Source organism: Phodopus roborovskii, unplaced genomic scaffold (genome assembly GCF_943737965.1).
Source record: "Phodopus roborovskii unplaced genomic scaffold, PHOROB, whole genome shotgun sequence".
Lineage (NCBI taxonomy): Eukaryota > Metazoa > Chordata > Mammalia > Rodentia > Cricetidae > Phodopus > Phodopus roborovskii.
This window is the reverse complement of record NW_026126416.1, coordinates 21795844-21934135: the sequence shown is the minus strand read 5'-3', so window position 1 is coordinate 21934135 and position 138292 is coordinate 21795844. Positions and strand designations below refer to the sequence as shown.

The following is a 138292-nucleotide window of genomic DNA, read 5'->3' as shown; positions in this document are numbered from 1 at the left end:
GCAAAGGATGTGCAGTTGATGGGGTGGGGTGGGGTTTCTTTTCTAACACCCGAGCTCATTCCCAAAAGGGTTTGAGCCGCTAAAGGGCAGAGTGGGCCCCTTCGACTTTGCAAGCCAGCAGACGTGACAGTAATGTGAAGGAAGTCAAGTTTCTTTGTCCATACCCCCCCCCCCGCCTCCTCCTCTTCTCCATCTTTAGACCTCAGGAAACCTAGTGCATAGGAAGAAGCACCCAGCTGCTGATTCTGTAACCTCTCACCAAAATTCTGTCTACACATCCCGGATCTTGCAGTGGGCCCCTAAACCAAAGGGGAAGATTACCTAACAGTTAAAAGAAAGAGTGGCCAAACCCCAAAGTGCGGGCCAGCGCATCCCGCCTGCCTGGAAGCCAGATATTCTCTACTAAACTCATTGTTTAGATCTTGGAATGTGTCTCCCATAGAAACAATGTTATAAACGGCCTTCCTTTCCCAGGCCAGCCACAAATTTGCTGAACCCAAAGCGCAGCTGTGGGGTGGTGCTGGAAACGGCCCACTATACTGAACAAGAAGGCTACTGATCAGCTTTTTCTACAGTGGAAAAAAAATTGGATAAATGCATCTTTCCCCTTGATCTATAAACACAAACTGGCACCACTAACTTCTCTCGCGCGCATTAGTGGGTAGTAGGTAAGTTGCTTTCCTTCACAGGTATGAGGACCCCAGGAGGAATGTACTCTGAGGATATGGTGTTCCTCAGGTTAGAACTGCAGGGAGAACTGAGTAAATCTCCAGGAAGCCTTCTCTGAGGGTTCTTTCTTCTCTTTTAACCTGCACTTCCATGACCTCAGAAACGGGACAAAGGGTAGCCATGACTCCTAACAGTACGGCTCTGGCTTTGCTGTTCAAGAAGGTGTAAGGTACTACTAAAATCCTGTTGAGTCAAGTGGCTATCTCATAACCAATCATTTGGCTTCCCACCAGTTAGGGGGTAAATGCCTAATGCCAGAAATACTGATCCCCAGCCCTGTTTAAATCCAAATCTGCCAGGCCTGGTGGCATACACCTATAATCCCGGTGCTCAGGAGGCCGAGACAAGACTATGAATTTGAGATCATCCTGTGCTACAAGTGAGACCTTTGAAAAGCACCTCGGTGAATACAGTTGAGTGGTAATCTGAGTCACTGGAAACACCGTCTTTTCCCCATAGTGAAGGTGCAGGAGAGAAGACTGGTCCCTCATCCTTCCAGAGAAGACAGGTGATGGATGCATCTGGGCTGGGGGTAATATTTCCCAATAGGAAACATACATGGAATCTTTACCTTTCAACATTGCAGATTTCCACATACAAAGACTGGGCCGGAAGGCATATTGCCTGTGAAAGAGGCGGAAGAGCATTGTCTAAAAGAAACTGCCCCCTAAAATTGGTACCAAGCCCAGTGGTGGTGGTGGTGGTGGTGGTGGTGGTGGTGGTCGCCTTTGGCCCAGCATTCGGGATGCAGAGGCAGGAGGATCTCTGTGAGTTCAAGGCCAGTCTGGTCTACACAGTGAGTTCCAAGACAGCCAGGACTACACAGAGAAACCTGTTAGACTTAGGGATGAGAGAGCGAATGATGACAACTCAAGCTGCCAGAAATGTCTTTAGGAAGGCAAACCCAGGCTCTCTGGGGGCAGTTTTGATTTTATTGGTTGTGCTGAGAGTTTCTGACTCCTTGCCAGATTCCAAGGGAAGAGGCTTTATTGCCCCTCCCTTGTTCTCTTGATTTCCTGCCTCTCTACCCTACCTGTCACCACAGTCACAGCTCCTCTTTTCCTCAGATGTTTCCTTGAGGCCAATGAAGGCCACACAGTTCAGGAGGTCTGAGGAGGCAAGCTAGGCTGGAAGCGATACTCAAATGGTCTATCCCCAGCCCAGTCCCCCAGCCTCAGATAGGACAGCTCTAAGGTGCATTAACCCTGAGGGCCTGAGCCCTAGAGGCCCACAAGAATAGTAACTCATCTATTCATGCACCCCAGGCAGCAACGCTCTTGTCTATACCCTCACTGTCCTTCCTTCACTCTTGCTTTCTGGGTCCTAAGTGATCTGTACCTAAGTCTACCCTTGCCTCACAATCTAGCTTTACTTAAACTTTTGCACATCTGTGGTGGCCTGGGAATTATGGTGTTCCCCCAGTAAGTTAAACCCAGGCCCTCCCCCCACACCGTGTAATCGTGGGGAACATATCTTCCCATCTCCTGGCATACCACCTCTCCAGATGCTAGAGTTAGAGCTGTAGGATATTGCAAAACTTATTTTCTTTCTGTGGGTGTCCTACATTTCTGCCTGTGTTTTGCTAATGAAACCATCCACTATGGAAGCCACCAGCCCCATGCCATCCTGATGTGGAGGCTTCCAGTCACATGTAGCTATTGAATTGGCTTGTATTCTTTTTGTTGCCTTCCCTCTTCCTTTTTTTTCTACTTTCTTTTCTTTTTCTTTTTGGAGATAGAGCCTCACTATGTATCCTTGTCTGGCTTGGAACTCACTGTGTAGAACAGACTAGCCTTGAACACTTAGACCCACCTGCCTCTGCCTCCCGGGACTAAAAGTGTGCATCAGCTGGCTGGTGTTCTTAGTACTGAATTTTTATTTACTCAAAACTCAAACTAAAATTTAGATTTTGCTTCTCAGTTTTTACTAGATAAACTTTAAGTGTATTTGACCCACTCAGGTATGTGAGTCTACTTTTCCAACTAGACATTTTAGAAAACAAAACTACAGATTGAATTTTTTTTCTTCTTTTATTTTTTATTATTTGTTTTGTTTATTTTGGAGGCAGGGTTTCTCTGTGTAACAGTCCTGGCTGTTCTGGAACTCACTTTGTAGATCAGGCTGGCCTGGAACTCGCTGAGATCCACCTGCCTCTGCCTCCCAGATGCTGGGATTAAAGGTGTGCACCACTGCCTGGCTATTCTTTTATTTTTTGAGATTATATAATTACAGTATTTCTTACTTTCCTCTTATCCATACTAATCTTCTCTTTCAAATGCAAGGCTTCTTTTTAAATTAATTGTTGTTAAATGCACACATACATACATACATATATATTCATAAATATGTAAATCAGTTTGAGAATTTTTTTATTTCTTTGGTTTTGGTTTTCTTTTTTTTTTTTCTTTTTTTCTTTTTTTTGAGACAAGGTTCTTTGTGTAGTTCTAACGGTTCTATAACTCACTGTGTAGACCAGGCTAGTCTTGAACTCATAGAGATTAGTCTGCCTCTGCCTTATGAGTGCTGGGGTTAAAGGTGTGTACCAGTACTACCCAACAAGAAATTTTTAATGAAAATTTAGCATCTGAATTATACTGAAGTATAAACATACTCATTTCACCCTAACTATAAAAATCAAATGTAAAATACTTCATGAATAATTTCTTTATGTGCTTACGATTTTTTATATTATGTATTTATGGCTGTTAGAAATTCATACCATGGGTCTTGTGAGGAACCCAGGGCCTTATGCATAATAGACATGTGTTTTCCTTCTGAGCTATAGCCCCAGTACTTGGCACCATTTTTGTTTGCTTTATTTTTGTTGTTGTTTAGTTTTTCAAGCCAGTCTCAAGTACTCTGTTACAGCAAAGGGAACTGGTATAAGATGCCAACTCTGGGGCTAGGGAGATGGTTCCCTGTATAAAGTGTTGGCTGTGCAAGCATAAGAACTGAAGTTTGGATCCCTGGATTTGTATATGACCTTGTCCAAAGACCTTTGGGACTTTCCCACCTAGCCGTCCCTGTGCCCGCAGAGCTCCAATCATTCAGCATAGTGGTATTTTCACATGCATGGCTCGAGTCAGAATGGACTGGCAAAATTTAAATTCACAGCTGTTAGCATGACCCCATCTGTTCTCACAAGCTGGAGAGACCCAGAGAAATCTGAGAAGTCAAGATTTTGTCAGTGAACTCTCCCAGCGTTGCTTTCATGAGGAAGGCCTATCTTAATTAAGAGTCCACTTTATCCAAGGCGAGCCATTTCCATGGTGTCTAAAATATTTATGTGGCACAGTATCTGCAATCAACCTTGAAGACGAGGAGCAGAGCAGCTTAGAGTTCCCACACATTCCCACACAGAAGCCCTAGCTTACCAGATGCCCCCTCCTCACTTGAAACACAAGCAGATCCAGTAAAAAGCAAAGGATCATGGGTAGATCACCTGGAACTTTTTGAGCACTCCCCGCAATATCTCTTTTCACAGGAAGTATTTGGGAATGAGCCTTAAGACTAAACTGACAAGCCACCCTGCTAAACAACCTGCTTATTAAACACACGGTACCCAAGCTGTTTCTAAGCAGAGGGAATACTCCATAGACTTCTAGGAAGGGCTTCGAATTTCCTTGACCCTGGAGTATGGCGTGAGTCCATCCAGATGGAATGAGCACTCACAACTGCATCAATGCTTATTTGTGAGATATCAGCAGTATATAGGCGAAAGATAGGAAAAGCGAGTGTCATGAAACCAAGAAGGAGCATCTTGTAAAGCCATGTACTAGAGTGGGAACAGAGCAAAGACTTACAGAAATCAGGTCACCTCGCCGTTTGCTTATAGACACAAAAGTCCAAGTGTGAGCCAGCTTAAGTGACTGAGGATGATTTCAAAGATCCAGGACCTCTCAGGGGAGGAAATGGAACAGGCCCAGAGGCTCTCTCTTGCAGGACCTTGCCTCCCTGGCCCTCTCTTGCTTCCTCCCTACTGTTCCCACTACCTTCTCTCCACTCCGCTCCAGTTCATGACTAACAGTAACCTTTGCCCCCGTGTCTCTGTAGGATTAAAGATCCCATATCCACTGTCAGCTCACTCAGACTCCAGGTACCATCAGTGTGACCAGCAGAGAGGTGGAACCCTAGACATGAGATAGGCCAGTGTTCCCATGAGGATGAGGGGGGAAGCAGAAGGGGAAATCATTTTGAATCTCTGGGAAGTTTGAAGTAGAGCAGGCTAGCCTCCGAGTTGCAATGTAGCTGAGGTTGGTCCCTATTCCTGGTCCTCCTGAGTGCTAGGATTACAAGCATGCACTACCACGCCTGGCTTATGAGTATCTGAGTGTGCATATGACTTGCTGAATTCTCATCTGTTGGCCCTTCTACCCAGGCTTGTGGCCAGGTTCCAGGTCCCCTTTCTACTGGCCTGGCGCCCTGAACATCTTTAGATACCCTGGATGGTGGTTCCTGGAGGCATGCTTTCTCATACCCTACATGTTTTCCCATACCGTCTTCCCACATGGTTCCCTCCTGCCCTCTAACATGGCATTGTCATTAATGATCTGGGAAGGCAGGCTTTGCCCGGTGGTATAACCCCCATAAGTGCCTACTGTCCTTTGACCTCTGACATTAAACATACAATCTAAGGGATTTTCTTATACATATATTTCTCTTTAAAGTTCTATTTATTCTTAATTTTATGTACAAGTATTTTGCCTGCATGTATGTCTGTGCACCACATGCATGCCCAGTGCCCACAGAAGCCAAAAGAGGACATTGGGTCCCCTGAAATTGGAGTTGAGCTGGAAATTGAACCCAGGTCCTCTGGAAGAGCAGCCAGTGCTCTAAACTGCTGAGCCACCTCCCCAGGTCCTACAGTTACACACGCAGGGAACTTCTTATCCTTCAGAACTTGACTCATGTACCACCTTCCCTAGTGAGTGCTTCTGCTGCCCTTCCTCCTCACCACCACCACCTGCTGTTGGCCCTGCTTCCTCTGGGGTCCTACAGTGTCATTTCCAGGTGCATTTAACAACCAGTGTTATCTGCCACCACAGTCCTCATCCACCTGCCTGCTGGCAAGTATTCAACACACATGATAACAGAAGAAATGCATTTGGCGGTATGGAATACTCAGCAGAAAACGTGAGTATTCATGAAGGCGATACGTGGGTTGCACAGCATGTATATAATGGCCGTTCAGCCCTCCAGGTGTTACAAGCAGCAGCTCATTGAGTCTGTTCCTGCACCAAGTGGGAAGTGACTCATTCAGGATCCCAGCCAGGAGTATGGTCTCTCAGCACATCTACTTTCTCCCTCATAAGCAGCCAGGCCCAGCAGAGAGATAATGCCCACTGACCCTCACCTAGACTCTAGCTTCGGCTGACACCTGAAACCAGGTAAAGAACCCGAGCTGAGGCTGAGGCTGGCATATGTCCCGGAGTTGGGTGGAGTCAGGTTTATCCCACCCTTGCAGTCTCCCCATCCTTGGTCTTAGGGCCTGGGTGAAAGCACAATGTCCAGCTATCCCAGGCCAAGCTGTGAGGTCAGCAGAAGCTCCCACTCCTGTCTGCACTTTCCCTCCTAGCTCTCACTCTGTTTGAAGCTTGACTACGATGTGAAAGCCTCTGACATGTGCTGCTTCACTCAACAAACATGTAATTGACATCTGCTGTGCCAGAATTGTCCTCAGCACTCAAGAGATAAAATTGCTGACGTGTTACAGTGTAACAAAACAGGGAGAGTGTACTCCTGTGGCACTGACCATGCCCACTGGGGGTGGAGACAGGGGCAGACTTTACCTGGGGGAACTAAGTCTGAGGACGGGGCCCCCAGGAGCTCTCTCTTTTGCTTGCAGCACAGGGACAGAAGAGCATCCGGAGGCATCCTTGGGACTAGCAACCTGCTGTCTCTGTTGTAAGTCATTTCTCCCTGAATAAACATCTTTTCAGCCTATTTGATTTTCCTTGTCCTTATTAAACCACAATAGTACAGAGGACAAAGCCATGAATGAGGGATTTGGGGGCAGTGCTGTACAGCCTGTGTTTGGTGTAGAAAAGCTCAAACATCCCACCTACCACACATATGCCCCCTATACATGCATATACTCCCCCCACATACACACACACACTCACACACACACACACACACACACACACACACACACACACACACACACCTGATTATTCAGCACTTTCCTACAACCATTGAGAGGCTCCTTGCTAGCACTTGAAAATAACTTGGTCATCCGGGCTATGGTGGTAGCACATGCCTTTAATCCCAGCATTTTGGAGGCAGAGGCATGCAAATCTCTATGAGTTTGAGGCCAGCCTGGTCTACAAAGTGAGTTCCAGTACAGCCAGAACTATGCAGAGAAACCCTGTCTCAAAAAAAAAAAAAAAAAGGAAGGAAGGAAGGAAGGAAGGAAAATAACTTGGCCTCGAGTGGAAAAAATGGTGATCAAGGATTTTTTTAATAAATAATATAACAAAAAACACCATAACCAATAATTCAAATAAAAGTTACATGTACACAGAATATATAAACAGTGAGATACTATATATGAATAAATACAGGGAAAGAGAAGTATAAGCTGCCAGCATTTAGGGGGAAATGTGGGAGAGAAATAGAACCTTCACAGAGCTGATAACAGAACAAAGCCTCAGCGATGATCCGATGATCCGGTGAGGCTGAGCAGCCAGCCTCAGCACCAGCACCGACTGTGAGCAGTGGGCTCAGGACACTGAAGGTGGTGACACTTGTACAACGGTGGCCGAGCACAAAAGACGGGGGGAGGCGCAGAGCAAAGCAAAGGAAATAAATGCAAAGGGCATGTAAATATCAAATGAAGAAAACTTTCCCCAGTCAAAAGCTGCTTTATAGACTGAAATTACACACGCTGCTCTGAGGAAGCAGATGTGGGGTTTCAGTTCAGTTTCTTAGCTGAGCGTCTGTCTGTTGAGGGAGGCCTGCTCTCTGTCAGTTTGTGAGTGATAACCTGAGAGAAGGGGTTTATTAGCAGCTTTCTTGGCTGCAGCTTCACAAGATCCACTTGGCTCTTTGGCGTTGGGTTCATGGTCAGGTAGCAGTTCACAGCAGGGAGCATGAAGAGGAACAGGCTGCTCACACCATGAGGGCCATAAATAGAGAGGAGAGCATGGCTGCCACTCTTCTCTTTGAAGCCCCAGAACCATGACCTAGCTTCTACCTCGTTGACTTCACCTCTATAAGTTTCCATTATCTCCTGGTAGTGTCTTCAACATACTGACCCTTGGGATGCGCTGCAGATCCAAACTATAGCAAATGAGGGCTGATCTTTGTCCTTGTGAAGCTCCCCTTGTCCCTAATGTTTAAATGATGCCTGACACCTAGGAGCTTCGATAGACAAGTACTGAAGGAACAGACCAAGTCAAAGCAGCCAGCCCTGTTCTTGTTACTCTACTTTAGGAACAAAAATGCCCGGTTTTTTAAATCAGCCTTGTGAGATAACAACACTCAGAGGGGAGAACAGCATGATTCTCCCGATCCTCCAAGGATCCCATAATGCCTTGGAGCAAGAAAACAATACACAAAGGCAAAGCTGGCTCTAGAGATGAAGAAGCCAGCCAGAGCCCAGAGTGAGCGCTGCTGTACTTCTGTTAAACAACTATTAGATTTATAGCTACAAGGACAGAGCATGGATTTACCGACAGGCTGAAATGGCAGTGAAGAACTCGGCATAAGAAAGGAGTAAAAAGGTATATGCAGAGTAAATGGCCCTGCTTCCAGAGTTAGCATTCAGTTTGAGGTATCACGAGAGATAGCTAGCTAGGGAGCTTTAGCTGGGACAGCAGCACTGTCTCTGTGGCTAATGGCTTCAACAGAGCTCTGGTGGATAAAATGAAAACAGAATGGAGGTGTGTTAAACTGCCTTGGACAAAGATTTGTCTCACATGTAGCTCTCACGCTGTTCTTACAAAGAAATTAAGCCATAGAATGGAAAACAGCTGCAGCCAACCACAAGTACTCGAAGGGGAGAAAAAAGAAAGAAAGAAAGAAAGGAAGAAAGAAAGAAAGAGAGAAAGAAAGAAAGTGGAGTGAGGCATGCTGGGATTGTGGTGATCCTAAGGCGGTCAGTGACTTTCTCTATAGGTCATTTAAGAAAGGGGTCCTTGGACAATGAGATCCTCATATTTAGTCCAGCGAGGGATCTCAGTGGAAAGAGGTTCCTCATCAGTAGTAAGAGACCTGCTGCCTTGAGCATCTCAGCCATGATAGAACCAGATAGCCTCTGAAACTCCAAGAAGTTCTTGAGAGACAGGCATACTTACCACATAGATAAGCTTAGAAGAGAGAAAGCTGGGAAACCCATAAGTACCTTATAATCCAGTGAGAAAAACACAGAAAGATGATATCTGGACCATTCTGGGGATCACATGGAAACTTAGATATCTTGGTAGGGACTTGGGGGTGGAGATGCTGTTCCTAGAATAAGCATGCCACCCACCCAAGACCAAAAGCTCCTTCTCTCCCTGATGGTCAAAACCTGACATAAGCTCACCACCACCATTAAACCAGAGATGGAGCCTTGGGGTGTGGCAGTCAGAGCTTTGCAGAATTAACTTAAATGACCAGGTTTCCCTGAATTCGATCATTGTGGCTTTGGTTACTAGCTGCATAGGGTTTTGAAGGAGAAAATAAATTGTGATGTTTAACTTTTTTGTGTAGCACACCAGAATATTTAACATGGAAAGTCAAGTGATAGAACAACATAAATCTTATAGCTTTTTCCTGATTATCATCTGTGGACAGGTAGCAGCCATCACCTGGGCATTGAATGAACTCAGAACCAGAGCTGGGCATATGCCTAAAATCCCAGAACTTACAAGGCTGAGGCAGGAAGATCAGGAGTTCAAGGTCAGCCTCAGCTACATAGTAAGTTAAAGGCCAGCCTGACTGCATGAGACTCTCACAAACAAACAAGAAACAAAAACCCAGGACTAGGCTTCAGCTTCTGATGAAGTGTCATAAGATGAACATGTTTTCCTCAGGTTGAAGATTATGAATACTATCATTTTAGTGTCACATGCCACATGGAAGTATCTAGAAAGAACAAGGTGTATAAGGCGGAACTGCTATATCTGGTTCCAGGCACAATGGTTGGCAGAAGTTCCTAAGATGGGAAGATTCTAGGCTGAGGCACGAGTAGCCAATACAAAGCCATGAAGACCCTAGCTCAGGGGGAAAGCAGCATGCAGCCCTGTGTGCCTTCAGCAAACAGTGGGAATGAGAGATGTTTTATGTTCCATACACATGGCCAAGCGTTGGAACCCAAGATGAGTTGAGCTGCCTATTTCCCATGCTGTTTCAGCAACTAAGTATCTTTTCCTGCGTGTGAATGTGCTTTAGACTACTGGCTGGCCAGGGAGCCGACGCCACCTCCCTTTCACGTGGAGTTATGGAGAGGAGCCAGCTGGGGGGAATTGCTTGGAGGAAAGGCATAGACTGTGAGCCAAGAAACCTCAGAAAAGAAGCCAAAGGGATGGGTAGGACAGCACAGCCAACAGCAGAGTCCATGAGCCCCTTCCAGCCAGCCCTGGGATGCTGACCCTCTGCCAGAGCTGGCCTGGTCTCTGCAGTTGTGACGCCAACTCTCAAGGTTTCAGCACTGTGAGACCTTGATTGCTCTCCTCCCTGTCCGGGCCCTCCACCCTCCTCAGTACACAGAGACGAACTATCAGCATGTTCTCTCCCACGCTCAACCTACTGGACCTCACCACTGCACTGTGGAGACTTCCCCAAGCCTTCCTGCTGTGCCCTGATTGAGAACAGGCCTGAGCTGTCCAGCCCTTCCAACAAGCTTAACCAATTCCTTCCCAGACCTCAGGTGCCAGGGTTGGAGGCTTCTGAAGCAGATAAGCGACTCTCCACAGAAAATGTAATTGCCAGTGTCCGATCTGTTGGCCATGTTCTGCAGGAAGGAAAAGCAGGAGTGTGGGGAGAGGGTCAGAGAAGAACACAGGAGAAGGAGGAGCAGCAGGAGGAGAAAGTCAGGTCACACTTGTGTTGTGGGTTGTGGTGAGGAGTTTGGGATTGCCTTCATTATAAATGGGATGCCCTTTGAATTTACTATGAGAGTAGACAGTATAACCTTGAAGTAGAAGCTGGTGTGGTGTGGTACCATCCTTTGTGTGAGTACAAGTCGCGTGTGTGGATGGATGTGTGTATTTAGATACACATATCTACACATGTGTATACACATATGTATGCACACACATAGATAAACATGTTCATGTGTACACATGGATATACTCCTCATTTCCTTTCAGTCCAGTAGGGTCTCTCTCCAAACCTGGAGCTCACTGCTTCAGCTGGACTGGCTAGGCATCAAGTCCCAGGGCTTTTGTTTCTCTAGCACTGAGATTACAGGTATGTGCTGCAGGGCCCAACTGTTCATGTGGATACTGGGGATCCGAACTTAAGTCTTTACGATTGTGTGGCAAGCACTTTATCGACTAAGCCATATCCCCAGGTAACATCTTCAGACAACCAATGAGAGCTCAGGAAACCCTGCAAGGCTTTGAGAAAGAACTCTATGGAAGGAAGACTGTTGCCTCTGTGTGAGGTAGTAACTCAGGGCAGCTAGAGCTACATGTTTAGAAGAGGTGGGCCCAAAGAGAGGAAAATAAGGACAAACTTGAAGAGTCACATCAGGAAACACTGGCACCTGTGTCTTCTTTCCACACATCAGGAGGTGACCTGCAGAAGACAGCAGGGCCCAGGTCTCAGAAGTTCAGAGATCCAGGGGAGGAGGGTGAGCGGCAGCCTAGTCACGCACCAATGCCATGCAACAGGTTAGGGTACAGCTGCCCATCTTCCAAGCATAATTCAGCTGCTGCCATCTTACATATCTAGCTAGAGCATGCACACATTTCCCTCATGGCCAACCTGAACTTGAGTCTATGTATTCTGGGAATTTTGGAAAAAGTGTAGCTTAGTTTGGCTGATGCAGTAGGAGCTCCCATAGAGTAGGAAGCAGAGAACTGAGTTTATATAGTGTAAGTTGAGCACCCTCGTTGATTCCCAGTGCTTCTGAGGTGTGGCAGCATAGGGCCTCACTTCTGTTTCTTTCCCCCCACTCTTATGTGATAAATGTATTTGCCTTCTATTTTTTCATGTACAGGTCTACATACTTAAAGCCTTTAATGCTTGAATCTTTAAAGTGCTTTGAATATTATGGGGAGTAACCAATCACTTCTGGCTGGATTTAAGGCCAGCTTCACGGAGGAAACTCAAGCCTGGTACTGGAAATCTGTCCCTGTCTGGGGAGCTCACAGTCCCCAGTGGTGAATCTGCCACTATTGTTTCGCTACATGACACAGCATCTAAACAATGCCTTCTAAATACATATCTCTGTACCCATCGATTAGTGCAGCTCTCGGTCCTTATCAGAGATTTTGTGCAGTAGAGAGTGGTTAATAGAGAAATTCACAACCAGTCAAGTGCAGACAGAAAGCAGCCACGCAGTATTTAGCCACAAGGTCAAGCCTCAAGGCTTCAGAGAACATTGAAGACGAGTGGGTGGAAAGATTGAAAGAGCCAGAGGTCAGGAAGGGCTGTAGCTGCAGCTAGGCAGTGTCTTCTGGGCATGACATGACTACTGCGCTCATGAACAAAGAGCAGCTCTGGCTGCCTGCACAAAACCTTCACAAGAGCAAGCCAGTTAGCATTCCAGCACAGGCCTCTAGGGCCTGGGGAATCCCCTCTGCTGAAACCATGCTGATGGACACTGATTTAGATCATAGGTACGTGACTAAAAACTTCCTAATCGGTTTATGAAGCTGGACTACTCACACTGAATACAGAAAATGGAACCGGGGGATTATAGACAGCTGCATTTAGGAACACTGTAAAAGTCCTTACTGGGTGTTAGCAAATAGAGGTAGCCAGGTGCCAAGTAAAATACTGATGTGTTTGCTGCATTTTAGTAATAAAAATCTGGTTGGAGCTGGGCAGTGGTGGTGGCACACAACTTTAATCCCAGCACTCAGGAGGCAGAGGCAGGTTCTCTGTGAATTTGAGGCCAGCCTGATCTATAAAATTGAGTTCCAGGACAGACAGGCTACACATAGACCCCACTCAAAAATAAAATAAAATAAAATAAAATAAAAAATAAAAACTGGTCCAAAATCAGAAACTATTACAGGGAACTTAATTCATTACCATAAATTAAAACTCAAAACCACACAATAAAAATATTTAGTGCTGAAAGAACTTCTGGTCAAATACCAGTAACTACACTTAAAGTGCTGAATACAAGGGCTGGAGACATGATGCCTCAGAAGTTAAGAGCATTGGATGCTCTTGCAGAGGTCCAGTTCCCTTCACACATATGGCAGAGCCCACAACCACCTACAACTCAAGTTCCAGGGGATCTGACTCTGTCTTCTCGGCGCCACGCACACACACAACACACACATATATAAAAAACAAAATAATTGTACACATAAAACTACAGTAATTTTTAAATGAAATTCTAGACTACCTATGTGAGGGTGCAATATTTGTGGAATATACAACTATCTTTTACTTTCTAAGAGACTGGAACTTTTGCTTGAACCTCACAGTCAGAGTTAATAATACATGGTCAGGTCACCTAAGACTTAAGACTTCTCAGGGATAGAGAGATGACTCAGAGGTTAAGAGCCTTGCCTGCTCTTCTTCCAGAGGTCCTATAGTTCAATTCCCAGCAATCACATGTTGGCTCACAAACCATCAGTAATGAGATCTGGTGCCCTCTTCTGGCAGAACTATATATATATATATATATATATATATATATATATATATATATATATATATATATATCTCAAACAAATAAATCCTAAAAAAAAAAAAAGAAAAAGAAAGAAAGAAAGACTTAAGGTTGCTGCCCATACTGTGTGCTCTTCAAGAGAACAATGTAACATTTAACCTTACTTGCCTTGCTTGTCCATGTGATCAGCTTTTACAGCCTAAGCTAATGCATAGCTGAAATTTGAAGTTATGTACTCTAACATGCCCTTGATCCAGAGTAATACATGTGTGTGTTTGTTATGATAATAAATGCTGGAAACAGTGAGGAGGTTGAAAGCAACCTTATAAAATGATTATCAGCCATAGATATTGAAGACAATATATGGATATTGCTTGACAGTGTGTATTTGTTTGTTGTCTGGGTCAGCTGGAGTCAGTGATTAATCCCTCATTCCTCTCCCATGTGATACTTTCTGTTTGTTCAAAAAATACAGAGCAAAAGCCCTTTGTTAGGGACACACACACATGGAGCAGACAGACGCAGACTCAGGGATGGATTCACAAGACCGAATTCAGGCAGGCACAGGTTCTGACTCACACAACAAGCACATAGACAGGAAATGACGCAAGATTTAGAGTATGCAAATCTCTGCTTGCTGTTGGTTAAATCACTCCAAGGGGAAGTGCTTTTAAATGTCTTTTTCTTAATTCAACACTGACACATTTTGGGTGCCTTGAGGTTATTATTTGACACATATGTACCCATCCATCCTGGGGGAAAGGGGGGGGAATATGGTCTTTACTGAAACAGGCATCTCACTGGCTGTGGACACAGCAGCATCAATAGCTAGAGAGAACCCTATGGATTGAGAGTATTTAATACTCTCTTGAAAACATTTTCCAGAAACTTATATACTTTGTTGGCTATTTTTTTTTTTGCAAGAAATGGCAATAGATTCATAATTGGAGGTGGGGGAATGGCAATACGGAGTAACCTAATATATATATATAAAAGATAGCATAAAAATGCTGGTGGAAAATATGGGTGGAGTAGACTCGAGAAACTGCTCAGTGGTTAAAAGCTCCAGTTTATCCTGGTGATGGGATGTACATAAAATAAACCTTTTCCTCCTCAGATTGCTTTGGTCATGGTGTTTATCAAACGTAGACAGGAGGGTTAGAGTAAAACCTGGATACCTCTGCTATCAGCCTTAGATGTCATCTGATGACGCTCTTAGCCTTTGGGTTAGTGAAGGGCTAGAAGTCACTATATACCAAAAAGAATGACCTAGTTAGTAGTCACAAGGATATTATGTCACACATAGTAACTGGCTATTTGGGGGCTAAGAGAGTCCAAGAAAATTTGGATCTGGATCCAAAATGTCCCAGCTCTCCATAGACACTCAATTGGCCTTGTTTAATATAAATGTCCCCACCCCACCCCCCACCCCCCACCCCCGAGGAATTAAATTCACAACAACCATCACCACCACCCAGGGAAACTGTTAAATCTCTTGCCCTGCCTGTGACATTTATTTATTTATTTTCTTGGGGGTGGTGGCAGGTTATGCATGTGGGGGTCAGAGAAGAACTTGCAAGAGTTGGTTCTCTCCTTCTACCATGTGGGATCTGAAGATCAAACTCGAATTACTAGGTTTGGTAACAAGTGCCTTTACCCGATGAGCCATTCTGTCTGCCTGTGATCCATCTTTCTGTCTTTGCATCTCCACAAACATTTTCTGCAGTACTGGGAAGGCAGGGCCTGGCACATGCCAGGCATGAATGCTAATAAGGAGCTCTCAACAATCTTCTTTATTGTTACTATTTATTCTGAGACAAGGTTTGACCAAGCTGCCCAGGTAGGCCTTGGATTTTCTATCCTCCTGCCTCAGCCTCTGGAGTAGCTAAGATTATAGGCCAGAACTACCAGACCCTGCTTCTACAAACATTTTTCATTGCTGCGTTCATGCAAGGCATCTGCCCAGTGCTGGACTTTTAAGTGCGGTAAGAGAGCAGGCACCAGGGACAAGTCTCCCGTGACTTTGTAATTGAACTGTAAGAGTCCTGAAGTAAAAGTGAGAGTGATGCTAGTGATGGGCTGGGGGAGGGGAGGGAGGGGGCGGCATTCTCTCCTGTACTCAGGGTTTACAGGTTCTTGGGCCCTAGGACTGAAAGTTCAGAGACGACGTAAGGAATTAGGACAAAGTTCGCACTCAGGAGAGGGAATAGGTTTCTGAGTTATCCTTCCCAGGCTTTTTCGTACATCTGTGATGGAGTACTACAAGGTCACATACATTGGGTTTGATTAAGGTTTCCGCATTAGTCACCAGTCTCTCTGATGTAGTAAAATACCCTGGCGAAAGCAACTGAAAGAAGGAAGGGTTTGTTTGGGTCCAGAGTTCCAGGGTCTAGCCCATCATGATGCGGAACGTGGAGGCAGGATCGAGAGGCAGCTGCACACTGTATTTACAGCAAGAGTAAGAAGGGAGCTGGGTGTGTGTTGCAAGCTTTAACCCCCATCAAGTTCACTGTCAGTGTTATCTGTCACACCAACCCGACAAGGGATATTTAATTTTTTACCATTTTATTTCTGTGTCAAGACACAAATTAGAAGCCTGGTAGTACACATGTGTGATTCTGGGACTGGGGATGGAGAGGCAGGAGAATTGCCACAAGTTTGAGGCCAACCTGGCTATACAGAGAGTTTAAAACCAGCCTAGCTATATAGTGAATTTGAGGGCAACAGATTAAAACTTTGCTTAAAAAAAAAAAAAAACCAATCTAGCAACAACATAACTTAAATTTTAAAATCCACATGAGTGTCAGCCCAGCAGTCTCATTCCAGGGAATGTATTATAACATTCTTTAAAATTTCTTTTCAACAGTGGTTATTGCAGTTATGTGTTATGACCAAAGACCAAATATAAATATCACACAACTTTGAATAAAGAACAGTGAATCCATAGCCAAGAATATTATAAAACCTCCCTGAAAATGTGATGGCAACTTTGCTGTAGGGGTTTTCACAAGACATTGCTGAGAAGATCGTGTGAGATGCAGAAGTGTGCATAAAACTCACTGTAAAAAATGACTAAACGTGCATGGCTATAGACAAGTAGCATAGCTATCAAGATGTTATAGGAACATGGAGAAGTGTATGAATGATGCAAAGAAGGTTGTTAACAAGAATTACTTGGCAATCAGAATTCAGAGGGGAGAAGGGAATGGGGGTTGTTGAGAAGCACACACAGAGAAAAGATGGCAGGAAGGATACATTAAGAAGAAATCAGTGGAACTTGGGTGAGAGTGATGCACTGGGAGGTGGAGGCAGGATGGTCAGCAGTTGCTACATATCGAGATCCAGGCTAGCCTGGGCTACATGGGGTCCTGTCTGTTTCCAAACAAAACAAGGGGCTGGAGAGATGGTTCAGTGCTTAAGAGCACTGGTTGCTCTTCCGAAGGACCCAGGTCCAGTTCCCCAGCACCCACATGATAGCTCACAACTGTCTGTAACTCCAGTTCCAGGGGATCCAACACCCCCTCTGCATGCCTGTGGGCAGGAGGCATGCACATGCTACACAGACGGAGACATGCAAGCAAAACACCCACACACATAAAATAAATAAATTAAAGCAAAGCAAAACAAACACCACCAAATCAAGACAACATCAGGTCAGTGACCTCTTGCGTGCCTTGTTTTCAATGAACACAAACACACACACACACACACACACACACACACACACACACACACACACACACACGTCTTTAAATTCCCATTGGTGAGGTGCCTGTGCTATACCATAGTGAGAGAAAGGGCAAGTTACTGGATATGTGTTCACAAGCATAACCCTTCATATTTCTGAACATATTCTACACATTTCTGTATTGGACACCATCAAAGGGCTCACAATGGGTCACTGCCTGCTACAGTGAGATAATTTTCACTTTTTATGTCTTTGCATTGAAGCATTCATCACAGTGAGCACATAGTGCATGAAATGTCTCAAGACATCAATAAGAAGAGATCCTAAAATAGCATCTTTCCTCCTCCCTGTTTGTTCCTCTGGGTGAGTCTGGAACTGAGAGTGTCCCCACCTGACCCGCTGTGACTCTTCCACGTGTGCAGACATCTGAGTCTCACCTGTGGAGGAGGCCCCAGTTACATCCCACAGACAGCCCAGGTGCTGGTCAAATTCTGGGTGTCTGTCTCTCACAATTCTGGCCACTTGGTAAAGGATTTTGTTGGTCTAGAAAATGCAGATGAAGTAGAAATGGCCCCTACAATTCTAGACTGGCACACCCAGATATGAGTTCTGCCTGCCTAATTTATTTAAAACACACCTGTACCAACTGTAGCTCTATAAAAACACTCGTGTGTGCCTCCCAAACCTGGAAAGGAAGACCAACGTAATCTAGCCAATCTTTTTTTAAAATTTTATTTTTTATGTGTATGAATGTTTTGTCTGTATGTCTATCTGTGTACCACATGGTACCCAAGGATGCTAGAAGAGGGCTTCATATCCCCTGGGGTTGGAGTTACAGATGATCACGAGCTGCCATGTGACAGCTGGGAACAAACCCTGTCCTCTGGGAGAGCAGCCAATGCTCTTAACTGCTGGGCCATCTCTCCAGGCCTGAATCGAGTGTGTCTTAACCCCTCAAATCCTTCCTGTAACCAGGTGTCATCCCCACATCATAAAGCACACCGTGGACCAGACTGTAAGCTAACCCGAGCAAAGCATCTAGCTGGTTAATTGTTCTGTCGAACCCTGTGAGCTGCTAGTGTGATTTTAGATCCTTTTTCATTTAAGAATTCCCTAGATTTAGAGCATAGCTTTAACAGCTCCAACCGATACTAGGAAGGCTTCTAAGATTTCTCTCTCATGCCAATACCATCAGAAGTGTCAGACCAGGGTCTTTCCCAACACCCTGCCTCTCTGGTGATGTCCTCCTCAGAATGGGCTCCACTGGCTGCCTACCACCTCTGCTTTTCATCAATGGGGCAAAGACAAAGATGGGTAAGCATCTACCGGTTAAGAACAAAACCAGAAGCTGCCATCTCCAAACTTCATTGTACTTTGTGTCCAGAGCCTGGTCAATTGCCACACAACCACAAGCAAGCTGGGGAGTCTTGCATTCTGAGATTGTAGCACCATAGAGGCATAGGGGAAAGGGTCCTAGGGACACTGGTTGTCTGCCCTCAGGGAAAAGGGTGTCCTGTGCAGCTAGCCATGGAGCTCACACAGCCTACAAGCATCTTTGTCACCATTTCCTCATACGTAAAGCAAATCCAGAGTTTGAGGTTCACTGTCCCGGGAGGTGGGGGTTGACGTTTGGGGCTTTGACAGGAGAGTTTTCTTGCTCTGCCTAGGAGGGTGTCCTCAGACATAAAAGAAATGCCCATCTTGGAATATGGGGGTGGGCACACAAGGATGGTCACTATATACTTCCGGACAAGCTTGAGACTGTTGACCAAATCCAACCACCAGAGTCGTTCATCCAGTTTGAGTCTGCTTATTCCCTCATGAGGATGGCATATTCTAGAAGACCGCATTCATCAAGCAAGGCTGGTTACCAGGCAAAGGGGACTGTTGTGGTCTGAGTGTGTAACACCTTCCATGGGCTCATGTTTGGGAAAGATGTGGAACCTTTTGGAGACGTAGCCTTGCTGGAGGAAGTGGGTCACTGGGCTGGGCCTTGAGGTGTTATGGTCCAGTCCTACCTCTTGGGCACTCTGCTTCCAGACTGGATCCTTTCCCAGCTATGGTGGAAGGGGTCCCTTCTAACCCTGAGCCAACATAAGCCCATCTTCCCCTAAGTGGCTTCCTGTCAGATGTTTTCTCATAGCAATGAGAAGTAACTGATACAGGAACATGCCAGTAGCCATGTCAGAGGAGCAGCAGGTGGCAATTAACTGCAGGGGATCAGCCCACCAGGAAGCAAAGTTCTGATGGGTAAATCTCAGATGGGAAGGGCCCAAGACCCTTTGCCTCAGAATGTCTCTTGCTGTTTTCTGACATGGCCACTGGCAGGGACAGGTGCATATGAGGGTGGCTTTGGTTTGTTTTCTGTACAGTATTTGGGATTAAAACCAGGGCCTTCCTAGGCAAGCATCTTATCACAAAGCTGCATCCCCAACCCCTTTTGTACTGTTTGTTTGGAGACAGGGCCTCATTAAGCTGGCCTTCGAGTGGTTCTGTCGCTTAGATAGGCTTTGGACTTTTGGTTCTCCTGATTCAGCCTTCTGTGCAGATGGAATTACATGCCTGTACTACTAAACTCAGTGACTTTGGCTGAGACAGATTTTTGCTACAGCTGTCATTTTAATGTCAAGTACAATTGGAGGACTTATAAGGCTTTATATTAGCAATATGCAAGGCATGTGGGGGCTTTTCTGTTATTCTGTGATATTATCAAATATTTATCATTTTACACTTTCTACTGCTTTACTATATTACTCAGAATAGAAAAGCAAAGTTGATATCCAGCTCATGAGATGAGCTTGGGAGAAAATTACCAATCAAACCTACTGCAAATTCCACCGCTAACCAAGTTTGGACCTCCTTCAGTAAATGCAGTCAGAAAGAAAACCCTCAAGAAACGCTTCAGCTGCCAGAAGAGAGATGTGGCCCTGGCCGTCTCTTCCTTTGTGGACAGCTTTAATGATGGTAGGGGATTGGTAATTGCCCAGGGTGATATTCACCTCAACTTTTACTTGTAATTTTGCATAGCCTTTCATAAACTAGCACCATCTTCTCAACATGTCTATGGTGGGAGATGTCATTTAAGTTTGGTCAAGCCCCCTCCAATCCCCTAACCCACAGTAGCCTGATTTTTATAAAGAAAACAGCAAAATTAAATGTAAGACATAAACCCAGTTGTTTTTAGATTCAACAAAAATGATTAAAGTTTTTTTCTTTATATTGATCGCTATGACACTATCCATTTCAGAATACAACATTGGGGCCTCTAACAATCATAGCCGGTGTTTCTCAACACCAGTGCATAGGAGCATGTGTTAGGGTTTTGTTACATAGTCAGGTGTTTAACTAGTAGCTTGATTCATTTGTAACTATTAGTGCATTTAGGCCTTTCTCTTCCTTCCTTCCTTCCTTCCTTCCTTCCTTCCTTCCTTTCCTTCTTCCTTTCTTTTCCCCACTACCATCTGATATATATGGCTTTAATTTGGTGGTTATCTTTAATTGTGGATATCTTTTTTCTCCTTTTGATTATTGCTTTTTATGGGATACTCACCAAGCTTATCTCTGGTCTACCTCTTGGTTATCCCACACAGTATTTCTAAGGTTGTCTTCGTGTCTAAGTATTTATCCAGAGCATTTAAATGTGACCCTTTGGCAGCTAAGTTCAGATCACTTCTTGCCCCACATATTGGTACACACTTGGGAGATGGAGCCAGGATTATGAAGTCAATGCCACTCTGAGTTGCACAGAGACCACATCTCTAAAACACACACAGAGTTTTTTCATCCCATTGGTCCTATTCCTTAAGAACCTTAAAATACCTTAAAACCTTAATTGAATTCCAGCCAAAAAAGGGCACATGACAGCAGATCTACATCCAGGAGAGCTTTTATTTGTACGGAACAGTTTTAAAAATACAGAATAAAATAGCTTTATCTCTACTATTATTCACAACATCTGGTCCAAATATTACATATTTTTAAAATACTTAAACGTTTAATGAAGCCATGTTAGAAAAACAATATGAAAATTCTTTTTAAAAACTCCATAAAAGAATTACACACCTCAAAAAACAACCCCACCCCAAATACCCTCAGTATGCAAAATAAAAATTAAAAACAAACAAAACCCCAGGAAGATACATAGATAAAGTCAGTCACAAAACTCAAATAAAATAGAGGCATCTCTACTGGTTTAAGGACAGTCAGAAGTTGACTAATGTGTCAAACGAAAGTTGATAAGAAGGGACAGAAAAAGGGTGTTCACTGAACTGTCAGATGGCATCAGACAGACATTGGTATGAGTGTTCTAAACACCAGGAAACATACAGCAACCTGAGAATGCTGGGTATTAGTGTTGACAAGGCAGTCAACATCCTAGAAGGATGGGGAGGTCTGTGAGGCTGCTGAAATGGGCCCCTGGCACTACTGCGCTTGGGTTCCTGGGATAAAAGCTAAATGGATGCTGGCACATAAGGGACCTTCTCACACTACTCAGGGTCTGACTGTAGGGAGAGTGGAAAGTGGAAGATGCCCTACTCTGTGTTCAAATCTTAAGGGGACTGAGAACAAAGTACACGAAACGCTGACCCAAGAGACAGTTTCCTGGAGACCAGCGCTCTCTGAAAGCTCGGGTCCAGCTGTGCACTAACCCAGTATGCAGAGGACATTACTAGGTATGCACAGCTGGCGCCCAGCAACACATGGGTAATTAGGCCCTCACTCCAAGCCATGCCAAGCCTGGTACCAGCAGCCAAATATCTATCCCAAGCACAGCCACCTGCAAGATGCTGCCTCTTTTCAAGCCAGATGGGTTCTAAACTGACGCTTCACCTCTGTGGTACTGGTGTGACTGAAGACTAAACTTCCCAACTTTGTCTAAATTGCCAATATCAGTGTGTCAGCTGGGATATGAGTGAAAAGAATTAACAGTTTAGATCATGATCATAAAATATACACATGGGTAAATAAAGTATACACACATACTAGAGGTTCATCAATGGAGAAATTCTATCAGCACATGACATTGTCATGAAAATTATATCATTCCCTCCCTGGAATACTGTGACTATTATCCTGGGCAGAAATGTTATTTTACTATATGGAAATACTGTGATATTCATGCATAAATCAAGTTGTCATCATGAAAGTCAGTATTCTACAGTATAAAGTAAATCCTGCATGTGAATTTGTTACAGTGGAAAAGGGACACCAGTAGGACCCACAATACTTCACTCCAGCTGGCCTGGTAAAATTACTTCTCTTGCCTGGATCAATTCCAAAAATGTTAACACTGGAAACCCTCTTAAGAAAGATTCTGAGCATAAATGCCCCAATGAATCAAGGTTTGACTCATAAATGAGAATGAAAATCCCTTACTAAGACTGCTGCCATTTCCCATTACCTTCCAACCTGGGCCTCCCCCACAGGCAACTGGACAGTATTTCCTGTCCTTATTCACACATTCTGCTTTCTGTGCTGACACAAATGCTTGCTCTCAGGTGAGGGCAGGAGGCAAATGTTCTCTGTGAGAACTAGAGATGGCATGCCCTGTAAGGACGTTCACATCTGAAATACTTTTGAACTGTCCACAGGCAGACAAAAGACAGCAAGTCCCAGCAGTGCAGGCCAACAAGCCATACACAAGATCCACCAGACAGACCACACATGGCCACCATGGCCCCCTAAAAACTCCCCTCCAGGCATATAAATGCATAGTCCCTAAATGATCCGGGGGACTACATGCTGCATGGACAACCCTTAGGACACAACATGGGGCACCTGGTTGGGGGACTCTCTCACCTCCCACCTCCTGCCCCTTCCTTCCAAGAATACCAAAAGGTGGCTCTTTAGAAGCAAGAAGGGGAACCCCTGCTTCCAAGGGGAGATGTTGGCATAGCACTTCCCTAACCATATAGATACTTGCTGAGCCCACGCCCCAGACTAGTGTCAAGAGCAAAATACAACCAAATGGGATGATCTGGGTGGCACTGGGAGGACAGGTGGCAATCAGCAGGACAGTTGTAGCAGGTAGGACACTGGGCCCGGATTACCGGCTGTTCTCACACTTCTGGGTGGACTCCTAACTCCTGCTTGCAGCAGCACCTCAATACTACAAATCTCAGGAGCTTCTGGACAGAGAAGCTGGGTAAACTAAGCAAAACGCAAACTGAGGCCACAGAGTGACTACAGAGAGGAGAGATGTCAGCCACACAGGCTTGCTAAAGAAGGAGGGACAAAAGCTACTCACCAATGTGCTTCCAAAGCACCAATTACTCTGAATATACATTTGAAAACATATAAAACTAAATGCAAATTGGAAGCCAAGTTATTTACTTAATCTGAAGTAAGATTTTAGCCAAACAATGCAATGATTCTGAGGTGATGTGTTATCGAAACCCAGAGATTAAAAAAGTGCAGAGATTAAAACAAAAGGCCTGGCAATGTGGTGACATTGAAGCAGCCTGAGGGCTGGGGCACAGAAACGCATACTGAGGACAGAAGGCTACTGAGAGTCACACCTTGCTGGGGGTGGGGAGGGGATATCCACTGCCATGCATGGTTCAGCCAGGTCCATAGCCTTTTAAGAGGTACAACCTCATGAAGCAAGGTCATTTCTCTGTGTCTCGGCTTTCCCTTTGGCTTGAAAATCAAAGCCAAATTCAATACAAGCCATTTGCCAGCAAGAATTTGTGTTCTAGGTTAGAACACTTCACAGAGGGCACCCAGCAGTGCTTTTCTTACTATCTTCTGCAATGAATTACACAGGCTATTTGGCTAAGGGATCAAATTTTCCCTTTCAAAAGAATCACGATCCAGGGGACATGTGACCTGACAACCCACATAAGGTCCTACTAAGCCAGATCTACCGGCAATGAGGCGCAGCAGAAGGAAATGGCACATTCCATGTGGTGACGCTGTATTACCGTCCCAGGTTCCCTTCTTCACTGAACAAATTCACACGTTTCTGGGTTCTGGTCCAGTAGTCAGTTGTGATAAATAGATTAGACATTACAGTATTTACACTTTCATGGTATCGAGCAGTACAAAACACACCCACAACAATGGTCACTGGCCTTCAACAGCCTTTCCAAGAAGCTTCCCTGATGGTACCCCACAGCTTTACAGACGCTGGTTCTTTTTTTAATGGGGTAACAGGTAGAGGACAAGGAATAGGATGCAAAGTTAGAAGTTCACATGGAAAACACTGATTTCAAATATCCGCTATAGCCATAATATTAAATAGGAATAAAACACACGCAACAGTACAGGACAGTAGAGCCAAGACATCCATAGACTTATCTGTGAGCACTCTATACCCGTCATACCAGCCAGCAGTGAAAATGCCAAACAGGTTGTCTCAGCCAGTAAAACAGACTAGTATGAACTGTGCTGACCTGGACGGGGCCGGGTGGTAAGGAGGAGAGTACTTGAGAATCCCATTGACTCCGGACCTTTCAATTCCTGTCAATCTCCTCAATAGAGTTCCACCCAGTCATAGCTAGATAGACCTTATACATACTCACGCCTGGGCATAGGTCAGCCATCTCACTAGTTTCAGTCAGGTCAGTAGGCTCCTGGGTATTGGGGACAACACCTGACCAGGCAGATGTGACAAATTAAGGACAATGGTAGCCCGTTGGCCAGAAGAGGTCTCTGCAGGACTCGGGTTGAGGTCAAGTGAGAAGAGCGGGACATAGTGTTTAGGAGCAGAAACCCCTGGACCTTGAAGTGGCTTGCAGGAAAGAGCACTGGAAGTCTGCGCAGGACCAAGCCCACTCCCATGGCAGGACTGTGATTTCAAGTTCAGTGACCAAGGCCAGCAATGGACATGAAAAGGGTCAGGGACCAATAAGGAGGCAAGCGAGACACCATATTGGACACAATCACCACCCACAACAGAAGAGTGATGTGCAACCTGTGCCAATGTAGATATACAAACATATATCTTCTTGTTACTCAGCAAGGGACTACACAGACACACCTCACTGTGGCCAGGCCACAGGGCACAGCAAAGGCTATACTGTGGCCTGGGAGTCTTTGTCTGAACTTCGGCTGTTCTCACTCTTCCCAAAGCCTTTCCATGTGTAGCCCACGAAAGTTGGGCTAATAGGCAGGTAGCTGAAGCATCTGTATTTTTTAATAATGTTCATGCCGAATGGCAAATTATAGGATTCCATGCCATCAAGAGACTTGTTTCCTTTGCTCACACCTTTCTTCCATTTCTTGATTCCTCTTTCCTCTGGGGTACCTGCTCCACATACACAGAAACACAAAAAGAATACTTAATGAGGATTGTAAGACAGACAGACAGACACACACACACACACACACAAACACACACACACAATTCTAGAAATCAAACCTGCCCAATGACAGCAACAGAAAACCTGAGAAGTTGATGCTTAGCTCTAGGTGCCCAAATAAAAAGCTTGGGATCACTATCCCTCTTTGTCCCTCATGTTCCACAGTCAAGTGACTTTGTACTTCCTGTCCTCCCTGTCCTTTGACAGGACTCTGACGTAGGCATGTGACTGCTTTCCTGGGTATCATATTGATCTAGTCTCCTAACTGGCTGTCTGTCACCTCACCACACCCTCTTCACGATCTATTATGAAATGTGGTGCAAAACAACCTCTCAACACGCCGATGTAAACAAGCAGTGTCTTCCAGGGGCCACTGCCCTCACTGGAGCTCTCACCACTTTGCTCTAGTTTGATGTGCAGACAGCAGATGCAATGCTCCTGTTCTTGAGGTTTTTAAGATTTCCCCTCACACAACCCACCACTAAAATGTCTCATTCAAAAGCTTTCTGGGGAGCCCAAGGCAGACACACCAGACAGATGGGCTGTGTCATCTGTCCTTGAAGGCAGCATCTGACAACAGCACAGCAGCCATCTCTAAGAGATTTACTGTGCAAAGGAGTCCATGAAAGCCCACTACAAGGCACAAGCTCAGGTGAAAAGGGAGATAGGAACCCAGAGTGTGCCTGAGGCATCCCTCTGCCTTCTCATCACACACAGGATGATGTGCTAACTCTTAACAGTCATTTGATGGAGTTTTATCTCAACCACTTTAGAAAACAGTTTTTACCAGTGGCAGCTTTGAACTGATTTATTCCTATGCTCACTCCCAAGACAGGGTCCCATTATGTTAGCCAGGCTGCCTCCTGGGCTCAAGGGATCCTCCTGATGCAGACTGGTGAGTGGCTGGTACTCACTGGCAAAGGTCACTGAGTGCTATTTGTGGTTCTTGTTTCCACATGGCAGAGTGAGGATGACAAAGCTTGACCCTGGGCTACACTAAGGCCTTGCTCTTCCTGCAGAGATGCTTGTGCATCTAACAACCCTGACATGCAGCACATACCTGGGATGGTGTTGTCCAAAATAAAGGCCACACAGCCTCCTACGAACATCGCAGTTGTGAGAAGGACATTCAGTACTTGATCAATTCCCGCCACACCTGGATAAGAACAGACCACCATTAAGATTCATCACTGTAGCCAGGACAGGCCTGTCCTTGACTGAGAAAGGGGCAGTGGAGTGGACACCTCTGTCAACACAGGACTTGAACATAAAATTCTCAGTTGTACACATATACATACTCTTGCCAGTAACATATAAAGCTACTATGCAAACTCCCAACAATAATCCCATTGTTTTAACAATGGTGCATGGCAGATGAACTGGATAAAGTGACAATAACACTATAATAAACTGTGGAGGTACTGAGATATGGTCTATGGACTTATAAAAGTATAGAACTAAAAATGGCTGTTATGGAGCTTGGGAGATGGCTCAGTAGTTAAGGGTACTGACTGCTCTTTCAGAGGATCCAGGTTCAGTTCCCACATGGTGGACAACATATGATGCAGACAAGCACAAAGTCAAAACACCCATACACATAAAAATCAAATCTTTTATAAATGGCTGTTGTATTTTAACGCAGCAAAAAAATTTACAAGTGAATAACAAAACAATAACACTATAGTGGGGGGGGGGTGCAAAGTCTCACTTCATAGCTCAGGCTGGCCAGAAACCCACTATGTTGCTAGGGCTGGTATCAAACTCATGACAATCATCCTGTCTCAGCCTTCTGGGTGCTGGGCTTACAAGTGAGCCAAAAGCCCAGTTGTTCGTGACATCTTAAAAATGGTTTTCTTTTTTTTACTGCTATTGTTTATTTTTTTGAGATAGGGTCTTTCTATGTAGCCCTGGCTATCCTGAAACTCACTATGTAGAGGAGGCTGATCTCAAATTTAGGCTGCCTATCTAGTTAATTTGAGCCAGATATGGTAGTACATGCCTGTCATCCCAGCACTTGGGAGGTAGAGGCAGAAGGATGAAAAGTTCAGAGTCAGCCTCATCTAAATAAGTTCAGTGCCAATCTGGACTACATATGAAAGCCTATGGAAGAAAAAAAAGCATTAAAAAATGATCCTGAATTATCCAATTGTAAAAATAATACATCAGTAACAATAGGTATTTCTTAAGAAGTTTCCTTCTTTGTTCATGATAGTAGGATTTTATTAAAATAAAAAGTAGTAGCTAAAGCGCTATTCTTTACTTAAAGATCTGTTTTGTGTATGTGTGTTTACCTACATGTATGTCTGTATACCATTTGTAAGTAATATTTCCAGAGATAAGAAGACAGCTTCAAATTTCGCGGAGCTGGGGTTCAGGCAATTATGAGCTTCCATACAGATGCTGGGAACTGAACCCGGGTCCTCTACAAGAGCAATAAGAGCTCAAACCTAGGGCTGGAATGGAGAGCTGGCTGAATCAATGGTTAAGAACACTTGTTGCTTTTGCAGAAAACCCAGGTTTAATTACCAGAATCCACATGTGGATCCTGGGGATCCAAAGCCCTCACCTGGCCTTCTCAGGCATGAGACACACACAGGATACACACACATGTATGCAGGCAAAGAACGCATACACATAAAACAATAAAATATAAAAAAGAAATTTAAAAAGAGGTCATAACTGTCTTCCCATCTTTCCAGGTCCTACATAAGTATTCTTGAATTAAAAATAGACATATCAGTCTGTGAAGTTGAGTATTAAGGAATTAGACAATTTAATACAGTGTAAGCCTGAGAAATCAAGTTTTACTAAGCCAAAGGAAAGGGAACCATTAAAAAGTGAGGCCTTGGGGGCTGGTGAGATGACAATTCACTGGGTAAGGGCACCTATTGCTCTTGTAGAGGCATGTTTGATTTCTAGCACCTACATGATGCCTTGAAATCTTGTGCTTCTCTTGTTCCAAGATATGACGCCCTCTTCTGGCCCTGCATGCTTCTGATGTACACACATGCAGAAAAAAAAAAAAACATTTGTACACACAGAATAAAAAAAAAAGTGAGACCTTGGCACCTGTGTCAAGTGTCCGCCTGGAGACTGCCAATTTGAAGACACCAAGGCCAGTATGTTAACGTCTGTGAGAGGCCCAGTGGCTTCCAGAAAAATACTCAGAGCAAGATTCAGAATGAAGGAAGAGACAAAAGGCTCAGCAACATACACCTGAGGTTCCAAGGTCCCTCCCAACTACAAGAGCTGTTTGTGAATCTAAAGTTGAAATCCCAACTCTCCTACCCAACATACAAGAGCCTTTCTCCTACCTGTGACCAGAGGGTTTTGTTTGAGGTAACTTGGAAGAACAAGCCCGAAAAAGATGGAAAATCCAAGCACAAACAGGTTCCGGGAAGAATTCAAGTCAATGAACTGCAGGTTAGAGAGGCCAACAGCTGTGATCATTCCTGGAGAGAAAAGCATCAGAATACAGTTCCACTGAGTTCACCGATGGCATGATGACAGGCTGTCCCAGAGGCTGAGGACAGATTCCCAGACATCCTTTCTCTATCCATCAGAAATCAGCTTGGAGACCAGTGCAGTGGCAATAAGAGAAGGTTCAGTTCTAGAATATGACTACCCATATCTGACCCACATGACAGCATCACACATAAACATCACACTACATTTTCTTTAACTCAAGTAGACAGACAATGGTTTGCTTTAATTTTTTTTTTTAACTTAAGTATTTTGCTTGCATTTATGACTGCACTGAGTGTGTGCCCAGAGCCCATAAGTCAATGTCAAATGTCCTGTAACTGGAGTTGTGAGTCACCATATGGGGGCTGGGAATTGAACCCAGGTCCTCTCAAAGAGCAGCCAGTGCTCTAATAGCTGAGCCATCTCTCATTCTCTCTATTTAAGCATCTTGCTCAAACCCACCAGAAATCTTGGACATGTCCACAATGACCATATCTGAATGGTACTGATCAAATCCAAAGTCCCATTGTGAAAGTGGCCAGGCTTAAAGGGCTCATTTATAGGAGGAATGTATCTGAGTTAACTCAACTAGAAAGTCTAATTAAAGAGATTAGATTTCTAAGTTAATTTTCATAATATAATTACTTCTATCTTTAACATACATTTAAGCTTGAATACTAATGCAAAGCTTGAACGTTTTGAAATATCACCTGTTACATTTAAAATGAAATTGTTAGGTTTATTGTTAGCTATTATTTTACACCTTTTATGATGACTACTTTTGTCGGGCTGAAATAACTGTTTCCAGTCTGCATCTGTGCTTTAGTCAAAGTTAAATGTTTTTGAAAAAGTATGCTTTGCATGCATTTTGGGGCCCAAGTTTTGAGTGTTGAGTTCCTGTTGTATAAAACTTGTACTGAACCCAGAGAATTCTGAAGATTGAAGCCTGTATGTAAAAGCCTGTGTTCAAAGAGTAACAACAAGCAGTTTGATTTTAAAAAGAATCAACCAACATGAAGAACAGTTGATGATGGTAAACCTGCTGCTACCAGAGAAGTGGACTCTTACCAAAGAGCGTGCAGAAGAGGGCTCCAAGCACAGGGTCTGGAAGGGATGCAAATAGGGCACTGAACTTGCCGATCATGCCCAAGCCCAGCATGAGTGCTGCGCCATACTGGATCACTCTGCGACTGCCGACCTGTGGGTACAATGGTTGCAGACATCAGCTTACCTGCCATTCTCCAACCCAGACTCCCAGGGCCCAGGGCAAATGTGACAGTGTCCTGGACAGAACCTAAGCGTTCTTTGAGCTTTCAGTTAACAGGAACTAGACCTCAATACCTAATTACTATAGAGACAACCCAAGACCCCCACTTGTCCTTGGTGCGTTCTCTCTACCGCCTCAGTTCACTGTTTCAGCTGTGGGTAGGTGACCCCAGGGATCAGGAGAAGGTAGGCAGGACTGTTTATCCATGCCCTGGACGCAGTTACTTTTGTTGAGTGGGCTTTGGCTGGAGTCATGGGTGCAACAGCTACACCTATTGTTGTTCCTGCTTCTCTCACAGTTTCCAGGACTTTTCACCAAGAATTCCGGCAGAGGTCCTTGTGGCTCCCCTCCATCTTCGCAAAGTCAGATAAACACCCCCACCATTTGTGGAAGCACATCCCCTCCTGGTGTCTTGCCATAAAAGGTGATAGAGCGAAGGGGCCTAAGGATGCAGAATTCTGGAGCCTGGCTACTGGTTTGCTTGCCTGCTGTACCTCTGACTAAATGGCTTAATAATGCAGCCCCTCTGACTCTCAGGCTCCTCACTCTACCATGGATAAACCGTGGGGTTTTGCTTTAGGATCAAAGGACATGGTGCAGCCGAAGCAGAGTGAACCACGTTTGGCCAGCACAGATATGTGACAGTCCCTTCTCCTAGGTTTGCTGCCCCTGGACCCTTCCTTTGCTCTCTGCCATTGAGGAAGCTTTCTAGAGACTACTAGCCCCTTGTTAAACTCTGTTCATTAGTAAATAACCCACTTCCTTGGAGAAGTGATGGCTCACTTCTATAATCCCAGCACTCAGAAGGGCGAGGCAGTGGACTGAGGCTAGTGAAGGACACAAAGATGAGTGGAATAAGGAAAGGAAGGAGGTACAGAGAAAAAGAAAACAGAAAACACCTGCCCAGGGGGACATAGTCACAAGTGATGTGCAACCTCCATTGCTCCAATCTAGCCTCTACTAGGACCAAAGGACAAGCAAACAGAGGGAAAATGATGCAAATTGAAGGACCAATCAACAGGGACTGATGGATTGGTGCCATGAGAAGGGAGTCTTTTGTATGCAGCAAACATCTTTTGGGATCTAATTTGTGATTACTCATTAAACTGGGGTTAGATGGATATGAAGATGAGTCTTAAGTCACAGCTCCATGATAAAATTGTACTGTTCTAGGCTGGAGAGATAGCTCCAGGTTTAAGAGCACTGGCTGCTCTTCCAGAGGTCCTGAGTTCAATTCCAAACAGCCACATGGTGGCTCGCAGATGTAGTAAATATAATTTTAAGGTGTTCTGCTTTCGTTCATGCTGCATTTGCTTAACTCTTTGAAGCTGTGATTCTTTGCCTGTCTAAAACACCTGGTGATCTTAATAAAGAGATGAGCACCCAATAGTGAGGCAGGAGCAAGATAGGCAGGGCTGGCAGGCAGAGGGTATAAACGGAGAACCCAGGAGGAGCAAGAGAGGGAGCGAGAGAAGAAGGAGAGGAGGCTGTCAGCCAGGGGCAGCTGTCCAGCTACCCATGGAGAAAGAGTAAAGTACGATTTACAAAAGAGAAAAGTAAAAGCCCATAGGCAAAAGGTAGAAGGGTTAATTTAAGATTAAACAACAACAACAAAAAAGCTGGCTAGAAACCAGTCAAGCTAAGGCTGGGTATTTATAACTAGGAATAAAACTCTGTGTGTGATTTACCTGGAAGCTGGATGGTGGGCCCCTCAAAAAGCCAAAAGAGTAAAATACGTTTAACGTAATCTAATGGCATAACATTGTGGGGCTTGGATATCCATCCAGAGCCTGAGAAAGCTGGAAAAAAGACACGGCTCCTATACGAGGCACTGCTGTTCAGCCGGCAATGCTAAACAGAACTAGAGGCAGCAAGTGACATAAAAGCCCACTTGCAGCAATGCACGTACAGGCTTCCATAGCTGGGAAGGTATAATACAGTTCTCAGTCATGAACCTCCAACTAGGCTGTGAGCACTAGGCTTTGCTTTCACGACCTGAACCGAGAGTGGGTGGAGCCAGCTGACAGCTGCACTCGGTGCAGTAGCTTAACACTGTGAAGTTTGCTCAGTCAAAAAAGCCTAGAGCTACGCAGTTAAAAAGGTCCAGACAGAAACACCTCTAAATAGGTTCCAGTGCCTTTCTCAAAGAACAAAGTGTGTATAGACAGTTATAAGAAGCAGGGAGTCTGGGTTTTGTATACTATCGTGTTGACTTTGAATTTTTTCACTGCTGGAAAGCAAAGGACAGTGCCAAGAAACCTAGAATTGAAGGAGACAGTGGAAATAAACCAGCCTAGGTACTTTAGGAATGCCTTAACTTTTAAAAAGTCAAAAAACATATTTGTCAAGTGGGAATCCAAAAAATGTTTTGGAGAAGCAGTTTTGCTTTTGTTTCCACAGGAATCAAGAGGCTGTGGATTGTGTCCAGATTGATATGGATCTGGTTTGATGAGGCGAGACCTCCTGGAACTTGACAGGTGATATCTATCAACAAAGGTTACAGCTGGTCTTCCCAGGGCTTGGTCATTATAACTAAGAGTTAAGTTTCTGTGTGTGATTTATTTGGAAGTGGTGGCAGGCCCTCAAAAGGTCAAAGAGTACAAGGAATAAAACTTCGAGTAATACACAACCATCTGTAGTTGGGATCAGATGCCCTTTTCTGTTGTGTAGGAAGACAGAGCATTCATGTACATAAACTACATAAATAGATCTTTAAAATTTTTAAAGAATTACACTGTTCTGCTATGTGGGATCCTAGGAAGAAAGAAAAAAAGAAATGAGTTGGGGAGAGTTGTTGATATTCTGGAAAGCTGAGTAAGATTTCCCTGAAGGAAGAGTTGACAGGCAGAGGGAGCATCAGTGTGAAGGTTCCCAGCAGGAATGGGCAGCCCTGCCAGAGGATGAAGGTCTAAATGGTTCAGGGATGCCTTTGACAAGAGCCAAGCAGCAACTAAGCCACTCTTGTTACCTGAATACCTTCAGATTCTTTTGTTTTGGGGCTTTGTTTTCAGGGTTTTCTGTGTAACCCTGACTGTCCTCTAACTCAGGAGATCTACCTGCCTCTAAGTGCTGGGATTAAAGGTGTGAACCATCATGCATGGCTTGTCTTGTTTTTGAGGTAAGATCTTGATAATGCAAACCAGGCTGGCCTGGAACTTACTCCATAGGAAAGGCTCATGTCATCTTCCTGTCTCTGCCTCTTGAATACTTGGCTCAGAAACATGTATCTCCACATCCCAGTTTATCCCCTACTAACTGCCCCCAGAGACACTGCCTTAAGATGCTGCTCTCCTGTTACCTACTAGTTACACTGGACCTTTGTCTCCTCTTATTCAACCCATTCCCTGGTACCTCTTGCAAACCGCCTTGCTGAACTTTGACAGTTCTTCCTTCATGATCATCAAAAAGTCAAATGTGTATTCCAGGCTTTTCCCAAGTCTTCAGTAGCATGTAATGCACCAGAGAAATGACCTTCCTTAGATACCATCCCTAAAAGATACTACTCTAGGGCTGAAGAAATGTCTCAGCAGTTAAGAGCTGCTCTTTCCAGAGGACCCATGTTCAGTTCCTAGCACCCACCTCATAGCACACAACCATCTTTAACTTTGGTTTTGGGGATCCAATGCCCTCTTCTGACCTCTGAAGTCAGAACTAGGCACAAACGTACATACATACAAACAAAACACCAACACATGAAAATGGGGCGGGGGGCAGAGAAAGACACAGACTATATCACTCTGTTCCTAGAAGTAAACCAAGTGGCAAACAGTTTAAGTGACCATATCTATAACATAGCTGCTACTTGAAACATGCCAGAAAGACATGCTAACCTGACATCAAATGATAAACTCTAACATCTTACAAGCTACCTTTGTGGACCAGGGCACAGGGAGCAACAGGGTAACCTGCTGTGGACGTGTTGAGAAAAAGTAATGGGACCAGGGTAGTCCACCCCCCTGGTGTCTCTCCTGTGGCTTTCTCTGTGGAACAGGGGGACTACATTCAGCAGAGGCACAGTGTACGTAATTCAACTCTGGTGAAGACGTTTATAATTCCAAGTCCAAGGAATGCAGACTGGATAGACCCTGCAAACTGCAGAGCTGCCAGAAAATGCAGGCAGATGGGTGGGGGACAAATCACCCTCCTTTCATACTGAGCCTGGTGCAGTAACTCAGCCCTGTCTGTCAAGAAGACTGCTACAGTGACAGTGTTTTCCAAATGTGCTGTCCTCTGCCAGCCACTGAGCATGTGCAATGACTGCATCTTGAAATATCATCAATGTGACTGGGTACGTAAAATCTTAACATTAACCTATTTAAGTGTACGCAGCTACATGTGGCTACTGACTGCCATGTTAGACAGCGTGGATCTAGACCTTAGGGGCTGTGCTCTGATCATAAAAGCAGCTTTTCCCAAGTCATTTGGCAGGATAAAGGGTCCAACACAGCACAGAGCTCATGCCTTCTTGCCCCAAGCAGGGAGTCTTCCTAGCTGGCCACCGGGCTAGAGTCAGACATTTCTGCTCCAAGTCCCACCTCACTGCTCTAAGGCAGATGAGGACTAGGGACTTGACAGTTAGTGCCTTGAATGGATACAGCTTTAGCCTGGAAAAATGGTTCCCGAGGCTGGGAACAAAGGGATTCAGAGCAACATCAATCACCTCATTCATTGGTGTTGGTGGGTCAGAGGTAGCCCAGTGGTTAACAGCTCATACTGTTTTTCCAGGACCCATAGTTAGAGGCTGACAATTGTCTACAGCTCAGCACCAAGGGGGTCTGATGCTATCTCTGGCCTTGTGGGGACTACACTCATATGTACACTTCCCCCTGCACAACCAAAACGTAAGTAAGTGCTGTTGGGGTGTCATTTTAGAAAAAGCTGGCACCATTCAAAGACCACTCATTCCCTGAGGCACACATTCATGTTGTAAAGGGAGCTTCCTTTCAGGGACCTTAGCTGTTCCTCTCTGTAAGGGTATATATGGAAGGAGGGTGCGTGATAAACACAAGGTCCTCTCAGCAATGTTATAACCACTCTATTTGGAATGAGTTAACTACCCATGGGCTCATGGGAGAACAGGCTCAGGGGTGGCTCTGTGCCCATCAAACCCTTCCTTTTGCCTCCTGGGCTCCACATCTGCTGCTATTGTAGGCAGCACTTGAACTCCAACATCAGCATTGAAGCAGTGTGCTCACAAAACCTCCCTCCCTCCATGCCACGCGCTGGGAGCAATGGGCAGCAGATGGTGCCATCGGCACAGCTGAAGTTGAGCTCACACCAGCCCTGCCTCTTAGAAGAGCGGCGAGTCAGGTGTGCTCCCTGCATCTCAGCCCTGCTCCCTCTCACCCGGATTTGTAGTCAAGATGAATCACACTTAATACTGGGTTTCTTTTTATCTGGTTATAGAATCTTGCATTGGGGCTGGGGGTCAAACAGGTCTAGAAGGCTTCCAGATTTAATTCTTAGGTAAGGAGCCCTGTGACTCATGTAGGCTAAAAAGAAAAGGAAACCAGTCTCAACAGTCTCTAGTTACACAATATCCAATGGCTGCTGGGCCAAACTACACTCCTTAACATCCTGGCAAGCAGCACTGTTTACCTGTGGCAACTGGGACATAAGGTTTAATTGCCCGTAATAAAGCTGACAGGTCTGGAGCAGACTTTCTTACAGAAGCTGGGCTTGGGGGTGGGACAGCTGTACGCTGACACGTCACTGTCTAGGGTCAGGTAGAGTCTTAGTAGGGTTGAGAAGGGAGGACTCAGTTCCAGATTCTGCTTCACCATGGCTCCCCAGATTTCACTCAAGAGGGATTCCATCCCCGAGGTCTGAGGCTGCTATTTAATGTGATGGACAGTTTTCTGTAGTGACAGGTATCTCTCATCCAGCATGCTCTGTTGGGTTTGGAGGGTTTTTCCTCGTCAGGATGTAAACTCCAACTTTCTCATCAGGCATTCCCACTGCTTACAGCAGAGGTCTGACACAGGCAGATGCTGAATCAATGCCTGGGTTCTGCAGGAAACCACAACCACACCCAGAAACCTCCTACCCAGGCTGGCCAAGTGAGGAGTGGTCTCCTCAAAGGTACTGCAAAGCTCGTCCAAGAAGGAAAGGGGATGGGGAAGTAAGAGCATAATGGAAGGGTCACAGGTCAGACCTATCAATGAGATGGACAGACAGCCATTTAACTAGGAAAACATTTGTACCTTTGTAATTCCCAAAACTCCAATATTGGGACTGGAGGAGGTGGAGCCATTCCCAGTACCAAATATGCCATCAAGAACACAGGAGAGACCCTCCACAAAAATACCCCTAAAAGTAAAGAAATGGGAGAAAAGAAACAGTCATTCACAGGGAAATATCGAAACCAGCTCTTAACATTTGAAACCTACAAGAATGGTGCCCTTGGGAGGTTTGTGGTGACAGTGTGTGGATTCTCAGGTCCCTTCTCTGACAAGCTGAGGACAACCCCCCTCCCCCCATGTGCTCAACAACTCTAAGAAGGCTACCTCCACACTGCCCATTAGACACAAGCCAGGGCTGTCCTGGAACTCTTTGTAGACCAGGGTGACTTCCTATCCCTGCCTCCCAAGTGCTGGAATTAAAGACGTGCATGTGCCACGGCCCCCTGGCTTTGAATCTTTTTTTAAAAAATTGAACTGGGTAGTCTCATCTTGTATAACAGCTCTGCTGGAGAGAACTGTGAAAAGCCTTAAGGAACCCCCAAAAAGTTCATGCAGGTCATACCGACTCAAGCTGGAGGGGCAACAACAGGGAGGCATGGCCTATGCTCTTTTCTCTGTCTTCCTTAGAAACAATTAATGACTTCCAGAAGCCAAAGTGGTGAAAACCCCACAGCTCACAGGGTACACTCTCCAGAGCCATTCTTGTTGGTTCTATGACCCAAGACACTGAACAGGTTACTCCAAAGGGCAATTGAAATACACTCACCAACAGATCTACAACAGTTACTATCTGATGCAAGAAAAATGTTGTGCCATCTGTCTGACTATGGCAGTCAAAACTGAATGAGAGAATAATAGAATTTTCTTCTTCTCAGAAATAATTCTGAGTTCTTGGGGCTGGGGGGGTACTTGAGAAAACAACAGAAAATCAAAATAGACATATCAAAACCAAACAAAGAACCACGGCAACACGTGGTGCTGTTCCACACTATGAAGAGATGGTAGAATGCTGCTCTGTGCCATGGAGGAGACAACCAGGGCAGTGACTTAGCCAAAGACAAACAGCCAGTTACAGTTTGGCTGCTGTCATCTGAAGCGCTCAGCTGCTTCCCCAAGGCTAGACAAGCATGTCTGCTTGGGACATACCTGTTTATAGCATGGATAGGAGGTGGAGGGGCGCAGGAGAGCCTGGCACAGGCATAGTAGTCACCGATGGACTCGATGATGCTGGCTACGACGGCACTGAGCATGCCAATGACACCGGCCGCAGAGACGGTGGGCATCCCCCACTGAACTGAGGAGGGAAAACAACCATGAAAGATGTATCCACTTACCTCGAGGGACTGGCAAAGGTTACAAGGACTCAGAGAACTCTGCAAGATCTCTGCAGGATTCTGAAGCTCTTGGAAACCATTTGCTTTTAAATCTTAAATCACACCAGATGTCTGGGAAGGTCACGGGAGTGGGGGCCTCAGTAAGGGTTGACTTCTTCATCTTTAAGAAGAAAACAGCCACTGGACTAAAGAGGTGGGGGATTCTGTTCCTCAAAGGCATGTTCCTAGCATCCACTAAAGTGTAATTTAACACTGCCTGCTATGGTGAGACAGAAATCGGTCTTTTGAGACAGAGTCCTTGGATGGCCTAGTATTCACTGTGTAACTCAGACAGGCCTCAAACTCATGGCAAACCTCCTGCATCAGTTTTCAGAGTGTGGGGATTACAGCGCTGGGATTGCCTTCCTAGCTTGGAATGGAAGTTTGTATCAGGGATTCATGGCACAGCTGTAGAATCATAGTACAAAGTAGTGGCACCAAGTGAAAAGTCACAACTACTCTAGTCAAGGACACCACAACGTATACACAATCCTACCTTGTTACTAGCAGGTTTAACTTATTTTAAAGTAAACAAAATTCCTATTGTAATTTCATTTGAGTATCTGCATTTGCCTAACTCTTAATAAACATTTTTCTTTTTCTTGATAAAGTCACTTGCCCTTCTTCCTTGAACCATTGGGAATAATAACCCAGATGCCACACAGTGGGAAAATCTGAAACACAGTTCTGGGGCAGGAGCCAGCCCTGTAGCTTTGGGCACTCTGAGATGACCACTAACAGTGTGATGGTTCAAGTTCAAATGAAGACAGGGTCAGGAAGAGAAAAGACATTCAAAGCAGATGTACAAACGACTGGAAAGTGAGCAGTGCTCCTGCCCAGGGCTGCCCAACCCCGGGAGCAATTGGAGGAGGCAGGCACAGCTGGAGCAGGAGGTGCAAGGTGTCATTCCCAAGGGTGTCACAGGCTATGCCCAGACACAGTGGCGGCCCGCACTTTCTCTCAGGATTTGTTCAAGGACCTTGTTTGTCAAGTTCCACCTGAGGTTTTAGAACAAGATTTCTTCTGCTACAGTATTTGGACTGTAGCATGATTTAGAGAATCTTCCTTTCCTGGTTTAGAGGGAAGATTCCTATTCTACCATTTTCACTCAAACATCCTAGTTTAAAAATATGAAATGTGGCCAGAAGGTGGTGACATACACCTTTAATCTTAGCACTCAGAAGGCAGAGGCAGGCAGATCCCTGTGAGTTCAGAGGCCAGCCTGCACTAGTTAATTCTAGGACAACTAGGGCTACACAGAGAAACCCTGTCTCAAATAAACCGTGTGTGTGTGTGTGTGTGTGTGTGTGTGTGTGTGTGTGTGTGTGTGTGTATGAAATCTCCCAAAATAGGAAATACTTTTAAAATTAGCATGACATCTCAAGTGGAATATTCCAAAGTCAAAATGCAGACACTGAGGAGGAAGAGGGTGGCAGCATGGCTACACTTTAAGAGGACCTGGGTTCAATTCCGAGCACCCAGATGACAGTTCACAACCACCTGTAACTCCAGTTCCAGAGGATCCAACTTCTGGCCTCCATAGGCACCAGGCAGGAAACTAATGCACAGACTTGCAGGGAAAGCACCCATACAAAAAACAAACAAACAAACAAACAAACAACCCCCCCCAAAAAAAGCACTATTCTAAAAAGAATATAAATTACGTTGAAGCTATGTGTCAGGTGAGTGAAATGCAGACAACCTTCATGCTTAGACCCAGATACAGAATACAGACATTCCCAGTTCAAAGATACCAGGGCCCCAATCACTTTGTAAAACAGGAAGACTCAACCTGCACCATTTTTCATGAAGTACATTTTAAATATTTCTTAGTCCCTTTTATTTTTTATTTATCTATTTATTTTTGGCTCTTACCTGAACTCTAAATCTGATCTCTAAAAATCCTTTATAGTAACAGTTATATCTGAAGCATTTGTTTCTAAAGACTTGTTTTATTTTATGTATACTATGTATACAAGTGTTTTATCTACATGTATGACCATGCACATATGTATCCGGTTCACACAGTGCCCCATAAGAGGACATCAGATCTCCTGAAACTGGAGTTCACAGATGGTTTACGAGCCACCATATGGGTGTTAGGAACAGAAGCCCTAAACCACTGAGACTCTGTCCAGTTCCTTCTCAAACTTTTAATTCATTTGTCTCTTTCATTCTGTACACACACCCCCAAATACACAACTTTTTGACTTTCTGCCTTACAGCTGTTACTTTCTCTCTCCCACTAACTAGAACTTGGCTTACTAACTGGTTTTTAATTCACGTATGTGATCTCAAACTCCTCATTCTTTTGCTCAACCTCCTGAGAGAGCAAGAAAGCTGGTATTATCTGTAAGGATATGCTATGCCTGGCTTACCTACTTTTTCAGTGTGTTACAACAGGTCTTTTGCCTTGGCATTGCTGACATCTTGGACCAGAAGTCTGTATATTAACATTAATCTAGGCAATCTTTCCTATGTTGAAGGCTGAGGACATGGCTTGTGATATTTGAAAAATGTCCTCTCTTCACTGGAAAAGTGAAGAGAATTGGGTTTTACTGGTGGCTTTTCACTCAGAGGAACTAAGTAAAAGACAGTTCACTAGCTCTTGGCAGCTGAAGGCTGTTCCTAAAGAGAACCCTATGAGCTTACTCACTTATACGGGGATGCCATGCACCCTGTCTACCAAGTGACACCATCTCATGGATTGGTCCTGTGATGCCCCTGGAGAGCCCCTTATAGGAACAGTTCGTGGCCCGTATGCATTCCCACCAGCCCTCAGCTGGGAAGCCACATGCTTGGGTAGTCCATGCAGATGCACTGAGTCTCGCTCTCTGCTCAGTCCTCCCACGATGCCTTACCAAGTGACCTTTAATCTCACTTTATCTTGGCTTATGGGTGTGTTTATGAACTGAGCACATTTTTCTGGAAACAGGATAGGTGTATATAAATACTCTTTGAGACGCCACATGGTGAGAATGTTATTTTAGAAGGCTAAGCCTGTTACAGCTTTCAGAAAGTACCAAGAACAAAGGGGTGAGTTGCCGACATTATCACCACTCAGCATGCTTGGAGGAGTCATCTTTGACCCAACCTTAATATTCTTGGCTTTTCTTCACTTTTTGGGTTTCTCAGTGTAAAATAAGAAAATAAGACAGCTCAAGAGGTAACTGGCTCAACCCAGCAAAGTTCATGCTTCAACTTTAAGAAAACACAAAATGCTGGGAACAGCACTCTAAGCGCTGGTTCCCGTGAGGAAGTTCAGGGCTGGGATCTGGGAATGCTGCATGTGACTCCAGGTTCCTTTGGGTGGAGATTCATGCTCTGTGCCACGAGTTACCCAACACTGAGGCCTCAACCCCACCTTCCGGCTGCTTATAGGTGTCAGTTTACCCACTCACCTGTGACCAAAGTAAAACGATCACATGAACTCGCCAAAAAGGGGCAGCGAGCTAATCTCCAGGTTTTTTTCATTGTGGCAGCTCTGGTACCAAGTAGCTTCCTGCCTGTCTCTATCAGTAGTGGCCCTCAAATCTTTGCACATTGGCCAGAGCACCTGCCCAGGATTTCAGAGCCCAATAGGGCTCAGAAGGCCAAGTAGTTAGCCTGAGAGGGGAAATAAATGGTCAGTAACTGTGTGTGGGTGACTGACCTAAGGGAGACAAGAACTTCCCTTTTCACTGTCTGATTCTCTAATGACCAAAACGTCATTAAAATGTTCAGGCTTCTGGGTTAGGAAGAAGGCATGGTGGGTAAAGTGTTTGCCATTTGAAGCATGAGGGCATGAGTTGAAATCCCCAGAACCCACACAGTAGTGCCTATACAATACCAGTGCTTCCCCAGAGATGGATGGTGGGAAACAGAGAATCCCTTTAGTTTACAACATAGCCAGTCTAGAATATGCAGTGGCAAACAACAAAGATACTCTATTTCCAACAAGGGGAAGATGCGAGCCACATCTGAGATTATCCTCTGACCTCCATACCTGTGCCTGCACATGAGCATGCATACATGTGCACACACATACACATACACGATTAGAAAAATGTTCAGGCAAAGAGTCATTCTTAGATCAACCTATTATGTACTTGCAGCCCCTCCCAGCTGGGCCTTCATGATACTTACATGGGTATGGAACCTTAAACCATGGAGCTACCAGAAGTACACCCTTCCTGGCATCTGTGCGTGCATAGTAGCCATAGTTGGTGCTGTTGGAAGGGAAGACATCAGTCACCGTGAAGATGAAGCACAGCAGCCAGGACACGAGGATGGCCAGGATTATCTAGAATGGTCAAGGGCAGAATCTCTGTGGGTAATGCATCCCTTCCCACTGGAAAACCACCACCCCAAGCCCACCATAGTCAGGACTGTGTAGAATGACTGTTGCAATGGAATTGCACTGACGTTTATGCAGGCAAATTCATTTTACTTTCCAAAGTCTGGCTAGTAAAAGAATGGGCAAAATGCCTGCAGAGTCCACGTGGGGTCTCATCTCAGAGCCACTGATAAGAGTCCTTCTGTGGCACTGCAAAAAATAATGTAATCTAATCTTGGAACTGGAACCTTATACGCATGTAGACTTTAAGGCTGTGAGGAACAAGTCCCCCAATGTCATGTCATCATCCCTATAGCCTCCCTTTACCCTACATGTGAAGAAAGGCATACTGTGCTGGGGGTAGGGGGATCAACTACTCACAGGAAACATTTTGAAAAGTTGTAATCTGTATGCAGTCCATCCTTTCTTGGACTTATAAATTGGGAGAGGAAATTTAACATTTCTGGCATATTGTGAGAATAGTAACACTAGGAAAATCGTCCTGCGAAGAAAAAGAAAATTCATAACATTAAAGGTTGTTATATCTATGCATTAAAATAACTCAGTTTTAATTAGTTACACATGTTCAGTTCATTCACCTAACCTTGTGCTAACACAGTTGGGAAGTGTTACCATCTGGAGAAAGATGTCACAAGCAGCTGGCCCACCATTTCTTGATACTGACTAGAGTAAGAAAATCCAAAGAATGGGAAAGCTGACTCCATGGGAGGGAAATGAAGCAATATAAAATAATACCAGAGAGTATATTTACAACTAGAAATCAGCTCGAAGCAACCAAGAAACTATTGTGCATACCAACAGGAGGGAAGTGTGTATACATGCCCACATGTACACCAACAGGAGGGAAGGACATGATCCAAATGCCACCAAGGATCTATTTTTGCAGTGATCTATTTTTTCCCACTTTTCTTTATCTTCTGATTTCTTTACATTGAGTGTAAGTTGCTTTTGAAAACAAGGTAACACTGCACAGCTTCTTGAGGGGCAGCCTCTGTGGCCATACTCTTTCCCCAGGCCCTACGTCAGTCATTCAGGGTCACACCGGCAGAGCTACTCGGTGATAAGATCTAGCTAGCTCTTTAGCCTGAGCTTTAATTCCTTGCTTCTCCTTCTACACCTGTCCTAGGGGCAGGAATCCTGGGTTAGCTACAGAACTTCCTAATCCCAGGATCCTAACACTTCCTCATCAGCCTGAAGGTCCAAGTGGGCTGACAAGTCGAAGGCCATTTCTCATCCTCCCAAGTAGACTGTATGAAGAAAATAACACAGGGACACAGGATGTGCTGAACTACCTCACAGGGTCTAATCCTCTGTCTCCAGTGACTTTTCACTTGCCACCTATGGTAAAGTTGACAAGAGAGTATCTTCAAAGCTAAGCTTGGATTTTTGTTTTTTCCCTGAGACAGGGTTTTTCTGTATTGTTTTGAAGCCTGTCCTGGAACTCACTCTGTAGACAAGGCTGACCTCGAACTCACAGAGATCTGCCTGCCTCTGCCTCCTGAGTGCTGGGATTAAAGGCGTTGCCACCATTGCCCGGCTGATCAAAGCTAAGCTTAAGTATTCCAATTACTGAGACCGCATTACTAGCTATGGAAACCCACTTCCTGGTTACACTCCTAAGGCTGGCTGAGCACAGGCTCCCTCGGGGTCACCTGGATGAACTGATAACCCGTCAACATCTGACAGCTTAGGTCAAGATTGAAAACATTTATGGGATCCAAGTTGCTTCATTTCCTCTGGGACAGAATTTACAAAAAACCAAAGCTAACATGCCAACATATAGTACTAAAAATAACCTATCTATTCAAGATGAACACATCCCAATGAGCCCCAACCCTACCTGTCTGTCACCTTTGTTTCAAGCAACACCCACCTCCACTGCACTGTTCTTTTTAAATACGTTAAAGAAACTCACCAACAGACAGGGGAGGGGGGAGTTAAGGAAAGTGTAGCTTGTGTCTAAACTGGAATTTCAAAAGAGGAGACAGAGGAAAGGTCCTGGCAGTCACAAACGGCTTAAGCCCTACACAGGCTAGAAATGGTCAGAAAGGGTCGGGGCAAGAGAAACTGGGGACCAAAGAGGAAAACATGCAGAACTTGTGGGCTGCATGTGGCAAATGACAAGGGCGTAACCGTGACAGAGTACAAATGTGCCTATGCCACTACTAAAACGAGAAAGGCAGCAGAGGAAATGGCTTGGGGGACAGTGTGTCCCATTCAAAACCAGGCATCTGTGGAGCAGCAAGTGAAGAGGGACACGGGAGAACTAGCTACAGAATTTATGGGGCAGCTTCAAACTTGTTTGGATGTCTCTCGCAGAGAGGACGCCTGAGGAGGCCATGAAACCCTGGAAGGACTTCCTAGGGGAAGTATGGGGCACGGAGTCCATTTTGGCTATTTTACTGGAAGAATTTCATTGTTTTCGTTATCTATCTCTGATCTACAGAAGTAACCCTCCATAAGTGCACATTCCGTTCATCTCAGCCTTACCAAGAGTGGGCTTGTAAGGTTTTTAGCTCAAACAGATGACTTCTGGGTATTACCTTTATCCATTTTCTCTACTTTTATTAACTTCCCCCACTTTGGTCACATGGTTTGCTAGCTACTGCAGAAAAAAGCCTATAAAATCTCTCCAGGACAACGCTAATCACTCCATGGTTATTAGTGCTGCTACTGTTACCGGCTAAATTATTAGCAATTGTTCCAATGTCTTTGCTGACTATAAGTTATTTATATCAAATTTAGGCTTTTTTCTTTTTTACAAAAAGCTCCTATGTGTTTTTCCCCTTAATCTTTTGTTATGGATCTTAAATTTTAATGTTTTATAGATGCAACACCACCTTTCTGGTACTCACCACATTCCACTGAGGGGGACACAGTCCTGTCTCCCTCTTCTCTTCTGTTCTGTGTCCCTTTACCTTTTTTTTCCCTTCCCCCTCCCTTCCCTTTCTAATAAAACTTCTCACTTTAAAAAAAAAATGGAATATTTGCTAAACAAAACAAAAAAATTAGAACTATTAGTTTTCAAATTTTTATTAGTTGGTAAAATTACAGCTTCTTCAATGTATTAACCTATGATAGAATCCTTACACCTACTCTACACATACAGAAAGAATGTGAATTCTCAGTCTTACAAATGATTAAAATCCTATGTCTTCGCTAATATGCAATATTGATAGACACCGTCAATGTATCTCATGTTCTATACAGAAAGAAGGCAGGCTCCATGAGAAGCTGTGGCCTTGCCATTGGAGTGCACAGCTCTGAGAGCAGTTGAGCATCCTAAGGTTTCTGGTAACAGCGCTCTGCTGCCAGTCTCATTAAACAGTGTAGCTTCCCTTGCATGAGACTGAGCATGACCTCAAAAGGGCGGGGCCAGCACAACTGCCACCTGACCATACCCAACAGTTCTCCCCTCTCCACACACCACTGCTGTCTGCCTCTGGGGTTCCCTGACTGCTTTTGTGTCTAAGCTCTGATCCAAAATAAACACTTCATTGGCCCACACATGAGTCGGGTAAAACTTAAAGTGCCCAAACATTTTATCTTCACAGATTTCCTTCTTCCCAAGTTAGTGTGACTGTCCCACAGTGGTAAGGACTGTCTCCGCGGTCCCCACCCCTGGCGCTCTCTCAGGACACTTACAGCATGGCAATGCCCCAGTGCTTCCCTGCTCTCTCTCCTGCTGCCTGGAAACCAGAGAGGCCAATGAGGGCCACGGTGGGGGTGATGGTCAGGGGTCCAATATATCTCAGCAGAGCCCCGGGCAGGCCGAGGAGGCCGATGACCACTTCTATCAATGAGGACATGATGATAGCTCCCTGGATCTGCAACAAAGAAGGGCAGAGTCTGAGAGTGATGCCAAACACTCAGAATGTCACCCGCTATCACAACTCACATCGTATAGCAGCGTGACATCTGGAACAGTCCCCAGGACCCTACAAAAAGGTTTCTGCAGAGGTAACCGACATCGCCATCGGCGCTTTAAGGCTAGCTGCAGAAATGGGCTGAAGACAAATCTGCCTGCCTTCTCACTGTGGGTGAGATGGACAAACCTGCCAGTTCTCAAAAGAGCACGTTTTCAATGCAGCCCTATACAATGCAGGCTATTTCAATACAGTCAACTTTAAAAGACAGCCCCAGAAAGACATTTAAAAGACAGAGTTACTGGCAGAAATTCTGAAGGAATTTGTCACATAAAGTGGTATCTGGACTAAGTCTAAAGATTTCATGGTGACAATATGAACACATCCGAACACTCGTCAGCTGTTTTGTTTTGTTTTTTGTACCTGGGGGCAGCTTCAATCAACTCTGCTCAAATGTACTTTGGCCCCCAAAAAAATCTTTCTTTCAGCAAACAGATATGACTATCAACTTGCCTGTACTGAGATGTCCATCTCTGGATGTGTCCATCGTGAAGCTTCCAGAGACAATTAGATAGTCAATGGATGGCTCATAGTAAGAGGACATCATTGAGAGACGGGGGAAGTGGATACTGAGATGTGTCCTCGGGAACTGTATCTTGCCTTGGCCCCTTCTTGCACCCCTTGCCCTCTTCCTGGCTGCCATGGGCTGAACAGCTGTTCCATGACTTCCCCACCAAGATAGACAAAGCCTCTGACACTGAGCTTGCTCCCTACACGCTGTTTTCAGCATTCCAGCACAGCAACAAGACCAGCGACAACAGGCAGACACAAAGTAGCCAGACCTCTTCTGCTGACAGCCAACAAGCCTCACTCAGTCACACACTGGAGGACATGAGCAGGCATGCCTGAGGACTGATGGCATAAAGCTCAACTAAACAGTCTAGGGGTTGAAAACAAAAGAGATTTGTAAATGCAACTGCAGTTTCTTGGGTACAATCAGCACCAAAGATGAGAAGAGATACAAGGAAGACAAAGGAGATCAGTGCTCATCCTTTACCTCTTGGATCCGGGGATGCCAGATATGTTCCAACAGCTCTGCCGTCCCGTTGGCAACTGTAATCTCTTGAAAACAAAAAGGAAAGACAAAGTTTTTCTAGGGTGACACTAATGTTTCATAGCACATATTTATAATAACCTTAAATTTTTCTTCACTGTTTTAAGTATTAATTCCTAAAGCTCAACCTGCGACAGTAGTAGGGCTTATGCTTGCAGATGGATTCCTAACACTAAGTAGCTGAATGTACTCACTGAAAGAGCTTCTCAATGTGTCAACAGCTGACTGAGGTGGCGCTACTAGCCAGTGCCAGCTTCACAGAAACCACTCTTTGCAAGCAACTACCTGAAATGCCCAACAGCAAGGCTGTGGGCTGAGGTTTTAAAAACCTAGATGAAGCAGGGCCTTTTCCAGTTCCTAAGTCAAAATCAATGGTCACAAAGTAATGCCTAGGAGCAGGAAAGGCAAGGAAATCAGGAAAGCTTGGCTCCTAGAACTTCAAAATATAACTATTCTGAGTTCACCAGGTCTGACTTCCTCAAATTCCTCAAGCTTATCAGGTTCCATAAGGATCTTTGCAATCACTAAGGAAGGGGAATGAAAGTCATTTGCAGAAAACCACAGTAGCCAGATCCTTAAAAGGCAAAGATGCTTTAGAGAAGGGATGCTGATGCAGCGAGAGAGTGATTATGGTAAGTCACACAATCCACTGAAAGAGAGGCAGAAAAATAGCACAAATATTTTTCCATCCTATCCCCATATTTATTATCAGCTCCATTGGCAAACAGATGTGGAGTAATTTCTGGCCCTTGCTGGCCCTAGGGTTAGGGATGAAGAGCGAATGTAAAGACAGAAACAGGGACGGTCCACAGACTGGAGCGTTCTAAGCTGCTTATGGGCCAGTACATTCTATGCTCAGTTATTGGCACGGTGTCCAGGCCCCCTTTCCACCTGCTTTAAAGGACCCCCATGACATATGTGGAAATAACTGCAATTACCTGTGGTGTTACATTTCCATTTATCTAAAGACAGGATGGCTCGAGCAGGGGCCAAAAATGCAAAAGCACTGGCCTGAAACAGGGGTAACCTAAAAGAAACGAGACCAAAACCATGATCACGGCATCGGGAACTACCGAGGTAGTTCACTATTTGACAGCTTAACAGTCAATTCCATAGACAAGCAGCACATGAGTAAACACAGGCACAGCTGTAAAGAATCTCTGTAAAGATCTCCTATGCGCACACACAGCTGGGGCCACTAGCTTCTCCAATCCCCCCTCCTCCTGCTGCTCTGGTAGTTCTAGAGGACCCCTATGGTCAGCACTACCACCCAACACCAGTTCCTGCTACTGTTTCCTCTCCCCCTGGGGGTGGGTCACTGGGGATTTGGGCTTCCCTCTTCCCTGCTGAGCTCATGGGCTCCCTAACAAATATCAGGATACAACCCTCCTCTTCCCTTTCAAATTCTTTTCATTATTCCATTGCTCCATCTGTGAGTTGAAGTCTGCCCTAGTCACAAAAGACAAGTATTAAAATCATATGAATGATCTCTATGTACCCGGAAGGAAAGTTGTAAGTTATATTTTAAATAGAGGGTTCAGAAACCTAGTAAACTTCCCCATTAAATCTCCTGCCCACATTGAATTCAAATTGAATGTAAATAATCAAAGCACAGAGATTTTGCTGTTTTTATTGGAAAAGTAGAGCATGTCAACTAAGTTAACAGTTGGCATAAGAACTTAATCACTATTTTCACAGTATTTGAGGATAAAGTATAAATCCTGCTCCTGCTGTCTGCAGGACTATGAGGCCAGTTAGTTTACACACCCTTAAGTGCCCTAGGCATCCATGCCAGTGGCCTGGCTCATGAGGTAGGGACCCAGTAGTCTCCTGATAAGGACTGTGCCAGGTACGAAGACTACACAGAAATACAAGTAGCCCTGGTCACAAAACAGCTGGCTGCTGAGCAATCCCAGGACCCGGTATGGTTTCTGATACACTCCACTGTGAAAAATGCTCTCCTGGCCATTTTCACCACAGTGACTTTAGGTGACAGCAGGTAGAATGTGGACTGCAAAGTGGAGATGGGCCTCACAGTACAGCCAGAGGCCTTCCTGCCAGCCGCTCCCAGGGCATACCCTCCACTGATCATGTGCTATAATTAATTGACTAGAGGGGACTAGAGCAGTGCCACTAATGTAAAGGTCATCTCTAGTAGAAACGTACATCAAAGGGAAAACAGCCATTGACTTATGGAAATTCCTCACACAAAATTTTAGAGATATACTGCAAGGATAAAGGGATGTGATGCCACTATGCCTTTAGGAGTGGATTTCATTTTGAGCAGTCTGAATAATGTCTATTTTAACAGTTTCAGACTTCAAGCAAGGCATCCTAGGGCAACATAACATGTATATTGAGTTGAATACATACATACATACACACACATACGCATGCACACACGCACTCACATTGTGTATGTGTGTGCACCCGCGCACGTGTGTGTGTGTTTGTGTTGGTGGGTTTCTCATGATGGAGCCCTGGCTGGCCTAGAACACACTATGTAGACCAGGCTGGCCTCAAACTCCAAGATCTGTGTGCCTCTGTCTCCTGAGTGCTGGTTGGGGTTAAGGGTGATGCAGCCCAGGTCCAGCTGAATTGTACTTAAGAAACCTTGACCATCACATTCACTGACTATTCCTGGGCAGTGACAGAAGCCAAAGCTAACTCTGAGTTCCATTCCTGCATCAGACCTCAATCTGAACCCGATCTTGGCACCTAAGGTGAGCATTTTAGCTAAGACAAAAGGCCCTAAGAGTGAGGCTGTAGAGAAGCTCATTCGTTGACTGGGTCTCTGGGACCCTGAGCACATGACACTAGAATGAAGTCCCCTAAGATGGGCTGTAAGAGCTGCTTATGTCGGCCTTACAGGCTCACCATTTTCAGCCACAAACCTGCCTGCACAGGTTGGTAATAACACATGATTAGCGTGGGCTCTAAAATTGTGGCCACAAATCAGTGACAACACTAAATTCTCAGGAAATGCTCCAAAAGCACGTGAACAGTGACCAGAAGTAACCCTAGGTTGGCAGGTAGAGTATTTCCCAAGGAAAAGACTGGACCTGGCATGAGAACATCAAGAAATTAGTCAATTGCTCTGTTCATTTGTGCCCACTGTACAGCTTCTGACTGGGAGGAGGGCATGCCAACTAAGAATCTTTAGGAAGTGTTTTGTTTTTATTTATATGTCTGTGTGTATGTAGAACTGGAGTTACAGATGGTCGTGAGACACCTAACATGGTGGCTGGGAGCTGAACATGGGTCCTCTGCAAGAGCAGCATAAACTCTTAATTGTTGAACTCTTGGTTGCTCAATCATATTTCCATTCCCAAGTCTGCATTTTTGAATAACCACTTCAAAGTGCTGAGCCTGTCAAACCTCCTTAAACCCCCAAGTCCCTTATACGATCAGTATTTTCAGCCTGTAGGTCCAGACCATTTGAAGGGGTGGGATGAACAGCCCTTTCATGGGGGTCACCTAATACCATCCTACTTATCAGATATTTACATTGCAATTCATAACAGTAGAAAAATTACAGTTATGGAGTAGCATCAAAAATAATTTTATGGTTAGGTCACTACAACATGAGGAACTGTATTAAAGGGTCAAAGCATTAGGAAGGTTGAGAGCCACCATACTAGATGAAGGGATTAATGATTGTCACTTGATGAACACCCTGACTTTACTGATTTTAGATTTGCAATCTTGTGACTAGTTCTGCTAATGCTGTGCAAAAATGCTAAATACTGAAGTTTTTGAAGGCTAAACTTCTATTCATTTTTCACATCTGGGAAACATGACTGTTTTAAATATGTGGTCAATTTACATCAACTTTTTTAATGTATTGCCCATTAGAAGAGAAATGTCAAGTGTTCAGTATCTGCCCGAACAAGCACAGCTAAAAGCAGATACAATGAAAAAGCTTCCTGGGGTCTTTTGAGGAGCTTCTGCTGTGAGGGAGACAATCATGATCACCTAGGAAAATCAGCAATGTGAATAGTATGAGATGCCATCAGGATACCACCTGTCACTTACGCTTGTTTTAAAGACTGAGAAGCACTGAGCCACATGCTAGGGGACTATGAGGAACCAAGGCAAAGAGAAAAAAAAAAAAAAGAGGTGTAAAATAGGGGCCACAGGATGGACACAAGACAGCCAAAGAACCCGGGCACCTAACCTCGGGGAAGGCCTGTAGAGGAATAGTGAAGGTGAAAGGGAGCCTGTGGTACCTGTAGGCAAAAACCCCACAAATGCGTGCAGGTGATGGTGATGCACATCGCTAATCCCAGCACTTGGAAGGCAGAGGCAGTGGATCTCTGTGAGTTCCAGGCCAGCCTGGTCTACAGAGTGAGTGACAGGACAGGCTCCAAAGCTACAGAGAAACCCTGTCTTGAAAAAACAAAAAACAAACAAAAAGAAAACTATTGCTCAGGGGATTACGCTCTGAAAGGATCACTGTGAAGGAAATGGGACATGGAATTGTCACCTAGAAGCTATTCTCAGATGTGAAGGTTGAAGCAAGCCATAGAGGTCCATTGCACAGCTTTAGGTGTGACTCTTGCCTAACTGACTTCCAGGTTCTTTCATGTTGACTCAGGTATCTACCTGGCTATGGCCAGAGCCTGCTAGGCTCTAATGGCTTCCTTCCATACTGGTCTGCCCATCCTGCCCTGAAGATATAACTCCCTGGCAGGAAATCACAGCCTTTTCATTCACAGTCTTATTCCCAGGAACAATAGTAAAGAATTTAAGGCGCTACTTACAAACATGCTTGAAAAAGAATTTTGTTAGATGAAAATTAAGAAGTTAAGCTTTCCTAACATATTGTATAAGTTTAGGTTGAGAATAGAGGAGAGAGGAAATGTGCACAAATTTCAGGAATTTTGCAATCACTACTCAAGAAGAATGAAAGTCACTCCCCTAGGGCACCATTAGATAATGGTCTCTGACAGGCCCTGCAGAAGCACCAGGAAGGAGCAAAATGCATCTGCCTATAGAACTCATCACTGCAGGGTGCAGTCCATGCTTCCTCAACAGATACCACAGCCAAACCTGGTGCAGTCCCAAATGAACACGAAAATAATAACCCTTAAGAGAATCAACAGGTGTGACTCTCAGGAACTGAGTTTTATCACTGATGAACTGACTACTAAGAGTAAGGATTGAGAACAATGTGCCAAAGAAAACTTTTTGTAACACTTGGCTGTTATTTACTCATCAATCAATCAGCTGTTGGAAAACAGGTTATATATCTAAAATAAGTTACCCAAACACTTGATCAGGCAGCAATTAGAACCTTCTACATCTACCAAGAAAAATAACAATAAAGCAATAATGTAATCTAATACTCAGGCATAATTACATTTCTCTAGTTTCTAAAGTATTTGTAGTTCTTCCCACACCTAGCACAATCCAAGCCTGTTTACTACATGCTAAGTATCCTGGCACCTATTACTGAGTCACAATGGAACTCTTCAGTCAGGATGTTCCAGTAGGTGAAGGTACCCATTTAAGGTGGTGACTCTCTATCTCACTAACAACAATCTGCCAGGTGATTCTTAGACTGTGTGATATTGCCATTAACTTTTCATTCTAGCATGAAGTTTAGACATTATGATTCTGTGGTAATGAATCAATCAATAATTTAATATTTTGAATCAGGATATTGCTAGGTAGCCCAGGCTGGCCTCCTGGCTTTCCATCTATATTTATAATTGACATCCTTTGTAAAGAAGTGTTTCCCTGTTTGTCCATCGTATCTTCATCTTCCCTTTCTCCTGACATCACTGCAGGCATATGAAATCCTTTTTTTTCAAAGTTTTATAACTTGTTACTGTAAGTGTTCTTAATAATTAAATTGCCCAAACCTGCCCAGAGCGGCCTGTTCAAGTTGGTTCCTATTTCTTTCGGAGGGCCCTCCCATATTCTATCTTTTTTTAAGTACATCTTAGCCTTCTGGCATGAGATGTTCTAGGTTCAACTTGTCCCCACTCTAAGCCACTTGCTCGGAGTCCATTATGCTAAAGAATGGTAGTGAGGAACCAAGATCTGGAAACTAAGTGGGCTCACTACTGCTGTAGTACCCAGAAGTGAGATTAGGTAAGTAGGAAATAATCAAGGAAGGTAACACAACAACCCCAGTCCAACCAGGACCTCTGGAACCTTTTTACATATCAGATCACTTCTTTTCCTTTGGATAATCTCCTCCTCAAACATGATAGTGTCAACTATTCCAGTCTGTTTGTATAAAATGAAGCCAGACGCAAGGCAGCAGGATGTGGCACGGTCCTCTGCTGAGTGCAGTGGTGGCTGTACTCTGAAAAATGCATCTGGTTACACATCTTAGAAAAGCCTTTCATTGTATGTTAATACAATTCCTCACTAGGTAATAGCTATTTATTTTATCTACTTTTGAGAAAGGGCCTCAGTATGTAGCCTTGGCTGGCCTGGAACTCACCATGTAGACCAGGCTGGCTTCAAACTCACAGAGAGTTATATCCACCTTAAAGGTACCAACACACACCTAGCAAAGAGGACTTTTTAAAAAGCACGCCTATTGGGCTAGAGAGATGGCTCAAAGGTTAAGAGCACTTGACTGCTCTTCCATGTGTCCTAAGTTCAATTCCCAGCACCCACATGGTGGCTCACAACCATCAGTAATGAGATCGGATGCCCTCTTCTGGGTGTGCATGAAGACAGAGCACCATATACATAAAATACATGAATAAATAAAATTAAAAAAAAAAAAGGATGTCTATCAATTCTTTAACATAGTGCTTAAAGTGCTGTAAAGTACTGCTGCTACATAGTGGTCCTGAAGCCATAAAAAATGGATGGAGCTCTCCTAACTAACATTTGGTGAGAACTGTTTCCTCTTAGTCTTGTCAGTCACCAGCAGAGAGGTGAGAAGCATGGAGGATGAGGAAAAGAATGGACAATCTGTGGCATGGGATCTGTGTCAGGATCTGACAGTCAAATAAAAAGGTATAAAGACCAGGTGGCGGTGGCTCCATCTTCAGTACCAGCACTCAGGAGGCAAAGGCTGAGTGACTTCCAGGACAGCCAGGGCTCCACAGAGAAACCCTGCTTTGAAAAACAAAACACAAAACAAACAAAAGAGTGCAGAGAGAAAAGAACAGTATGTAAAAGCACTTATAGCAAAGAGTCTCTTAATCCCTGACACCTTGAAGAGTTAAAAAAAAAAAAAAAAGAGAGCAATCTCATGTCACATGGTCAACACCCCAGCCACAGAAAGCATGCAACTGAGGCAGGAGTGGCTCTGGCCTCAGGAGGAGCTGGGTCCAATGACCACTGCTATTTTCTAATGACCTCTGTCCCATCCAAGGCAGGACACTGCCTGTGTAGCCAGGGTGCACACCTACTCCTATAACATTCATTCATTAGGGACATGCTACTCCACCAGGATTCCGCCTCCCTTCCAGAGCTCAGGTAATAATGACAGCTCACTACCTTGCATGGCACTCAATTACATGTTTATTACTATTGTTTTACATCAGAGGGAATGGTCTTTGAGAAGCTAGGTAGCCTGGCCAAAGTCCCACGGCTGTGAGTAGGGTAGGACAAAGGGACCCAGATCACTAAGTCTACAGTCCCAATGAGGATGACTAGAAATGCTCTTTCAAGGTCATTTCCCTCAGGTCTGCACTGGCCTCTCATTTCACCCTACCATTTAAAATGCTTCCTCAGTGAAGTACACAGGAAACTTTATTTGTGGGAAAACTCTACAACCGGCTATTATGTGCTGCTTGGCATGGCAGAATACAAAGGGCCTAATATCACCGACACAGTAATTTTGGTGAAACATTCACCCTGAATCATCCATGTCTCAGGCCCCATCTTCCAATTCAAGCAAATAAGAGACTGTGCAGCAAACTGAACTGTACCATGAGGACAACCAGACAACCGGGATCACGAGTCAATGACACCTGGGTTATAAAAAGATGGTATGGGGAGGTAAGAGACCAGAGACATAGCAGCCAAAGCACCACATGAACTTAATTGGACCACAGCTTAGAGAGGCTTGGGGAGCAGTTATGACACATACTTTAGAGACAACTGGGGAAATTAAATGTGGACTGCATATTAGATAATATGATGGAATAATTATTTTCTCAAGTTGACAAATGGTGTTGTGGTTACTCAGAGAGAGTTTAGGGTGGATCATCATGCCATCTGAAATTTTATTTTCAACCAGTTCACAAAAAAACTAAAACAAACACAAGAAGCCCTCAGGGATGAAGAAGTATGGGAAAACATTCAACCTCCCTAGACTAACCACTATGCACTCAAACAATACAGGTTCAAGGTCCCCAGATGTAAAAGCTGGAAGTGTACTGCCCTCAGTGAGTACACCACTTGAGCAAGCCCCCTTCCCCTACACACACACACACACACACACACAGAGAGAGAGAGAGAGAGAGAGAGAGAGAGAGAGAGAGAGAGAGAGAGAGAGAGAGAAAGAGAGAGAGAGAGAACAAGAAGCTAATAAACAGAAGGCAGGAGATTTTCTCCTGCGAAGAGTGGCTAATTAGAAACCAGATACTTAAACTGGACTCAGTGGGTCTCAGCAAAGGAAACCCTATTGCCTCAGCAGGTTTGTGCCTGACCACCAGGGCCCCGTTGGCAGCTCCTGCCTGCACTCTTATATCTTATACTGCTGGGGGTGACAGAGTGAGTGAGGTTCCTGGAGCAGGCTTGAGGAGGCCTCTAAAAGCAATGGGGTTCTCTTTCCTCTGGCCTCATCTGTGAGAAAAGCAGTGAGGCAGGAAAGCACAGGGCTTCAGAGAACCTCCCTCCACACTAACTCACACTAACTCCCCTCTGTCTGGGCAGGGGTGGGGGCCCATAGTCATGGCAACACAGGCTGGCTGTGGGTTAGGGAGACTAAATAACCCTATCCCCACAGCAGGGAAATCTTAAAAGGTTTGGTACAAGCTCCAGGGCACCTAAAACTGACAAACATCCAGAACAAGAACTGTTCAGTCTCCATCACGGGAGCCAATGAAGACAGGGAAAGCATGGTACCAGGGAAAAGCCAGTGCAAGGAAGGAGAGGGGAAAGGAAGAGGCACCCTGGAAATCACCTCACCCAACAGACAGATGTAGGGAGCAACATAGCCACTGCAGTCCCACAGCTGAGGGAAGAGATGGCAGTCCCCCAAACAAGGGAGCAAAGTAGGCAAGGAGGACCTATAGGAGCACTGTACCACACATTTCCTACAGCCCCAGAGTGTGTGTCAGCTCAAGGGACACCATGCACCCCAAGGAGCCTGGGTACCCTGGGCTGAGCTTTAGGTCAGTGAAAGGACACATCTACTTCATAACTTTGTTTCTCAAAGATCAGAGACAGGGCCTCACTATGCAGTACTGGCTGTCCTAGAATTCTATATGTAGAACCAGGCTGGCCTCAAACTCAAAGTGACCCACCTGCTTCTGCCACCCAAGAGGGAGGGATTAAAAGCAAATGCCACCTTTCCTGAATTCTATTTTTATGGAACAAGAAAAAGATAGGTTTTCAAGGCAGCAGTAAGGAAGGGAGTGAGACCTAACTACAGACCACGCCTCTTCCCTGTTCCCTAGCTTCCTAGAATAAAAGGCCCACCCCTCAGAGGCAGGCCCATATACCCTAGCTGCCCAGTGATGGAAGCACACTGGGTGCCAACAAATGGCAGGAAAACACACATACACACAGAACTTATGATCAACACAGATAACCACCAGAATCGGGAAATTCCCAGAATCTGTCAAGAAACCACAAAAGCTTAACATGAAAACTTCTTCTGCTAGAGGAAGCCTGAAAACTGACTAGTAAACCAAAGCACAGACAGCCCACAGTCCTCTGGACATGGTGATGGGAGCAGCCTAGCTCTTGGCTCCATCGCCATACATCCACGCCCAGCTCCCTCCTCCCATGTCCACCTTTGCATCTCCTTTGTGTGAACTGCTTTATTTGGTCTTATTTTAAACAGGAAAGTTTAAAAGGTCTATTGAGATGATGGTCCACAGTATTATCTGGGAGAACTAAAGGGATGTCCATCTTAGTTATACTCTACAACTCCCCAAAATAATCTGCAAAAATACAATAGATGATTAAGATAAAAGCAAAAACTGTCATCCAGGAACACTGGAGGCAGTTTCCTCTCATCCACCTGCAAAGGAGGCAGCTCCTAAGGACCTAAGGCTGAGAAGGTATGTCCCACACACAACTTTTCTTTGATCCCACGCTGCAAGCTAAGGTTTTCAGTACAAGCCCGCCAGTGCAGGGTCCTAGTGCTCAGCCTCACCCTTGCTTGCGCCTGGTGAGAGGAATCCTATGCTGCTTTTGCTTCTGCCTCTGCCAAGGTGAAAGATACTCCCTCATCCTCCTGGGCCAAAGCCAGTCTCTGGGACATATCTCTACCATTACCAGCTCCTCAATCACAGGCAAGACATCCCCACCTGTCTTGTGGTCCTATACAACGTTCTGAGGGTATGGACATCATAACACATGCATGATCCTGTCTGCTTGCCGCCTTGAGTCACTTGTGCCTTCTACACAGATAAATCACTAGACACCTATGGAGCAGTTAGTACTTTTCCTCTTCAAAGGTCAAGAATAGATTCCACCCAGACCACAACAGCCACAGAATCCCACATCCCAGGCCCAGCACGATGCTATGGCACCCACTCTCCTAGACAGTGTGCATGTACTCATTGCCTGTTCTTAGATGGGACACTGGCCTCCTGATAAATAACCCAGCATGTGGCCACATATGGAGAAGAGGGACCTGCTGCTCTTCACCCCACAGGGTACCTGAAGCCTCATGAACAGCACCCCATGTGCAGCTCCTCTCCCCAGGCCCTAAGTGGGCAGGTGGCAGCCCCCTCTCTAGATCTTTCTTGGCTGACTGCTTTTCCAGGGGAAAAGAGAGATGAACTGCACTGACCAATACTTGTTGGGCTGATGCCTCAACAAGGAGTGAAAAGGGTGTCTTCAAACCAAAGCACTTGCCTTGAGATCCACTTGCTGTGTCATCTTATGCAAGTCTGCCTACCAGGCTCAGCAGGCACCTGGCCTGGCCTCTGGCATGATGTGCCAATGCAGCTTACACAGGCAGATACAGTCACAAGAAAGAGCATCCATCACCTCTCCATGTCAGCCAACTCTAACAACTATAGGTTAGGTCAGCTGCTTATGACAAGTATTTCCCCCGAGTACCACACCCTATATACAAGGTAAAGCCAGCAAAAGCTGCTCCCTCCAATCCAGACCTGTGGCCAGAGCCTTAAATATCAACACAAAGCAGTGTTGTGGGCTGCCACACTTAACTGCCTGACTTGAATGCTTTGTGAAAGGCCTGGGGTCATCTCCTTCCCCAGCACATCCATGATACCCTGCTCCTCTCTTCTGGGTCCCTGGAGAGCACACCCCGAACCTTTTGCTCAGTTTAGGGGCTGCAGATTGCCTAATGGGATCTAAGAACCCATAGCTTGCCAGCCCCGTGGCCATGTGCAGACAGCTTCTTTCCACAGCAGACCTGCAAGGGAACTACCACTTGCCGACCCACTCCACCCACACTGCAAACAGACACCCTAGTTGCTAACTGTTCCCTGACCAAGTAGCCCTTGAGAGCCCTGAAGAGCGATTCTGACACATTAGAATACAGGTCACAGCTGCTTGCTATTCACTGTCCTTCTTGCTGCCACTTCCTAGCAGGGAAAAGCAAGCCCTGCTAGCACTGTCTCGCAACAGAGAAAGAGATCCTCAGACTTTACTCTGAGGATAGTCAGCAGATCCTTAGCAAGCAGGAGGCTATGCTGGGAATAGGGTTGAATATGGAAAAGAGGAAAAGGCCAGCTTACAGAAGAAGCTAGGAGCCATTTGCTTCCTGTATTTCCTGGCTCAGCTGCACACTCAGGTCCTGGGGCTATAATGCAAAGGTAAACAAGCCCAAGTGCTGGCACCAAAAGGGCAGCATGAGAAGGTAGGGCAAAGACAGAAGGAAAGCAAGCCACATTAGAAGACTGAGTCCAAAGAACATAAAACACGTGTAGAGATTCAGGGAAGAACAGAGGATTTCAGGAATCCTGGGAGTGGGATGGAGGGCATGCAGGTATGCTGCATGGGTGGGCCACTGGGACATGCAGGGGTGCAGGGCTCACAGGCTCACCTCGAAACCTGGGAAAGGCCGAGAATAAGGGACAAGATGTACACCAGGAAGAATGCAGTCTGGGCAGCCCAAGGAGGGGAGTAGTAGAAAAGATGGCATGGGCTGAGGGTGCACAGAGTCACAGTTCAAAAGACCAAATGAGAACTTAGTCAAAGAGACTGCATCTGCATTATAGGAGAGGACTGGAAAGCATGCTAGAGACTGGCAGTGCCAGCCAGCAATGGCAATAAAAAGGTTTTGTTTCCAGCTTGCACAATGGGGTAATTCCCTTCATGAAGAGGAGAAACATGAGGCCAGGGACACCTTGTAAAGGTGGGCTGGAGACCAATGGCCACTGGGATATGCTATAACACCAACTGATCTATTCATTAGCGCTGGGCAAAGGGCCTAGCTCAGTGCCTTGCTAGGGTGTGAACATGCCACAATACCCCATCTCACCTGCATCCAAATGTTGTCTGCAGCAATGTAGTGATTCCCACGCAGAAGAAAATGGTCCCGATGAGCTGGCTGGTGGCCCATTGGTCATCCCCCACGCACATGGCATCAGCCAGCAGAAAAGGCACAGCGATTGTGCCGCTGAAACACGTCAGGTAGTGCTGCTCGAGGAGAGACAAGGGGAAAAGTAAACCTGCCCTTGCTTTTGCTTGATTTGTCCCTAATATTGGTCCCCAGACCATATGAAGAATCTCTAGGTGTACAAGATATACATTCTGATCATGTCCACTCACAGCTTGTCACTTTCCTATTACCCATTTGTGTTATGACATCACTAACATGAATTCATATCAGACCAAAGGAAGTTCTCAACAGAAGTTTATTTCTTACCACAGATACCTACTTTTGTCCTCCCAAACACTTTTCTAACCTGCTAACTGCACTGTGCTGAACCACTCTTGCAGTCTTAAAAGAGACCCTAGTTAGGCATACTATAGGACTTGATTTGATAAGATCTTGTTTTGCTCACATTTTATAGGGACAGGATCTCACCTGGGAATTCAAGGTGTACTGAAATTCACTATATGGCCCTAATCTTCCAGCTTCAGCCTTCTGATATTCAGAGAAAACAGGAACCCACCTGATGAACTCATAATTTACATCTGCATTCCTAAGACAGTAGTCTGTGGAGTTCTTTCATCTGCTTTTAGCCTCTCAGGTCTAGGGATTATACCACACAGTGAGTTCACAGCAGAAAGCATTTTCTGCCTTGCACAGTGGTCTACACCACTAGGCAAATATTCACCTGTTCCAGTTAGGCAGGGTTCAGGGCACAGTAGCTACAGGAATCCTGCAGAAGGAATCCCACACTACTTCTCTTTTTAGGGTCCCATCCTTACTCTTGCGGCTCCCAAACATAGCCCCAACATTCACAATTCACTTTCCTTCCTCCTCCTAATTTTCTAGCTCTTTATTTCTATTCTGAAAACTTCTTTTTCTTCCCCACAAGCTTCCCATTTCTGCCCAAGTCAGAGAAGCATAGATATTGCCTGTAACCCAAATGTACAGGTTTGTGTGTGTTCTATTGAAAACTTCTCACAACACACAATGTACTGTGTTTTGTTAAGAGCAGGAGGCAAGAGTTGTTACTTCCATTTAACTATTCTAGAAACATCTGTAATAAAAAGATCTGAAAGGTGGGACTCTTTCATTAGGTCCAGGACACCTGACCTGAATTAAGTTATTCACCAAGCCCACTCAACCTTCTAGCTATAGGGTGGGGAGGAAAACCCAATCAGGCACCACTTAGGGCCAGGCACAGTTCAGCTCCAAGGAAACATAGGGGTCTGGGCAACAAGACCGACTTTCCCACACAGAAGAGACCTTAGAGGAACTGATCACACAAACTTAAGCAAGGAAATGTGGAAATGTAGACCTCAAAACAAGGTCCAAATCCAATGGAGCGGTCAGAAGCCAGACAGTGAGGCCAGTGAGGAGAGAGCCCTTGCCTGCCCCTTTTCTCAAAAAGCCACTTTTAAATCTACAAGCAGGACAAGCACCAAAGCTACAATAGACCTGCCTATTGTCAACCTTACCCTCCTGCTGGAAGCTACACAGACTAAGGCTGGGAAGCAGCAAATCTCTCTTCCTTTAAAAGATAATAAGGCCTTCTCACATCCTGGCCAACAGGCACTTGTCATGCTCATGGATTGCTAAGGTCAGGGATGGGAGGTCAAAGCTAATTACTGCTTTCTTCCTCCTTCTATTCTGCCTTCCCTGTAGCTACCACCTTTTTTCTTCTTACTGCATCACTTTTTTTTTTTTTTGTTCCCTGAATATTTCCTTCCCAGTTCTTTTCTTCTTCCTGCTGTTTGTAAAATTCATGTTGAAAATTCTTATTTATAAAAAATTTTAATTAAGAATAAAACTTGGGGACTAGAGAGATGGCTCAGCAGTTAAAAGCATCATTGTTCTTGAAGAAAAAGGGAGTTCAGTTCAGTTCCTAGAACCCTCATCAGGCAGAGGGAATCCAACACTATGGCCTCTGCAAGTACCTGCACTTTCATGCATACTCACACACAATACACAGAATTAAAAAACAAACAAACAAACAAAACTATCTTGGGGGAGGGGCACACATGCTTTAATCCCAGCGCTCAGGAGACATGTGATCCAGGACAGCCAGGGCTACACAAAGACACCCTTTCTCAAAAAAAAAAAAAAAGTATCTGGTAGATAGTACAAACATTACTATTAGCCAAGAGGTCACACATGCTAGAAGAACCATCTTACCTGCAACCCCAGGAATATACACAAGTACCAGGGAGGAACATCTTCTATAGTGTAGATCATATCGGACCTCTGGGGATCCAGACTCCCAGTGCTGTCCAGGGTCTCTGCAAGAGAACTCTGGAGTCGAGATGAGAAAAAGAGGGGCTTAGTCACTACCCCAAACGACGTTAGCTCTTCCAGCTTAGCACAGACCTCTACTGCCCCAAACCACACTCCACTGCAGCAGCCATCTGTCTTGTGAGCACTGATACAGGGCTCAGTGCCAGTTCTCAAAGTGAGGGTTCTGTCTCCCTTGACATCAACTTATCTCCAAGAGCACCAAACCTGAGCAGACCTTCTGCCCAAGCTTAAGGACTCAAGATTTTGGTTTTGCCTTTATTTAAAAAAAAAAAAAAAAAAAAAAAAAAAGACACTAAAATATTTCTAATTCTTTATGTGACAACTTAATAAAGATTTCAAAATTTTTAAGTATCGTGTGCTTTTGAAGGCCAAGATCACCAAGACAACTAACTCAACCTGGCCATGTAATCAGCTAGCGAGCGAAGTAATAGGAAATAAAATGACAAAATTCCACCCATAAAAAAGAAGAGAGAGATGACATTGTGACCCTGGAGCTCATGTCTGATGGGTCCAGCCCACAGTGTGTTGCTGACTCCATGCACTACCACCCAATTTTCCTAGAAAGGGGAGCACTGTCTTGGGGGTTGAGTCTCTTTTCACAAGCATGCTAGAGCCCTGCTTTATCCTCTACAATTTAAAGGTACAGTCCAATGAAGCTGACATTTGATTCAGACGTTACATTTGCCTCTGGTCCAGCAGCAGATGCTGGCACGCTTGCACTGCTGAATGTGTTCAAATGGTATTGTGACTTTGGAAAGCTATAGTAGTGAAAATGTGAGAGAAAGTGCAATGTGTGTAAGAGACAAGCAAGACTGGCTCAGCAGGCTTGGGCTGCTCAAATCTCGCCTTGCAAAGGGAAGTCTGGCCTTTCTGACACCATCCCCCCAGTGCTTTGCTTTAATTCTTCAGTTTTAAAAAATCATAATTCTTATTTCTTTCCCCCCCCCCCAAGTCTTGGGTAAGGGAACATATATGCTAACAATGTGGTCTACAGCAGGGTTAGTGGGTCAAATGTTATCAGCTTCTTGTCTAAGAAGCTAGAATCTAAACTTATACCTAAGAGTGGCACATGCCTTTAATTCCAGTACTTGGAAGGCAGAAGCAGGAGGATCTCTGTAAGTTTGGTCCACAGAGTGAGTTCCAGGACAGGCTCCAAAGTTACACAGAGAAACCCTGTCCTGAACGGCCCCCCCAAAAAAGCAGCAACATCAAAGATATTATAGTCCTTTAGGAGACAGATTTTATGGGCAAAATCTTATCACTGTGGAAGTTGGGGCAAAGGACTACAAACTCCAGTTTAGGACACACACGGACGCACACATACAAAAATCCTGAGTCATCAGAACTGTGCCCTTGAAGTACATCGTGGGGACCCTGCTTACCCCCAATCCCTTTCTACTTTCTGGTTCAGGATGTGAGCACTTGTTCTTACGTGCTGCCTGCCCTGAAGAGCTATCATTGAAGATGCCCACTAGGGTTGCCCATCTTCCACATCCAGACCTTTTAAGCCAGAATAGAACTTTCTTTACCTCATTGAGGAACCTGTGTCAAGCATTTTATTATGGTGATGCAGAATATAAAAGTACACAAACATGGTGACTCAAATTTTATTTAAAAAGCAAATAATGAATAAACACAATGGCAGTAACCATATATTTATATATGTATGTATCATATACATGTGTAAGTGTATATATATATATATATATATGCAAATACAAGTATACACACATAAACATTCATACATACACACACACACACACACACACACACTACATACATTCATGCTTTTGAATGCCACATTAGTAGTTGAAAGTTTTGGATTTCAGATATCCATCTTAGGTACACTTACCTTGTATTTTTATTCCTATTTTAGAAATAAAGGCTGACACCCAGAGAGTCATGGCAATTTCCCTAGAGTCTCAGTCACCTCTGTAATCAGATATGACTTTCAGTCCTCAATCTCTTAACTACTGTTCTCAGGCATTCTGGTAAGAGGCTTTTAAAAATACCTAGATAATGACTTGTAAGGGCTTTTAACCTTCACTGTGACTAAGACAATTAAAACCTAGTAATTATGACTCTTCCATTACAAACAAACATGAGCACCCCGATACACACAGAGATACGCTGTCCCAAACCAAAGACATCCTTGGCCCTGCAGAAACACAGGGTCAGGCAGTAGGAATGGGTGAGCACAGGTACCTTCTCTGCAATGCCATTCTCTGTGGTGTAGATTGCCATGAGCTCAGTGTCTTCATTGTCCTGCTCTCCGCTGGATGTGGCCCCACCATTGATCACCACCTGAGGAGAAAGGCTACACTGAGAGGCTGTTTCAGACTTGACACTCTGCTGTAGAGAAAAGTACTTTTTCCAAAAGGCTTCCCACAATTCTTATAACAGCCCTAAAATGCATTTTATATATCACAGCTACAGAGTTCATCTTCTTAAATGAAACTCTGATGGATATAGGCTATTTTAACTGGGGAAATGTGCTATGTTTTATAGGGGGGAGCTGGGAGAGCCAGGGCCCACCAAGGAAGACTGAAATAAAACATCCCAGAGAAACCTCTAGCCATAGGATCCCCAGCACCCTTCAGGGCAAGGGAGGTGACTGGTAAGCCAGTGTTATAATGCAGGTGACCAAGTTGTTGCTGAGTGGTGGTGTCTAAGCTATTCTGGTTAAGATGGCTTCTTCAGGAACCACCAAAGCAACTGCCAGCCTGCCCTACAAAGAGGACGTGTTGCCTCGGAAGAGCAGGCCCTGTGTCTCACCTGGACAGTCTGATGGAGCCAATTCTGCAGCCAAAGTCGTGACCATGGGAGAGCTGTGCCCAGTACTCATCTATCATGTGGCAGCATGGGTGGAAGGGAGATCTCCCCCACTCCCCACCAGTGCCTGAGGCAGGTGGAGCTGACCCTGAGGTCCTGAAAGGGCTACAGCTGGCCGCCCCTCACCAACTGCAGCACTCGGCAGTGATCCCTTTTTGATTTTATTTTTTTGGATAAGGTTTTGCTACATAGCTCAGACTGGCCTGGAACCCTCATGATACTCCTGCCTTTAGCCTCCCACATGCTGGCACCAGGGACGATGCCACTCCATCTGGCTCCAACCACTTTTTTAAAACATGGGATTAGAAGTTCAGCAGCAGCAAAGGCAGGAGAATCTATGAATTTAAGGCCAGACAGGTCTACAAGCAAGTACTAGGCCAACCAGAGTTACATAGTGAGATCCTATTTAGCAGGAGAGAGAGAGAGAGAGAGAGAGAGAGAGAGAGAGAGAGAGAGAGAGAGAGAGAGTATGTGTATGTGTATGTGTATGTGTATGTGTGCGTACGTGCATGTTCTTAAATTGCCCGTAGATATGTCAGAGGAGCAGCAGATAACAATTGAAGTTCAAGTGTCAGACCACCAGGAGATGAATCTCTGATGTGGACTCTCAGATGGACAAGGCCCTGAGACCACAGACTCTGGAGTGTCTTTTGCTCCTGCTATGCCTTTACAAGTTTGTCACCGCCATCTTTCTTTGGTGTCTGGCATGGTGTTAATGTGTGTGAATGCCCACTGCCTGTAATGTAATGTGTTTATCTCATGGAATCATCCCGTTCTACTGGGCAAGTTTACCTGTGTATTATTATGAAGATGATTTCTTCTGAAGCAGTACTGTCTAACTGATAATAACAATTAGTTTAAATAGAGTTTTGATGATAAAAAATAAAACAAGGAAGTGTCATGCAGCTAGAACACATGCATTTCTATTGAGGAGCTGAAATTAAGCTTTGGAAATAACTTTAAGTTAGATTAAAATGTTTTTGTCAAATAGCTTTGAGGTGAAAAACCCAAAAAGACAATCTAAAGTTTTAGAAAGGCACATACATCGTTGAATAACAAACTCTGATGGGGGATGTCCTTCTGTATGCTGTGAACATATATTTCTCTTATTGCTTGATGAAAGTGGTTTTGGCCAATGGACAGGCAGAATTTAACTAGGCAGGAATTCCGAACAAAGAGGCAGGAAAAGAAGGACAAAAGACTGTGGCCATGCAGCTGCTGGGTGTATCAGGTAAGCCAAAGCCACGTGGAAGTACACAGATTAATAGTAATGGGTTAAATAATTAAGACAGAGCCACCCAGCAAGAAGCCTAAGCCAATGGCCAAATAATTATAAATATATATTTAGTCTCTGGGTGGTTTTTTCTTAAGGAGCTGTGGGACTTAGTGGATGAAAGAAAACCAGTCCAGTAGGACTGAGATAGATGAAGTAAATCTTCTATAGAACTCTTAAGGTCAGGGAACAACAACAAAGCAGCCCAATTATCATAACTGTTGTGACTTTCTTGCTAGGTTGATGAACAAGTGATGATTAATTCCTTATATCCATTTCTGCCATCAATCTCCTGATATAAAAAGAATATTGATATGTGGGTACGCACTCTAAAGATTTAAAGTAGAGCTGACTGATTTTTTTTTCATATATAAAAGTTTAGGTGTGTGATTCCTTTAAGATTCTTGTAAGATTAGCTTTCAAGACAAGTAGTAAAGTGATTGGTCCTTTCTTTGTCATCACAAAATGCAGCATGCCAGTTAAGGAATATCTTGCTTACTTACACTGTTAATCATAACAAGTTGCCTGGGTATGAATGTACACAGGTTCTTAGGGATAATTTGTTTTTCATCTGTAACATGTAAAATGTTTAATCATATAAGGGATATGGAAAACATACTGTTTTTTACTTGTATTCATTGTACTCATTCACTTGAAAAACAGACTGTAACCACATTGTAATTCTTATATTGCTGTAAGGGAAATGATAAAAAATAGAGTTAGAAAGAATTAGATGAAAAACACAAAGAGTAAAGATAGAAAACACAAAGGATGAGAGAAAGAAAACAAAGAATAGAGAACGCAAAAGAAGGAAGACATTAAAGGTCTAAAGGAAACCATCAAGGCAGTGTGTGTTTCTTTCCCCCAACGCCCTCAGATAGAAAAGTCCTGTGCTGCTGGAGGCTAGCTCCCCCTCCCCCGCCAGGCAGCGAAAATAAATCAGTCAGTAGAAATTATATTGGTTAGAAGTATATCATTGTATTACAAAGTCCATATCTTCAGAGGACCAAGGTTCAATTCCCAGCATCTACATGGGAACTTACAACCATCTTACACAGATAACTCCAGTTCTAGAGGATCTACAGAATGGGACCCTATCTCAAAGACCACTACAACAAAAAAACATGGATTAGCAAAAGACAAATACACAGTTTAAATTTCAGCACTCACTGTGAAACAAATACAAAAAAAAAAAGAAAAGAAAATAGTGATGATAGTCTCGGATAAACTACATAATGCAAAATGGAGAAAGAGGAACTAAAGCAACAATTCATAAAGAACATCCCAAACCAAAAGAGGGAAGAGAGCATGAGAAAGACCTGTGTAAGATAAAGCATAAATGAAGTAGCTTCTACTTCTAAGTGAGAAAAATTGGCAGTTGATGGCTGCTAAGGGGAGAGAGCCATTTTTTTTACGGGCATGGCCTCTTGTAGGTTGTCTAAACTCTGGTGGATGGCTCTACACCAACCAGTGGTTGTCAACCTGTGGGTCATGATTCCTCTGGCAGGTCAAATGACCCTTTCACAGGGGTCGTATGTCAGATATCCTGCATATCGGATATTTACGAGTCACAACAGCAGCAAAATTACAGTAACAAAGTAGAGTTGGGGATCACCACAACATGAGGAACTGTATTGAAGGGTCACAGCGTTACTAAGGATGAGACCACTGCTTTACACCATGTATACACAGCAGCGCTAACTATACTGTGCAGTATGAAGAAGAGGAGGGGATGAAATTGGGGGGATTCTGGGGGACCAGAACCAGGTGGTCAGGAAGTTAACTATGATCAAAACATTGTATACCTGTCTGAAGGAGTCACTTTTTTTTTTTAAAGATTTATTTATTAATTACGCATACAGTGTTCTGCCAGCAGGCCTGAAGAGGGCATGTGCTCTCATTACAGATGGTTGTGAGCCACTATGTGGCTGCTCGGAATTGAACTCAGGACCTTTGGAAGAACAGCCAGTGCTCTTTAACTTCTGAGCCATCTCTTCAGCCCCATGAAGGAGTCATTTAAAAAGACTAAAGAGCTAAGCAACAGAGTGGGTATAAAGTTCCTTGGACTGAGGAATCCAGATAGATTTCCAATATACTTATTACTTTTGTAGCTAAGGAAATTGAGCCAGCAAAAAATTAAATTTCCTATTTGAAAGCATGCAGACCCAAGTATGCCAAAGATCTCAATTAACACACTCTAACAGAGCAGAGTTTTATTACTTTAAGCAAAGGTCTGCTTTTAAAAGTGTTTCTATCCACGTACAGTGGTACATACCTATAATGCTAGCTTGTAGGAGGCTGAGGCAGGAGGATTATGGATCTGGAGCCAAACTGGACCAGAGCAAGACCCTACCGCAAAAACAAACAACAGCAAAATCAGACAAAATTCTAAATCACACTACAGCATCTTACATGAGCAACTAGATCTGTGACATTGATTTGCCTGTACTGTTTGTAGCAAGACCCATGTTCCCAGGCAAATCCATGAAGTCCCCACTTGAAGCTACAAGAGCCTACACTGCATCACAGCACCACCCAACCCCCTGAGAAACCCAGAAAAACACACAGGCAACATGAACCTTCCTAACATAACACAGAGCGACTCTATCAGGGAAACCTGAGTCTGGAGTACAGTAACCCTCGACAAGGCCGCCCTGCTCCTTGAGTAACTGTACCTCCTGGGGAACAGGGAGTTTTGGAACTGGCTGGACGTGGTAGTTATACAACACTGAATATATCATATGTCTCTGGCAACTTTATTTCAAATTTTATATTATACAAACTGTACCTCGGGAAAAATATTTGAAATAGGGTCTCAAAATATAGCCCCAGCTAGCCTCCTGGCCCGCGCTAGAGAGCACTGGGATTACAGGAAAATAGCACCACTGTAGCCAACCTCAATAAATTTTAAAATCTGACACACTACCAAAAACAACACATCTGATAAGAGTTCACCATTACAACTGTTCTCCTGATTCTTCCTATTCATACACACATGACAGACGTTCCTTGAACTAAATGAAAGCTCAGCTACTTCTTTAAAAGATCCTAGCTGTGTCCAGACAAACAAGACTCCATCCTGATACTCTATAGGAGGTCCATCCAGAGTGCACCAGGCACCAGGCTAGGGAATTCTCAGCCAATCCAGCTCCAGCAGAGGGTGGGCAGGAAGGCTAAAGTCAAAAGGCAGGAGCTAAGGTAGGCAGACCCTTCAGCACCTGAGAGTCAGTGGCAGAATTGGCAGTGGGACAGCACAGTCGCATTGAAGCAGAAGGGTATAGACTGATGCCCTGAGATAAATGGGGCTTTGTGATGAGTACAATGGGCAGCACCCAGCTCCAGGCCAGATGCTGGGGCAGAGGATGTGCTAGCATCCTCTTGGTTAGACAACTAGTACCCAAAAGAGAGAAAAAAAATCAAATGTTAAAATCAGTTCTTCAGGAGAAGTACTAAGGGTGTGTGAGTGAGTATATGTGTATACATATATGTGGTGTGTGTGTTTGTGGGTGTGGGTGAGAGAGAGAGAGAGAGAGAGAGAGAGAGAGAGAGAGAGAGAGAGAGAGAAAGAGAGAGAAAGAGAGAGAGAGTAGGAACAAAGATGAAAAGCATTGATAATTATATAACATTTTCACTTTGTGACCTTACAAACACTATTTTACCAATGAAACTGCACAGTCTTAGAATGCTTTTTCAAATGTATAAGATTTGGTTTTGACCTGCACTATTAACATGACTTGTGGGGTGGCTGAAGAAATGGCTCTGAGCAGAATTGAAGTTGAGTTAGATTAAGCCATGGGTACAGCCATATCAGGAATGATTTGCAGGGGTGGAGTTGGGAATCTGGGCATATTGGTCCCACACCATTGGGATGAGAAACATATATACAATTCCCAGCACCCACATGGTGACTTAAAACCCACTGTGACTCCTGTCAGGGGATCCAATACCCCTTCTGGTCTCTGCAGGCACTGCATGCATATGGTACACATACAAGCAGGCAAAGCACCCACACATGTAGAGGTTTCAAAGAAGAAAAAGAAAAAAAAATAGTTGTTTGTGGTTCTAACCCAAGTTTCAAGAGGCTGTGTCTGGTGACGGCTCTTTTGCCTACAGAGTCTAGGAGCTGTGGAGAACTGCTCATAATGAAAGATGGGAAATGTACCAGACCTCGCTAAGCTGGCTTTCATAGTTAACACACACATCCATCTATTAATCACATGTGTGAATGGATTATCCATTCAAAAGGCAGAGCTCTAGTCTCCTCTTCAAAGTTCCACCTGGTGCCATCTCTTCATATTTCCTAATGGGGACAAAATTCCAAGATGAGATTTTTAGCAAAAAGGCCACACTGAAACCACAGAAGGCAGCCTCACTTTGAAGAGAAGATGTGAAAATGCAAGGCACAAGGGCTTGGTATGTGCCAGACAGGCATTGGTCACCTTACTGCCATCCATCTCTCTCTATGTGAGGGATGGGACACAATCTACACTACTTCACTATGGGGCCAGGGACAGCTGTGTCACAAGTAGCATTAAGGGGCAGGTGAGCCACAAGTCAACAGAGCTACAGGAGCACCAGGAGGAGACCAGGGCTGATTAGTACCAAAGGCCACGATTCTGAGGGCCTGTGAGCCTTGGGCTGTAGCATCAGCTACTCCATATGGTTTTGTTTGACTGTGGCCAGCAGTGTCACACAGGGTAGTTCAGAACTGTAAGAATAGAGGCTTTCAGACAAAATCCCAGCATGGAATGGACAAGATGACCACGCAACCCCAATGCTGGCTGATGAGGAACTATTGGCATTTGATAGCTGCAGGGATAGGAGAGTCTGTTTTCTTTAATGACATAAGCCCTGGTAGGTCAACCACACAGCAGGGAAGTCTCAACCCCCAATACAAACTGGACTGGGTGGGAAAAGAAAAGAAAACAAAAAATCTCAAGAGTGGGATAAGAAGGAACAGAGGACACAGGGGAAGAGGGACTGATGTGTTCAAATTACATTGTGTGAAATTCTCAAAGGAAGGAAGGAAGGAAGGAAGGAAGGAAGGAAGGAAGGAAGGAAGGAAGGAAGGAAGGAAGGAAGGGAGGGAGGGAGGGAGGAAGGAAGGCTTTGCTGCAACAGCCAGTTTCAATGGTGTGTTGGGTCTGAACTATGTCTTTGGAAACGCAGGATTTTAATAATATGTCATTCATCCCTCCCACCTGCAATTTGAAAGTTGGATCACATGTTACTTCATATCAGGGCAGTTTGGGAGAAAAAATGAAGACTCTAGAATTCAGTAAGCATTGGGACGGTTTTAAAGCATTAATAGGAATGTGTACTTCCTTCCTGGGTTAACCCAAGCAGGAGCCCTGAGGCTGACAGAGTATAGCCAATGCTGGGTTGTGTCAGAGACAACTGATTTTCTTTCTTTCTTTCTTTCTTTCTTTCTTTCTTTCTTTCCTTCTTTCCTTCTTTCTTTCTTTCCTTCTTTCTTCCTTCCTTTCTTTGTTTTTTTTGGTTGTTGTTTATTTTTGTTTGTTTTGTATTTCGAGACAGGATTTCTCTGTATTGCCTTGGAACCTGTCCTAGAACTAGCTCATGTAGACCAGGCTGGTCTTGAACTCACAGAGATCCACATGCCTGTGCCTCCCGAGTGCTAGGACTAAAGGGGTGTTCCGCCACCGCCTGGTGAGGCAGCAGATTTTCAATGCCACCATGTTCACTGAAATCAGAAATGTTAAAGTCTGTCCTACATCTACTCCAGAGAGGAATGGGAAGACAAGAGATGCTCTTACCGGGAGAGTAAAGAAATTGGGGTGCTTTGCTTCCTCTTCATATTTGCCGTCTGTGGAACTCCCAGCCTCCATTGATTTGGAGGTCGTGTTCTTGCCAATACCCATCATTAAGGAAGATGAGCAACCTACACAAACGTTGGCCTGACAGGGCTACAGTGAAGGCTTGTTCAAGCCAGGAGCTCAAGCAGAGGCAGCTCTTCAGCACACGGGATCCTCAGACAGAGATTAGTGTCATCTCTTATCACCTGCAAAAGACAGTGCAGAAAAGTCAGAAAAGGCTCCTGGCACAAAAACAGTCCAAGTGCACCCAAACAGCTGACAGGACACCACCAATGCTCCAAGAACCCACCCTTATCACCTACAGTCGACTGCCTGTTGAAAAGGGAACTACGAAAAGTGTCAAAAATAATCAGAGTACTAGGAAGAAAAAACAGCTAAGGTAGTCCTCTGACTGCATTAACCCCAAGTTACCCAACCAGTGATGAAAATATTCCATACCTGCCCTATCTACCAGATATCACTAGTCACCGGGCACTTAAAAAGTGGCTTGCACCAATGCAGAAGTGAATTTAATTAAAATTTTAAAACAATGCCAATATAGCCAATTTGTCACAACTGGATGGTGAATTACTGAAGTAATTCTAAATTCCCTACATATATCTTATGGAGGGCAGAAGGCACGCAACATCCAATAAGAGACAAATACCCTAGGATTAAGTGGCTATGTAAAATTCAAGCAACGTAGGAATAGCATAAGTTGTCAGTTAATTTGAATACCACAAAAAGGGGGGGGGGGGAGATCAGAGATTGTAGGCTCAACCAGATACAACATAAGCCAAACAGGAAGCCCAGAACCTCTCTCTTCCTCCCAAAAGAGGCAGAAACACAGGAGATAGGAAGGGAGAGATCAACACTACCAAATCCAAGATGAATATGGCAAGTCTGAAGAATCTAAGAGATGGCATTATTCAATAAAGAAACACTCAATATTCCAAACTAAAATAAAAAAATTCAAAATCAGGAAGATCCTGTAACAATTTATGCAGACAAGTTTCAAAAGAGAAAAAACAAAAGTTAATTAAAACAATTTCAAACCACAAAGCATAACCTGGAAAATATAGCTAATCCACTGGATTAACAAACATTTGGAAAACTTGTCTTCAAAATTGAGAAAGCACAAAGGATACAAGGGCTGGCACATGTACAATAAAACATGCCCAGGTATGCCTGGCTTTTTATAAATAAAAGAGTAATGCAAGCAGGCAGGAGGGGGGCGGTTATTAGTAATGTCAGATCTGCCCTCCAAAAGGAAAAAAATTCTAACCAAACTAAAGAGTGTATAGAAGGAAAATTGGAAAGTTCCTTTTCAGAGATTTCTCCATTTGGATTGGGTTGGGAGCAGGGGCACAGGGAATAAGAAAAGACATGTGAACGGTGAACACTCAGTATCTAGAGAGCAGAAAGGAAAAACAAAACACACAACTTGAGTTTTAAGTTTTATATGTATGGCTATTCTGCCTTTATGTATGTCTGTGCACCATGTGCATGCCTGGTGCCTAGAGACCAAAAGAGGGCATCAGATCCCCTGGGACCAGAGTTTTGGATGTTTGTTAGCCACTACATGGGTGCTGGGAGAGGGGCCAGTGCTCTAAACCACAAAGCCATCTCCCAGTCCCCAAGTTGCATTCTTGAACAGAGAGAATCCAAGACACCCATCAAATCTTTCTGAAGTAGCTACTCATTTACAACCTTATTGTAACCAAAACAATAAAACAAAACAAAAAAGCTGGGCAGTGGTGGTACACCCCTTTAGTCCCAGCATTTGGGAGGCAGAGGTAGTCGGGTCTCTCTGAGTTCGAGACCACAGGATGAACTCCAAAGCAACACAGAGAAACCCTGTCTCAAACAAAAAACAAAAAACAAAACAAAACAAACAAACAAAAACCCAAAAACCTTATCATACCCACATCTACTTGAAATAGTTCTCAACAGGACTGATTTCGCACTCCAAAGGCAATATTTGTATTTGGCCACAAGTGGGAGAGTGGTTAGGAGGAGGCCAGGTTTCGAGAAAGACTTTGGGACACACAAACAACAAATAAATGTGGATGGCAAGGGCAGACAATGAAGTCCCAAAAGACTGAGCTTTCCATACCCAAGTATGCAAGGCTCACAAAGATAGCTGCAAAGTCAGAAACCTGTAGCGGCATGAGATCAGTGACTTCACCCACATGGAAAGCACTTCTGCATGGGAAACACCAAGGTCTGGAGGCAAAAGGGGAAGGGACAAGGGCAGAGAGAAGTTTAGGGACTTGTTCAAATTTGTGATAACACAGGGCTGAAGAGAGGGCTCAGCAGTTAGGTTAAGAGTACCTACTACTCTTAGAGATCTGAGTTTTGCTCCCTGCTCCAATTACCTGTGACCCCACTTAAAGAGAAGCCAACACCCTCCTTGGACCTCTGCAAGCACTGCACTCGAGTGCACATAATCAAAAATAAAAACAGAGGCCAGGTGTGGTAGTGCACACTCTGAATCTCAGCACTCAGGAGGAAGAGGCATGAAGATCTCTGTGAGTTCAAGACCAGCCTAGTCTACATAGTGAGTTCCAGGACAGCCTGGGCTATGTAGACAGCCTATCTACACACACACACACACACACACACACACACACACACACACGAAGAAGAAGAAGAAGAAAAAAAACCCACCATCATCATTATTAAATAAAAAGTTTTGGAAACCTACATTTTAAAAAATTGTGGGTGCTAGAAAAATAGCTCATCTGTTAAGAGCACTTGCTGCTCTTGCCAAGGACCTGGGTTCAGTTCCCAGCACCCATATGTTGGCTTACAACTGTGTGTAACTCCGATTCTGAGGAATACAATACTCTCTTCTACCCTCCAAGGGCTTTTATACACAAATAGTACATATACACTCTCACAGGCTCATACACACACACGCACACACACACACAAAATAACAATCAAAGAGGGAGAGGGAGATACAGAAAAAGGAAAATCTCCCAGAAACTCTAACATTGGGGGAGATTATTAATCATTGGCGCCCAAGGCTCATCTCCCTGCCCCTTGCCAAAGGACAGAGAATGAGCCAGGCTGCTAGCTGTCTGACCCTTGACCTCTTGAGAGAGAGAAGGAGTGGTTGAAGGACGATAACAACTATGACAGTAATAAAAGCCATTTTCTATGTTAAGTGGCCACGTATGCCAGGCACATCATGTATCTCTTATTACATAAAGTAGCAATTATTTCTGGCCTGTGATCATAATCTTATTTGATTTTCCATAAAAAGGATTTGAATAACCACTGAAACAGAGTGTTCCTGGAACTACTGCAAGGATATTCATTTTCCAATCAGCAAAACTGATAAAAATTTAATCTTAATACCCCTAAAAATTCCTGAAATAATGACCAAGAATGGCTATAAACAGCACTGGGCACGTGGTACAAGCCTTTAACTCCAGCACACAGGAGGCCTAAGCGGGTGGACCCTCAGTTTGAGGCCAGCCTAAACTACACAGGAAGAGTCCATCAAAAAGAAGTCTCAAATATTTGAAAAAGTATAAGAAGAATGCATTCTCTTGGCTTGAAACGCTAATACAGGGCTGTAATTTAAAAAGAAGGTATGAAGACAGCCTGACTCATTCCAGATAGCAGGGAATGTGTACCCTTCAGGTACAGGGCAGGTGTGGATTCAATTCACTACTCACAAAATCCAGGAAAGAGCCAAGATTTTAAAACGTCTACTACATGACTACATATTGGGACCAGGAACTCTGGAACTCTGCTCTTTGCTTGTCAGTGAAGATTGGCGGGGGGGGGGGGGGAAGAAAGCACTGGGGAGGCAGAAGCAGGAAGGTATCTTTGAAGCCAGCCTGGCGTACTGGATGAGCTCCAGGCCAGCCAGGGCTGTTACACAGAGAAACCCTGAGGGGGAGAAAACAAAACAAAACAAAACAAAACAAAACTGATAGATGCTATAATATAAAGCTTTTTAGATTTCTGCATAGAGAAAAATAAAATAAAATTAGGGAGCAAAGCCAAGTGGTGGTGGTGCATGTCTTTAATCCCAGCACTAGGGAGGCAGAGGCAGGTGGATTTCTCTGAGTTCGAGCCAGCCTGGTCTACATAGAAAGTTTCAAGCTAGCCAGAGCTACAGAAACAAACGCAGCAGCAATTTCCGAGCACAGCTCACCAGGAAAGGGCAACCTAGTGCTATGGCTTAGATGCTCTGACTGTGCTGGGGACTCGATCCTCAGTGTGGTGATGTCATAGGATCCAATGGGAGGACACTGAGGACTCTGCCCTGGAAGCGTGGCAGTTCTCCCAGAAACCCACTATTTCTTACAAGAGGGCTACTATAAAAGAAACTCAAATCCTGTATCACACTCTGATTTCCAGTCTTGTCATGTGACCCCTCTGACCCTGGCCACGATGTCGTCTAGCTTGAGGTGATTACAGTCTGGCAAGGCCCTGCCCTGCTGGAGCCTTGGACCTGACCTTCCACAAGTTAGCACCATGCTGTTTAGACTTCAGGTCTCCCAAACTAGGAGATAAATCCCTCTTCCTTTACACATTACTCGGCTTCAGCTATCTTATTATAGCAAGCTTCAAGGTAAAAATGTTTCTTTACACTGTGGGTCAGTCAAATCAAGTCTGAAAGTCACTAAAGCTTGTAGTGACACAAAAGAGGGGTCACGTGCCAGGGTGCACTATTTACATAACACTCAGAGAAACAAAATGACAAAGTGGAGCAAGATGACACTAGTTGCAAGAGGCCCCTCCTCAAACATGGAAAGTGCCCACTAATGGCAGAGCAGGCTTTCCCACAAAACTAAATCTGCATGGATCCTATATATACAGGACCGCCTTTGTACCCAAAACACCATTAAGCCTTGTCACTGTCTTAGCTTTTTTAGTTATGTTTTATATGAACAGGTGTTTTTGTCTAAATGTGTGCCTGTACATCACATGTGTGTCTAGAACCCACGGAGGCCAGGAGAGGGCGATAGAACCTCTGAGACTGGAGTTACCACTGGGCGCTGCATATTAAACCCGGGTCCTCTGGAAGGACAGCCAAGACACATAACTGCTAAACTATCTCTTCAGCCCAAAAAATTTTAAGAGAAAGAAAAAGCATTTCAAGAGAAGCCGATGAAGCCTGGTTTCTGATGGGGGATCCAGGTTTCATGACCTCTGAAATTAGGTTCTGTCTGCAGGAGGAACAATCACACAAAATGCCGTCCTCCCAGGGCTTCTTGACCACCCTACAGGAGGTCAAGGCATTCACTTAGCTCAGTTAGGGGAAGAGGTAGAGCCTGTGTACAGCAGAATGTCAGCATAGTGTGCTTATTTTGTGTGCTTGTACATACAAAGTCCGCCATCTTTTTTTCTCTCTCTCTCTGTATGTGTGCACATACATATGTGTGCATATGCATTAAAGGCCAGAGATTGATAGTGAGTGTCTTCTCAATTGCTCCCTTTTTTTTTTTTTTTTTTTTTTGAGACAAGGACCCTCACTGAGCCTGGACCTCAACATCTCAAGTTACACTGGCTTCCCAAGTTACACTGGCTTCCCACTGAGCCCCAGGGATGCTGGGATCACCTATGACTACTGTACACAGCTCTTTTCCTGGATTTTAGATCAAGCTCATTTGCTAATGCTTGCAAGGTACATACTCTGTGAAATGAGCCTCTCCCAAGTTCAACAATCTGTATATCTGACCTATATACATTAGATGCTTTATTGCCAAGTCTATTGGAATTTCCCAGCAGAAACTGCTTCCCCAAACACTATTTAAATAAAACTCTGATAAAATCATCTTTCACCTCCTCATCCTGGCTGTTTGAACTCAAAGGGCCACATCCTCAGAGGCATTCCTGAATTGTCTCTTCCTTTTCTACATTTCCATGACACTTGGAATCAATCCAGCTTCCCCAGCAGGCAGGACAAGGATACAGTGACAAGTACATAAAAGGCGTTCACAGATTTTAGGGAAACAACTTTTTTTAAAGGGCATTCTAGTCACAAGGAAAAAAACAACGCTTAACTGCTGTTCTCCGGGTTTATTCAGGGAAATCTTGTGCCTGGAACCTGAAAGGGGAGGGGAGATAGGACCAGAATTAAAGTATAAATGTAGGCTAAGCATAGCTTAGCGGTAGAGTACTTTCTTTGCATGTGTAAGCCCTGAGCTTCACCCTTAGTACCTGAAAACAAGCAAACAAGAATCAATGTTAATCACCATGGAAAGCCAACTGTGTGTGGGTGTGCATGGAGTGTGTTCTTGGACGGGGACGTGTTACATACTAGTGAGTGTGGAAGCCAGAGGTCAATCTTGGTGTCATTCCTCAGGCAATGACCACCTTGTTCTTTGAAATAAGGTGGGTCTCTCATTGGCCTAGAGCTCCTAAACAGGCTAGCTGACTTGCCAGTGAGCCCCCAGGACCTATCTGCCTCCACCTCACCAGCATGGTTAGTTAGCTTTTCACATGGTATCAGACTCAGGTCCTCATGCTTATGTGCCAAACACTTTGCAGACTGAGCCTAATTCTCCAGAAAGTACGATTTAATTTTACATTAAAATTTAACAATAGATAAAAAATGAATGCATAATAGACTATCACATTCCAGATGCAAATATGATTTTCTTTAACCATCTTAAGAATTCTGGTAGGGGTTGCTGTCTCCATTCAAAAGTAGAACAACTGAGGCAAAGAGGTTGGTGCATCCTTGCCAAGAGCAAAAGTGGGCTGGGCAAGGATTCTGAGAATCCAGTAGGCATTGTGCTCCCATGCAGGCTGCTCCTACAGAGCAAGGCTCTACACTTTCTCCTCCTCTACAGGACCTATCCAAGGTAGGGCTATCATTGCTGTGATGAGACACTATGGCCAAGTTAAGTTGAGGAGAAAAGGGTCTGTTTGGCTTATGCTTCCACAGCACTGTCCATCATTGAAGGAAGTCAGGACAGGAAGTCAAACAAGGCAGGGACTAGGAGACAAGAGGCTATGGAGGGATGCTGCTTACTGGCTTACTTCCTGTGACTTGTTCAGCCTTCCTCATAGAACCCAAGACCACCTGCCCAGGGATGGCCCCTGCCACAATGGACCAGGCTCTCCCCCATCAAGCACTAATTAAGAAAATACCTTACAGGCCTGCCTGAAGTCCGGTCTCATGGAGGCATTTTCTCAGTTATGGAGGCAATTTCTCAATTTCTCCTCTCCAATGACTCTAGTTTGTGTCAAGTTGACATAAAATTAGCCAGCAGAGGACCTTAATTGGATTTCCAGCACCTATGTAGGGTAACTCCAACTGTAGGATGCCGCCTTCTGATCTCCAAAGGCACTGTATGCATGTGCACACAATTTAAGAAAAATAATAAAATCATTTTTTAAATGAAAAAGAACAAAGCTGACGACTGATAGGCAGTTTGGAACAAGCCAAGGAAGACCAAGTCCCTGACTTACTGTCAAGAAGTACAGCGAGCTTTCCCTTTTTCCAAAAGAGACCTTGGAAGCTACAGTTCCGGAGATGCTGTTCCTGCTACCCTGCTCTTTTGTGCTGGGTCCCCTGCTCCATCCTCTCTAGGCAGCACCACTGCCCTCTCTGCTCTGGGGTCACCTCCCATTTCCGTTCCCCTGATGAGAGGAGCCATGTGTATTATTTCTGAAACTGCCCATCTCTTTCCTTAAACTCTCTGAGTTACTCTTTGGATCGCACCAATTCACTTTGGAAGGTTCCCATCTTTTCCTTATGCCTCAAACATCAAAACCAAATCTCCTTATAATTCCAGAGTGCCCCTCACCACTTACACCCTGTTCACATGTCTGCCCACTTTTGCTGGATTTTTGCCTGCTTAGTTCTCTTGATCAACTGTTTCCCCCTCCATCTGCAAATCTTTGTCACAACCTTTTTCTGTCCGCCTCCCTGGACTGCATTTCACCAATGTCACATTCTCATCTATAGACTTTCCCTAGACAAGGAAAGGGGAAATTTACCTAAGGGATCAACAAGGGTTTGTGTAATGATGCTTGCAATTGCCTAGGCAGGGACTACAAGCCTTAACCAGGTTAAAACCAACTATAAAGTAATAGAAAAAGCAAGGCTTCCTCTAACCTTCCATAAAGGGGAGCCTATAACCATGTTGAATACTTTCCTTGCAAGGGATAATGTTCCTCCTTTTAAACTGGGATTGTTTCCAGTAGCACATAATTCCAATCTAAGCTTTCAAGAACCTAGGGCAAGAGGACTACAAATTCAAGGCCAGCTATGGTAACATTACAAGCTCCCGTGTCAATAATAGTAATAACAAAACAAGATCCACCTAACACTGAAACTATAATCACTTAGAGTCAGGCACCACAGAGGTCATGATTTTTGTTTTTCTGCACTGAACCAAATAGTCTTAAAATTCTAAAAAGCTTACAAGGATTACAAAAAGTTGATATATTCCATTATAAAGAGGTCCCAGCTCTTCATGAATTTTGTTATTTATATCCCTTTTTGTTTATATACTTGCTTTTCTCCAAAGCCCTAAAAGGCTGTAAAAAAGGAAACAGACAAGAACACACAGAGCTCTGTCAGTCCCAAGCTGGACATAGAGGAAAGAAACAAAGCTTCTCAGGTGCGCTGATGCTTCCCTGCTGCAGACAGTCTGTGTGTTCTGCCCTTTCTCTCACAAGTGTAACAAGGGGCATTACCTTCTGAGAGTTGCAGAAACACTAATGCTCAGTTGCTAATGTTTAAACAATGCCTGGCAACACTAAGATGAACTTGAACTGTAAACTACTCGCTCATCTACAGTCACATTCTCTCTCTCTCTCTCCCTCTCCCTCCCTCTCTCTCTCTCTCTCTCTCTCTCTCTCACACACACACACACACACACACACGTAGACACTTACATATGCATGCCTCTGTGTGTGTATGTGTGTGTGAGCCCTCCAAGAAAACACTCACAGAAAACCAGGCATATAGCCAGACATACTCACACACAGGTACACACATGGTTACAAATGCACACACAGAAACAAACATAGACATGTTCAGACACACAGTCTAGGAAGCCTCAGAACATCCCCCAAAGCAGAGCTTTTGTACCAAGTTATAATCATACCTCAATGGAGTCTCAATCTGTCCACAAAATTGTCCTGGAATCAGTATGGGACCCAACACGTCGTCTGTGCAGTGCTGTGACTATCCTGGGATGTAGCAGGAGCCGCTTTCAGGTGCTGAAGTAATTTCAGCTCTTGTAACCCACACAAGCTGGCCAAAATTGTATAACTAACCGCACCTCATCAGAAATGCTATTTGTATTACACAATGGCCACCGCCTGGTTACAAACAGTTACTGCAAGCCTCTATTATGGTCTAGAAACCAGCCTTGCAGCAGGCTTCTTCAGAGCAATCTGGATATTCTATTATAGAACCCCAGCAGCTGCTGGGATTGTATTTCTCAAACCCAAACAAAGAAGAGAAATTAAAATCTAACTTTTCAAGCAGTTCAGATGAGCAAGTCTGCCCATGTTGCTGCCAGCTCACTAAAAGGGGGAATTAATTTTACTCACTGCCAGTTTTTCTTTTCCCCAATCAGGAGCCCAAGAACATCAGATTGCAAAACTCAAAGAATTTTAGTGATGTCAAGGTAGGACCCCATCATTAAACAATAAGCAAAGTCAACACAAATGAACTCTGAAGAGCAAGCCACACAGCCTGAGTCCTAGGTGGCTGGTAGGCAGGCTGTAAACACACGGTCCCTGGAGAGGAAAGAAAGGGCTGCACAGGCAGCCAGACTGTCCTTCCTCATCCTGACCCCATGCCAGGGCAGGCACAGAGTGTGGTGGGAGCAGGTCCACTCTGGGATGTGCAAGCATCTGTCTCCATTTCTCTTACATTAGACTGCATTTCCCCAAACCGGAGGAACACCAGACCCTGGTGAGAGGCAGGGAGCCAGGACAGGCTCTACCAGCAACGCTGGACACCTGAGAAGAGGGGTCCCTAGAATAGAGAGAGAAGTCCCAGGAGAAAACAGCAGAGTGACACTCCTTCACACAACCTTGAGGAGGGTAGGAGGAGGGGAAAGAGGCCATGGGACCAGAGGAGGAGAAGCATGGAGAAGAACTGTAAGGTTCAGGACGGAAGTACACTGCCCCAAAGGCCCAGAACACAGTCCCCACAGAGCCACCCACCAGGGAGCCAAGCACCAAGTCAGAATGCCCAGAGGACTCCAGAAAGAATGTACTGCAGGGACCTAGAGAAATGCCAAGAGACAGAAAAAAGAAAAGGCTGAGGAAATGCCTCTGTGTGTAAGAGCGCTAACTGTTCTCACAAAGGACCAGAATTCAGTTCCCAGCACCCATATGGTGGCTCACAACCATCTGTAACTCTAGGCCTAAGAGGTCCAATGCCCTCTTCTGGGCTCTGTGATCACTGCACACAAGATGCACATACGTGCACGCAGGCAAAACACTTCCCATAAAACTAAATAAATCTTTAAAAAATGAAAATGGGACAAACAGATGAACCTAGGACATAATGTTAAAAGACAGTGACTAAGCTGTTCAAAGAATGAGAAAAGGCCACGAGCAGCACTGTAAGAGTGCAGTAGCCTCATGTAAAGTCAGAGGAGAAACCTGTGTCTAGACAATCAGAACAATGAAAGGGAGGGGAGTGTGTCTATCTAGTAAGTGATGCTAGGGTGGCATCCTCTATGACATGCACAGCCATGTTTCCTAGGGATGCACCTCAGAAGCTGTCTTCCTTACTAGCATTGCCCCAAAATTTCCTGATAACATGAAATGCCACAACCCAATAAAGCATGCACATAAGCTGGGGAGAGGTTAGAAATGTATGCTCAGGTAAGGTGAACTCTGTGTACAAAAGCTAAACAAGGCATTTTTCAGATACCCAGCCTAAAACAGACGGTTAGGCTAAAGAAGCCCAGTATAGCCAGGGCTGCATACTAGACACTCTGTATCAAGACAAAACAAACAAAAAACATATTAAATTTGAGTCACTTTATGTTGCTTAAATATCAAATTCAGGAGCTGTTAGTCTTTCAATGAAATAAGACCCAAATGGCCTACACCTAACTGTATCCATCCAGCTCCAAGAGGGTGGGGAGACAATATATAAACAAGGGAGTTTACTTGCCTTGCAGCACATAGGAATTTGACAATGTAGGGAATAGTTAACATTAATAGGAAGGAACTAGGCAGGCTGTGGTGGTGCACACTTTTAGTCCTAGCACTTGGAAGGAAGAGTCAGGCGGATCTCTGAGTTTGAGACCAGTCTGATCTACAGCTCGAGGTTCAGGACAGCCAGGACTGTTACATAGAAAAACCTTGTAAAACAAAACAAAACTGGGGAAATATGCACAATAAAAAAAATTTAAAAAATAAAAAATAAATAGAGCTTCATTCCCAGTGATCAGAGAGCATTTATGAGAAATGACCATGAGTCATTATCACAGTAAACATTTATGAATGCCCCCAAAAGCAACTTCTCTTTAATCCCAGCACTCAGGAGGCAGAGAGAGGCAGATCTCTGTGAGTTCAAGACCAGTCTGGTCTATAGTGTGAATACCAGGACAGGCTCCAAGCTACAGAGAAACCCTGTCTCGAAAAAAAAAAAGCAGCTTCTATGTCTCTCATTACCTAATTATAATGCATGCCTGTGCTAGTTGGCCTTGTCAACAAACCTAAACATATCCAGGAAGAGTAAATCTTAACCGATAAAATGCCTCCATAAAACTGTCCGGTATCCAATCTGTATGGCATTTGCGTTTTCTTAATGACTGATGTGGAAGGGATCTACCCACTGGAGGTGTGGCCACCCCTGGCCAGGTGGTCCTGGGTTCTTTCTTTAAGAAAGCAAACTAAGCAATCCATGATAAGCAAGCCACTAAACATCAGCTCGCATCAGCTCCAGGCTCCGGACTTTACTCAGTGATGGACTGTGATGAAATAAGCCATTTCTTCCCCAAGCAGCTTTTGGTGGTGGTGTTTTATCGCCGCAACAAAAAGACGAAGACAATACCAAAAAGAGACAAAATATAACGGGGTGACATATTGTTTATGATCTAATAAAGCTTGCTGGAAACAAAACTAGCCACAGCCCATAGAGGACAGGCAGTGGTGATACACACCTTTAATCCCAGCAGCCACACTAGTTCGCCATAGAAGCTGGTCAGTGTCAGTGCGTGCCTTTAATCTCAGCACTAGAGAGGAATACAAGACAGGAGCCCAGGGTCTCATTCTGTATTTGGTATTTAGTTTCCAGCCATGGTGAGGACAGGATTGCCCCAGCCTTGGTAGAGGTAAGAACTCTCTAGTGGTTGGCTGCTTTGCTTCTCTGATCTTCATCTTGAACCCCAATAACTATTTCTGGGTGTTTTTTTTTAAATGTGCTACACTATAAAAAGTGACTAACAATTTAAAAATATGAAACCTCAGCAATTGAGAATTCTCACTGCATACAAAGAACCCGGATCTGGCTCCCAGCAGCACCTTCATGGAGGCTCATTACCACCTGTAGCTCATCTCCAGGGGATCTCCCACTATCTTCTAGCCTCCACAGGAACCTGCATTCACATGTCATATACTCATACAGACACCTAAATAGAAATGAAAATAAACATATATATTTTAACAAACAAACCAGGGCTAGAGAGATGGCTCAGTGACTACGAGCACATACTACTCGCGAGTCCCGGCACCCGGGAGATAGTTCACAGCCATCCCCAAGTCCAGTGTCAGAGCACCTGATGCACTCAAAATGCTAGCTCCTTGATGGCCAAGTGCCAAAAGCAAAGTAAACCCATTACCTAACAGCACCCTCTCGTGTTATAATAGTTAACTGGCACCAGTAAAGATTTAAAAATAAATACAAAATACAAAATTTTCCAGAGCAGGAGCTACGGTTTAGGTAGAGTGCTAGCCTGGCATGTGCAAGGCCTGGGACTGAACTCCACCACTGGAAAAAAAAATCTAACAAACAGAACAACAGAATTAAAATACATTTATTTTGTATCCACTTCTGTCTCCTATAGCAGCTTCTGTCTTATTAGCAGGCAAATCCTCACCTCTCATTCAATTAAAAATTCAACTAGTACCTAGGCTCTGAAGCTAAACATACAACTACACAGCCAACATTTTTCAGCATCTCATGACACACCCACTTCTGGCCAAAGGAATTGGCTGGGAGAGAAAAGCTGCCCCTTCTCATGGCTCTCTTCCTGCTGGCTGCAGGGGTCATCGAGAACTAAAGCAGACTGTGTTGAAAATGAGCACGGAGGCAGACTGACAAGAAGTTTCTGCTTCATTATTTGGACATATTAAAACCTAAACTATTCCGGACCCACATGCATGTGTGCAAACACATTTTATACACAAAGCAATTCGAGGGCTGGGAGTAAAAAGTGGCTGCCTAGTCTGCCTGAGGCCTCTGGTTCAATCCCAGCACAGTGGAAATAAAAGAAGGAAGAAATGGCATAGTCCCCTTACCCTCAGAGCATTAGGATTCACAAATACCAGGCAAGCACTACTGAGCTATACATACCCCAGCCCAATAAACATTTAATATTTTAATAACTATAATGATCATATTTCAAAGACAAAGAAACCTCACATTTAAATGTAGAAATGAAACCTGGGCAGAGAACTGGCAAAACCCTTCTTCAGGGCAGATCGAAGGTTTACAGTGAAGGGCCAGTGTCTGGATGGGAAGAATGGGTTCACTGTTCACCTTGGCCATCAGACTTATTAAAATGTCTTCCTGGCATTCAGGGCTAGCCACTGATGACTGTGATGTGTGCCTGCAAGTACCGGAAGAACTCAGGCCACAAGGGAAATAAAAGCTCAGCAACAGGGAACCGCCTCCTCTGCGAGACCCCTCCCGGTGTTCTGGGTGCCACCTAGGTGGCACAAAGAGGCCAGAGTCCCTTTCCATTGAAACAGGTAACTGCAGTGTGGCTCAGCCAGAGAGAAAAAGACAGCTTGCCCTGTGAGTGCCACCCTCTACCTGTAGGCATCTCACTGCACTTTAAGTAATGAAACGGGATTCATCAAATTAAACCATATCAAACCAGTAAGGGAGGAAGGGGTCACACTCGCTGGTATACAGTGATGCTGATATGAAGAACTGCCTCACATCCACACACTTGCGGAGATGATGCACACAGCAGGCGGAAGGGCAGGAAGGCGGGGGAGTGTGATGACTTAATGGACTAAGAAGTGGAGGTCAGGGTTGAGAGTAAGGTAGCAGACTAACAAAATGTTACACAAGAAGCTGTGGGGGAAGGAAAGGCATATAAAAATAAAAATACAAACCTTATTACCTAGTTTATCTCCAGTTGAATTAACAGACAAAAAGAAAAACTCAATAAAACTAAGTACAGAGGGGCTGGAGAGATTGCTCAGCCACTCAGAGCACTTGTTCTTTGCAGAGTACTGGAGTCTGGTCCCCTGCACCCACTCATAACTCCAATTCCTCAAGCACCTCATGCCCTGGTCTGGCCTCCATGGGCATCTGCACACGAGCCATATACACATTAACAGATTAATAAATAAATAATAGGACTGACCCACTGAAGGAGCTTGTGAGTAAAATAAGAATTTCTGGACAAATGGACGACAGATATGTGACCACCCTGGGGCCCTTAGGAAAATAAGAGAACCAGAGAGCAGACAACGAAAAGCCTTTAAAACAGGACCCCTGTCAGAAGAATGAGAGTGACCAAGGACAGGGCGCTCTGTACGCTCTAACCCTAACATGTCACCGAGAGCTGCCACGAGCTGCAGGTCAGGCTCCCTGAAGAATACCCTGAGTTCAAGGCAGGGTAGCAACCTAGTGGAGACATAGCCTCAAAACAAAGAGGGAAAGAGGAGAGCTGAGGGTATAATGTGGTGCTAAAGGGCCTGCCTGGCATGGCTGAAAAACCTATGCAAGTACACGTATATGTACACTCAGCCACATTTGTGTGCACTCCTATACCCACACACAACAATAAGGGATCCAGAGTATGACCAGGAATTCTCCACAGCATTTCCCAAGTAGAATAGCAGATGAGCCTGCTGCACTGTGATGGAGGATGGCATGCTAACCCCTGGGGACCCTCTCTGCCTTTTGCTTTCCCTGTGTCCTTGTCCCTTTCCTTTCCTCCTTTCTTTAACACTCATCAGCCTAATTGAAGGCTCACTAGCCTCTAGACTCCCCACCCCCTCCCCAATGTGGATGAAGGCTCACTGGCCTCTAGACTGCTTATCCTCTCTCTTTGCTCTGAGGATTCTCAACATTGCTGATAGGACTATAGTTACATACGAGCATTCTTATAAAAATATAAAGTATCTAGAAAGTAGGCACATCGCCTATAATTTAACCAACAAATAATAAAATTACAAAGTAATTTTAGCAGGGAAGCATGTGTACAATACTGCTAGTGAGAATACTGACTGGAACATTAGTCAAAAGTAATAAAAACACATTTTAAAGGATTTAGCCCAGTTTAAAATAGACTACGCCCCCCAATTTTTCATTGAGATTGTTCACTAAAATACTGCCTACTATTCTATTCTAAAGGCAAATGGGAAAACACTAAGGCCTAAAAATAGAGAACTGCCAAATTGTGGAAACATGTAGTAGATACATGATTTTAAAATATGCTAAGGGTGCTAAAGAGATGGCCAGAGGCTTGCAGCTCACTCCAACCATCCCAACCCCAGTTCCTGGGGACCCAACCCCTACTCTGACCATTGTGAGCACCAGGCAGGCGCACACGGTTCTTTTACAGATACACTCCGGCAGAACACTCAACGCACAAATGACTTTTAAAGGTGTGTTAAAAGGGCTTTTCCCTCTTCCTCACACCAGCTGGGGACAGGGGTCAAGTCAGTTGCTGAGCTCAGAGGCACTCTCCATGCAAGTAGCCTCTGTGTTGGATCCAGAGTAGAAGAGAAAGCTGCACAGATGTCCCTCTGCTCCTGAGTGGCTGACCTCACACAAACCCTAAACACCAAAGCTCAGATGTTAAAATGTATTATCTAATGGTAGACTTTTCAGTGTAGGTTAATGACCATAATTAATTTTACTTTTTATTTTATTTAACATGGTAATTGTATAATTTATCTCAAGAAAGATCATACTGGAAATGAGGAAAGAAAATGCTGTTTCAGGGCATACAACAATGTGATCATGATCACGCTACATGTTAAAGAGTATAAGCCTCTGGGGCGGGACTGGAGAGATGCCTCAGTGGTTGAGAATGTGCACTGACCTAAAGGACCAGAGTGCAATTCCCAGCACCCTCAGAGTGATTCACAACCACTTCCGGATCCCCAGGGATCTGTAACCTCTGGCCTCCACAGTCCCTAGACTCATGTGTATATACCTTCTTCTACAAAACACACACAATTAAAATAAAAACGTCTTAAAGAAAGAGTTGAAATGTGTGGTAGTGCACACCTTTAATCCCAGCACTCAGGAGGCAGAAGTAGGTAGCCTCTGTGGATTCAAGGCCAGCCTGGTCTACAGAGCTAGTTCCAGGACAGCCAAGGCTACACTGAGAAACCCTGTCTTGAAACAAAAAACGGGGGTGGGGGTGGGAGGTTGGCAGAGAGATGATTCAAGCAGTTAAGAGCATCTGTTGCTCTAGCAAGGATCTGAATCTGGTTCCCAGTACCGCATGACATTTCACAACCATCCAGAACTACAGTTCCAGGGGATATGATGCCCTCTTCTGAGCTCTGCAGGCACCCGCAAAACAGACAAACAAATACTCATGCATGTGCCATAAAATAAAAATAAGTCATGGGCAGTGGTGGCACAAGCCTTTGATCCCAGCACTTGGTAGGCAGAGGCAGGCAGGTGGATCTCTGTGAGTTTGAGGTCAGCCTACCTGGTCTAGAAATTGGAGTTCCAAGACAGCCTGGACTGATACACAGAGGAACCCTGACTCAGAAAGGACAAAAAAAAAAAAAAAAAAAAAAAAAATGAAAATAAGTATTTTAAATAATTTATTTTTATTGTATGTGCACTGATTTTTACTCGCATGCATGTTTGTGTGAGGATGGCAGACCCTGCAATTACAGAAAGTTGTGAGCCGCCATGTTGGTGCTGGAAATTGAACCCGGGTCCTCTGGAAGAGCAGTCAGTGCTCTTAACCGCTGAGTCATCTCTCTAGTCTCTAAAAGTAAGCCTTAGCATATGTCTCAATTACTTTTCTTTTACCTTGTCAGAACACCTGTAAAAGAAAGCATTTTATTGAGCTTCTGTTTTCAGAGGATTAGAGTCCATGGTGGCAGGAGCAGCTGAGTGCTCATATTATAAACTGCAACCAAGAGGCAGAGAAAGAGCTCCTGAGAACAACACACAGTCTTTTGAATAACAAGCCCATCTCTGTGATACACCTCAAGGCCACACCTCCTAATCCTTCCAAACTTCTACCAAATGGCAAGCAAGTGCGCAAAGGTGCAGCCCCGAACCTTAGTTCAAATACCACCCAGGCCTCTAACACAGTGGTTCTCAACCTTCCTAATGCTGAACCCATTAATACAGTTAGTTCCTCATGTTGTGGTGACCCCTACCCATAAAATTATTTCATTGCTACTTCATAGCTGTCATTTTGCTGTTATTGTATATATCTGATATGCAGGATATCTTACATATGAACCACTCCCCCCAAAGAAGTCAAGACCTTTGGGTTGAAAACTGCTACTCTAGCTGCTGTCTACAATTGGTCTATATGGAGGTAGCAGTTCCATTAGCCTAAGCTTCCTCACAGAACTGGAAGAGGAAAAGAAGTCATGTGTGAGGGGCTAACGTAATAACAATCTTCTGTCAAGGGTCATCGGGAGCTCTGCTGGGAGCTCAAACCTGCACAGGAAATCTAAGGAAACACTAAGCCACAGGGAAACTACTATTCAAATCCAGAAAAAAAAAACCGCCAAACTTCAAGTTGTCCAGCAAATCTAAAACAAAACAGTACTGAACACACTGGAGGCATTTTCTACACCACAGAGAAAGGCAGGGAGCAACTCAGACCATTTATATAAACATCCTGACCTGCCTGTAATCTCTTTCATGGCAACCATTACACAACCAGCTAGCCATCTTTCTTCTTTCCCTGTACAAGTCACCATCATTGTTTACATGGGTTCTTGAAACTACCCAATTTCTTTAGTAAATATTTAATTGTCTTGTTGCTAAGAATCAAACCACAAACAGTACAACATTTTTATATAACATGTTTGATAGTGAGAAACTAAGAGAATGACGTCAACAGCACACAGACTATAAACCCAAAACAAAATGCCAGGCACAGTAAGGTCTCAGGAACACACACAGATAGAACAAGAATTCCTCCTCACTGCTGAAAACTGTTGATGGAGCTGATGCCCACATCCCTCTGCATCTGCCTTGCTACTTCTAGAAAGCTCCTCAGTCATGCCACTGGGCCCCCGAACAAAGCAGGTGTTCTCAGCTGTGAAGCCAAGTACTGTGTTGTCATCTGCTTGCTCTTAGTCAAAGAGACAAAAAGTCTGTACTCAGTTTAGGAAGAGCTTAGCATTTCAAGTTCGGCATTGAAGGTCTTAAAGCAAGCAGAATGAGATGAGTCGTTCAGTTTCCTTACAGTGATGGTGGTCTACGCACTGAGGTGGGAATGGACCCTGAGTCTGTGTCTCGTATAATTGGACAGTCTGGAGTGAATAAGAGAAACACACACATACAAGCTACAACACCATCAGTAAGACCCCAATAGGACTCAGAGCCAGGCATTTAGGTTGACTAGAATCCTAAGAAGGAAGTTCTCATGAAAGTCTAGGTAGGGGTATGAAGAGTCTCCAGGCATGGCAAGCATACACAGCCAAGTGAAGAAAGACAATCCTTTACAAGGTTAGAGACCTTGAGAGCCATCTGCAAATGAAACACAGCTTTGGGAATCCTGAGTTTCATAGTTCACTGCAATCATCTCAAGAAGGAAGATCAAGAGGCTTCAAGGCCAGGTGTGGTGGTCCACGCCTTTAATCCCAGTATTTGGGGGGTAGACGCAGACAGATCTCTGTAAGTGCAAAGCTAGTCTGGTCTATATAGTGAGTTCCAGATTAATGTGGTGAGACCCTGTCTCAAAAAAAAAAGGAAAAACAAAACAACATAGCAAAAACCAAACAAAACTAATCTAAGTATGGCTTCCAATGTGAATGAACTGCTTCTAGAAAACACAAACCAGAGGTAAGTCCTTATATGAATAATGCTGTCCTGGCATTAACATGCATAGCCAAGGACACTCACCTCTATCTCAGCATCCCTAACAGAATGACAAAGCCACAGAAACAGCTGGAGCGCTTTATTATTTAGTAATGAAGGCAAGAAACAGAAGACTACATATTTTCAAAATATAAATACAATTTTTTTTCTACACAGTATTTTTTAACTATTTAATTTTAGATGTATGTGTATGTGCTTGAGTTTATGTCTGTACGCTACATACATGCCAGAGCCTGCAAAGCCATAGAGGAATTGATTGGATCCCCTAAAATTAGAGCTACAGTCAGATGTGATCCATCATGTGTGTGTCAGGAAGTGAACCTGGAAAATTTGCAAGAGCGGTTTGTTCTCTTAATTGCTGAGACATCTTTCCATCCCTGTTCCAAATATTTTTGATCCCTTACTAGATGGATTTGTAAAAGTCACGAATATTAGGAGCCAAGTATGGAAGACTCTTGCCAATTGGGGAGTACCTAAGACAAAAACATTAGATTTAAAAAAAAAAAAAAATTAGGAATGGAAACGAGTAAGGAAGTGGGTATGGCAGTATGCATCTTTAATCCCAATACTCTATTTGGAAGGCAGAAGCAAGTAGATCTCTGTGAATTCCAGGAGGGAGGGAAGGAGAGAGGGAGGGAGGAAGAAAAGAAGGAAGGAAATGTGTCAAAGCAATGGCTCAGTGGTTAAAAGCACTTGTTGCTCTTCCAGAGTTTGGTTCCCAGCAGGACATAATGGGCTGTGACTCCAGTTCCTCTTCGAGCCTCCATCGGTATCAAGACACAAACATGAGACACTGGCATTCATAGAGGCAAAACTCTCATACACATAAAATAAAAATAAATAAGGAAATATGTATTTGATGACGCAGATCCCAGGTATGATATAGAGAAGCTTGGTGATACATATGACAAATGCTCTTTAAAGACAACCAAATATTAGAGAAAGTCAGTGGAACGAGAGCAGAGAAAATCCATAACAGAAAATGAGGGTAGGTGGTAACTGAGACTCAAGAGTGGCCTCAGACGGACCTCTACCTTTTGCTTCCAACATCAATCTATGCATGCTATTTTCTGGAATATAGTATGCACTTTAATGAGAAGGCAAAAGGATACAGAGAGCTCACAGTGGTGGGCTCAAGGATATGTCTTCCTAATTTTTGTCACGTTCCAAATTAGGGGTTTCTTTTTAATTTTTATTATTTTATTATATAAATATGGTTGCTTTGTCTGTAGTTATGCACTATGTGCATGTCTTGTGCCCGCAGAGGGCAAATGAGGCTGTTTGATCCCCTGGGACTAGAGTTGAAGTCAACTGTAAGCTTCCACATAGTGGTTAAGAACATTAGCTAGTCTTCCAGAGGTCCTGAGTTCAATTCCCAGCAACCACCATGTGGCTCACAACCATCGTTAATGAGATCTGGTGCCCTCTTCTGGCCTGCAGGGATACATGCAGACAGAACACTTTATACATAATAAATAAATCTCAAAAAGAAAAAAAAAAAAAAAAAAAACCCAACTGCAAAATCCTAGGAAGCAGGGTGAGAGGTGAGAGAACATTCACTGCCATGGGTCCATGGCAGCCCAAGCACGTCAATAGCAGCAACCCAACAAAGCTTTGCTAATAAGGATAGCCAAAAGAAAAAAAAAAAAAAAAAAAAAAAAAAAAAACAAATATTTACCTCCTACCTTGTAATTAATATGCGTCAAGACTGTACATGTTTATTTTCTAATCTACTTACTGAAAGGCTTTAGCAGGCCCAAGCATGGCAAACATGGCTCTGGCAGGCCTTGGCCTTCCTCCATTCCCTCTTCCCTTGCTAATTACATTCCTAAAGCTAGCCACCAAGGTCTATTCCCTTACCTGTCCACTTCCTCTTGAGGCTGACTACCAAGGCCCAGCTTTTGAAATATTGAAGTACAGCAATCAAAAGTCCCCTATTGGCACAAGTGACAGCTCATGCTGACAGGAGTAAGAAGGACACTCCTCCACTGCTGGTGGGAGTGCAAACTTGTACAGCCACCTTGGAAATCTGAGGGCAGGTGGGATTGGGAACAGGAGGGACGAAGTGAAGGGGAGTAAATACTGGGAGAAACAACTGGAATTGGGGGGGGGGGGATTCTGGGGACAAGGTAGAAACCTAGTACATGGGAGACTCCATGGAATTTACTGAGAGTAACCCTCACAAAGACTCCTAGTAATGGGGGACATGAAGTCTGAACTGGTCATCTCCTGTAACCAGGCAAGGCCTTGAATGCAGAGATTTGGGACACCAACCCAGCCATAAAACCTTCGACCTACAGCTTGTCCTGCCTGCAGTGTTCTGGGACCAGAGCCTAGCCAAATCATCATCAAAGAGCCTTCACCCAGCAACTGATGGGAGCAGTTGCAGAGTCCACAGCCAAGCATTAGGCAGAGTTCAGAGAGACCTGTGGAGGAGGAAGGAAGGATCAGAGGGACCAGAGGGGACAGGGACACCATGAGAACAAGGCCCACAGAATCACTGACTGGGACTCATGGCAGCTCTCAGAGAGCAGTGAGCCTGCAAAGATCTGACCTAGGTCCTCTGAACATATGCTACGGCTGAGCAGCTTGGTGTTCTGTGGGACTCCTAACAGTGGGAGGAGGGGCAGTTGCTCTTTTGCCTACTTCTGGACCCTTTTCCTCCTACTGGGTTGCCTCAGGCCTATAGTCACCACTACTGGGAAAACTGAAGCAGGAGGCTCACAAGCTCAAGCACTGCCTAGGCTAGAGAGGAAGTCTGAGGCCGGCCAGGGATACACATTACATTCAAGGCTAGTGTTGGCAACTTAATACCTGTCTCAAATTAAAAAATAAAAATTAAGAGCTAGGGATGGAATCCCATGGTCGGAATATTTACCTAGCATGTCAAATCCCAGTACCACTAAAACAAAATTTTCTGTTGCACAAAATATCCCCCCACCCACCCGGTTTCTCTGTATAACCCTGGGAACAAGCCGGTCTCTGCCACCACCAGCCGGCGAACAAAATATTTTCAAAAGTAGTACTTTAGAAGAAAACCTATAAACTCAATTTTGCAGCCAAGCAATGGTGGCGCAGGCCTTTAATTCCAGCACTGGGGAGGCATACGCAGGCAGGCGGATGTCTGTGAGTTCAAGGCCAGCCTGGTCTACAAGAGCTACTTCCCAGGACAGCCAAGGCTATACAGAGAAACCCTGTCTCAAAAAAAAAACAAGAAAGAATCAATTTTTCTCTCAGTTGGAATTTCTTCATGGATTTAAACTTCATGGCCTTAGCAAGGGGCTTTGATCAGAAACACAAGCATGTTAAATCTTTCCTAAAATAGTGCTGGCAAGTTTATCAGAGTACAGCACTGCAATTGTTCTACTTATTTTTAGTTATTATTGTTACTCATTACTTACTATGCCCATTTCTATCCTAAACTTCATCCTAAGTATCTATATATCTAAGGAAGAACAGAGTTCACTTAAGGCTCAGTACTCCCTGAATTCTGTGTGCCCATTCACAACCCTCAGCACCAACTTGGTCCACATTCTAGAGTGAAAGGGTTTCTTTCCTGACAGGTCTTAGAGCACAGAGTGATAAAAGCAGGGATCAGAGCCCATCAGGACAGCATAGCCCCTGTATTTACCACTGTTCCACGATGCCCAAATACTACCACAATCAAGACTGAGTAATGTACTGAGGTAGAAGCGTCTTGGGACGGTTACACTCTGCTTCTAAAGTATGGGCAGCTGCACAGACTCATTCTATAGTCATTAAATGGGACCTGTGATTTGAATGAGGAATGTCCCTGCTAAGCCCATGTATCTGAACACTTGGTCCTCAGCTGCTGGCACTGTTGGGGGAGGTCATGGAACTTTCAGGACACATCAGTGGGGAGGGGCTTTGAGAGTTTATAGTCCCAGCCCACCCCAGTTTGCTCTCCACTTTCTGTGTGCAGCTGGAGACTGGTCTCTCAGCTTCCTCCTCTGACCACCTGCCACCATGTCTCTGCCATGACTAAGACCTCTCCCTCTGAAACCCTAACTCAAACACCCCTCTTCCTTCTATAAGCTGCTTTTGATCATGGTATTATATTCACAGCTGCAGAGAAGTAAAATGCACCTGTACAGCCGCTTACAATGAAAATCCAGAGCCACACTCAGCAGCTATCTCAGGCACAGAAGGGACAGCCTTAGCCATGAGCCTGGCCCAGCAGAGTGAAGAAAAATGCTTACAACAGCCAACAGTCCGGGCAGACCTGTTGGAAAACCCTCATGCTGAGATTATTGGGTGAGCTAGTTTAGCATCCGCATTTACCAGTAGGCTAGAGGTAAATAAGCACAGAAATCCCAGCATCTAACCTTCAATAAGCCAGAGAGCCTGAATCCCCCCCACCCTTCTCCCCGCCCCACTAATTTCAGAAACACTAGTCTTTGGGTGGATAGATGGAAAGGTGGATGTATAGAAAAATTTTAAGTGATTAAAATACGCATGAAGAAATGTATTTGGTTCCTATTTTAAACAATTCTGAAGACTGAATCTTTTTCTAACATGTATATGCTTCTTTTGATATAGAGATATAATCACCATGGGAGGTAGAAGCCGGAGGATCAGGAGTTCAGGGTCAGCCAGGGCTATATGAGATCCTGTCTCAAAAAAAAAAAAAAAAAAAAAAAAAAAAAAAACTAAAAGTATTAAGTTTTATAAAATAAGAGTTCCACAAGGGCAAAATTCACAATTAACAAGATGTCTTTTTAGCCTACAAATTGCAGAAAAATTAAATTCAGGAAGTACAAATCAGAGTCCTAGATATGTTAGAGACATATCTGGGGGAAGTGTTCAATGCTGACTGGAAAGATGGGAGGAAAAGGTCTAGCTCCCTCCCCCACTAGGCAAGGCTCTGAGGCCAAACCACAGAGCTGGGTCACAAGCTCTAATACTACAAAACTGCACTTCCAGAGACGAGTTCAGCAGAAGGAATGACACCACAAACACTAAGCAAGCACCCTTCCATTTATAGTCCCCTCCCCACCCCACACTGCCATCAAGAAAAGTAACTCATCCTCCAGCCACAAGGTCACAGGCCTCAAACCAAAGTGGGGCCCCTGCGGCAGACCAGAAAGACATCTGTGTCCGTGGGGTCATCCAATTCTCTCTCCCACACAAAGGCCTGCACATCTGCCTCTGCTGCTCATGGTAGAGTGGCTATAAAGAAGCCACAAGGTTAAGTATCTAATGAAAATTCCCAAATCTGATAACAAAAGTGCACAATTCACATCATGAAACATTGTTTAGACCATGAAACTACTTTAAAGTACTATACAAATTACCTTCAGGCTATACGTATAAGGGGTATAGAAAACATAAAATGAATTTCATGTTTAGAGCTGGGTCTTATCTCTAAAATCTCTCATATAGACTTAACTTCAAAAAAAAAAAAAAAAGTAAACTACTTCTGGTTCTAACCAATCTAGATAAGGGATATTAACCTGCACATGTTGCAGTTGCCAATCTCTGATTTCACACAGAAAATACATAAATAAAAATCACCAAAAACTACAAAGTAGAAATAGTACAAATTTTATCATTGTTATTTTTTATAATTTATTAATTTTTATTTTATGAGCACTGGTGTTTTGCCTGCATGTATGTGTGAGGGTGTCAGATCCAGTGGAACTGGAGTTACAGATAGTTTTGAGCTGCCACGTGGGGTGCTGGGAATTGAACCAGTGTTCTCCAGGAGAGCAGCCAGTGCTCTTAACCACTGAGCCATCTCTCTAGCCCTCATCTTGGTATTTTACCTGGCCTAACACCAATTACTGACTCTTGTCATTATTTATTTCCCTACGAGACATTTATTGTTCAGAAGCAAGAAGAGTATATAGAAGTGAGGAGGAATAGCATCCCCAAGTCAGCATCTCTCAGCTGCCAGGCTGTGGTGTCAGTTTAGCAGATGAAACAGTAATCGGCTGACAGAAATACCACATTGTGATCTAAAATAACAAGAACCAAAACGCCCTTAATTCAGATTAAAGCTGCAGGCAATGCACATGCAGTGTAGTACTAACTCTTCAAGTTTTTGAGACTTAGAGGAGAAACACACCTCACAACTGGGAATCTGAATAAAACAGGAAAATTCTTTTTGTTGTAGTTGTTTGCTTTGAAAACCTGAACAAGTAACTAAGTGAATGGAGAAAATGACAAAAGCCAGTAACTGGCCCCAAAGCCGGGACCTGCTAAACAAAGTCCCAGGCTGCTACTTCCCAACCTGCCCACTAAGAAACGAGAAGGAAGAAAACTGAGTACTAACTCAGCAGCTGTTTCCTCCTTCTAGAAACAAGTGTTGAGACTAGGTGAGCTTAGTCTTGACTCCTGTGGTCGTTTCTAGCTTTGTAAGAACTGCAGGAGCTTTGCCCACCTTTTCAGTAAGTGCTGGAGTTCTTCTCTCTCGTTTGAAAGAGCTCCTCATAGCTTAAGGACAGTAAGCCTTTGTTGTATTGCTATTTCTAGCACGAGGTAAAGGTCATTTAAAAATATTTCTGAAGTCAAATCTAGTATCTTTTTTTTAATCCTTCTACCACCTTCAGGCTTAGAAAGTCCCTCGACTCTGAAAAATCAGAAAAGTGGTCATCATTTTCAGTTCAATACCTCTGATCAAAAATAAATTTTAAATGTTTCTAAAAAACATTTTTAAAGACAGCCAGGCATGGTGCTGCACACCTTTAATACCAGAACTCACTAATATAGACCAGACTGGCCTGGAACTCACAGATATCTACCTGCCTCTACCTCCCAAGTGCTGTATTAAAGGAACATGCCTCCATTCCCAGCATATAAATGTTTCAAATAAAAAAATAAATCTAGGGGCTGGAGAGGGGTCTGGGAGTTAAGAGCATGCACTGCTTTTTCAGAGAACCTGGGTTTGATTTCTAGCACTCAGGCCAGGCAGCTCACAGCTGCTTGTGACCCCAGCTCCAGGATGGTCCAGTGCTTCTGGCCTGCACAGGCATGCCATCTGCACCCATGTGCACATACCTGCAAGCAAGCAAGCAAGCATACACACATGATCTCTCTCCCTCATTCATCCCTCCCCCTTGCAAGCAAGCATGCACACACATATTCCTTCCCACCTCCCTTTCTCCCCCCCCACACACACCACCCTGCAAGCCCTGGGGAGTAGGCCCCTAAGTACAGACTCCCAAGGGTCAGACAGCAAGTGATAGAAATCTTTTTGTAAAAATGTGCTCTTTGGCTGGGTGGTATCTCTGTGAGTTTGAAGCCAGCCTGGAGTACAGAGCTAGTTCCAGGACAGCTAGGGCTATTACACAGAAAAACCCTGTCTCCAAGTTTAAAAAAAAAAGAAAGAAAAAAGAAAATGCTCTTTGAAAGCTTCATATTATGTAAGGATTCAGGCATTATGCTGTCCTGCCCCTGTCACCTGGCAGAATGCACTCAGGCAGCACTCTGGTCAGCCCAGGGTTCCATGAGTACTAGTCTGCAGGCAGGTGTAAAGGACCCCTTTGAAAGTCAGACTCTTGCCCACTTATGCTCTCTTTTGCTCTCTCTCTCTCCTGATTTTGGTTGGCCACCAGCTTCCCCCTTCTTCTTCTCTCCTCTCCCCTCTCCCTGTCCCTCTCCCTCTTCTTTCCCGGTGCCTCTGTGTCTCTTCCCTTCCCCCTCACTCCCCTTTCTAAATAAACCCCTCATTTAAGCTCTGTCTGCCTGGCGTGTTATTCTCTCCGCCTCGGTCATCCTCACCTGCTATGCAACCTGCTATGCTCTCCCACGTGGTCCCTTACCTTGGGACCCCACTCACTTGGGACCCTCACCCGGGACCCCCCCTCCAGCTTTTATTCTTATAACTGCAACAAAAGAACAACTCTTTATACAATATATTTTGATCTTATCCATACACACACCCACTATCTACCTCCAGCTCCTTCATGAACCCACCAACTCCCACCCCACAACTTCATGCCCCTAAACATGGCTGTCCCTCCTTTAGCAGCCATCAATTGTCAAGAGCTATTCAATTAGAGGTAGGGTCTCAGGAGGCTCACCCACATTCCCAGGCTGAAATTTTTACAAGCTTGATCTTTATTTTTTGTTCAAGATTTTTTTTAAATGTGTATGAGTGTTTGCCCTCATGGATGTCTGTGCATATACGGCCTGGTGGCCATGGAAGGGAAGAGAGCATCATAGCCCTTAGAGCTGGAGTTACAGATTGTTATGAGCTGCCATGCAGGTGCTGAGATCTAAACTTGGGTCCCCTGAGAGCTTCCAGTGCTCTTAACCATTGAGCCATCATCACTCCAGCCCCCTCACACACACATATTTTGATACAAATTCTCACTATGTAGAATATACTTTTAATGTATATACATTTTTAAAGATGTGTGTGCCTGGCTAGATTTCATACATAAATATGCAAATCCAGTTCTTAAGTATAACTGTACCCAAAGACTAAATTGTAAATATCTTCAAAAACTTTTAAAGACACTTTTCTTCACTTGGCATGTGTCTTAGTTAGGGTTTCTATTGCTGTGATAAAACACCATGACCAAAAGCAATTGGAGAAGAAAGGGTTTATTTGACTTACATGTCCATATTGCTCTTCATCACTGAAGGAAATCAGGACAGGAACTCAAGCAAGGCTGGAACCTGGAGGCAGGAGCTGATGCAGAGGCCATGGAGGAGTGCTGCTTATTGCCTTACTTCCATGGCCTTGCTCAGCCTACTTTCTTAGAGAACCCAGGACCACCTGCCAGGAATAGCACCACCCCACCATGGGCTGGGCCTCATCAATCACTAAGAGCTGGATCTTACAAAGGCATTTTCTCAATTAAGGTTCCCTCCTTTCAGATGACCCTCGACTGTTTCACGTTGACATAAAACTAGCCAGGACAACATGTTTAATCTATTATTTGCAAATGGGACAATATATTCTCATCTCTAGGAAAAAAGGAGATAGAGAAAATCAGGGCTTCACCATCCTAATTATGAAGATCTAAGTAATAATATCCTTGGTAAAATGACAAAGTTTGAAAGCCCAATGGCAATTACGAAAGACGAACTTGGTAGCATAGTGATCCTGCTTTCCCTTAGTGAAATGCACCTTCCACTAACTAAACAGTCAACCTTCAATCACACGGAAAAGGCCATTGCATATGTACCAGCCAAAACTTCCTAAAGCCATTCCCAAAATGGCTTAGAGTGATGACAATTAGGTGATGTTCACATTACAGTGACTCAGGTCACTGCCCAAACCAAAGGCCTGGAAATGGCTCTGTCCAGACCAGACAAGCTCAGGGAGAGCACTTAGAAACACTGCAGTCCTGCCCCTCCACAGGGCAAGGGAGGACAGAGGAGCTGGACTGACAGCCTGCTGGCAGCAGCTCACCAGCAGCTCAGGGAACAGAACTAGACCTGTCTGTCTCCTTTCTCAGTTGTCGGAAGTGCCAAGGTGCACTCGAGGCCTCAACAGGATGCAGTGTCCTGCTGGATACCTCAGAGCCAAAACGACCAATAAACCTCAATCCTGTTAAGACGTGGTTGCAGAATGTGAATGCTGGCGGAGGCTCAGTTCAAACAAAGCGGAATGGACAGCATCAGAGTCTTCTGGAACTAGTATCTAAACATAATGAGGACAGTCTTGAATTTTATTTCGTCATTCAACAGGAGCAAAAAGGATCAGAAAGAGCACTCTAGTGTCAACCCCAGACAAATATTATATGCCCCTAAACGTTAGGGCCTAAAGACCCAAACCTAAACCTGAAATGTTATGTCTGGAGACCATACCTGGTGTCCCTCTCCTGTTCTCTGGGGAAACAACACAGCTTCTAGGCTACCTTACTTTCACTGCAAAAATAGCATTGAAAAAATGTCTCCCAGTTAAGAACAGCACTGGCTGCTCTTCCAAAGGACCCATGTGGTAGCTCACAACCACACTCCAGTTCCATGCGACCTGAGGCACCTTCTTCTGACCTCACTAGGCACCAGACATTCCTATGATGTACATACATACATATATCGAAACAGGCAAAACACTCATACCCATAAAATAAACTAAACCTAAAATAAATGTATTTAAATTTCTAAGTTCAAGGTGGCAGCTGGTTTTCCCCTGCATATATTTTAATTAACAATTAAATTTGAAAGCATGGTCTGAAAGATGTTTCTTCATCCACTTCATCAAAAAAAAAAAAAAAAAAAAAACCAGAAAACAACAAAAAGAAAAAAAACTTTGAAACAGGGTCTCATTATGTAACCCTGGCTGACTTCAATGTCAAAGATTCACCTGCCTCTTGTCTCCCCAGTGCTACTAAACCTTGTTACTTTACTATTTGAAAAACAACACTTTTCTGCCAGGTGGTGGTGGTGCACACCTTTAATCCCAGCACTCAGGAGGCAGAGGCAGGAGGATATCTTGAGTTCTGCAGCCAATCTGTCCTATGGACCCAGTTCCAGGATAGCCAGGGCAACAAGAAGCAACCCTGTTGCAGGGTGGACAGGATACAGCATTTCTAATTTGAAAAACTAAACCCGAGAAAAACGATCTTCAAATAAAATTTATTTCTCAAGTGTATCATAAAATAATTACAAGAGAAGATATAGAAAATGGAATGTTTTCTTAAAACACCAATAATCTTTGATACATATAAAAAGGTAGGTGTGTGTGTGTGTATGCACCCCCAGGGAAAATAGACTAAGAAAACTTGGAAACAAATAAGCCAAACAAAATATAAATACAAAACAAAATCATTAAAAGTGCATCAGAGACTGGAGAAATGAGATGAGTGTGGTTTAGAGAACTGACTACTCTTGCAGAGGACCTGGGTTCAGTTCCCAGCCACGTAAAAGCCTGGCAAGCAAGTAGTCTTGCTGGTAACAAGATTTGTTGATCCTGCAAATTCTGGCAAGAGACCCTGCCAGAGCGGAGAGCAACTGAGAAAGACATTCAATCACAGACACACGCATGTGCACTCACATGCTCAGGAACACTCATACACACACTACACATGTGCAAATGATAATAAAAATCCTTCAATTTGCTTTAATAATCCTTTCAAAAAAATTAAATAACCAGAAAAGTGTGCATAGATTTACACAAAAGGTTAACCCCATTGAATACCCTTCATCAAGGCAAGAAAAAGGTAGGTGGGGAGGTCAGAACCTAGGAACTCAACAGAAGGATTTGTCATGTAAATTGTGATGCATTCTATACAAATAAGCTGTTAAAAATCAAGTGTTAAAGGAGTATTTAGTCATATCCCTAGGGCAGAGTGCTAATGGTTTTGGTTTTTAACTACATCTTTATTTCTTTATTGGAAAGGGGACCTCTCTCTCCAGTAGCATGCCTGTGGAGCTAAGGGGCCAACTTGTCAGTCAGTTCTCTCCTTCCATCATGGAGATGGAACCCAGGTCATCAGCTTGGTGACAAGCACCTTTACCCACCATGCCATGTCACTTATCTACAGTTGTTGTTTTTTTCTTTTTCTTTTTCTTTTTTTTTTTTTTTTTTTTTTAAGCCACTGTCTGATCTCTGTGTTGGAAATTACACATAATGGGTACATTTATACACATACACAGAAACCCTGAGTATTCAGTGAGTAAAAGTCATGAGCTACTTCCACCACAAGCCTTGCATTTTATATTGCAGAGCAGAAGAATGTCTGCCTCACTTTCAGAAAGCCCTCCAGTAATTCTGACCAACAGCTTTGGTGTGCTCTATATGACAATCCCTAAAAAGTGCTGTGAATTGCCAGCATATTTCTTCAATCCATTTCTGATTACAAAAAGAAAAAAAACGGGGAGGGGACAAAATCAGATTTCTGAGAAATGACACCCTCCAGGGATGCTCTATCTACACAGAGCAAGGGCAACTCTACATACCCATAAGAATTCAATTTTTAAAACCATTTAATTTATTGGGAGAACAAAGTCAGCTAAATTAAGAGCTGGCAAACAGCTGGGCATGGTGGTGCACGCTTTTAATCCCAGCATTCAGGAGGCAGAGACAGGAGGGTCAAAGCTTACGTGGTCTACAAATCAAGTTCCAGGACAGCCAGGGCTGTTACATAGAGAAACCCTGTCTGAGAAAAACAAAATGAGAGAGAGAGAGAGAGAGAGCTGCCAAATCCCAAAGAGACAGGCAACCCTGGCTGCACAATGAAATTGCCTGGAAAAGTCTTTAAAACTCCAATACTCCACTTCTGAATGCTGAAACTGCATCTTAGACTCTGGGGTGAGACCCAGCATCCACGGTCTCTTCAAATTCCTCTGGTGATCTCATTTCTCTTTAAGTTGAGGACCACTGATTTCAAGCACCATTTTTTGAAGATAATGAATGACCCATAATGGTGATGGTGGTGGGGGAAGCAATGACCAAGGGTCAGCAACTTTTTAACTTTAATTTGTTTTTAAGTAATTCCTGATACTATTACTAAATCGATCTACCAGTTACATGCAATCACTGTCAAAAAAATCCCATCTGCCTTTTTGGCAAAAGCTGACAGACTAATCCTAAAATTCACAAAAAAAAAAAAAAAAAAACCCACAGGTCCAAGAATAGCAAAAGAACAAAACCAGAGGCCTGCTTCTTTTCCAGCTTCAAAACTGAACAGAACGTTATGATAATTCAGACAGGGTGGAATAAGGACACAACACAATGTTGGCATAAGGACATCCATATAGATTGATGGATTATAACAGAGAACCCAGAAATAAATCTTAACACAATGCAACAGGGTGGAGAGCAGCCTTTCCCTCGGGTGGTCCTACAGCAACCCCGTGCATCACCAGATGCACAGTGATACAGCTATCTTGTTAGAAAGTGGGTCAGTCAAAATGAAACCTGGAAAATGTATTTTAGGAGTTGATGGACACCAAAAGAAATAAAAATGTGAAATTTCAAACATGCAAAGAAATTTTGAAGAGTTGAAGACATTTGGTACATCAACCTAAATCAGTACTGAGAAAGTAAACTCAACCTGTATTTGATGGTCCTGAGTAACACTCTAATGCCAACTCCCCTGCCCAGACCCCCTACCAGGCAAAGCAAAGCGCCAGGAAGAGCTTTCAGCTCCTAATCAACAAACAGCCCTGCAACAGTTACAGTGAACCCTAGAGTTGGTGGGGAAGGGGCCATTCCAGTGACTGGAGAGCAGGAGGGATCTGAGGCCACATGGGCACCCCAGGAACTCACAAGGGGCTTCAGAGATGCCACAGAGAGCCTCAGGGACAAGGTGGGTGGCCTAGCTGGGAAGAGGGGTAAGAACAGCCTGGTGTTCACACACACTCAGTCTATCTGCACATGGAGGAGACAAAAACCCACACAACTCCAAGGAAGAGGACATTTTCAAAGACTCCGACACAAAAGTGCAGCAAGCAGCTACACATGGCTGGGCTAAACCCCAGAAAGCCCCTGGGATGGACCTGAAGAGAAATACAACTCACCTAATTCGCCCTGGCAAGAAATGTAGTCATCCTCAACCCAGCAGGGAAGGTGAACTTGCTGGAGAACTAACTACACAGTGACCAGGATAGGTCCTACCAGGATCCCAAGAAACACTGAGGGGCTGGGAAGATGGCTCAGTGGGTTCAGTCACTTGAGCAGAGCTCATTAACCCATGTAGTAAGTCATAAGAGCTCAACAGCAGGGCCTTTGAAGCACTTGTTCTAGTCTGTCTGAGGTAATGCCCGTGGAATTCAAGCTGGCTTTAAACCATATATTCCGGACTGGCCTAAGCCCCAGCCTCCCAAGTAATGAGATTACAGGTGCAGTCATGCTTCCAGCAAACTATTCTTTAGTTCAAGACCAGCCTGGTCTATAAAAGCTATCCAGGACAGCCTCTAAAGCCACAGAGAACCCCTGCCTCGAAAAAACAAACAAACAAACAAAAAAAGTATTTTTTAAATGTAAGGCTAAGGAGATGACTCAGTGGTTAAGAGCACTACAGGGTATCTGACACCCTCTTCTGGCCTCCACTAGTACTGCATGCATGGGATACACAGACATACATACAGGAAAGATACCCATACACATAAAATTAAATTTTAAAGAACCTTAAATAAAAGGCAATAAGCAGTAATCTATTGACCTTGTTATTTAAAAAGTAAATAAACTATGTTTGTTCTCTTCATGGAAAGAAAAAGTCAGTATTATTTGGGAGTAGGCTTAATGGTAATACTTAGTATACACACATTCCTGGTTCAACACCCAGCAAGTGTGTGTGTGTGTGTGTGTGTTGCTGGGTGTTGAACCAGGAATGTGATGGTGGAGGGAGAGGGGAGTCATTACTTCATACTGCCTTCCAATTCAAATATCTAATTACAAATTTCAAAAACCAAGAGAAAAATACGTTAATATTTATGAAATCTTGGGTACAGAGAAACTATAGAACAGATTTCAAGTTAAAATTAAATAATCTAGAACTTTAAGACAAAAATGCAAATGCTACTTCTCAGGCAGAGTGGAGGAAAAGAGCAATACAACACTAAGTACAGAGACTAAGGAGAACCGCGTAAACACAGTAGGGAGGGAGACAGTTAGTTCCCAGTGGTTTTTAGATAAGACAAGACTAGAAGAAGATGTCATAGTCTCAGAGGACCTGGGATCACTCACACTCCCCCACTCTGTGCATTTGTGGACTAAATATACTGTGAAATATTATCATAAAAGCTAAAGAACTCTTGATAAAAATGTATGAACTTAGAGATTTTGTCAGCGCTGATGACACCTTCCATAAAGTAGGGTTGGCAAACCTTTCCTTACAAAGGGCCAGAGAGGAAAAACTTTAGGCTTGCAGGTTACAGGGTCTACAGCACTGGTTCTCAACCTTCCTAATGTTGTGACCTTTAATAGAGTTCCTCATGTTGTGGGGACCCCAACCATACCATTATTTTCACTGTTACTTCATAACTGTAAATTTGCTACTGGTATGAATTGTAATGTAAATAAATATCTGATACCAACCCCCAAAGGGGTCGTGACCCACAGGTTGAGAACCTCTGGTTTAGATAAGAGTAAGCATGTCTGTGTTGCAACAAAACTTCAGAACCAGTATCCTAATTGCCTAGGAACTTGCCAGAAATGCACATTCCCAGGTTCCACCCTGGCCTTCTGAATAAGATACCAAAGTATACAATCTACCACGTTAGACTGTGAAAGGTTGTGGCCAACCCTGGCCAGATGAAACACTTTTGGAGCAGCATGCAATTTGGGCCAGCACTGCAGGAAACAACCAAATGAGGTTGAAATCCAACTCATGTAGAATGTCTGAAGCACTTTCCATCAAATGCAAGAAGCAAGCTGTGCTTTCAAGTCCAAAGCAAGGTAGAGAGAGCTGTCCTATAGAGTCATGCATAAATGAAATGTTGTCCAGATTGAAAATGCTCAATTTTTGCTCTGGGTAACCTTGGAGCCTGTCCTGGAACTCGCTCTGTAGACCAGGCTGACCCCGAATTCACAAAAGGCATGTGCCACCACAGCCCAGCTAACTCAGTCATTTTTTTAATTTAGTCAATAAGTCGTGTATTTATTTACTTTAGCAAAGAGAAGACTGTTTAAAACAAAACAACAAAAAACCCATGATGAGGTGGGGGTGGAATACCATGAATAATTCCTACATTAACAAAAGGAGTCCATAGTCTGAGTTCCGTAACAGGCAACAGTAGAATCCCAGACTTAAAGAAACAAAAGAAGGCCTACTCCAGCTTCCTCCTAGTCCATTCGCCCTGGAGTTTTCTAGGATGTAGTACATCTATGCTCTTTTCTTCCTTCCTTCCTTCCTTTCTTTCTTTCTTTCTTTCGTTCGTTCTTTCTTTCTCTCTTCCTTTCTTTCTTCTTTCCTTCTGTTCTTCCTTCCTTTCTTTCTTTTTTTGGGGGCATTGAGACAGGGTTTCTCTGTCCTGGCTGTTCTGAAACTCACTCTGAAGACCAGGCTGGCCTTGAACTCACAGAGATCCACCTTCCTCTGCAAGTGCTGGGATTAAAGCTGTGCATTAAAGGCATGCAGCACCACTATCCAGCTTAGAATGTACATCTAAATAAGTCAACCAATCACTCGAGTCATCTTCTGGTACCTTTCCACACAGAAGGTGTCAAAGGCCCTTACATTTTCATCCATCACGCCTTTAGCTGCTCTCCACTGCACTTGTGTGTGCTTCCTCTATGATCCTCTTCGCCTTTCCCCTTTGTTCACCATGATCCCTCCATATGTGCTGTTCCCACCCTTCCAGTCAAACCCCACCTTCAATCTCAAGTCCTTGATGAGCACCCTAGACCAAAACAGTACAGCAGAATTATGGTCAAATTTGAGTTTGCCAACAGACTTAACTGACTACTACTCTGCTACTCAGTAGCACAATGACCATGGACAAGCAGCTGAAACCTCCAAACCTCAGCATTCCCCCACAGTAATATGGGCACAGTTACCTCACAGTACTGTGACTAAATTACAGTAATGGCACAATTAAGCTACTGGCTTTTCTGCCCTCTTCACACCAGGAACAAGATCTGGAAATGGAGTTCTATCATTAAGTGCCCAGAGTTTTAAGGGCCATCTCAGAATTCAAACCAAGTAGTTAGTTACCCTAGAGATATGGGCAAACACAGAGCAGAATCTCCCTTTCGCTTGTCATACTTGAAACCTGACCTCAAGTGTCCAGGATATCATCTGTACCTATCAGCACCAATATCATTCCACTGACCGCTTCATGGGATAGCTGCTTCACCCTTCTAGGGTCCCTGTTATTGCTTAGAAAGGTTCCTACAGAGAAGGGAATCTTATTTAGCTGTGTTCATTTTCAACTGCAAAAAAAAAAGAAGGATTCAACTAAGATTCACACACATATTAAAAAGTGGCTAGGCTAGGGAGATAGTCGTTGCTAAGGTGAATTCCTGAGGCAGGTGGCAAGTAAACCTAGCCTACTAGGCCAGTTCCAGGCCAGTGAGAGGACCTTGTCTCAATAAAAAAATAAATAAATAGTGGCTGGAGAAGTGACAAAGTAGTTAAAAATACTGGTTGTTCTTCCAGAAGACTAAGGATCAATTCTCAGCGCTCACATGGATCCCAACCTCTAGCCCCAAGGGCAGAGATGTCTCTAAGAGCAGAAGTAACCTCTGGAGGTAATACTGGCTGAAAACAGTACCCACCACCCTCAACCCCAGGAACAAATTACACTTCTGTCCCACTGTCAGCAGTCAAAACACACTTTATGGGAAGATGGCTCACTGGATAAGAGAATGGGCTACTCTTCCAGAGGACCCAGGCTCAATCCCCGGCACCCACGTGGCAACTCCAGTCCGAGGGGACCTGATGCCCTCTTCTGGTCTCCAAGAACACTGCACGTGCAGCTATACATGCAGGCAAAACACCTATTCACATAAAATAAAAATAAATACGACCTCAAAAATAAAAATAATAAAAATGATCAAATAAATGTGGGCAGTACCCAAGGAACATCACTCAAGGTTGTCCTTGACAAGACGGACATTTGTGCAGGGGCAAACACACACACACACAGAGAGAGAGAGAGAGGGGGGGGGGTAAATAAATGGTCATCTCCCTGGTGAAGAGTGTCAGCAGGTACTTAATGAGATGCCCTGCATAACTAGACAGGAGTCTAGACATCAGATGCTTTAGAAGAACCCATGAGTAAAGGAAGCTTCCCTAACCAGCCACCAGAAAAATCTCCTCTCCTTCATGGAGTTAACTTCCCAGGAGGGCTAGAGACTGCCTGGACTAAGAGAGAGAGAATTAAGTTAAGGATGCTAAGAAGATCCCAAGAAGATTTACATCTCCAGACAGAAGGAAACCCTGTCAGCCTCATTTCCAGACTTGGGCTAACAGGTTGGCACCACGATGTAACACCCTGAACTTGCCCCTCAGGCATCTCACCTGATAGCTACTTTCCTCCCAACTGTCTGTCTTCCTCCTCTCCTTGCTCCTTTATTCTTATCTCTCTAACCCTACCTCAGAATCCATTACTCTTCATTGGCATTATCTCTCCACAGTAAATCACCCTGATCTGACCTCCCTACTACCTGAGACCTATCCTATCGACACCTATTCTCAATGGCTAGACTAAGTGTCCTTACTACAAGTGGAACCAGGGCTAAAGGTGTATCTCTGTAGTAGAACACTTGCTTAACATGCCAAAGCCATGGGTTCAATCCCCAGCATGAAAACATAAACCTATCCATACTCTGCTATGGAGTAAACTATTTCATCCTCCCAACCAAATCCATACATGGAGAAACTAACCTCTATGATGTGCTCAAATTCAGAGAGAAAACTTTTAGGAGACAATTAAGGTTACATGAAGTCTTAGCTAATAAAATATATAAAAAGAAAATGGTGGTACAGCATGCGCAAGGTGTGGAGAAGAGGGATCGGACATTGAGAAAAGCTCATGTGAGTGAGCACTCAATGAGAAAGTGACAGCCTATGCTCCAGACTGAAGGCTCCCATCAGAACTGTTAGCCAGAACCTTGACTTCGGGCTCCCTAGTCTCCAGAACTGTGAGAAATAAACGACTGAGGCATTTTGTGACAGCAGTACTAGCACACTAACTCAAGCCCCCTTGTCCTTTCGGCTCCCACCCCCACACTGCCAGATTCTCCAGGCTTTCTAAGATTCCTTGGAAATCCTACTTTCTGCCTCCGGCACCACAGAGTGCCACAAAACTCTCCATTTGGAAAGGAAACTCTCCCTGCAGCAGCTGACCATAAGAATATTGCCCTGAAAAGGTGTAGACACTCAAACGAAGTATTAAGTATAAATGGCTGAAAGGCCCGCCTGGTGACCAGGTAAAGGGAAATTTAGGCAGGAGTCCTGTAAGCTCAGAGCTCTGAGGCCAGTCGGGTCAACACAGCAAGATTCAGTATCAAGATAAATAATGAAAGATACAAGCTGAAAGCAGACTTTAATATGAAACAGCCAGCAGCCTAGAACCTGTGACAAGATAGAAATAGCAAAGCCAGGAAGAAAATGACAATTCCAGAGAGTGCACAAAGGGCTCCTTTAAACCCAGGGGCAGTAATGCAGGCTTAACCGGGAGCAGGAATGACAGAATTAAATAACACGAAGACACACACCCCCCAACACAACAAGGAACCAAAGACTCTGTGAGCAAGGTCTTAATAAGTATGAGGATAAATGAAGTAAGGTTTCCAAAGCTTACATTCACAGTGCCACATAAACACAAATTGCTGATGATGACTTAATTTTCTTACCCAAAATGAGAAAAATCCTTACACTACCAGTGGGATCAAATCCAGAAGTCCAGACGGAGCCCAGGTTTCTAGGAGCACGGAAGAAGAGTACGCCAACAGCCCACACAGGACTTCCCATAACCAGCAAACCAAACCTTAGACCTCTTGAGTGCCAACACCTTGGTTTAATTCAAGAATGGTTTGTTCAGTAGCAAGCAGCTGGCACCTAACTATGGAAGAATGGGTGAGTGGAGTGGGCTACACAGCTTACCCTTGGGACAAAAAAAAAAAAAAAAAAAAAAAAAAAAGCTTACTTCTAAAATGTTATGTCTACTAGACTGCTATACAAACGAGGCAGGCAGTATGGCACAAAAACTACCTAAACCATCCACAGTGCTCTAATCAAATAATTTTTTTTGAGATTATAATTACATTTCTCCTTTCCCTCCCTCTCTTCCCTCCAAACCCTCCCAATACCCTTCCTTTCTCCCCTTCTCTTCTTCTATGGCCTCTTTCCTCACTAATTGTTACTGCATGCATATGTGTATATATCCCTACACAGAACCTGTTCAGAGTGTGTGTGTGTGTGTGTGTGTGTGTACATGGTTTCCATGTGTATGCAGTGTTCACACCGCAGGGGCCAAAAGAGGGCATTCCAACCCCCTGGGACTGGAGTTAAAGGATGATTGTGAGACACCATGCGGGCGCTGGGAATTAAGCCCAGATCCTGAGGAGGAAAAAAAGCAGCCAGTGCTCCTAACTGTTGAGCCATCTCTCCAGCCCTCTACTCAAATACTTCCACACGTTTTTGCTTTAGCATTCTTGCTGGACAAAGTGGTGCACACACACCGTTAGGCCCACCAGAATGCGGCCATTTCTACGATTTCAAGGCTACACAGCCAGACCTTACCTCAAAATAAAGAAATACTTTGTGTTGTTTTATAAGGCTAGGTCTTTCCCTTTGTGGAAGGCTGGCTTGGAACTTGTAAGCTTCCCACCTCTACCAGCTAGACTGAGTTGCTATGGTTACACATTTCCACCACCACATCCAGCTCAATCTTTTTTTTTTTTTTTTTTTTTTTTAGTAGAGGTTTCATCTCAGGGTAATGTGCCACTCTCAGAAAACTAAATGCCAGGCAACTATCTGGAACAAGGGGGAAGGGACACAACTTTAATCCTGGACTTAGCTACTGGTGAGTTTGAGGCCAGCCTGGAGCAAGTTTCAGGTCAGCCAGGACAAAAAAGAAAAAGAAAGAAAGAAAGAAAGAAAGAAAGAAAGAAAGAAAGAAAACAACAAAAATCCTGTCACTACAAACACCTACTATTTATTTATTTATTTATTTATTTATTTATTTATTTATTTGGTTGGTTGGTTGGTTGGTTGGTTGGTTTTTGAGGCAAGTTTCTCTGAGTAGTGCTGGCTGTCCTGAACTTGCTTGTAGACCAGGCCGGTCTTGAACTAAGAAACACCTGCCTCTACCTCCAGAATGCTGGGATCAAAGACATGTTCCACCACCCAGAGAAACACCTACTTTCTTACAAAAATTACTTCACCCAATAAGAAAACTGGGCAGGGTGGGTGGGGTATAAAAAGACAGAACCGCTTCACAGTTAAGCAAAGGACATTGTCTAGAAAGAAGTTCCTCCAGCCTAGGAATACTGTCTCTCCTTTGAACTACCAAATGTGTCATGAGCCCGCTAACAAGGTGCACAGCCTCAAGTGCCCACAGCTATTAATTTTTGGATGAGTTAAACATAAAGAGTAGCTCTACATTCCAAAATGACACTGATAAGGTCAACTATAACCCAGTACAGAATCCTGAACTTCTAAGAGGAAAAGGCCTCCCATAAACTTCACCAGAGTCAAAAACCTTAAAGGAGCAGGCCAGCAAAGTCATGTACTAAGATGAAAGGCAGATGCAGATAGACGTCCGGAACAGGTGAGGCCTGAGTCCAACAGCACTCCGATACAAAACACAGAAAGGTTCCAGCCACCTTGGTTTTAGCCTACTAGAGTAAGGAGGAAACTGCCTGAGGGAAGTCACATGGCCAGTCAATGACAGCTCAAACCAGGCTGTCTCAGGACTCAGATCCCAGATCCTCACACATCCCTGGCCGTCTTCTTTCAGAGGACCCAAACGTCGAAAGAGATAGAGCATCCTCCCCGTCCCGTTTCCCTGCACTGCAAAAATCAGACTAACAGCTACTGCAAATACTCCATCCCCAGGAAGCCCCCAAAGTAACTTTCTTCCCCCTGCACTTGCCCTCACTTGCCCTTTGCGCTCACAATCAGGAGTTTCCCACCACACCCGATTAAAGCCCCTCAACCTGAAAAAGGGCCGAGTTCCTATAGGCTACCCATCTAATAGGACATCTCCGGCCAAACGGTGGAGACAATTCTTCACCTTCAAGTTATCTCACTTCAATGTCAATTTCTCAGTCAAGAGTGGCGGCAACAGGGAAACCCGGGACCCCTGGGGGGACAGGCCAGCGGGGAAAGGCTGCAAGGTCGGAGCAGCGGCATCTAAAATTACTCGGTGTCGCCTCCGCAAAGAGGGAAGGAAGCCAGACTGGAAACCGCACCACCATCCCCCGCCCCTCGGACTGACCCCTGAATCCCCGGGCGCTGGGATGCGGGGCGCACCACCTGGGGAGGGGCGCACGGCAAGCCACTCAGCACCCCGTGTCCACGGCGGTCGTCCCGTGGGCACCCGGCGGGGCAGCAGCCAGCGCCCGGGACGCACGGCCTGACGCGACAGCCGGGGCCACCGGGCCGCGCGAGCCGGCGTGGGGGCGCAGGCCGCGCCGCGGGTGGGTGACAGCGCGCGGGGGCCGCGCGGGCCGGCCTCGTGGGCGCGGCGGGCAGCTGGGGCCGCGGGCAGGTGCGGCCGCTGGCCGGGCGTGGGGCGTGGGGCGCGGGGCGCGGCGGCCCGGCTCTCACCTGCCTGCAGCTCGCTGGGCTCGCGTCCGGGCGATTGCACTGCTCGCGCCGCAGTGCCTGCCGCCGCTTCGGATCCCCGCGGCAGCCGCCTGCAAAATGGCGCCGCGGAGGGGCGGGCCGGGGGCGGGAGCGGCGCAGCCGCCCGCCCCGCGCGCCGGCCCCTCCCCGCCCGACCCCCGGCTCCGCCCGCGCGCCCCGGGGCGCATAGCCGCAGACCCTTCCCCACACACCTGCTCGGGGCTGGCCTGGGAGGCTCGACGCTCGCCTGGCCTCTCCTCCAGAGCCTCTTTTCAACCCTGCTGGACTCCGAGCCCTGCGGTAGCTGCCGGGTGACAGGGAGCGGGTCTCAGTGCACCCGGCCCAGTGGGTAACGTGCTTTAAAGCAATTTCACGGTTTATCCAATTGGACCGTCAGGCTTCGGAACTCACTGAGGGAAGAGATCCTCCTTGCTCATGCTGACGCAGGAGAAGACACCAGGCTTGATTTCTCTGGGGCGTGTGTTCTGATCCGAGAGGGTTTGAGGGGCAGCCCTAGATTCTGTGTTTCTCAAGTGTCCCCAGGGGATGCCTGCTAGATGGGTGTAGGTAGAGTCGAGAGTTCGTGTGTCAATAAACCCATAATGCTTAGGCCTGGCAGTCTTGCCCAGAGGGCCATTAGGACTCACCCACCAACTGGGTACCACCCCCAGAGGTGATGAAACTGGGGATTTCAAGTGTGGCTTCAGAATTTGCATCTCCAGTAAGTTTCCAGGTGATGCTGCAGGCTGGAGGTGGAAGATACTAACCTACACCAAACAATACCCTAATAATTAGCTCTTTCCTCCTTCTTCCATCTTGTTTTACTAACCAAGAAATTCCTTACATCCCCAAGCAACTCCTAAAAGCGGTAAAGAATGGTGGACTGCATCTAACCTCACCTGTCAAAAAGCAGTCTTTATTACTGAATTGTTTATTTTTGGCAGTCTTGAGGACTGGCAGCACACTCATCTATAGGGGCACACCATGATCAGCAAGGACTGACATTTTATAAAGTAGGGTAGTGTACACGAACAGAATCTTTGAGAATCCATATATAATTCTCTATATCTTCTCCCACTAAAATAAAACCAGTGAGGCTTGGTGAGTCACAACTCTAATCCAAGCATTTTGCAGGTGAAGGTAGGAAGAATATGTTTGAAGTCAGCCTGGGCTACTTAGTGAGACCCCTGACTCAAAAAACTAAAATGCAAAAGTTGAATTGTAAAAGCCAATATACCCTGGAAGACCAATGAGTCCTTCATGGTCACTGGAGATGGAGAAAATAGGAGACGATTCTGTGACCAGCACCAGAGAAACATTCAGGTACCATCGCACAACTCCTTCTACACCAGAGTTTCCAGCTATCTTTAAAAAAAAAAAAAAAGTATTGTGTGTTCTGCTCAGCAAACAGTGTGGAACCTTCTGAAATAGAAGGGCTAAAGTCAGTATTTCCTGATCATTTCAGTTTATCCCTTTTCTGGTTTCTATTTCATTAATATTTGTTTGTTTGTTTGTTTGTTTGTTTGTTTTCTCATTGTCTTCCTCTCCATTTACAGTTTTTCCTCTATCTTAAATCACCACCTACTTCCAGTGTCTCCCGGCTACCAGACTTCAGCCTCTCTTCCTCCCCCACCTCAACACTCAGTAAGCACTATAAGCGCCATCAGTCTCCCGCTTTCTCAGACGTCATCTGTGACCTTCTCAGTGCCAAATCCTTTTGCCTGTTTACAGTCCTTTTCTTCCCCAGCTCAGTAACATTCCATTGACTAGCCCCTCCAGGAAACGCTTTCATGTGATAAAGCCACTCACTGAGCCTTTCTAACTGTCCTGCACTTCGCCTCCACCCAAGTTAGTGATGGAAGGATTGCTCAGGCTTGGGGTATGCAGAGATGTTGATTCCCTTGATGCCCTCCTTTTCTCCTCAGTCTTCCCCCTCCCCCACCCCCACTCCCCGCTCTTTCCCCTTCTTCCCTTACCTCTCATTCCAGGCCAGTTATTTCTGAACTCCTAGACACACATTTCTGATGTGTCACCACCAGACAACTCTGTTCTCCAGAGACATAAATATACTGTTTGGACCCACAGGGTCTGCATCTACAGAATCAAACAACGGAGTGACTCCCGAGTTGATAGCATCAGAATAATAAAGTGTAGACTTCTCCCTTCACCATCCCCAACACAATACAGTTATTTACATGGCATCTGCATTATATTCCGAATTACCAATACTCTACAGAGGTTTCTGTAGGTTACATGAAAAGAGTGTAACATTGTATATGAAAACTTAAGTGTCAGAGATTTTTAACCCTGGGAAGAAGGGTCCTGGGACCAGTCAGTTCCCTGTATTCAGAAGGATGATGGCAATACATCATTACTAGACACATCATTCTTCTATCTGGGTATTTTCTATCTGGGTTCTCTTTTTTCCACCAAAAAAAAGTCTGAAGTTGTCTTTGATTCCATGTCCATTCAGACACCTGAGTCACCTTGAGCAAGGGAAGTGTTTCTCGTAAAGACCTACTCTCCAACCTTGTGACTTACAAGTTGCCTCCTGCCAGGTGGTGGTGGCCGATGCCTATGCCTATAAATAATCTCAGCACTTAGGAGGCAAAAGCTGGCTGACCTCTGAGTTCAAGACCAGTCTGGTCTATAGAGCTCCAGGAGAGCCAGGGCTACATAGAGAAACCTTGTCTTGAAAAACCGAGGAGGGGGAAAAAAGAGTTGCCTCCCAAAACCATCTTTGTTATCATCTCAAAACACAGCTGACCATTTGACATCCCTTCTGAGAATTCTTCGGGGGCCCCTTAGTCTAAATAATGACCAAGCAAAAAGAAACAGAATCTAGTCTCAGGCATAACATTCAAGACTTTACAATCACATACATCCCACCTCCCACCCCCCACCCCCCCAGAAGAAGTACTACATTTTACTGGGGGCTGACTGGAGTTGATATCAAGGGCCACCCTGACTTCAGCCTTTCGTGGCTCTAATGAGGACTGAATTCGGTCATGCGTGCAAAATATTTACTCAGTGCAGCAACATGCAGGTGTTCGATGTCATTGTCACATATAAGCGTTTTTATCCTCATCATTAATTCAGAAATGACATGAGCATTTTCCTTCCATCTCTGTTCTCTTTTGTTTTCCTTTCTTATTATAGCAATTGCAAACAAGATACTGTATCCACCCTCATTAACTTCCCTAAACTCAACTCTACAGAATCCATCAGGAGTGTTTTAGGACCTGGCTAATCTGAGTGAAATTTCCTTCATTCATGGGCTATAATATTTTTGAGAAATAACTGTAGCTTATGGCTAGACCACCTTCATACACACTTTTCAATAATATTTCTAAGATTTCTCTGGAGTTTATATGTAAAACAAACATTTCCTGGAAAAGGTAAAAAAGTAAAATATTTTGTATTTCATGCATCAAGAGGTAAGAACAAATTCCCATACTTTTTGCTTTTGTTTTGTTTTTTACTGAAACTCAAAATACAATAAAAATAACTAAGTATATTAAGTATATTCTTTTCCTTTGGGGAGGCAAGGTGCAGCACCCAGGTCCGTGTACGTGCTGGGTAAGTACTTACCACTAAAATACAGCCTGAACCTCAGGGTAAAATATTTTCATACGATTTTTACTTAGTTTTATAGGGGTTCACTTATTTAAACAAAACATTCTTGGCTCATACAAAAGCAAGCATTTGAACCTCTACTTTCTAAACCTCCATCTAGGCCATAACTCCAATTTTGAATTGTCTCTTCAGGGTAACTCAAGCAAAATATTTTTAATCTTGAAGAGATCATAGTGAGTGGTGGGAAAATAGTCTCAAATCCCTTCACCTAAAGCTGGGCAAGTGCTTCATAGAGACTAAGAGCTCACACACTCACCTTGGCTTTCGGTCAGCAGAGATCCACTCTACAGCCTGGGGCAGCACATCTCCGTGAGAGCTGCCTGAGATGACTTCTTTATTATTTTTTCCTGTTTTCTCAGACAAGGTGTTACTACATAACTCTGACTGGTTTGAAACTAGCTATGTAGACCAGGACACTCCAATTCACAAAGACCGATCAGCTTCTGCCTTCCAAATGAAGAGGATCACTATACATAAGGCATTTCCCTCTCTCTCTCTCTCTCTCTCTCTCTCTCTCTCTCTCTCTCTCTCTCATTTTTTGTTTGTTTCCACATTCAGCATTATTCATTGCAGCAATATTTCAATTAGCAAACAAACAAAACTGAAATGCTGAAAACAAGCTTGTAATCTCAATATTTGAAAGCCTGAGGCAGGATGAAGAGTTGGAGGCCGCCTAGTACATGACATCCTGTGTCACTGGGTTGAAAGTAGCCACTGGAACTGTGATGTAGGCATTCTATATGTCATGGAGCCCTCTCTCTGCCTATCCCCATGTTTTCTTTTTTTAAGTGGATGTATAATTCACACACCATAATATTCTCCATCTAAAAATACAATTCAGTGATACAACTATTACTATTGCTTCATTTTAGGACATTTTCAGGTTTATAATCTTATTCTCTTCCTCTTCCTTCAGCCCCAGATAACTACATGGTCTACACTCTCTTTTTAGATTTGTCTATGGTAGATAGAGAATAGGTAGACTCATCACATATGATTTGTTTTGGATATATGGTTTTTGTAGGGGTAAGTGATGTTGTTTGAGATAGGGTATCACTGGCCTGGAACTTGCTGTATAGATTGGCCTTGAACTGTGAGATTCACCTGCTTCTGATACCAAGTGCTTAATATAATTAAAGTATGCACAACCATGCCATGCCCTTTAACTATTGGTAACAATACTTACTATTTCAAGTGCACCCATGATTTGTAGCCATCACCCTATCCAGCTCCAGAATTTTCACCAGCAAAGTGAAATTCTATACACTTGAAATGCCAAGTGCCTCTCTCCCTCACTCTCCTGGTCCTGTAAATCAATTCTTCTTTCTGCATGAACTTGTTCACTCTTGGCATCTCATAAGTGGAATCAAACAATTCTAGTCTTTTTCTGACATTTTTCACCTAGTACAATATTTTCAAGACTCACCTCTGCTTTAGCATAGATCAGAACTTTATGTAAAGGTTGAGAGTTTTGAGTTTGGGTTTTTGGTTTTGTTTAGTCTTGTCTTTTAGAGACAAGGTCTTATCCTGGAGTCCAGGCTGGCCTTGAACCTATAACAATCTTCCTGCCTCAGTCTCCTAAGTGCTGGGATGACAAGCGTGTGCAAACACAGCCTTTTTATTTCATTCTGTTTTAAGGCCCCAAAATATTACACTGTATTGCTGAACCATGAAATAAGTAACATCCACCAGGAGGACACAGTTGTGTGTGCCAGAAGCCAAAAGGCAGTGTTCTCAGGGTACCCAAAGTAACTAAGAGTATGAATGAGAAAGCCAGCTAAGCACATGGGAAGAAGGGAAGACTATAGATAAGAGAGATGATCTATCTGATAGTATGGGTGAGAGATTATCTATCCAGATAAGGGTCCAGCTTACAAGCCGGCAGAGAAGAGCTAACCTAGTCAGACAGTGATTGATCCCTGATCTTTGAGGACTGGTGGTTCTCTCCCCCAAGAAGGAACAAAAATTTAGTCATTAATAGAATTTTTCCACCTATCAGATGGACAGAGATTAATTGCATCATTACTGGTGGAAGAAAAGGGAAATGAACTCACTTATTAGGCTATGACTTGGCACTGTCTATCAAAGTATAACTCAGAACATTAGTTCTGAGAATCTTACCACACACTAGCTCACACTCATGGGCACAGGACTCATGTGTCAGAGAGCTCAAAGCATAGTCCAGTGCCCTTTAGTCTTTTTTAGACCTTGCCTCCTTCCTGGCGATGCCCGAAGCAGCTCAGAGTCAGGCACAAGAGACATGGTCCATGGGTTCCCTGATTGTGCAGTCCTTGCATTTGTTCTTCACAAGAGATCCTATTATCTGCAAATGACTCCCAGTTCCCAACTAAGCATTTCCCCTACTCCTGGCAAGGAACATCGTTTCTTGCTTTCTGGTGATAGATCATAAGAGATATGCTTCCTCACCCCTGTACATACTCACACTTACCCACAAACACACTTTCCCCTAGAGTTCCCTTTAGCCAACCGACCATGGAAAACTCTCAAGGACCACCATCCTTCTGGCACCCTCTGCATGTCAGCGCTGACCGCCCTTGGTTATAGAACTTGTGCTCTCCCAGTCTTGCTATCAGCTCCTCACACGGCCCAACTTCTACAAAATGCCACCTTGTGCACACTTCCGTCCTCTCATTACCCACTGGCAATCTGGCTTTTGTCCTGGTTCTCCTCTAAGCAAGCAAATTAGCCACGTCCTCCAAATTACACAATCTGGGGATCTTTACTGGAACTTTCTGGAGGCATTTGGCACGGCGGATGCCGCGTCCTGTCAGGAAGCTCGTCCTCGTTTGGCTCTGCAGCTGTGTTTCCTGCTGCTTTGCCTTTGCTGCTTTGTCACGGTGTTTCTAAAGATTCCTTCCCCAGTCTCTTATTCCTCTGGCCCTTGTCTAACACCAGTGTTGGGAGCAAAGGAAGTGCATCTGGGTCCCCTCTTCAAAACCCCTTTTTAGCCAAACAGAAAGTGGTGGTGCACGCCTTTAATCCCAGCATTCAGGAAGCAGAGGCAGGTGGGTCTCTATGGGTTCAAGGTCAGCCTGGTATAAACAGGGCAGGGCTACATAGACTTTGCCTCTCACAAAAAGAAAAAAAAAAAATGCTCTTTTGCTTGTCTGGTCCCATTTGAACCCCCTTCTTTTAATTTTTAAGAATTATCGTTTAGGGGCTGGAGAGCTGCCTTTGCTGTTAAGAGCATTGGCTGTTCTTCCAGAGGTTCTGAATTCAATCCCCAGCAACCACATGGTGGTTCACAACCATCTGTAATGAGGTCTGGCGCCCTCTTCTGGTCTGCAGGCACACATGCAGACAGAACACTGTATACACAATAAATAAATCTTTTTAAAAAATGAATTATTGTTATAAAAAAAAAGAATTCTTGTGTGGGGAGGCAGGCATACATACCCCGGCTTACTTGTACAGGTCAGAGGATACTTTTGCCCTGAACCATCTTGAGGGCCCCACTTCTCTGGAACATTCTCTTTCATTACATCTCACCTTAGCCTCTCTTGGAAACTTTCCAAGTCCACAGGTTGACGTAAGTGAACTCTCTCTACACTTCTCAGCATTTAGAATGAAATCATACCAACCGATGCCTGGCTTCCTATGTCTCTCTCACAGTACCCGTCAGTCTCCAGGGCAGTTATCTTGATTTATGCACTTCTGTATGCCAAATCTTCAGACACAGCCCTCCACGCAGTGAGCATTCCTGTGTACAAGGACTTAAGCTGTTAATTGAACAAAGCACTGAAGGTGAACTATGAAGGGAAAAGGGTGGGTGGGGAGGGTCAACGTCCATGGCTCCTGGAAAACTGGAAACTTAGATGGACAAGTTCTCCAAAGAAACAGAATCATTAAGACACACACAGATTGTGAGGGAGAGGAGGCAGGAATGGGAGAAGATGGAGGGGTAGGAGGGTGTTAGATGAGAGAAGGATAAATTTAAAAAAGAAAAAAAGAGGCTGGGCGGTGGTGGCACATGCCTTTAATACCAGCACTTGGGAAGCAGAGGGGCAGGCGGATCTCTGTGAGTTCAAGAGTATCCTGGTCTACAAAGCAAGTTCCAGGACAGCCAGAGCTACACAGAGAAACCCTGTCTCAAAAAAAAAAAAAAAGAAAGAAAGAAAGAAAGAAAGAAAAGAAAAAAGAAACAAAAAGAAAAGAAAGAGGGGGGAGAAAGAGAGAGAAAGAAAGAAAAGAAGGAAGGAAAGAGACAGATACAGACATTTAAAAGCGAATTTGTCATGTGAATTCACTCACTCAGTTATGACACCAGAATGTCCCGTGATGTACTGGCATGAAAGCTGTTGAATCAGAGGAGCTGGTGGTGTCACTCAGTCTGAGACTGAGGACCTGAGAAGTCTGATGTCTGAGACTATCCCAGCTCCAAAAGGCAGAACAGAGTTTGGCTCTGCTTTTCCTCTGATTTTTCATTCTACCTGTATGTTCCACGGTATGGTGATGCCCGCCCACTTGACGGAGGTCAGGTTTCTTTGCTGAGTCTACTAATTCAAATGCTAATCTCTCCTGCAAACAGCTTCACAGATCCAGCAAGCACCCAGAAGTGGGGCTCAATACTATCTGGCCATCGCTGGTCCCGGTCAAGGTGATAAGTAAAATTAACCACACAGAAGCCTGGAAGGAAACAAACTAGAGGCAAAACATGGAATGTCTCTGATGCTGGGGTAAAGAAAAACTTCATAAAAGTGTCAAGGGGGACTAGTGGGAGGGTAAAACAGGATAAAGAAGAGGGTAGGAGATATTGGAGGAAACTGTATAACATACAGTGATATCCCTATGTAATACGGTATAATGTATATTGAATATATATAATGAATAATTTAAAAAATCAAAGGTCAGGCAGTACTGGTGGTGTACAACTTTAATCCCAGCATGGAGTCAGAGTCTGGCCAGCCTGGTCTATAGAGTGAGTTCCAGGACATCCAGGGCTACATAGAGAAACACTGTCTTGGAAAAACAAAGCAAGCAAAACCAAAGGCCGATGACTGGGTGTGGGTTGAGAAGCTTGGCTTTATTTCATAAAGGAATTATTTCAACCTAGAACCTCTTTAACACACATTTCAATCAGTACAGTAGACTAAGGTGGGAAAGTAGCAGAACTAAGCTGTCAGAATCCCAGGTGTCACGCTGTAGTTGACCATGACTAAGCAGAAGCTTAGTCTGAGGACTGAGGAGCTTGCTCGGTGTCGATTTAGGCACTAAGAGATTTCATATGCTACAGAGTTATGTGCATTCTTCAGCATGAATGCTATAAAACGAGACTAAACATGACAGCTAAACATAGGAAAAATTCCACATAGCAGATCTAGATCTGCTAAGAATGAGGCCTAGGATGGAGGGTCAGACCCAAGGAAGTGAAGCTATTAGAATGTGTGCCTTGGGCAGTAGAAATTTGTATGTGGGACATAAAGACATATTTATTTTTGATGTACTGAGATAAGACCCTCTACACCTTAAGCCATCTACCATTGGGCTAGATCCCATTTTTACTTGGTTATATGCTGCCTGGCATATACCAGCTTCATAGCACTTGATAACCACCTGCCCCACTAAGCCGGCATTCTGCTAAGTATGAGAAAAGAGAAAGCACTAGGTGTCATGTTTGGCTGGATCCTGATTATAAGAAATAGACTATGAGAAATAAACAGGGAGGCTGAAGAGATGGCTCAGCAATTAGGTTAAAGGCACTGCCTGCTCTACCAGAGGACCAGGGTTGGATGATTCCCAGGAACTCTGACTTCTGAATGCAAAACATGTAGGCCAAAACTCATACACATAAATAAAACAAGTCTAAAAATAAAAAAAAAAAAAAATTCAGGTGGTGGTGGCACACGCCTTTAATTCCAGCACTTGGGAGACAGAGGCAGACAGATCTCTCTGTGAGTTCGAGGCCAGCCTGGTCTACAAAGTGAGTTCCAGAACTGCCAGGACTGTTACACAGAGAAACCCTGTCTTGAAAAAAACAAATAAAGAAGTACATAAAATTAAAAATAAAATAAAAGAAAGGAAGGAAGGGAGAGAGAGAGAGATGGTTTTATTACATGTTAAGATCACTGCTGTAGAAGATGGGCCTGGACCAAGAACAATAATGGTGGAGAGAGAGGACAGATGTAAAATACTAAAGCTCCTAGAATACTGAAGAGAAGTAAGGAAGCAAGCGTGCTTCTGGGCTTGGAGCATGGACAGACAAAGGCGATAGGAAAGTGGGGGTGGGGGGCAATCTGGCTTCTATCTTCACTATTCCCAAAGGAACCATCAGGGAAGCAGCTGGATGTTTACATCCAGACTCATTTGTGTAGACGTAGGAGGAGAATGAACTGGAGTCATGCACATTGGAGTCATCAGTGAGGTGTGACTTGTGGACTCATCAGTGAGGTGTGATTTGGGGACTCGTCAGTGAGGTGTGACTTGTGGACTCATCAGTGAGGTGTGATTTGGGGACTCATCAGGGAAATGTGATTTGTGTAGATGGAGGAGGATGGGCTGGGGTCATCAGTGAAGTCTGATTTCACCCAAGGATTCAATAGGATCATATAGGGAAAGAATGTAGAAGGAAAACAGGAAAAGACCCAAGATCAACCCTAGCAGGGACTGCTAGACAAGGAATACCACAGATCACTGTTACCATGACTGACAGGGACACTGTCACAAACACACACAATGGAAGTTAATACTTAGCCCAGAGGTAGTAAAGAGTAACAAACTGCAAAAAATAGATTTATTACCTGCCACCAGAATATGATTTAAAGTAGTTTAAATAATTCTGTCTCCTTTGAAAATGTAGGTATAGGAGCTGAAGAGATGGATCTTCCAGAAGACCCAAGTTCAGATTCCAGCATCCACTTAGGGCACTTCACAACCACCTACAAGTCCAAGGGATTTGATACCCTCTTCTGGCCTCTGTGAGAACCTGAACTCATTTGGCATACAATACAGTCAGAATACACACATACACATAAATAAAACATTAAAAAAAAAAAACCTCCTAGGTATAACATATGTAAAGTGGGTTTTAGATGTGTACATAATCCCTGAAATACCACCCAGATCAAGTTATACAATACTCAGAGTCCTTCACCAAGGCACACCCTGAGCTCTCGATTCATTTTTTACCTATTTTGAGACAAGTCCTCAGCCTAGGATATCCTAGAACTTGTTGCCTAGACTGGGTTGGCCTCAAACTCATAGAAGCCGCCTGCCTCTGCCTCCCTAGTACTGGGATCAAAGACAATGCACCACCACGTCAGGGTCTATCTTATTTATTAAAGCATTAAGTATAAGTGAAAGCTCAGCCTAGCAATTATTTAGCCATAGAACAAATGAATCCACAGCAGAAAAATTTAAATACAGATTTTTTTTAATTGTATAGATCATTAAGAACCAATGTTTCAATGCTTTTATTAATTCTTAAGGTCTTTTGGTTTTATTTTGGTTTGGTTTGGTATGATTTTTTGTTGTTGTTGTTTGTTTATTTTGTTTTGTTTTTGACACAGGGTTTCTTTGTGTAACTGCTCTAGATGATCTGGAACTAGTTCTGTAGAGCAGGCTGACCTTGAACTCACAGAGATCTATCTGCCTCAGCCTCCTGAGTGCTGGGATTAAAAATGTGCACCACCACTGGCTGGCTAACCAGGACAACAGCAGTCTTCTGCTGCCAGGCCCAGAAGGTGAGAGGCTTTCCTGTGAGGAGGAAGATGGGGGATACTGATCTTATTTTGTCTAGGCAAAGTAGGACAATCAATTCTCCAGTGTCCAGCTTGTCCACAGTTTGTGCATGGTCCTGGTGACAGGTGCTGCATTTGGACAGTCTTGCCCAGTGGTTAGCAATACCACAATCCAGATGTGGTACCCCATCATCTTCTTTGAAGACTTTGGGTTCACAACTAGGAGCTGGGAGTTTCTGTCTGTCATAGTAAGTTTTCTCCATTAAACATTTTAAATGCAATATTCATCAGATCTCTGCCAAGTTTGAGAACCATTATCTATTAAGTATATCTGAGCTAAACAAACCTAGGCTTAACCTTAAAAACATAGTTAACATAATTACAAGTTTGATTACTATAGATGAATAACTACAAATCTGTATTTCTTAATTATACATTACATGTTGTTGTTTGTTTGTTTGTTTTTTGAGATAGGGTTTCTCTATATTGTTTTGGAGCCTGTCCCGGAACCAGCTCTGTAGACCAGGCTGGACTTGAACTCACAAAGATCCTTCTACCTCTGCCTCCCGAGGCTGGGATTAAAAGCATGCTACCACCAATGCCTGGCTTATACATTACATTTTAAAATGAGCTGCATAAGTACAATATCTTAAACAAAAGTAGAAACATATATACAGTATAACAAGCATAACCTTAAATTTATATCAGTATACAAAAATCCATACCAATGTGAAATATTTGAGGCTAGTAGTTGTTTTTTTTAGTTTAAAAGCAGATTTAATAAACTACCCTTTTATATAATTTTTATTTTAAATGTACATTCAATAATCTACCCTTTCAATTCTTTTATATCATTTTTATTTTAAATGTACATTCAATAATCTACCCTTTCAATAATCTATTTATATCCACCTCTTTTTTTTTTCTTGGTAAAAGATCCCAAATCTAACCTCCCTTGTTTCCTACCGGATCATGACCAATAACAACTTGCAACCAATGCCCCCATAAGCAATGACCAACATCCACAGATTGACCAGAAACCATCTACCCCACATCTTGGGAATGTGGGCATCATGTTCTCTAGATTGCTTACTGTTGTCTGGAGGTGGCAGCATCTCTAGGAGACTCTTAGAAAATTGGAACAATAGTCAAGTCCTATGAGATCTAGCTGCATTATTGTTCATTTAGTCTCTGTGTGATGGGAAGGTATAGAGCTTATCTGAAGTCTGTGAGGTTGGACCATCTCAGCTAGCAGCTTTGAAGTTCTGGATGTAGAAACTGTAACTGAGGCATTCTGAGAGGCAGGATCATCTGTGCTACTTGTCTTCTTTCATGTCTGGTCCTTTTGTTCTGCCAAAACACAAAATTTTAAAAGTAACATACATATCTGTATTAACACAAGTATGGAATGTGTGGTGTGTACAGGTCAGCTAAAGATTTGTTTTATGTTTGAGCAGATAAAAGGCATCTGTTAACTTTATAAGTCCATTTAGACTATAAACCAAACTCATGAAGACTCTGTAGCCAACAAGATTTATCACGTCTCATCTAGTCTCAGAGTTGCTCCCGTGCAGAGGGATAAGCATATATGTCATCTGTCCTGCAGTCTTTCCTGGCTTCCTCCCTCACGTTTGCAGCCAAAATCCTCAGGAGGTCTCCCCTGGTCAATTGATCTTTATTAATTTTGAAGGAATCCATAGTCTTTCATTTCCCCTGGAAAAAAAAGCACAACCTTTTCCCCAAAGCAACACAGTTCCCAACTTTTATTCTGAAACTAAGACATCCCTAAAGTTTATAGGCTGGTTTAATTTAGCAGTCCCTTCTACAGTCCAGTGTCACTCATCATTTAAAAACTTCAAAGCCAACAAAGCAACATACAGGATCTGGATGCCCTATGTATTTCCCAACATTATGTGGCTCCCCCCCCCCCAAGTCTGTAGCATTCTCTAACTGCGTGACTGTTGGGTGGCAGTCACGCTTAAACTGTTGGGTGGCAGCTACTCTACTGCTCAGCTGTGGTGACTGGTTCCACCTTCCTCTGTTCCCTAAGAATCTAACCTCATGCTGTGGGTACTGGTGGGAGCTGTTTACCACCCCAACTCTGGGAAGTTGTTGAGCCCACTTTCCAGAGTCCCCAAGAGTGGCAGCTGACTGGTGAGTGCTTTCAGAGAGGCCCAGGTGGTGACTATTGCAGAGCTGACTGGCACGACTTCTCCATCCTCGTGGTCGAGCCAAATATAGTCAGATTTTTTTTTCTTAATTATTCTTGACAGTTTACAATAACTTATTAGCTCATAAGACTAGGATTTGCTTGTGTAGGGCTTGTGAGTAGGGCCTGATGGTACACACTTTTAATCCCAGCACTGAGGAGGCAGAGGCAGGAAGATCTCTTGAGCTTGAGACCAGTCTGGCCTACAGAGCAAGTTCCAGGACAGCCAGGACTATACACAGAAACTCTGTCTCAAGAAAAAAAAAAAAAAAAAAAAGTTCCAGGGCAACCAAAGCTATATAGTAAGACCCTGTTTCAATCATCACCCACCTCCCCCAAAAAGTCTGGTTAAGTAAATGTTGGTATATTTATAGCCGTATGCAGCCATTTTATTTGGCGATAAATAAAATTCAAAATGGCATAACAGTATTTACAAAAGCTAAGTCAAAAAGAGGCTAAATAGGGCACAGTGGTGCCTACCTTAATCCCAGCACTCTAGAGGCAGAGGCAGGCAGGTCTCTTGAGTTCCAGACTGGTCTACACAGTGAGAACCTGTCTCAAAGAAAAAGAGAAAAAAAGTTGTGGTGGTACCACCTGTAAGCTCAGCCCCTCAGGAGGCTGACCCAAAAGATCTGAGTGAGTGCTCTCCCAGTGAGCTACACTACCAGCTTCTAAATGGCCTCTAAAGAGCAAGTGCTTGTAGGGGGGTAAAAGTGTGTTATACGTGTGTGTGTGAAAGAGAATGTATGTGTGGGTGAGGGTGTGAGTGTATATACAATTGTGCTGGTATGTAAATGGGAGTAGATACAGAAATACGTTCGAGAAATTGTGTGTGAGTGTATAAGAGAGAGAGTGTTTGGGTGTGTAAGAGTGTGAGTGTATGTGCACAAAAGGACTTTGGGGGCACATTCCCCATGGAGGGATACTCCCTCCTTAGCCTAAAGACAGGAGAGAAGTCCTAGTCCCTACTCCAAATGACTTGACAGATTTAGATGACCCCTCCTGGAAGGCATCACCCTACATGTGGAGTGGGGGGGAGGGTGGTCGGGGGGCATAAGAGGGTGGGAGAGAGAAAAAGAGGGAGGGAAGGAGGAAGGGAGAGGGAACTGGGATAGATATGTAAAATAAAAATAAAATAAATTTAAAAAAAATTTTTTAAGGTGTGGAGATACACACACACACACACACACACACACATACTTGTGCTGGTATGTGATGGGAGTATATAGAGAAGTGAGAAAGAGAGAGTGTGTGTGTGTGTGTGTGTGTGTGTGTGTGTGTATGTGTGTGTGAGAGATGGATGGTTGTCAAGCATGTAGAGATTAGAGGTAGACCAGCTGTGTTCCTTAGTGTCTCTTCACTGTATATATTGCAGATAGGGTCCCTTTCTGAACCTGGACCTCATGCCAAGTGCTTTACTGACTGAGCCACCTCTTTCATTTTTTTTTTTTTTTTTTTTTTTTTTTAAGATATAGTGTTGTTGGGCAGTGGTGGCGCACACCTTTAACCCTAGCACTCAGGAGGCAGAGGCAAGTGGGTCTTTGTGAGCTCTGGACCAGCCTGGTCTACAAGAGCTAGTTCCAAGACAGAGAGAAACCCTTTCATGCCCAGCCCAGAGGCACATGTTCTTAATCCCACCACTCGGGAGGCAGAAGCAGGAGTATCTCTGTGAGTTCAAGGCCAGCTGAATCTTCACATCCAGTACCAGGCCAGCCAAGGCTACAAAACACAACAAAATAGATAATGCTTAGACACAGGGAAGCCTTGAAGACCTCTCTGCCAAAGACAGCAGACTGTGAGGACCTCTTCACCCCTTCTCCAAGCCTCTTGATGATAGACAGTCTTGACTTACTGCTTTGGCTAGTCTCAAATTCATGGGTTCCCCAGGGTCCTCATCTCATAGCTTCCCAAGCTGGGGTTGAAGGCAAACACTATCATACCCCTTAAGAAAGATTCATTTCTCTTCGCAGTTTCAAAGGTTCTAATTCATCATAGTGGGAGGGTGCGGTGGAGCGCAACAGCCTCAGAGGACATGGCTCAGGCAATTTAGGAATTACTCTTTCACTGGGAATATCTGAAAAGGTGTGTGGAGAGCATGGTGGGAAAACTTCTGGTCCATGCTAGATTGGCTTTCCAGCACATCCTCTTCTACTGCAGAAAACTGAACCACAGTGCTTACGTGGTTGAAAGGGGAAGCAGAGGGTAGGGTGAGGCCCAGAAGGAAAGCCAGCTGCTTAGCACAGGCAAGCATAGGACCCGATTCCAGGTCTAGCTGCCAAGGCACGTTTCCCCCTCACACATCCTGATGTGACAGAGGCTACTACTACACTTGAATGGGCTGGTCCACAGTGTGATTTGGAAAGCCATTCTGACTCTGAGCCCCACCTCCCATCCTCCTCTCTTCATCCCCTTTTTCCTCTCTCCCTTTCTTTGGTGACCTAATTTTCAAGTGTACATTAGAATGACCCGTGTTCACACTGTTATGTAGCAGATGGCTAAAACCTTCATTTTGCAAAATGGAAACTACCCGCTAAACGGTTATCCAGCCCAGCCCTTGGAACATTCTCTTTTTGTGATTTAACTATATGTGCTTTGTGTGAGTGGAACTGTACAGGGTTTGCCTTCTTGTGACTGGCTTATTTCATTTAGGGCAATGCCCCTGAGGCAAAAAGAAACTATGTGGCCTTGTTCACCAGGCATACATGTGGTACACAGACATATGTAGACAAAACACCCATACACATAAAGTGATAAAATCGTTTTATATTTTAAAAAGACTTTAGTCACTCCCTCTCAGGTGCCCTCCCTAGCAACAATCATTCTCACAGCTTTTTTTTTCCTGGGGAAAAACAAACAAAAAAACAAATAAAACACAAACATGTATTCTGTGCACAGGTAAGTGCACAGAGCATGTGCTTGTGGTGATATTTTGTTTATAATGTAACAAATAAAGCTTGCCTGAAGATCACAGTACAAGCTTTATTTGGCCTCAGTAGAGGTAAGAATTAGAGGCTGCTTTGCTTCTCTGATCTCAGCTTTCTGACTCTGGGTGTTTATTATTAAGACATACTAGAATTCATGCCACACATGCTTCCTTTTTCTACCCCTCTCTCCCCTGTTCCCATGCCACTCCAGGTTAGGATATTGTGTTTCTCTGTCTATAATTTCTCAAGATGAAATATAAGTTTTAACATTGGCTGCCAGGATTTAAAAGTCTGAAGATTCCACATTGGAATCTGGATTTCCTGCTTCTTTTGAAACAACTCCAAAGTCCTGGCATTGCCTCTGAGAGACGAAGAGCCCTATGTCCTATGCCTATGGGGGACATCCTTCTGCCATCCCCCAGGCTCCATAACCATTTTGGTACTTCTTTGGCCCATCCTGTCACTGGACTTGAAAGCTTTGGTTTGGGTCCTCAGATACAGATTTTGAAGTGTTTCTAAGTCATATAAAGTTAGAATACAGACTCTGATTCTGTTTAGGATGCTGCCTTCCTCCAAGCGTCCAGGTGATAGTGATGTTGGTGGCCAAAGGAGCACGGTCAGGGGAGCTCAGCCTGGGATCGAGGATCAGTCTCCCGTTCCCCAGTCCACTATCCACAGCACGGTGTCCTGTTGTCTAAAACAACACAATTATTGGTGAGTAGCCATGGTAGCTATTTTCCCCTATTTCTTGCCTTTGCTTTCTTTTGCTTCACTTTGAGATGGATGTAGCTCAGGATGGCCTAGAATTTCCACTCTTCCTTCCAAGGCATCCTATGTTCCGGGACCAGCAAGCATGTGGCACTGTGTTCAGCAGGGTTCCATTTTTGGCTTCCCACAGAGTATTATGGCTCCCTTCCTTGTGCGCAGTGCACAAATCAGATATAATACAAATGCTAACCCAAGTTGGGAAGGAATCCTTGAAAATAAACATTGACATTCCCCTCCTCACTGATGGCCACATCCCCGAGGTCAACCCACAGGAATTCAAAACGACCCAGTTAAGAATCCAGCCTCTTTCCCACAGTCTAACAGTCTGGGAGTCACCTTTTCAAGCTTACACGGCTGCAAACCCCTGGATTTCCCAAAAAATCTGTGACTTTTTTTTTTTTTTTTCTTTTAAAGACAGTTTCTTACTATGCAGACTTGACTGGCCTGGAATTTGCTATGTAGACCAGGAGACCAGGCTAGTCTTGAACTCACAGTGATCCACTGGCTTCTGCTTCCCAAATGTTAAGATTAAAGCCATATACCTCCACACCTGACCCTCTTCATGCTTAATGCAAGGACACATTCAGTCTCTCCTCCCCTCCCCCAGGCCTAGCATCACGTCACCCTAACATCTCCTGGCTCTAAGCTCTGTGTGTGTGTGTGTGTGTGTGTGTGTGTGTGTGTGTGTGTGTGAGACAGAGAGAGAGATTGTGTGTGAGTGTGTGTGTATGTGTGAGAGAGAGAGACAGAGAGAGAGATTGTGTGTGAGTGTGTGTATGTGTGTATGTGTGAGAGAGAGAGACAGAGAGAGAGATTGTGTGTGAGTGTGTGTATGTGTGTGAGTGTGTGTGTATGTGTGAGAGAGAGACAGAGAGAGAGATTGTGTGAGAGTGTGTGTATGTGTGAGAGTGTGTGAGTGTGTATGTGAGTGTGTGTGTATGTGTATGTATGTGAGTGTGTGTATGTCTGAGTGTGTGAGAGTGTGAGTATTGTGAAAGTATATGTGTGTGGGAGAGTTATGTGTGTGTGTGAGAGAGAGAGAGAGAGAGAGAGAGAGAGAGTGTGTGTGTGTGTGTGTGTGTGTGTGTGTGTGTGTGTGTGTGTGTAGGCCCCGGGAGTTTCTGATTAGGTTATTTAACCAGTGAGCCTCACAGCTCCTCCTTTCTCTCCTCCCCAGGACTGGGGTCACAGCTGGGGTCCAGCTTTTTTTTTTTTTTTTTTAATTTGAAACAAGCTTGTTTTACATGTCAATCCCAGTTCCCTCTCCCTCCCATTTCCTCTATTCACCCTACCAACCCCCATCCCATCCCATTTCTGCTCTCTAGGGAGGGTGAGGCCTTCCATGGGGGGATCTTCAAAGTCTGTCATGTCATTTAAAGGAGGGCCTAGACCCTCCCCCATGTGTCTAGGCTGAGAGAGTATCCTTCTGTGTGGAACGGGTTTTCAAAGTCCATTTGTACACTAGGGATAAATACTGACCAGAGGCCCCATAGACTGGCCAGGCCTCCTAACTAACACCACATTCAGGAGGTCTGGGTCAGTCCTATGCTGGTTTCCCAACTATCTGCCTGGGGTCCATGAGCTCCCCTTTGTTCAGGTCAGGTGTTTCTGTGGGTTTCTGTAGCCTGGTCTTGACTCCCCCCTCCCCCAATGCTCATCACTCCTCACTCTCTGCAACTGGAATCCAGGAGTTTGGCTCAGTGTTTAGCTGTGGGTGTCTGCTTCTGCTTCCATCAGTTACTGGATGAAGGCTCTGAGATAACATATAAAGTAGTCATCAATCTCATTATCAGAGAAGGGCATTTAAGGTATCCTCTCCACTATTGCTTAGATTGTTAGTTGGGGTCATCCTTGTAGATTTCTGGACATTTTCTTAGAGCCGAATTCCCTTTAAACCTATAATGGCTCCCTCTATTATGGTATCTCTTTTCTTGCTATCCTCTATTCTTCCCCTGACTCAATTTTCCTGCTCCCTCATGCCCTCCTTTCCTCTCCCCTCTCCCCTTCTCTTTCTCTAACTCCCTCTCCCCTCCCCCCATGATCCCAATTGGCTCAGAAGATCTTGTGCCTTTCCTCTTCTCCAGGGGACAATGCATGTCTCTTTTAGGGTCCTCCTTGTTTCCTATCTTTTCTGGCAGTGTGGATTGTAGGCTGGAAATCCTTAGCTCTATGTCTAAAATCCATATATGAGTGAGTATATACCATGTTTGTCTTTTTGTGGCTGGGTTACCTCACATTTGCTTGCAAATTTCAAGATTCCATTTCCAGCTGAGTAGTACTCCATTGTGTAAATATACCACATTTTCCCCATCAATTCTTCAGTTGAGGGCCATTTAGGTTGCTTCCAAGTTCTGGCTATTACAAATAATGCTGCTATGAACATAGAAGAACAAATGTCCTTGTATGAATGGGTGTCTTTTCAGTATATGCCTAAGAATGGAATTGCTGGATCTTGTGGCATACAGATTCCCATTTTCCTGAGAAACCACCATACTGATTTCCAAAGTGGCTGTATGAGTTTTCACTCCCACCAGCAGTGGAGGAGGGTTCCCCTTTCTCCACATCCTCTCCAGCCCAAACTATTTTTGGTGTTTTTTATTTTAGCCATTCTGACAGGAGTAAGATGATATCTCAGAATTGTTTTGATTTGCATTTCCCTGATGGCTAAGGATGTTGAGCACTTTCTTAAGTGTCTTTCAGCCATTTTAGATTCTTCTATTGAGAATTCCCTAGTTCTATACCCCACTTTTTAATTGGATTATTTGGTGGTTTGGTGACTAGCTTCTTGAGTTCTTTGTATATTTTGAATATCAGCCCTCTGTCAGATGTGGGGGTTGGTGAATATCTTTTTTTACTCTGTGGGCTGTCATTTGGTCTTGTCAACTATGTCCTTTGCCTTACAGAAGCTTTTCAGTTTCAGGATGTCCCATTTATTAATTGTTGATCTCAGTGTCTGTGCTACTGGTGTTATGTTCAGAAGCAGTCTCCGGTACCAATTTGTTCAAGGGTACCTCCCACTTTCTCTTCTAAGAGGTTCAGTGTGGCTGGATTGTTGTTGAGGCCTTTGATCCATTTGAACTTAAGTTTTGTGCATGGTGATAGATATGGATCTATCTGCAGTCTTCTACATGCCAGCATCCAGTTATGCCAGCACCATTTGTTGAAGATGCTTTCTTTTTCCATTGTATAATTTTAGCTTCTTTGTCAAAAATCAGGTGTTCATAGGTGTGTGGGTTAATATCAGGGTTTTCAATTTGATTCCATTGGTCTACCTGTCTATTTTTGTGCCAATACCAAGCTGTTTTCAGGACTATAACTCTATAATAGAGCTTGAAGTCAGGGATGGTGATGTCTCTGGAAGTTCCTTTATTGTACGGGGTTGTTATGGCTATCCTGGGTCTTTTGTTTTTCCATATAAAGTTGAGTATTATTCTTTCAAGGTCTGTGAAGAAATGTGCTGGGATTAGGAATCGCCTTGAATCTGTAGATTGCTTTTGGCAAGATTGCCCTTTTTTACTATGTTGATCCTACCTATTCAAGAGCATGGGAGATCTTTCCATTTTCTAGTATCTTCTTTTAATTTCTTTCTTTAAAGACTCAAAGTTCTTATTGTATAGGTCTTTCATTTGTTTGGTTAGTGTTAACCCAAGATATTTTATGTTGTGGTTGTTGTAAGGGTGATGTTTCTCTCATTTCTTTCTCTGCCCCTTTATTGTCTGTATATAGTAAGGCTACTGATTGATTTATTTATTTATTTATTTATTTATTTATAGTTAATCTTATATCCCGCCACTTTGCTGAAGGTGTTTATCAACTGTAGGAGTTCCCTGGTAGAGTTTTACCGGTCACTTATGTAAAATATCATATCATCTGCAATAGTGAAATTTTGACTTCTTCCTTTCCAATTTGTATCCCTTTGATCTCCTTTGTTTTCTTATTGCTCTAGCTAGAACTTCAAGTACAATATTGAAGAGATATGGAGAGAGGGAACAGTCTTGTCTTGTTCCTGATTTTAGAGGAATCACGTTGAGTTTACATTTAGTTTGATGTTGGCTGTTGGTTTGCTGTATATTGTTTTTTATTATGTTTAGGTATGTTCTTGTTATACCTGATCTCTCCAAGACCATTATCATGAAGGGGTGTTGGATTTTGTCAAAGACTTTTTCAGGATGTAGTGAGATAATCATGTATTTATCTTTTTCAGTTTGTTTATATGGTAGATTACATTGATGCATTTTCGTATGTTGAACTATCCCTGCATCCCTGGATGAAGCGTACTTGATCATGGTAGATGATGTGTTCTTGGATTCGATTTGCAATATTTTATTGAGTATTTTTGCATCAATGTTCATGAGGGATATTGGTATGTAGTTGTCTTTCTTAGTTGTGCCTTTGTGTGGCTTGGGTACCAAGGTAATTGTAGCCTCAGAAAAAGAATTTTGCAATGAACTTTCTGCTTCTATTGTGTGGAACAATTTGAGGAGTATTGGTATTAGCTGTTCTTTGAATTTCTGGTAGAACTCTGCACTGAAACCATCTGTACCTGGGCTTTTTTTGGTTGGGAGACTTTTCATGACTACTTCTATTTCATTAGGGATTATAGGTCTACTTAAATTGCTTATCTGTTCTTGATTTAATTTTGGTAAATGATATCTATCCAGAAAATTGTCTATTTCCTTTAAATGTTTGAATTTTATTGAGTACAGGTTTTCAAAGTATAACCTAAAGATTCTTTCAGTGTCTGTTGTTATGCCCCCTTTTCATTTCTGATTTTGTTAATTTGCATGTTCTCTCTCTGCCTTTTGGTTAGTTTGGATAAAGGTTTGTCTATATTGTTGATTTTCTCAAAGAACCAACTCTTTGTTACATTGGTTCTTTGTATTGCTTTCCTAGTTTCTACTTTATAGATTTCAGCCTTCAATTTATTTCCTGGTGTCTACTTCCCCAGGATGGTTTTCTTATTTTGTTCTAGAGGTTTTAGTTATACTGTTAATTCTCTAGTGTGACTATTCTCCAGTTTCTTCATGTAGGCACTTGGTGCTATGAACTTTACTCTTAGCACTGCATTCAAAGTGTCCCATAAGTTTGGGTATGTTGTGTCTTCATTCTCATTGAATTCTAAGAAGTCTTTCAATTCTTTATTTATTTCTTCCTTGACCCCGGAATGGTACAATTGTGCATTGTTCAATTTTCATGCGTTTGTAGGGTTTCTGCAATTTGTGTTGTTGTTGAATTCTAACTTTTTAAAGCATGTTGGTCTGATAAGATACAGGGGGTTATTCCAATTTTTTTTTGGTACCTATTGAGGTTTGCTATATTGCCCAGTATGTGGTCGATTTTAGAGAAGGTTCCATGTGGCGCTGATAAGAAGGTATATTCTTTTGTGTTTGGATGGGATGTTGTATAAATGTCTGTTAAACCCAATTGGGTCATAACTTCTGTTAGTTCCTTTGTTTCTTTGTTAAGTTTCTGTCTGGTGGTACTGTCTATTGTTGAGAGTGTGGTGTTGAAGTCTCCCACTATAAGTATGTGAGGTTTTATGTGTGATTTGAGTTTTAGTAATGTTTCTTTTACGAATGTGGATGCCTTTGTATTTGGGGCACAGATGTTCAGAATTGAGACTTCATCTTGATGGATTTCTCCTGTGATGAATATGAGATGACCTTCTTCATCTCTTTTGATTGATTTTAGTTTAAAGTCTAATTTGTTAGATATTAGGATTGCTACACCCACTTGTTTCTTGGGTCCATTTGATTAGAAGATCTTTTCCCAACCCTTAACTCTGAGGAAACATCTGTCTTTGAAGTTGAGGTGTGTTTCTTGTATGCAGCAGAAGTATGGATTCTGTCTTCGTATCCATTCTGTTAGCCTGTGTCTTTTTATAGATGAGTTAAGAACATGAATATTGAGGGATATTAATGACTACATGGGTGCTGGGCATTGGACTCTGGTTCTCATGCTTAGAAGACAAGCACTTCACCAAGTGAGCCATTGTCCCATTGGTTGTGGGGGGACCATACTAATTGTTTTTGTAATGTTTGAATTTTACCATATGTAGTGCTGAAGTGAACACTCAAACTGTCTTTTGAAATGGTTTATAGGGGCTGTAAGAACAGCAAGCTTGGGCAGGGGAGATGGCTCAGTGGGTAAGGGCACTTTCTGCCAAGTCTGATGACTTGAGTTTGATTTCCTAAAGCAATACTTGAGAAAAAAAGGCATTCCCACAAGTTGTCCTCTGACCTCCACATGCTCACACTGTCAGGAAAGAACCAACTCCTGAAAATCATCCTCTGACTTCCATGCATGCTGTTATACAAGCATATCCCCAACACACACACACACACACACACACACACTATAGGTAAATGTAATTCTAAAAAAAAACTTTTTTTTTTTTTTTTTTTTTTTTTGAGACAAGTTTGCTTTGGGTGTTCTGGAACTTGCTCTGTAGACCAAGCTAATCTTGAACTCACAGAGATTCCTCTGCCTCTGCCTCCTGAGTATTGGGATTAAATATGTGCATCACTACTGCCCAGCCTAAAATTCTTTTTAAAAATAAAAACAAGGGCTAGATGTGGTTTAATCCTATTACTTGGGGGGGCAGAGGCAGGTAGATCTCTGTTAGTTCAAGGCCAGCCTAGTCTAGGTAATGAGTTCTAGGTCAGCTACGTAGAGACTCTGTCTCAAATAAATTAGCTAATTAAATTGAAAAAGAAAAGCAAATTTATGTTTTTCCCTCTCTCTTTCCCTGGAAGCCAGCTTTGGCTTTCCAACTCTTTGCAGTACAATTCCTGAAGTGTTTAGCAAAGAGCTTAGGACCAAGTGGCTCCCTGATACAGCTGTACTTCCTTAAGTTTTGGTCTCTGGTCTCCATCGCTGTTAGGTAAGACTCCCGTCTCATTTCCACTAAATGTTTGAGGGATACAACTGAGGGTGTTTGAGAAATAGTTGGCCTCTTTCCCATCTCTTTTTTGAGGCTGTGGTTCATCACTTTTCTTTGTTTACTTTCTGAACTATGCATGTCAGACTAACCATTTGAAAACTTAGTGGGAATAAATACTGAAAAGTGTCGGGTACTAAAAGTTATTCAAGAGGAAACAAAGAAAATATACCTATTCAATACTAACATTGAATCTAAATCAAAAATTCTAGCCATTAAACATTTCACCAAACCATGTGTCCATGAGCAACTCTCATAACCATAGAGGAACAGAAACCTTTTACCTTGCCACACTGAGAAACAAAACCTAGTTACTTCCAGCAGATCTGTCATCGAGCTAGAAGGGACAGCAAAAGGAAAGTGGTGGTTCTGCTTCATTCATAACAGACTTGACAATTACGATAAAGCATTAGCTATGCTTTCAGGGGGTGGCAGAGATAATCACCATGGCCGGGATACCATGAGCCATTGCACTGCAGATATGCTGACTCTGTGATTTCCTCCAATGTGGGACGCTTGTGATAGTGGGGGACTGTGTTTGCAGACTCCCTTGAAGAGTGACATACAAAAGAAGAATCACCCAGGAAGTCTATTCCAGGATGACAAAGGGGATTTAGTGAAACAGACCAGTAAAGGGCTGGAAACAAAGCACAAAGAAGCCTGCCATTATTTGCAGGCATTGT

General features: G+C 44.1%; 1 protein-coding gene across 4 annotated transcripts; it reads right to left on the bottom strand.

Annotated features, from left to right (window-relative positions):
• Positions 1-21068: 21068 nt before the first annotated feature.
• Positions 21069-113844, bottom strand: Slc23a2 (solute carrier family 23 member 2). Of its 4 annotated transcripts, none has more exons than XM_051183335.1 (17): positions 113648-113844; positions 78072-78114; positions 72003-72247; positions 64326-64424; positions 62001-62117; positions 59712-59869; positions 48043-48131; positions 47048-47112; positions 45770-45951; positions 42485-42605; positions 41914-42070; positions 37562-37709; positions 36437-36542; positions 30035-30164; positions 28816-28953; positions 26562-26657; positions 21069-25446 (listed from the first exon to the last, which is right to left on the bottom strand). In XM_051183335.1, the coding sequence occupies exons 3-17, from the start codon at positions 72108-72110 to the stop codon at positions 25214-25216; spliced, it is 1947 nt and encodes a 648-aa protein (XP_051039292.1). In that variant the 5' UTR covers positions 72111-72247; positions 78072-78114; positions 113648-113844; the 3' UTR covers positions 21069-25213. The 4 variants fall into 4 exon arrangements, with proteins under 4 accessions (XP_051039292.1, XP_051039288.1, XP_051039291.1 ...); XM_051183331.1 differs by lacking the exon at positions 113648-113844 and adding an exon at positions 113418-113516; XM_051183334.1 differs by lacking the exon at positions 78072-78114.
• Between the last annotated feature and the right edge of the window lie 24448 nt (positions 113845-138292).

What these genes read in the sequence shown, in the direction of transcription:
- Slc23a2 (XM_051183335.1), bottom strand. Translation starts at nt 72,110, where the DNA reads ATGATGGGTATTGGCAAGAACACGACCTCCAAATCAATGGAGGCTGGG. An exon ending in GTTTAAGGTTCCATACCCAT is followed by an intron (nt 37,710 to 41,913) that starts GTAAGTATCATG and finishes TTCCCTCCTCAG; the next exon opens with TTCAGTGGGGGATGCCCACC. An exon ending in ACAAAACCCTCTGGTCACAG is followed by an intron (nt 26,658 to 28,815) that starts GTAGGAGAAAGG and finishes GTTCTTATCCAG; the next exon opens with GTGTGGCGGGAATTGATCAA.